Here is a 144,179-nt window from a genome sequence, read left to right on the forward strand (position 1 = left end):
TAGAAGCCTCCTGTTGAAGAATTTGGCAAGTGAGCCAATAAATCCTCTTTTCTGACTTTAATCTCTTGGATTTTTATCACCATTTGTCATCTTCAGAAGCCGCTAATATTCACCACCATTATCATTAAATAACTTGTTGAGAATTAGCTGACTGAGGCTATCATTCCCCTCAACTAACATTTCTGTGGTATTATTTTCCACCTTTATATCAGAGGTGTTTCCAAAGCTCTGACCACAAGAACGAGTGGGGTTGTCCCTCTTAGCATTGTAAGACAGAGGAGAAAGGCACAGTCATCACTATAAAAGTAGTGATTTTGTGTGTCTGCTCTGTCTTGTCACGCCGAAGGGGACAGATATAAAAAGTTGCCCATTGCTCACCAAGTTTTACTTTCTCAGGAGAAGTGAACAATACATGACATGTAGAACTCAACTCCTGTGAAACAAACTCCTGTACCAAACCAGCAAGTAAGGGACAACTACAGTTAGCACAGTTTTAGTCATTTATGCAACTCTCATCATTTCAGTTCACTGGAGACATCAATAAAAAAAAAAACGTCAATAAAGTTGAGGAGACAAGTGGTCGTGCAGGCTGTAAATAAGCTTTCAAATTAGCTACCTCAATGTGCGATGAGTTTTGACGCTAATCTTTATAATCAGCTATCTGTAAATGAATTTCTAGAATCTGTTGCTGGAAGCTTCTGGTTTCTGTTTCTAATTAGCTTGACTTGACCAATCATACGGTCTCCAAGTGGAGAGCAAATGAGGAAGTGCTTTTGCTGAAATGCATTCTCCATCAACATTATAATTGCTTTTTAAAATTGATCTGCATTTGTAAACAATGACCAGCAGAGACTAATACGTCGCCTCAATTTGGTTACTTCCATTAGTAGACTTGTGTGCAGTACATTATGTATACCACATACTTGATTGTGTAGTGTGTTATCACAAATCAAACATGTGGACTTACCAAAAGTGAAGGTTGCAATTAGACCCATAAGAGATATCAATACTAATACTGATATTTAGTGGTTCAAAAAGTCAATATTCCTAAATATCAGAGGATTTTTTTTCTTTTCAGATACCAAAACAGAAAATGATTTCCCTAACATTTTTTATATTCAGTTATTTATGTTTACACTCTGTCCTACTCCTCAGCAGGTTGTTGTTTGAGGCATTCATGATGCACGTTAACAACAGGGAAACTGCAGAGTGCCCTCTAGTGGATAAACGATGGCTTATAGCTAATAGCTAATAGCTAATACTAGCCAATAATATCTGCCCGCTGATCGATCAGGTGGGCTTTACTTGAAAAGATTCACCATGATTGTCATGCTAGCTGCTGCCTTTTGTGAACATTTACAATTTGTTGAGACTTTGACTGCACAATGCTGAATTCATCAGCATTATTTGCTGCCGTAAGCAAGCTAGCATTGGCATTTTGGCATTGCCAAGATAGCGACCACTCAGCATTAATCACAGATTGTATTCAAAACAGACTGGATGTAGCCACCATGATATCATCTAATGGTTAGTGAAGATGTGTTGTAATATTTTTTACAACTCATGGTTTTTGCTGTTATCATCTTTGTGTTTTGAACTGACTTGACAAAGAAGGTGTGGATCCAATTCTGAAACAGAGAGACCCTGGATGCTCATTGGTGTATAACTTGCGTGACAAGTCCTTGTATTTATACATTTCTGACTCTAATAATCATCATAATGATTACAAAATTAACTTCTTTTTGTGGTCATTAAGACTTCAAACTAACAACTGAGCACGTGAAGTCATCAGAAAAGTGTTTCCCGAGGTCACAAAGTGAGGAACCCAGGGCTCCCCCCCCCCCCCCCGATTTCCATTTAACTCTGTTTGTAACCAGAATAGTCGCCCCCTAGTGGCCAGAAATAATGCAGGCATTTCTGCAGTGGCTTCTCTTGTAGTTATAGTTGTAGGTTCCCAGATCCAGACCAGCTAATGGTCCAAAGTATAGGCACATTTCTCACAACAGACATTGTGACAGTTTGGTAGAAAAGAGCAGGCGGAATTAATGATGGTGCAATTCCATTAAGTGTCCCAGTATGGCATGACAGTGAACCAGGATGCACAGTGGGAATGCAGCTGTCATTAATTAACTGGCTTTTATTATAAGCCAAAAAGTCCAAAAGCCTAGATGGTAGTTAACTAAACTAAAGGTACACAGACACAAAATCTTTTTAAATATATGTTGGATCTGAATATGTGTGGTTACTCATTTTGATTCTGCCAGCAACGCCGGCTCCTGCCAGTCAGATTTTTATTCTACTAACATGGTTTACCAAATAAGTTCTCTAAGAAAAAATATATCTTTTTTTTCTTGCATTATGTATATCAGCAAAGTTTGTCTTTGGCAGAGAGGACTGTTAATGTTTTTTACATCACCGAGGGAGACCGGCATTCATATCCTTAATAAGGTTGCTTAGATTTAAGCAAAATAAAAGCTCCCTTTAATTGATGGCTTTTGTTAAATGCTGATTAAGTCAACACAATGCGTTTCACACTTCAAGACACTCTTTTACTGTTAAACCGAGACGATGATGTGTGAGGGCCTAAATGTAACCATAAAAAACTAAAAGCATGTTTTTATTGCTAGAAGCTTTTACTAATATATTGCAGGAGCATTTATTCGAGGCGAACAAATGAAAAAGGATTTCAGAGGAAAGTATAAAAACATTCTGCATCCGTATTTGGAATCCTACGTCACATATAAATTAGGCACATTATATAAGTTCTGGGGGACGTAGATGGTGTAGGATGTGCAATCTGCAATTTTCTCAGGTCCATATTTGGCCTGAACTGACTGCACTGACTTTCTGTAACATATGTCAACCCTGGCTCATGACTTTTGACCATATGTGAGCTTTGAGGCCTCTTTACTATGGAACAGTCACTCTCTCTACTTTTAACATTAGAGCTGGATTATGTGACCCTGAACCTTCACTTAGTTTTGCTGCAATAGCCTTAGACTGCTGGGGTTTTCTCCTTCAGGCATTTATGTCTATGTGTGTATACATCACTGCTGTATTTAACCATTAACAATTATTAAACTCTGTCTCCCTCTGCTTTCTTCTCTCTCCCTAATCCTCAACCGGTGGCAGTAGATGGTTACCTCTACCTGAGCCTGGCTCTTCCTTTTAAAAGGGAGTTTTGCCTTCCCTTTGTCGTCAAGAGCTTGCACTTGCTCTGAGGGGTTGTGTGACCTTACCATATAAAGTATCTTGAGGCAACTGTTATGAATTGGCGCTATATAAATAAAATTGAATTGAATATAACTGAATAGGTTTCAGAACTAGCTCAGGTATGTCAGCGATCTGGGCTGAAATGGCTCCTGCAGAGAAATAAATTATATGCAATCTGAACTTGCCCACTACATTTAAATAGCTACATGATTCAGAGCTGCTGCTAGAAGGAGCCGGAGCTTTTCCCTTCATTGTTCATAAAATAAACATGGGGTGACTTTTGGTGTGAATGCAGAATGCGCAGTAAATTGCATGTGAGAGGTCAAGTGAAAGAAGTTGACCTTGAAGAGCATAGTTCAGAAAGGCCTGCTGCAGAGCTGTTTCTATCCTGCAAGTCAGTGGAAGGCGTGATATTTTTTAGAATAAGATTGCAAATTCAGCCGTAACATTCAGCAATAAGGACTAGCTTCACTTAATTTATGAAACTGCCTTTTATTATGGAATTAAACACTATTTCTTGTGAGAGCTGATTTGCTGTACTTCAGCCTAATCCACTGGAATTAAATGTTTGATTATGAAATCTTTAAAAGTGAACTGTAAACATGAACTTTTGAATCAGTTTTCATTGCACGTTGTTGCTCACCTGTTATCGACGTGACGGTCTCCTGTACTGGCATTTCTCTCCTCATGCAATTATGCATCTTCTGTATGTGTTTGCACTTTCTTTCCAAAAGTCTTCTCTGATCATTCCCAACCTCATCATGATCACTTGTTACCATGACAACTCTTTCATAGGACCAATCGCCCACCTCTCTCTCTTTCTCTCTCTTTCTCTTTCACTAGCTGTCTTTCTTCTGCTGGTCTCCATTTTCTTTGTCGTGACTCCTACTCACCCATCAGCCACTGCCATCACCTACTTTAATTTTTTAACAGAGGATTCCACTTTCTTCGTTTACTTAATCTTTTTTTTACCCTCCTTAGTTTCTTTCCTTTGCTTTTTTTGTTCATGAGATACCTTCAGCTGTGGGAAAATCAGTCGCATTTCCTTTTGTTAGCATCACCAGCCAGCACAGTCACAGCATCTGGCAGAGTACCCCTCCAGCAAACTTGGCGAGGTCACTCCAGTGTCTCTGCGAGGTTCTTTGGGGGGTTTTCCAACCTCCCTGACCTTAGACTGGAGCAATTTGGACAGGCCCTGTATGCAGTATGTGTTAAGGTCAAGAACTTCAATGTCTTCTGTGAACCCCAGTGGCGTTAGGCGCAGTAGCTGAGGCTTTAAGTGCAGCTTTACACAAACAGGGACTTGAGGTCAGCGGTGAGGAAGCAGAGCATAAGACAGTTGGTATCCAACTGCTACTAAGGCACTGCTTTCCTTCTAGGACTCAAAATCTGCTGCCTGAATGTGTTTACACAGTGATTTTTGAACATTGTGTGTTTAGGGACAGTCTCGCATTGTTGGTTTTTGTGTCCAAGTTGGACTTTTACAAGAACAACATTTGGTGGAGCTGTTCTGACTTCCCATGTTCCCAAAACTATTGGAATGACGTCAAAAAAAGGGGATCAGAAGAGAGCTGAAAATCTCTAATTTTTAGTTATAATTTCCACATGCAATTGTTTTATACAATAAAAATATCTAATGCTGGAACACATGACTGCATGTGAAAGGGGCTGCTTATAGTGGTGAACCCACAGAGATTTATCACCAACTCTGCAGTTCCCTGACCTCTCTGGGGCTTAATATGGATTTTTTTTTCTGTCAGAAGATTTACTGATTTCTTTCATTGTCAGCCTTCATGTAGCAGCAATCTTATTTTCAGATCAATGTTTAAAGCAAAAAATCTCCCCAATAATCCTGAAATGACACATGAAGTTAATGACATTATGCATAGTGGAGCATTTTGTTTTTATATTTTCTAGAGAATAGCAAAAAGAGAGCGAATGTTGGATCAGTGCTGATGATAGTTGAGGTTGTAGGCATGGGAAACTATTTGCTAAGAAGTTTGTCTCATGGTAAGAGACTATGATTAGTAAAAATTAGTATAAATATAAATCTAACAAACCATTTTTGATGTGCGTTTCCACCTCTGGCTACATTGTGGCACATTTTGATGCTGCCAGTTAGGCAAACAATTTTCTGACATTGTGCAGCATGCAGCGTGAAAGCTTGTCAGTATATTGGATATGTAAGTGGACTCTCGTGATTTGATATTTTTACATAATATGATTTTTTTGTGTGTACATAGAATATTAATTAGTTCTATGGCACGCCCTTATCAGCATTTTAAAACCACATAAAACAGCAAGCTCTTGTTAACATTCTTTCCTTTCTTAATAATATTGATTATAAAGGAGCTGCTATGGTTACGACCTTTCATTTGCTCTTATGATGTTTAATGCTCATTTCAAACATAGGTAAAGTTTTTTTTCTACTCGTTGGTCCGAGTGACTTCAGTTGGAGAGGATTGCTGATGGTTCCATTGTGCTTGCAGTACTCCCCCCAGTGAAGAACACCATCCGTGGGCGGAGGCTGCTGCTTTTGTGTAGTTTGGCTGGCGGTGCACCTCTTGAGTTTTGTAAGATTGCGTATTGTGCCTCTGCAGCCAGGCTGAAGACACGCTTTTACAATTGTGTCAGGTTTTACTGCCATTTTAAAGATCAGTGCAGAAATTCAGAGATTCTACAGAGGGTGATTTTGCTAAAGTTTGAAAAGATGAGACTTTATGTTTAAAAAAAAAATCACTTTGCTTCTGCCTTTGACTTTTTCTCCTCATATAGCATTGCTGATGTGGAGGTTTTGTCCGAGTGACAATGGCGATCATTCAGGTGAATACTGCAGTGGGTACCTGTCCCCTAAGCGTCGTATAAATATATGGAGCTGTTGCAAAATCACTGTTGTTGTGCTAAGTGACCAGTGCGATGGGTATAATGGGGCCCTTATATGGTTATCTCATGCATGGATGGAGCTGTGGCTCTGAGCACAGCAGGCCCACCCTCCTGCTCAGTCTGTCTTGGAAATGTTTCCACTTTGGGAGTTCTTTTCAAGCAAGGCTGATCAGAAATTTTTCCGATTGTGAAGAATGGGATGATAAGGATAAAGACGATACAGCAATAATGAAAGGCCAACCTGTTTGTTTGTAAGAAGCTGCATTTTTGGCTAGGCTAATGAATGTTAAAAGACAAGGCTGTTCCATCTATGAAGGGTAAGGTTGATGAGTCAGAATCACAAGCTGGAAGTATTATATCACAGAAATGTTTGTCTTGTAATCAGATAATCAGAATAGTCTCTGCTAAGCTCCTCTTAATGATGCTACACACTCTTACAAACTGGTCTTGTATGTGAGCAGTAACAGTTGGCTAATGAGGCTACAGCAGATTATTTCTCAACGGACCTTTTTTTTGTTTTCCAATGGTGGAAACTTAATTCAGGTGGAAAGGGTACTGGAATGACTCCAGTGTGTACATTAAAGTAATCGTTGTGTTTTGAGACCAAGGTTTGTTTGGGTTTTTTTGTAACTTGTACAACATTAAACTGATTGGGCGGTGCTCACAAGCTCCAGGTTCTGGCTTTAAGGAAGCCAGGCGAAGGGCTAGCAATCAGAAGAAAGCCAGCATTTAGATATGGGGACCTTTAAAAACTGCAGCTAGAACAGCTTGTTTGAGATCAAGGATGACCTCAATATGAATGTTTTTTTTTTTTTTACGTGTGCATCATACAGAGTTACTCTGAAATACTTAAGATGTTTAACTCGTCAGATTTCATATAAGTACTTGACTGCTAGCTCAGACTGAGAGGAGCCCTGTGGAGTTGTAGCCCAAACATTTCTTTCTGGTAATTTTCAGCATGCAGCATTTTGATGTCACACATCAGACAGACCTCAGTCGCCATCGACTACCAGCTGCTTCTTACACACACATGCAAGTTTGTCTTTTGATGTAACTGCACTCACAAGGTTTGCTTTCGTTATCACTCGGAAACAGGTGCCCTGAAGGGAGGAAGTTCCATCGTATAACCTTAACTAACCAGTCAGCATACATTTAGCTAACAAATGCTAATGTTTAAAGGGTACAATCAAAATCCATGTCAGAGAAAAAAAAAACTAGTATTTCATTTCAGTGTGACAGTGTTTGCTCAAACTAAAATCGAGGCTCCATTTATCATTTAGGCCCATCTCGGGAGCGCCCTCTGGGTGGATTTTTGGAGCCATATGATTGATAGGAAGCACAAATTTCTCTGATTTCACTCACTTGGAGCCATGTTTTCATCTAGCTGGTGGATGTAGCTTTAATCTTCACTCTCTTCTAAACTCTATTTTTGGTCTGTATTAACTCTGGTGGGAATTATCTCGCTCTCTCGTTGCTTATTGCTGTACCTGTGGTGCTGGGCGGGTAATCAACAGTGCATTTTAAGAACTTTCTCAATGGAAACAGTCGCCTGCTATGAGAATTTTTTTAGTAAGCCTGAGGATCAGACGGCTAAACACTGAATTCCAGATTCAGGTGATAACTCTCTGCAGGCTCATCTCTACCAGAAAGCTGTTTTGCATTTCTTTGTCTGACTTTATCGTGTTTGCATTTACTTGAAAATCGCTTTAACTTAGAAAAGGGTTTCCTGTGCTCATGCCTCTCACCCTCCAACAAAACATGTACATATTTTGTCAGAATGAGTGTTTTTGTTTCACTAATGAATATTAGAGGGCAGCAAATGTCAGTTTGTATAGCGGGAGAAAAGGGTCTGACTCACTCGAGGCTATGCTGAGGGTCGCTGAAGTAGGTTTTAGTGATATTGTGAGATGTAGAATTTTCTTTCAGGCTGTGTTTCTCCCTTTTCTTTCTCGTCGTTTTGTTATTCTGTCTCTTCTTGTGCGCTGTCTCTATCTAGCGCTGGTAATGTCTCATCCAATCCCATCTCGTGGCGCTACAGGAACCACAAAGCCAGGAGACTAATCTAATCATTTAGGGCCTGTGCTTGAGTAGTAAATAATTTTCTTGGCATTTCAAAAGATTTTTGAGTAGGTACAAGTGTGTGTGCGTGTGTGTGTGTGTGTGCTCTTTCCAGCGTTTTCTCTCCTGAAGACAGCAGCAGCAGCCTTAGACCATTTTTTCTTCTCCTACAGTGACACACTATGGTCTATATTTCATGTCACTCTGACTAAACTGCTCCGCTGTTGAGATGTCCACTTTAAAGCTTGATGCACTCCTTCTGTATGGATTTGGCTGCCATGCCAGCAAAGCACTTTGCCTTGAGAAAGGAATTAAACCCCTGAGGTTTTTCTAAGATAGATTAAATAGGGAGGGGAGCTGAGAACGCTGGGCTCATGGGAGGGGCACTACCCAAATATAGAGAACCTGCCAAATGCCAGTGGGGTGTGGGCGGAGAGGCTGGCCTTTCTGATGTGTGTGTCTGTACGTGTGGGTGGGTGCATGCATGCATTATGAGGATTTTGAGGATGTGTGTAAAACTATAGATGTCTGCTCCTGTATATGTGTGTGTGTCTCTGTGCACACATGTTATGCACATGCAGTGGAGGTAAAGAGCCAGGATACAGCACAGGGCAGGTTTTGACATTGAACAGATGACCTCTGTGAGTGTATAAAAGTAGCATGAAACGCATTGTTGTCAAGCTTCTGAATTTTTTCGATTTGTCGTTTAACTTACTCATCGGTGTCTACTCAGATGTTTTCTAGTTCAGGGTGAGTGAATCAACAAAGGCAGGTAATGCGCAGAACGCCTTTTGAAGAAGCGTCAGAATGGGAATTGCAAAAATAAAAAAACAAAAATAAAAAAAGACGGAGAGCAGAGTCGAGCGAGAGAACGGGGGTTTTGTTTGCTACGTCTCACATGTTTGGTTACTCAAGCTAATGAGCAGCAATTAGACAGAAGCCAATTAACTCTGGCCATCAGACTGAGACAGAGGGAAATGATAAGAGGAGGAGTGAGGAAGTGAGAGAAGGGAAAAGAGTTTGAAAGAGGGGGGGGGGAGTAAATGACCTGGGAATCACAGCCGCTGTTATCTGCCAAGAACCTTCATGTGTGCGCTTGCATGCAAATGAGTATATGTGCTTGTTTGTGTGTGTACTGATGGGACTGTGTGCTTATGTGTGTTCCAGCAGAGGGAGCTGTGCATGCCCATGTCACTGTAAGTGCTCTACATGACCATCTGGCTCTCACTGTCAGACTGGATGCTGAACCTACAGTTAACTCCCTCGCTGCCAGCATCCACATCGCATCCAGATGACAGAAAAAAGGCCCTTGAACAGATGCTACGTTTGTCCCACTGACGACAGACAGAGGTAAGGACATCTTTGGCCATTTGTTATCGTCCAAACGGAACTACTCAAAGATCTAGGCTGCAGAATCACAAATACAGATGACTGATGACACGCTGATGGAGACGCCGCGTGACTCTGACTCTTCTCTGGCAGCCTGCATGCTGACCAGATTGTGTATCTGCTTCAGGCTGTGGAGAGAAGGAAGCAAATGGTTAATTTCTCTTTCTGACTGCTGATGCAGTGTTCCAGCTGAACCCCTTGGAGAGCCTCTTGCTCTCTCTCTCTTACATACACACACAAACACACATCGTCAAATACACACTTCTAGTGTAGTGTAGTGCTTGCCATCCTTCTGAGTAGCCCGCTGCCCTCTCTTTAATTAGGCTAATTGAAATGCAAGAATAACCATTTTCTTGATTGCTCATTATTTTGGGGCAGTTTAAAATGTAAAGCATGCTTACACATGCGGGAGCAATAAAGAGGCAAGCTTACAGTACCTCTCTCCTTGGACGACCCTCTTGCCTGGCAAGGATGGCCTCTGCAGACCGGGGCTCGGCAGTCTTACCCTCGGCCCTGGTTGGCTCCCCTTCTCACTTTACCCTGCTGTCCTTGCATCGTTGACATTCTGGCTTCTTCCTACCTCTGTCTTTCCAGAGGGAGCATCCCCCTGCCAGTGGCCTTAGTGTTGTTAAGTAAGAGAGTCAAGTGGGATTTTCCAGACATCCTTGAGACAAATTGTAAGAGGCGGTTTGTGCTTAAGTGCTCTTGGCAGGTCTACAGGTGGTTTGTCGGCTTTTGCTGTGTTGTTGGCGACTCTGTAAACCCCTGAGCAAGCCCACTCTTGGCCCTTAACTGTGACAGGAGCCTCCCCAGGGCAGCCTGAGCTTATAGAGAACAAGAGGGGGAAGAAAGAGAGAAGATTTTTTTTATTTTTTTTATTTTTTTGAGAGAGAGAGAAATACACCTGAGTACATCTGGAGCAAAGAGCCGAGGAGCGAATGCATGTGTGTGACAGCCTGAGAAAATGTTCATATGTTTTGTGTCTTCCTGACAAGGTGGTGAGTCATTCCCTCAACACAAACTCACACACGAATGCACCCACTCAAGCATGCGTATACACACACACACACACATTCATCTCTTGCCTAGACTGCATGGGGGCAGATCATTAGGCCTGCTCATCATTAGCCCTGCAGAGAGGGGGTTGCAACAGGGTACAGTAATATTCACCTCATGATGTGAATTCAGTCATTTGTCATATGTACACATTATACACATATGGAGTCATTTGCCTTCGAGGAGCAATGCAATTTCCTCATTAACTTCTTGAAATGTAATGAGTCATTGAACCAAGTTCTGTAGCTCTGTTAATTATGGCCCCGTTTCAGCAGCTCTCTCCATGGCAACCTAAAGTTCTGCCTGTCACAACATGAGAGATGAAGGAATAAAGACGTTTTCCCATTATGCTGCTACCCAAGAGTGCATATTTCTCCTCAAGACAGACCTGCAGAATGCTGTGATCTATTAGCTCCCTCTGCTGTTTGATAGGTGAATATCAATTTAATTTAGCAAAGTTTTAGGTTACAATCTTTCATCTCTAACCGCTTATCTAATGGGCAATGGCCAGAGTCCACGGCAGAGAGATAAACTAACAGTAAGTGGTTGTTTTCAGGATTTGTTTTTTTAAAATTAGTTTTTTATTGTTTCAAAAGTGTTTGTTCAAGTTCCATTCTCAGTCATGTGAAAGAAAAAAAAGTTTTCACAGTCAAGTGAAAAACTGACTGCATCTGTTTCCATAGGAATTAAAAGGGTCAGCAGAGCATTCTGGAGCATTCGTGTGTGTGATGAGGTATGTCACAATCATCCCAGATGTGGATGTCCTAAAAAATCCACCCCAAGGTCAGACTGTGGAGTGTAAGATCTCAGAATCTACAGGCCTCAGTTAGCATATTAATTGTTAATGGAAAGGACAGAATTACTATGGTTTCTTCGAAGATTAGTGGGGTTAGGTTAATTGGTGATTGAAAATAGGCCATCAGTGTGACTGTGAGTGCTAGTCTGTCTCTCTTTGATAGCCTTGTGTCAGACGGGCAACCTGCAAAGCTGCACCTGAGCAAACTTCAAGACTTCCATAACAATGAGTGGAAGCACAGCACCACATTTAGTGAAAACCAAACAGGATATTGTCACAAACACTTCATATAAACTTCAAGCATGTTTTGGGCTTGTTTTGAAGCCATAGGAGTTGGGCACTTTGTGTTCATTAAGTCAACAAATAACTCCTCCGCATACCGAAGTCGAGTCAAATGTGAAGCCATCTGTCCAACAGCTTTGCCCAAACTGGGTCACTCAGCAGCAGCAAATCAACAACAGAATGTTTGTAAAAGAAAAGAATCAGGTTAATGCAGGTGCCCAGTCAACGTGCAGACGTAAACCTGATGAAACGAGAGCTGTTCATAAACAAATGCCCACAAACTTCAATGAAATTTTAATGTTGTAAAGACGAGTGAGCCAAAACTCCTTTACCATGATGTGAGAAACTGATGACGTTGTACTTGTCTAAAGGTGGCTCTACAAGCTGCCAAGCTTTTGACAGGACTGCTTAAAGTACTGTGAAAACTTTCTTCTACAGCTGACGGTTTCTTAATTTTGCTTTTACTCTTTAGTCATACTATTAAAATTGTCAAACACAGAAAACCTATGTGAAGACCACTAACTTGAATTCATGTACCAAAACATTCACATGTTTGTTGTGTTCACAAAATTTTACACCTGAAGGTCAACCAAGGAAATGATACGTGGCTATTAATGCTGAAAACCTAATAAACCCAACTGTAACACCAGTCATCACCCCTAACTGGTCATCTCTTTAGAGTATTTATTTTATTGTTTGATCTGAGAGTCATACAGTAACTATGACTAATATTACCAGAATTCTTTTTTTTAAATAGAAAAGCTGAGGTGTAGGTGTCTCTGAACAGTGAAAACTACTTGTCCCAACATGTCAGGGTGTCAAGGGGTTGTAGTGGTGTACAATACTGCACGTTTTGCTATCGATCCAGTACCAAATGTGTACTGGGCTTGTAATGCCGATACCAATCCTTTTAACTCATAAAGGCAGCTTATGCGTGGGAGAGCAGTGTCTCGTGACTTATGAGATGAATAATCATCAGTTTGCAAATTCTGAACACATTTTATTGACGGCTGTAGTTAGTTAACACAACAACAGCTTTTCATGTACATTGAAACTGGACTTTTGGAGACCTGGAAAAATAAAATAGAAGTGACAGCCAATGCACAAAAGGTTGAGACATTTTTAATAGTTTGTGTTTGAGGTACATTTTTTCAATTCCCCCCTCAAAAATGTAAACACAGTCCATTGGCCTTTATACTGAAACAAAGTATCAATCATTTTGTATTAATATTAATCTGATAACAGCGTTGATACTATCGATATTCGGTTGGTATTGTCATAATGATAACAGGCCTGAATCTGCTGGTTGGTGGTCTGAGGAGTCTTTTCAGCTATCAATATTCCCTCATCAAATCCCTGTATTGTTAAGCCATCAGGCAAATTCGCCCGCAGTGTCTTTTCACCACCTTTTTAGTACGTTTTTGGTGGGTGGAAGTCTTGTATGTTGGGTCTTATGGCTCAGGCCGCATTTTGAATTTTGAGAGCTCAGCGGCATTAAGGCTATTAGCATGCAAATGAGCTGTTTCCACTCATTATTGTTCTGACAAACAAGCGTCTGTTAATGAGTGTGTGTTTACAATGCACCTACAGTCTGAAATGAGCTAGAGCTAATGAATGTAAACGAGCAGAGTTCAGAGTGCAGTTTGGCGAGGGCTACCGGTTTGCTCTGAAACGTGACAGCTGATATGAAAGTCACAAAAGATTTTTTACAGAAAAAGTGAGAAATAGAAGAAGCTGGATACACGGTGTAAACCGCTAAAGTCTATTTCTCTCAGCGTCACGCTTACCTTTCTCTTGTTCTCTTGTAAAACAGCTGAAGCATGAAACAGCTTGCTGCCCTTCAGCATTTCTTCTGACGTGACAGAAAGAGAAACTGAGCCGTGGGTGCAGCTCAAATTTCTGCACCACCAATTACAAGCTTCTGTGTTGTGTCTTAAGTGGTCCACTGGTGAAGCTGCCAAATGAAATATCCTGGGAAGACACATGGCTTTTACGTTATTTATTTCCTCGCATTGTTGTCTGCATTATTTTTATATTTATCAAAATATGAGCAAGGGTCATCCTCATCATGGAAGCTGCTGCAATCAAAGCAAGATTATCGTGATCGCTCTTTAACAGCGGTGTATTTACTTGTAATAACCATTTTCTTTTGAGACGTTCTGTGGATGGAAGCCAAGACAAATTACAGACTTGCCCATAAGAGGGCTGGCAGAACACTTTACTGCAGGAAACAAGCACTCAGGTCATGCACTGGGTTTGTCATTCCCCATAAATGTACTCTTCTGCTTGTTGGAGGGTGACTCATGACAAAGTGATTTCCCCCACCCCCCCACCCGTGAGTTGACCACTGCCGCTGCCGGTGGCGTTTGTGCCTTGCTAAAGAGTGTTTTTAGGTGTCATAAAAGGTTTATTCATCGGTGAACTTGTTTATGACAGGATGCCTCTGTATTTTTGTAGTGGCCAGCCATCACTCAGTGACCCAAGGAGTCATATGTATGACGCCATTTAAAAAAAAAAAAAAAATGCTGCTGGCTGAAAAGCGCGCAGGTGTCCTTTAGCATTAGTGCTGTGAAGCACCGGGTTTAGGCACTACTGATAGGAAGCAGTGCACTCTCTCCAGGGGCCAGTGTCAAGGATATGTGGAACAACGTTTAATGTGTGCTGCTCTGCTGTTGGTTCTTTTAGCTAGAACACAGAAGAGGTAATATACAAAGAACTTCTTTGTACTGAAGTGAATTCAAGTGTTAAAAATAATGATAACGCTCCAATGTGGCTGTCTGTGTTCATCATGTCTGCTTTTTTTCATCTTTGATGGACTCTTTTTTTTCATTTTAATTTTAATTTTTAATGCTTCTTCTTCTTCTTCTTCGTGGTGAATTCCAGTGTCCTTCCCTTTAATGTCCAAGCCAACCGATCATCGTTCTATTGATACGTAACATCAGAAGGTTTTTTAATGGGTCTCCCGATCTCAGCTTGTTACATATAGATGCTTGTAAAGAAAGCGCCACACTGGGCAAACTTTATTCTTGAATAAAAAGAACAGAAACCAAGATGCAGTGGGGTGAATTTTTCCATATAAAATTTACTTGGATGATTGAGTGAGGGCCACATTTGCTTTGATTGACAGGTGTCCTTTCATAGGGAGCTGTTAGGCCTCACATTCCTAATTCATGTCAACGCCACTGTGTTTGCCCTTTGGAGCATTTTAAATGGACAGTCTGATTTAAATGAAGACTTACCATGTGGCACAGTCCCCTTCAGAAGTTTGTGCTTCAGATCTGGTGAATGAAATTCTAAAGTTTTATTTGCCTGTTACCTGTGAGTTGATATGTCCACGTGTGGTCTCTGTTTTCCACCCATGCAGGCAATGGAGACTATGAAGTGCATGGTGTTTTGCTCCCTAGCTATTGCTAGCAACACAAAACAAAAGTGCACTATATTCACGGGGAGGTCCTCGCCGGTGCACTGTGTATGGTTTATTTAGAGAGTCGGAAATACACAGCAGATTTAGTGCAGATCAGAGGCTTTACAGTTTTACTTTTTATGCATGCTGCTGTCATCTTGTGAAATCCGGGTTTGTCTGGCTAAGTGGGAAGTCTGACTTGAGTGGATGTTCTAGCTGTAAATTCTGACTGGGATCCTGGGATTTCTGGCGTTCTATTTCAATTAATATGCAGCATCAGCAGGCCACCCTCGCATTCAAATATGACAACTTCTAGATCCAGAAAAACAACTTGGTGGCAGCCAAAAAGCTAGCATTGAGGTTTCAGAGTGCTGAGTCCAAAACCAATGGGGGTGACATTATGGTGAGTAGGCACATTCAACATCCACCCATCTATCCATATTTTTTTCCACTTATCCAATTTAGGGTCCCAGAGCTGGAACCTGCTCCAGCTGTCATTGGGTGAGAGGTTGGGTGCACCCTGGGCAGGTTTCAAGTTTATTACGGCTCTCACAGAGAGACAGACGCCCACTGACACTCACGTTCACACTTAAACACATGATTTAGAATCACCAATTAACCCAAGGTGCTGGGAGACAGTCCACACAGGGGTAACATGCAAACTCCACACAGAAAAGCACCACCCAACAGGTGAATTTGAATCCAGGACGTTCTTGCTGCGAGGACAGTTCTACAGGCAGAAACATGGGTGTGCCATGGGCTCCCCAGTTTCACCCATCATGGCCAAATTGTACATGGAAGAAATGGAAAAAAGAGGGCTTTGCTATCCTACCCTGGAACACCACCAAGCCATTGGTTCAGATATGTGGATGACACCTGGGTGAAAATCAAATCTCAGGACGTACCACAATTCACGGATCACATTAACTCGGTGGACCGACACATCAGATTCATCAGGGAGGATATTAAAAATGGCAGGTTAGCCTTCTTAGACTGTGAGAGTTCCTTCAGTAATGGGGGACATCTAAAAGCTGACGTGTACCGTAAACCTACGCATACGGATCAGTATTTAAAGTTTGACTCTCATCATCCACTGGAGCATAAACTGGGTGTCATCAGGATGTTACAACACAGAACGAATACCATCCCCACTGACACAGTGGCCAGGGAGGCAGAAGAACAGCACATCAAGAAGGCCCTGAGTAAATGTGATTATCCCAGCTGGACTTTTGTCAAAGCTGGGAAGGCGCCAAAAGAAAGCTCCAGCTGATCCAGGAGAGAAGGACAACCGCTGCCTAAGCAAAAACTTGTAGTCATGCCGTATGTGTCAGGAGTATCGGAGCAGTTGAGACGCATTTTTTCTAAACACTGTGGCTTTTAAACCCCAAAACACGCTGGGCCAAAAACTGGTCCACCCCAAGGATCGGGTCCCCCGACACTAACAGAGTAACATAGTGTACGCTGTTAAGTGCAGGAGGATTGCCAGGATTTATACATCGGGGAAACCAAACAACCTCTGGTGAAGCGGATGGCACAACACAGAAGAGTGTGGGGATGAACAAAAGTATTTTACCAGCATAATATAATCTGCAGTATGATCATTGCTTTAACAATGTAACAGATAGCTTTAAGATGGCCTTAAGATGTTTATGCATACTGTTATCATATTAACCTTGTATTTCAGATGCAGTTATAATTATTTTATACACATTGCATATCTGTGCTTATTTTGAGTTGATGTTCGGTTCATTAAGGGTCTTAAGCTTCACTGGCGTGACTGTCCAGGTGATACATACTGAGGGAAACTAGAACATAGAAGAAACTGCAATACATGCTTACAAAACACTTATATCAGGTCATTTTTATTATCATTTATAAGTTCATATTTTTGTATTAAGCTTTTAGTAGAGGTTCTTGATTAAAACATTTATTTAGTAGATGACATATACATAGTTTCAGTTCGGTTATTACATATATGAGAGTGGCTTCTGTCTCTCTGTCTGGTGAGAGGTCAGGAGCTAGTCGGCGAGGTGAAGTAGGGTGCAATTGTGGTTAGCGCACACACACACACACACACACACACACACACACACACACACACACACACACACACACACACACACACACACACACACACACACTCAGTTAGAGAGAATCATTTATAGGTGAAAGTTTAATCATGTTTTGCTTGGGGTTGCAAAAAGAGCAGTTTGTCGCAGAACTGCTGCTGATGTGTCAAGATGACAAGCGAGCATCCGGCAGTAACAGGATGTACCTGTCATGAAGATGACGACAACGTTCTTTTTAAACTGTGTTAAAAGTCATTGTGGTTTTGATCTGATCTATGTATAAAATGTATCTGTGACGTTGAAGGGGCGTCATTAAATTTAAGCCCAGGTGATATAAAATATCTGTTTATGCTTTGATTAAGTCGAAGATCAATTGCTGTCTGTGGTGATCTTCCCACGCGTGTATTAAAATCATCGTTTGCCTTCACCCGGCCGGATCAGTGTGGTTATTCTTCAATCACCTCTTGTACCCTTCCTCAATATTGAACCCTTAACATTTTGGAGGCTCGTCCGGTTATTGAGGAGGGAGAGTGAGTTAGAGGTTTGGACGGGGAAATCCGGGGTCCGAGGTGGTCAGACGGGCAGACTTGACCAGTGGTCAAAAGTGAGTGGACGCACGCCGGCGCATCATATCTAAAAAGGTAAGACACTACCTGTTGAATTATTTCCAAAGTGTGTCAAATTGGGCTGTGAAAATTAAGTCTACTCACTGAAATTACTGGTGGATGTCTGTTTTGATTTTGATTTTGATGAAAGTCTCTTGATAGTATTGAGGATATAAATGATTGAATGCGGTTGGACCGCTTAAGGATTTAATACGGTTGGACCGTGTAAAGCAGTTGAAATGCTGAGTGGATTTAGTTTAATAGGTAATTGGTGAAGTGTTTGTGACAGTAAAGTCTCAATTGAATATAAAGCCGGGCTTGGACATCAATAGAATTTTGTGATGCGTGATTTTATGGGGTGTTTTCAAAGTAATTAAAGTTTTTAGGACGGGAGCGGTGCTCCTAGGACTGCACCAAGTTCAGGGGTGGGAACCCCCTCCCTTTTCCAGACGTGGAAAAGGGTCCTCCGGCGTGAGGTTATCCCAGGTGGCACCTGCCAATGACTTGGGACCTTGGTTAGAAATAGCCACTGGTATCTACCAGTTTGTCGCCCGGGACGACGGGGTGCAGTGTTTGGACAGGTAGAAACCAGGTTTCGGGCGTGAAACCTTAACTTAAAACTTCGGGCCAGGACTCTGCAGTCTATTTACACCTACAGGCCAGTGGAGGATTTTTCCATGATGAGGATGTACACATCCTGGACAGGGAGGAACGCTGGTTTGAGTGCGGAGTCAAGGAGGCCATTTACGTGAAAAGGGAAAGACCATCTCTGAATCGAGGAGGGGGCCTAAGGGTACATCTTTCGCCATCTTACAATGCTGTGATTGCAGCCATTCCCCAACACGCTGATCAATGGCCATGAGTACCATTCACAGTGGTTGTTGATCAATGGTCATGAAGATTTGCATAATTATGATGAAGGAACTGACCTCACTCTACCTCATATACTAGCTTTATGCAGAGGTTAGAAAATCATCCTTCCTGCTTGTAAACTATCTGGGTGTATCTTGTTTTGCTGAATTCAGATGTCCAAGTCCATAAAAAATCAGTGACCATAGCATCACAAAACAAGTTATTATGAGATTGTAAGTAATGATTTTCTCTGTGTTGAACTGCTACACCCAATGCTGTGTTCCTCCACCTGCCAAATCCAACTTTAACCTCTGATCACTGTCCTATTTTTCTGCTGCAGAAGGTAAAAGTCGCTCCATAGGCTAATTGAGTTGTTTAAAACCAAACAGCAGACATGCTTAGAAACTCTCTGCTGAACATTTGAGTACATAGAGGCTCTACAGCCTGTTTGTCTCTCCTCACTAGCTTGTGGAAAAGAAAACAAATGCTTGAGTTACATTCATCAAGTGGCTATTAAAATGAATGAATAATGATCTTGGACTGTAGCTGCTGCAAACAAAGTGTTTAGCATCAGATTACCAGTCTGTCAGTGTTCACAGCTTCTTTTTGCTGCGCCCAAATGCCAAATTAAAACAAGATTGGAGCTTTGAAGACTTTCTTCTACTCATGCCTTTTGTTTGCTAATGCAGCTGCTTTTCTGTGACTATCAAAATCCCAGATGAAATCCATCACAGCCCTTTTCAGCATACCTTATGCTTGGTTTTATTTGAAGTTTGTACCATTTCAAAAAGCACTGGCAAACTGTAGAAAAAGAGTGTCAGAGCTCATGTGAGATCGTCCGTGACTAAAGATCAGTGTGTATTTGCTGCAAGCAACCAAACTGTCATCAGGTATGAACGCAGAAGGAAATTCCTACTAGGGTGACATCATTATCTCCATTACTGCTATGGAAACAGACGTGCCACTATCCTCCCCTGCTTGTATTCAAGGCAAAACAGTGTGAGAGTGAGGAGTGTAACAATGCTCAGTCTTAAACATAAACATCAGGGTGAGGTAGTTTTCTTGGCTGGCGGCCATGAGCTGATGTAAGAATACATCTGACGCTGCAGAGGAGTCATCGAGATAAAGAGCAGCGTTTGATCTGGACACAGCTCTCTTGACATGGACACAAGACTTAAAAATGACTGTGTGTGTGTGTGTGTGTGTGTGTGTGTGTGTGTGTGTGTGTGTGTGTGTGTGTGTGTGTGTGTGTGTGTGTGTGTGTGTGTGTGTGTGTGTGTGTGTACATGTAATAACATCCACAGGGAGGACTGTGGGACTCCAGGGGGTGATGTCATAGTGATTCATAACACACACACACACTAATGACTCTTTTTCTCTGTCTCACACAACACACACTTTCCATCCCACATCTAATAACGCTTCTTTTGTTTGTGTAACAGGTTCGGTTTTTATTTTAAAAAGACAGGGGATTTGAAAGGTCATACATTTACATGACAAAGAATGACACACAGCAACAGCACATATAGAGATACTATAATAGGCAAACCCAGCACGTTCCTCACTTTGGTAAAGATGCTCTCTGTGATAGTTACAATCTAATAACAGAAGATTAGATATTACAGACAGACAGAAAGACTAACTGTTCCCCAGGAGTTACCCAGAAGGAACAGTGTGACATGCTAAGAAATATTACTATTCCCCATGACATTTTCTCCTTTTCTAAAAGCAACTCGATGCTTTAATGACTTTAGTCCCATAGCAAAGATCATTGTGAACCATAATGACAGATAATAGGGCTCACCTGGATGTTGCACCTTTAACTAAAGGTGCAACATCAAAATTTTTAAATTATGAATGGACTTCATCTTTAAGCACTTTTCCTCTTTGATCTTCAAAGCCCTGCATGCACCTCATTTATGATTTTCGTGATAGAGTTGCTAAACTTTGAAAGGCCTTCTAACCAGGAGGGGACTCCGAGGTTCAGTGCAAAGGCGCTTTCACATGTAAACCTAATATTTTCGATTACTTGTGCTGCAGAGTTGAACAAATTTGAACTTAAAAATGAGGCAGGCAGCCAGCAGCAGGCAGGTGAGGTGAAAAAAGGCTTTCTTGGAAACAGATTTACTTCTTGTATGCAGGTTGGATCACATAGCTAGTTGGGCAGTTTTCTGTTCTCTCAATTGCTCTACAGATCTTTACATTTGTATCTGTTTGAAGTTGTGTATATTTATCTGCTAAAATGTTTCCTATAATGAACTTTCACCTCTGTACCATAGTCGGGTCTTTATCTTACAAAATAAAAAGGGTAATTTGTTGTGATTTGGCGATATATGATAAAGCTGAACTGAACCTCTCCCACAGTCTTATGGTGTTTTACATGAGGTGGCACATTGATGTGCAAGAGGTAACTGATAGTTGTGTGAAGTCATATGTATGATCCCTGCAATCCATGATTTCCATTCCAATCCATTGCAGGTTTTTGTTTAAATCTACATTGCGATGTTCTTTGCAGATACTTAATGCCCAAAGTGACAATGAAAACAGCTCGTGTTAACACTGGAAAATCTATCACAAGTAGAGGAATAAGCAGGTATAACAAACACAAATAGAAATGAAGTAGTCCTGAATAAACATAACGGGGTATTAAATAACCCCACTCAGACATTTTAGTTGCTAAAATAGCTCGGGCCCAGCCTTGCACAATGTCTTTTGTGAAAGCCCACAAGCCACTGGCTGACCCACTATCCCAAAATATGGCTTCTAATGACTGTAAAGCTGTCCTGTTTATATGCTGTGTGAGTGATAATGAATAACAAAGCGTAGGAATACAAAATTTAGGGAGTGTGTAAAAATAGAATGCAATGTATGCTAACAAGGCCCAGCTAGGAAGTTTTGTTGTTTATGTCAGCGTGTTATTAAATCTGTTTTTCAGCCTTCATCATATTTTGTAACAAGGCGTGAAAAATAAGTGTGTTTTATAATAACCTGCAGTTTAATATACCTGCTTGTTTTTAATGTAATACGTGTTAACAGACCTCTAACAGTTACTGGTTCAGTTTAGCAGGTACAATACTGGTGAAGAAATATTACACCATAAACTGTTTCTTAAACTGCAGTGTCATTCCAGCGCAGGGTGTTAAACTTGGACTGACTGATTGGGGTCAGTGGAAACAAACTAGTAGTGATCGTGTTGCCTTCACAAAGAGTATATGGCAACCCTGACTGCAAGCATTTCCCTCACTGATGCAGAGGCTGGGCAGAAAAGGACAAGCAATAAGAATTTCAAAATGATGAACAGCTGCAAATTGATAAACACATTTGAAGCAATATAAAAACATTTAGTTGTGTTTTTAGCCTTGTTGGAAATATTTGGTGTGTCTGTTTGTCTGCTGTAGCTGGTGCTGCTAAGGTCACATTGAGTGGATTTTAAGAGCATTTTCTCAGCTTGAGTAAGAGTGAACCAAAACTGTAAAGCTGTGAGCCCGAAAGAGTAAAACCAGCGAGGTGAAATATTAAGAGTTGCTTGAATATTCTCTGGATTCTCTTCTGGGTTTGCCACTGGGTTCAATCTCTTTCGCATACAAATAATCAAGCAATAAATTCTTAATAGGAAAATAGTGATGAAAGCTGATTTAAGTCAACTCTGTATGAACTAAGACAGCATTGGACTTTGTGGGGTGTGAGTGGATGCTGGTGTGGGTAAAACAGCTTCACTGTTGGCTAACTGAGGGTTATACAGGATTCCTAATGACTTTCTGTTCCTTTAAACCACAAAAACAGAAGAGAAATACAGTCGACATGGCTTTCTGCATCTATTAGGCTGACTCCAACTGTACGGCTGCTTCGGAATAATTATAATCACAGTTTTAGCAACGCTTTCTTCATATATTGTGAGGCTTTGTGAGCATTTTAATTGCACGAGGCTTAAAAACAGCTTAAAGAAAATAGCAGTCCCACACACATTTTATTCAAGGGATAAGCCAAGGGGTGGCAGGAGATGGCTGCTGTAGACTAGCCCTGTGGCCACCCCACATAACCAATAATGACACCTATTAAAGGGCTATGTACAAACATACTCATACATTCTCTGACCTGCAGTGATTTTCCATGCAGGAAAAATAAAAATCCATGTGACGATGGATGTAATGGTCTTAGCTTGGCCACCCCTTTAAAATGTTCTGGCTACACCACTGACTCCAGCACCAAATAACTGTACCGTTATACTCCAGCATGTTATTTCTTTCTTTACATTAAAGCATTGTTTATTTATATGGCTTCAATACAAGTGGTCTATGCATATTGTGTATATTAAAACATATATCAAAAGTCCTTCAAGAGATTACAAACCTGGGCACTTTTAAAAATCTCTGTATGTCAAAATCTCCATCGTCTTGTGCTGACACGCTTCTTTGGCTAACAGCTACTTTCTGTGGACTTTTACAGCACTGATTTTGTGTTTTTTAGATGTTTATATATTTACTCAGGCTGTCATGTGGTATTTGATATAACAAAGATCTTTCACATTCAGGTAACTACACCACCTCCACGTAGTTGGCTGGGTAAAGCCCCTCCCACCCATCATCCTTCTTCCCTCGACACCATCCTTGGTCATCCTCATCCTCGATCTTTAGAAACTCTTCACCTGGAGGGAGGAAGAGAAAATTAATTTCTGTATTTGTTTTTTAAAACTATTGCAACATTTTTTTAAACATCAATTCAATTCAATATTATTTATATATAACAGTCACCTCAAGGTGCTTTATATTGTAAGGTAGACCCTACAATAACACATACAGAGGAAAAACCCAAAAATCATATGACCCCATATGAGCACTTTGGCGACAGTGGGAAGGAAAAACTCCTTTTTTAACAGGAAGAAACCTCTGGCAGAACCAGGCTCAGGGAGGGGCGGCCGTCTTCTGCAAACAGTTGGGGTGAGCGAAGCCTTATAACCCTTATTTGTTTTGTCAGGCCAGCAACCATAAAAAAGAGCCTATAACAGTTTAAACATATATTTTATTTAACTGTAAAATCAATGATTCAAACCATTCTGCTTAGTAATTTCATGTAATAATAGTCGTAGTACATTTGAAATAAAGCTGCTTTCAGCAAGTAAGGCACCAAAGTGCAGTTTCTCTAACGGCCACTTGAGGCAGCCTTCAAAAGCTAATACCCAAAGATTCACCGATAAAGTTGCGATCGATACATAAATATGTTTCTAGCTTTATTTTCAAGCTGATATACTAAAGTTCAGAGAAGGCAAGATGGGTAAATAAGGGCAACTAATCAAAATGTACAAAAGCTATCAAATAATCTGGGAAAACTTAAAGAGTAACAAAAAAAAAAAAGAGGAAGACCCTTGGGATTGAGACACAGATGAAAAGAATCACTAAAGGAAAAAGTAAAAATAATGCAAGGCATGAAAGGAACACAGCCTTCAACATATAAAAAGAAAACAACCAAAAGACACACTAAAATCAGACCAGACCTGAAAAATGTGGTGCAGACACTAACAGAAAGATGAGATAGAGGAAGGAACTGCGAAGTATAACTGCAACGAATAGCAACCAAGACATGAAACAAAACAATGCTGAAACTCATTACCAGAATGATCGTGAACTAGAAACAGGAACCAAATAAGGCACACTATACTAGGATAATAAAGATGTGAAACAGGAACCCAACAATAATCAAAAACTGTGAGAAAAAGAATCTAAAAACTTAAAATCAACTTAAAACATTGAGACCAAAATACGTCGGCACTGCTGGTCTCTGTATATTTCATATACTTTTGTATACTTGGATTGTTACCGGTTATTTTTTTTGATGTACAGTACAAATAAATGGCTTGACTCGACATTAATGTAGCAATGTGGCCTCTTTGAATGACAGCTTCAGGTCACTGAGAAAAGCTTTTCTGCTGTTGACCATATAGGATGCAAAAACCTAACAGAGGGTCAGTTCTGACTGGCTACCCCATTGGAATTGAAAGTTTGCGAGCCAATGAGTGTGCGGTTTCATACGACAGCTAATCCTCCACTTTGAAATATGGTATGGACTTAATTTTGTATTCAGTGTGAGCCAGAATGTGTGACTGAGCCCATACACTAGGCAGGAAAGTATTTATGTGAGCCCTGCGCCCTCTCCTCCAAATATGGTTCACATTCTAGCTCCAAAAACATGACTGCAGCCTTAAAGCCAAATCTGAGGCTTCAAAATATGAATATACAGAGACGTGGCTGAGTTCACAGTGACGTCATTCATCTTGCAGTGTTTACCTGCTTTAAAGGACAGCTCATCTGTCTCCTGGCCGACGTAATCATACAGAGCTCTTACTTTCACTCCCCCGATCATCACGCTGTCAGTGGAAAAAAGAGAAGAAAGAGATTAATCTTTGATTGCTTCAAAAAAAGCTAGACAACATTAACAGTTCCCGTTCGGAATAATATCCTCACCTCTTCTCTATTGTTCCTGATTTTTCCACTTCTTTTTTCCCTTTTTTGCTTTTCTTTTCAGGTGTCCATTCCTGAAAAAACATTGGAATATAAGTAACTAAAATAAAGTGCACAGAGTTAAACTTAAAATGCTGGAAAATAAAGGGAAATACCTGGAAGTGAGGCCAGTCAGTTGGCATGCCCGGGCCGTGGGTGTTTTTCCACCAACGAAGGTCCTCTTGCTCATCGATGGCCATCAGTGTGTTGTGGAGCTCATTGTACACGGCCCGCACACTAAATGCCGAGAGATAAACACAAAAATCTCAAATTTGATTTTAATCTATGCTGATCCGTTCCTAAAATTTTGCTGGAAGAGATCATCTCTCCTCTAATAGTCCTACTTATCAAAAACAGTCGTGCTGTCTCGTGTGAATTTTGGATATTTTCCACAGCTCTTTTCTCACATTTAGCTTCAGAGAGGTTCACACTGCTGGAAATACCCTGTGTCCTTTAGGTATAGTATGTCTCATAGTACTTAATAAACACCATGCTATAAGAAACCCAATGATCTGGAATATATGTTACAAATTTTATGTGTACTCTGTATACTGATGATTATATAATTAAAAACATACTTAATTCACTTACACTGCAATCCGGGACACTTTAAGTTAAGTGTTCCCCCCAAATTAAGCAGATTAATAGTGTATATAATTTCTCTCCTCTCCCTGTGGCTTTGGCTCATTTTTATAAAGTAATTAAGTTGCCATCGTATCCAGTATTTCCTTTATCAGAGTAGAAGAGAGTCGGTGATGTGCTAATATGTAGTGGTATAGCTTTTAATTAGAGGTAAATTAAGTCAAATTATTGATTTCAACATACTTAACTCTAAAGACAGCCCGACACAAGCTGCAGGGTTCACACATAAGACGAATCTGTGCTACTTGTTTAATCAAATACATCAATCCTCTAATCAGCAGCGGCAGCAGCACCTTTTCTCAACACCGCACACGTACAAAGCACCGTGCTTCACCTCTCATTGTTGGTAATGTCCAGGTGTTTGTGGATGGAGAGGAAAGCCTGTTTGAGAAATACAATCCTCTTGCGCTCCTCCTCCTGTGATTGGTCAAAGACGGACTCCATCTCCTCCATGTAGCGAGGAGCATAGTTGTTCACCTCCTCCAGGACCTTCTCGTAGCGGGCACGGACCTGAAAGTATTTCAAACCAAATTGGCAAATAAAACTTGAGCGGTGGAAATCTAACTGTCAAAAAAGCAAAACAAAAATTGTATTAAATGTGTGTCGAATGTCTTACACAAAACATTTCATCCCACTAAAAACATGCGAAACAAAGAACTTCAACAACAGTCTTCTAAGAAAAAACTTTGATAAACTGAAGCTAGCTCGCCAAGATAAACAAAACCATTTCAAAATGATTTCACCAGGTTCAGTCAGGTGATTAACTGATATAAAAATATTAACAAAGCAAAAAATTGCAACATTTAACCTCCCATAGACTATGCAGTCACAACTGGTAATGAATTTTAACTTGATATAACGCTTCACCCCAGTGCTGACATCACAGGTTTCCTGTGAAGTAGACATTATTACAGTACAACAGCAGAAACCACGTCATAAACTTGTGAGAGGATATGAAGATGACTGATTTAAACCACACGAAACATTTCCAGCACTCTTGCACTCCTTGGTCGCTCCACTCTGTCCCGTTTGTATAATTTGACTGTTTTCTGCGCTACTCTGGAGACTAACTATGCTGCTGATTGGTGCTGGCACCTGTCCGTCATCCTGCCTTCCTCAATTGTTTGCTCCTTCTGTGTTTTACCTGCTGCCACTTTGATTCATCTGGCGCCGTACTCCAACCGCAGTGGGGCTAATTATTGCAGCTGCTTTAAAAGGGGCTGTCAGGCCAGGGAGCAGTCTTTTCCATGTTTGGAATGGTCACTTGTACTTTGGTCACGTAATTTATAGTGAAGGGTTTACGCCTGCTAGGTTCTGATTCATCAACCTGCTTGTTTTGCTCTCCACTTGGGGGATTTGTAAATTAGGAAAGGTAACAGTACTTCTACTTATTGTTCACCACACAGTTAGATTCCTTTTATTAGAGATACTAGTAATAAGGGTCTTTCTTTTCTCTCTAACGTTTGCTTTGGACAGGCTAGTAAGACGTGTAATTAATTTCTTTGCTTTTGATAACTAGAATACAGATATTACATACTTAGCATGTGGAGTTGCATCCACATGCCCTCTGATTTATTAGTTTAAAACCATAAAGGAACACAATAACCTACTTAACAGTCACTAAACCTTTTCCCTGTGGTTTATTAATGTCACTCCCCTTTCTCCTGGTAAACCAGGATTGTAACAGGCACCCTTCCACCGAGCATCAGTGGTAAGGTACGGATCTACTCATGTTCCAAAGTGAGATTCCTTAACTCATCATTCATGCTTCACCTGTTTTAATTAATTAATAATTATGCAATAGTATTTTTTTTTTAATGCTCCGTGGCCAGAAACTCCACAGTGCACGTAAGACAAAACTTACAGAAAGTTCAAGAAAACAAAATTAAAAAAATAAGGAAAAAAATAAGAAAGCAGTGACATGTGGTGTGCACCTTCTCGGCCTCCTGTTGAGCCACTTCTCTCTCCTCCTGGATCTTCTTCTGTTTGTCTATGGAGACGTCCGGGTTTCCCTGAGCGTGTGCCTCTCGCTCTCTGGCTACCTGCTCTTTACGGCTCACTTTATGGTATGCTCTTCTTGCTTTATCCAGCTGTGGATGCAAACCAAAGCACAGACTGACTATATGGAGTCAATGCACAATAGATAGGGATAGAAATACACCGATTACACTAACACCAATTCACTTACAGGCACTTCAGAGGCACTTAAGCTAAGATGCACCTGACTCTGAAAAGCACATTACTGAATAAATTCATTTTGAAATAGCAGTGCATTAGCTTCCTGTTTTCTAAATATAGTATTTGAATTGAGGCCATTTACTTAATGAGAAACCATCTGCGATGCCACAGTCACTTCTAGTATATATGAAAAATTGATCCCCTAAGGGCTCGTCTTTTGAGGCAAAATTATATTTTTGATGCATGTCCCTTGCTGCTCTCATTTCACTGTAAGGTACAGATTCAAGTGGCTCATTGCATCAGAACACAAACACTCTTGAGAACTGGGTTTCTGGCACTGGCACAAAATAAGGCTTGGGAATGTCACAGAGAAAAGGCTCCCAGAAGCGAACATTAAAATGTCATGATGACCAGAGCTGTCTGGAGTGGAGCTGTGAAGCCATGGACTGTATATAAAAGATGTATTGATGCCCTCTAGTGGTTACAGAGACTTTACATGGACTCCACTAGCACTAAGTTAGACTCCAGAGTAAACCTCCAGAGAAGCTAAGCAAAATGAAGTTAAGCAGGAAGTAGCAAAAACTGTAGTTCCTCTGGTGACCACTTGAGGCTGGCTTCACGAGAGTGAGTGAATCTCCACAGACTTCCATGTTAAAATGTTCAACTAGTGTGTGTTGCACCTGGGTAGTTTATCAGTTTATGAATGCAACTTGCGAACCAAACATGCTAGCATTCACTGATTACTTAGCATCCTTTTACTCATATAAAGTGCAACAACAACATGGCAGCTGACATTATGGCTTCAAAATGCAGAGTTCAAAACCAATGTGTAATCTCAAGATGGCTACATCCTCATTTTATATATTATCAACAGTTACACTGCTAATAAAACATGTGCGTAGCCTCTCAGGTCTGATAAATGAAGCTAATGTGGTTGCTAAATCTTTAGAAATCTAAAACAAAAACACATGACTTCAACCTCTCTGATCACTTTGGGGTTTTAACCACTAGAAAAACTAAATTAAATTGAAAAAAAAATATTAGCTACGTTTTTCTTTAGGAACAGGTGTATTGCTGCTGGAGCGCGAGAACTACACTCCACTTTTATCTCTCAAAATCAGGAAGGAAAATATTGCATCGGTGAAGCTTATTTCATTAAAGATTTCATTAAATGAGAAATAATTTCAAAATGGTAAATGAACTGGTTCTTATATAGCGCTTTTCTACTCTTCTGAGCACTCAAAGCGCTTCACACAACTTGTGCATTCACCCATTCACACCAGCACATTTTTCTAGATGCTTTCTAAGTAACATTCATACACATTCGCACTCCGATGGATGCTTCGGAGAGCAACATGGGGTTAGTATCTTGCCCAAGGATATTTGGCATGCAGACAAGGAGCAGCCTACGATCGAACCACCGACCTTCTGGTTAGTGGCTGATCGGCTCTGCCACCTGAGCTACAGCCAAATGGTCAAAATGTTGATTAAGTAAAAATGTGAGTGAGTGAGTAAGATGGTAGCGGTCTTCAAAAGCCTCCAGGCTGCAAGTTTATTGTTAATTTACATATCAGTAAAAACAAATTCTTTATTTTTTAAGACTGAATTTGGGAAGAGCTTAATTAAATGTAAAATAATACTGTACGTTTTGAAACTGCTTCTAAAACAAAGTGCTCAAAGAGGCAAAAAGCATGTGTGCAGAAAAAAGAAAAATAAGAACATATTGTTCAAAGATTATCCCAATCAAAGCAGTGTGACAAATAACAGCTGCCACAAGCGCCAAGACAAACTGTACTTTAGTGGCTGCCTCAGTATGTAATTTATTGCTTCACAACATACTAAACTAACTTTAACGTGGCATTTTATATCTTTGTACACAGCTCAGTGACTGAGATCAGACAAAAGCTTTTAATTAATATGACGATGTGTAACTACCATAAACAAATCTGGAAAAAAAATCTGACCTTTTTAAGTCGTTTGGCCCACGGCTTCTGAGCACGTGCAAACCCCGTCTCAATGTCGTGGGACTCCTTGAAACCCCCAAATAACTTCTTGTGGAAGGTGTCCTTCTGCCAGGTCCTGACCCGGTCCCCATCCTCCGACACCAGGGAGCGACAGATGGTGGCGTGTAGGGCGGCAAGCCTGTCGGCGGAGGACAGAAAACACTGCCAAGCCTTCATAAGAGAGCCATATAGAGGACCTGAGGGAGGGAGGAGGAGAAGAAGATGACACACCATTAAAATTACTGTTGTATTTCAGTAATAATTGGGACATGATTTAGAAATAAGATCATTTCCACGTTCATTATGTGTTGCGGTTACTGATCTTACTAGAGTCCACCACCGGCTTCCACTTGTTGCTCCATTCACTGAGCTGCTGGGCGTACTGCCTCTCCACGCGCGCTCTCTCTTGGAAACATGCCACTATGTCATTACAGGCCTGGAAAGCATCTTCTGTTCGCTTCGCAGTGCGCTGATAGTTCCCAGGCTGCCAGGACACAAAGAGAGAGGAAGATTTGCTTTCCACATCATAAACACATGAAGTGGATGGAAGGTTAAATTGATTTGATGCTTTAAACTCTAAGTCTTTTAATTTTTTGGCTTTAAAAAGTTAGAAGTTAACAAAAAATGTTCCAGTGTTCAGTGATTCAGTTTCTTTTCTTTAGTTTTATTATTTCAGTGCCAGAGAATCCAAAACGGTACATTTGTTCGGTGTATTCTTGGAAATATGGAGACCCAAAACTGAATAACACAAACAAAAAGATTACTCCAACTGGTATTACAAGCACACTGCTACTGTTGCTTGTTACTACTACTGCTTCTAATTTGTAATACTAGTAACATATTAAAAATAGACTAATATTATAAGTAGAAATATTAGGGCAAATAATCGCTGCCTGAAGCTTCGTTTTTTATAGTAACTCAGTTTTGTTGTTTAGATTACTCAAAGCAGACCTATTATGGTCATTTCCAGCGCCATGTTTTTAATCTCGGGCTCTACTAGAGTAGCTTAGTATGTGTCACAGTTTAAAATAATCCTTATTTAACCTATGATGGATCTTGGTGCAGACCCTCAGTTAATCTTGTGTCCACCCCCTTTCCTTTAACCTAGCCGTCTTCTGATTGGCTGCCCCTCGTAAACAGAAGGTTTGAACAGCAAGTCATTTTGTCCTCAAGAAAAGGGAATTCAAATCTTCGTCTAAATTGTAAATAAATTTGCCACATATTTTAAGGGTAACTGTTTAACTACATTTAGTACAGTTTAAACCCTCAAACCCTTGAATGGAGCCGTGGATCCTGCATGTTCAAACCTTACTGCACACTACTAACATATCAGAAGCAATTTTCCTGGCAACAACTAATAATCTATACTCAAAATGAGATTTGATTGCAATACTGTGGAAGCTCATTGAGAGAGAGGTGAGAAGATTGAGCCCTCTCTTAACTGTTCCCTTAATATATGACTGCTCTCAGGAACTGCAAACAAAGCTTGGCTTTGTTTAAAGCATGGCTTTAAACAAAGCCTCCAACACATCTAAAGCTCATCAAAAGCTCACTAATTACATTTTGTGTTTAAAACAATGATTTGTTTTAATGGTTTTGTGCCAGAATATTTGTTAGCCAGAAACTGTAACTTTCTGGAGGTTTGCTGTCAGTTGCTTCAGCTTTCTGCAATGCTAAGCAGACTCCAGCTGCACACATTCACTCTACATATGTATAGTAAATATATATAGTATTGATTTCATTTACTTGTGTGTGCTTCTCTAAATGATCCTCTAAATCATTGTCATAATGACGTCTTACTAAGTTCCACTGAATAATGCACAGTACCACAGCTAAATGAAATACACCCATTACCGTCTTCCTGTTAATCGTGTTGTGCAGACGTTGGCTGCAGTTAAATCTGGGGTACAGCAGAGGGTGCTACCAAGGATAAGAGTGAATTGAGCTAAACAGCTAAAATAATTATTTCCACATGCTTCTTAATAAAATACCAACATGAAAAGAAAACTGAATTTTATTTTACTTTTCACAAATAATGTATGGAAAACTGTCTGACCAGATGATGACTGCTACATGAGACTCTTGCTGCTGTTTAATGCATGAAATCAAAATGTTGGATTCAGTAAGTGAAAGCATCCCCTATGAAACTGAAAGTCCACATAAGCGTGATTTCTTGAATGTTTAGTATTCCTTTGTTTTGTAGTACAAAAGACAAAAATATTAAGGTAGAAATGCTACCCTTCCATCATAGTCCTTCCATAGCTGTGACGCTGCAGCAGCAATGTAAGGCTAATCCTCCCACGTGCCACGAGTGACACTTCACTGGCACTGAGTTTCCGCTGGTAGCACAAATGCCGGCCACAGTGTGAGGCGCGGTCGAAGCCCGTCCATAAAAAGCCAGACAGAGTGAGGACAAGAGAGCAGCAGAGGCAGGGCCCTAAATGTAATAACATCTCTGAAGCAAGTGTGTTGTTTGTGGATGTGGAATTTGGAAATCTCTGCAATTTTCCTGGCAGCTGTCATCAGCTCCTTCTCAGCACTGACTCCTACTCTCTTTTTCACTTTCTGTCAGACTCTATCTGGTTGTCACTGACACATTTAGACAGCTGCTTCAGTGTGATTGTTCGCCATGCTGTTTTAAATTACTTGAGGCAATATAGTTGATGTAAATACCACAAAAAAAAAAGACATGAGTGAACAAGACGTCCCTAAAGCCAATGTTTTACCTGTCAAACACACATGTAACTAATAACCTCAATATTGGGGCTCTGGTTACGGGTTTTGTACGTGTTGGATCACAGACATGGCTTACTTGGATAGCTCCAAGAGACTATAGTAAAACTGTCTGCGTGCTTTCAGTGCGTCATATACTTTTGGATACTGTAACACAGAATACGCTTCTTTACTTATTTTCTTTGGCAAATTCAGTGTAAGATGATAAGCCTCTAGAGTTACAACAACAGCCTTTTCTTGCAATGTCCAAAGTCTGTAATGGGACTCTTAATTAGTAGTTAATTAAATGCAGGGACAACAGAAAGGTCAGTTGTTGTTTGTGAAAAGTAGTGCTAGCAGCAAACAACCGATGCATCTTTATTATAATGTGACATTTTTCTTAACTCATATTTTTCATATATCATACATATATCTCTTTTTCATTCTAATTGCAAATGATTTGTTTACTAATCCTGCATTTTAATGTTTCTGTTCAAGTGTAGTTTAGAGTGCTTTAAAGAGTGCTGCACGTAGAAGGACAAAGACCCTGAATGTAAAAGTTTTTCATTGTCTGTATTAACACCCTTCAAAAAAAGCAATCAGAGCCCTCAGTGTGCCTTTAATGAAACACTGTAGTTTTAAATGCTTTAATCACGAGGAGTGTTTCACACAAGCGCCCTCCTCCTTCCTCCTCTATCCTTCCTTTCTTTTTGCCTCTGTTGTGGTTTGCACTGACTTTCCTCACTCGTCTGCGAATTAAGCAGAAACAGCTGAGGAATCCAGTTTGAGGCCAGCGGCAACGCTGCAGAGACCCAGTTGGCCAATAACCGAGGCAGATGCAAATCCGCTACTAGAGAATCAGTCCAAGCAACAAAAGCGGTATCGAAGGAAATGACTAAAGACTTCTGCTGAAAAAAAATTACCTCTCATATAAATAAATGATCGCATTCAAACTGTTAAAAGCCTGGCGAGTTTTCATTATAGAACTGCATTAGTGTTAAATGTAGATGAATGGATGGGATGATGAAATTGACATGTTCCAGATTTTATGTTTCACAACCTGCATATGTGTGTCAAGTTAAAGTATTAGCTGGTAGTAGTGTAGCAGTACCACAGTAGATGCTGCTCTGATGCTTCGTAGCTGTGATAAAGTTTTAAAGTAAATGTATAATAAGTAAAAGGTAGTGAAAGCAATGGCAGTAAAACTATTAATAAAAGATGAAATGGCATAAAAGAAACATTTCCAGACTATACTCCAAAGTGACTTTACCGCAACTCAAGCAAAGAGCAGATGACAGATTCAGGGAAAGCGAGTCAAAAATGTTTGTTCTAGAAAGGAAAAGAAAGTCTGTTACAAATCAAACTCTTAAATCTTTAGTTTTCTACTTGAAAACAAGTGAAAATGTGTTTGAAATATGTGATAATCGCATTTTTACTTTAGTAGCAGACATGCAGGTGTCACAGAATGCCCTTATTTAATATAACAAAGCATATAATAGCATATATAATCCCTTTATATAACTGTGGCATTAATGTTTTAAAAGGGACATGCACTGGGTCCAGAGACTGTTATCACTATGTATAAAGTTGAGGTGGCTTTGCCAATGCAAAACCGAAATGCTGAAGTTTGCAGTATAATGACAGGCAGGCAGCCTTTGAGCACGGCGGCAGGATGACACAGACGGGAACTGGCCTGGAAACACATCCAGCACAACAGGAGGCTTCCAAATTACAGGAGGGGAGAGATGAAAGTGGGGCAGCCAATTGAGGCCAATAGCAGACAAAGCCAATATTAAAGCGGCAGCACACTCAAATTAGACAGTCAGGCACTCTGAAATGTTTACAGCCTTAAAATATGGTGGCAAAACTGGGCTATGACTGGTAAACAGAGTGTACGGTAGTTCACAGAGATGGGTATATGGCCGATATGCTGTGTGTACATTTAGGCTTCGGTGAGAGAGATAATGCTTAGGATTTATCTTTTATGTTTGTGGAAACAGGTCTGTTCTACAGACTGTTTATTTTTCTCATTCTGTCTATGTTGGTGCTGTGAAATAAAAGCCACTTTTGTATTGTATATAAAAATGCAGCAGAAGGTCTAAACTTGATCCCTGTTTTCCTTTTGTGCTGCAGATTTTATTCTGTACCTCTCTGATGTCTCTGTTTAGTGTGAAGCTGCAGCCTGTTAAATGAGCTCGGCACTTAGCCTGCAGCCTTGTTATCACTGCACCAGGTAAAGAAACGATCTGGGACTGGGACACATCCATCATTAATATATCAGCGTGTCCTAAGCGTACTGTTGTTTTCTTATGGATTAAATAAACATGTTAATTAGCGACATCTGGAGATGCTGGTGGAATAAGTGCAACAATGTAATATAACCAAGAACATTTTAGACTTCTTCTTGATACAGTTTGCACTGAATGGATCCCGATGGACGTGTAGCCCATTTTGGAGAGGAGGTTTTGAAACAGAAAATATAGTTACATTTTTAGATGATTTTTTAACTTAATATCTTTCTTTCTTAAGATTTCATTTTGACAGTTTTGCAGGGAAGCTTAGAAAGGAAAGAGGAGGAGAGAGAGTGGACTCAAACTCAGGCTTCTGCACTTCAGACATAAGGTAGAGACACCTGCTTAACTGCACCAGCCAAACCAGAACCCTAAGTAAGGCCTTTCTGTCAGTACTGGGAACACTGAGGCACCATGAGATACTTTACAGCACTCGTCAATTTATATTTATTCATCAAGCAGCAGCAGACCCCCTGATAGCAGTCACCTTCAATCACCACAGCCAGCTGCTTTGTGTATACATGTGGAAGTTTCTGCTATGGCTTGACTTCTAACATCTGTTTTAGTTGTCATTTGGAAATGTGTGCTTAAGAAAGTGTGTCACGTCCAAAGACAGAAAAAAAATGGAGAAAGCTTCAAGGTCTGAAAAGTGAAGCCAGCTTGAAAGTGCGTAAACCTGATTTCTTTTTTCATGTGCACCAGGGGGTGATACCTGTGGCTACAGAAAGACCTCGTGTCCCATATAATTCAATGGCAAGACAGTCCTCGGAGCTGATCTCTGTAAACACTTTTCTGATAAGTTTATGGGCTCAGTCAGCGATTTCAGCCCGTACTGAATAAAACATTAAATCCATTTTGTTTTAGAAAGGAGGATAATCCAGGGTATGCTCGTCTCATCTTTGTGGTCCTGATGTAAATTCTTCACAAACAAATTAAGATGTATTAGCAGAATGCAAGCATTTCAGGTTTCTTTTTTTTCCTCTACAAGGAGCTGCATAGAATTATTTCAGCTGTATTTTCATTTGCTACATACGGGCTGTCACTGCTGCTCCTGAGACTGAATTTCGGCCAGTTATGTTCCACAATGGGATCAACAGGAAGTGAAATGGCTCCCATAGTTCTAAGGCTAGCTGGTGGCAAGATATTAAGTATATATATCAAACTATTCTGTTAAGTCTCATGCAAAAAAAGAGCACAAAAAAACAAAGAAAATAACTTTCTGTGAAAGCATTAAGTTTTTATAGGAAAAAAACATTTTTTATTTGGTCCCCAGACTCAGTCCAGACAAACACATAGAATAAGTCAATGAGCCAAAAGCCTTCAGCGAGAGCTGTGTTAAATCCTTGCGAGGCGGTTCGGAGAGTAACTATTCATACTTAAAAATGAAAACACAGCCTTGTTTAAAAAGTTGTGTTGCCTGAACGACAAAACTCTGGACTGTTTTGGCTGCATGTTCGCTCAGACTTGAGATACGGGGGGGAGCTATCTTGTGTAGTATATCTCCCTGTCCCATCATAAGGTATAAACATGTAAACACACAAAGCCAGAGCCCCGCACACACACACACACACTGAGTACACATACCATCCAGAAGCTGCGATTGTAGGCATCTTCAAGGCTGTTTTCTGATGGCAAGGTCGACATCCTGTTTTCTGAGAAAGTAAAGAATATCTGATTAGTTTGGACTATATTTTCTATCATGCTGCCTTTCACTGTGATCTTTATGTAGCTGCCATTATCACCTTTCATTTATTGGCTTTAGATTGTTGCAGCTTCAGTATTTGGGACAAATGTTTGAAATAAGGGACACGTTTAGCCAAAATTATTTTCAGGTACAAAATGTAGATACTTCATAAAATTTAATACTTGAGTTCTTGTTTTATCAGACATGCCCCACAGACCTGACATCACTAACACCACTGTTATAATGGTTACACGATAAACTACTGGATAAAACAGGGATTTTACTTTTATAAATTTAAGCTGCAAATATTAATTTAAGCTAATTACCAGTCCACTCTGTTATTTTAAATGTAGTTATTTTTACATATTCACTGTTTTCAAGTCTTTATCTTTTACTTTTATGTATCTATTTAACAATTTCCTTGGTTACTTTTGATGGACTGTTTCTCTGTCTACTGCATTTAGCTATCCCTTTCTCCTTGTTGTGTTTTTCAGTGCTCTTGGTGATAGCTCAGTGGGTGGAGATAACTCTAAATTAAATCAGCCCTTTTATATAATAATGTATTTGATCAAATTACCACTTCCCATAAATCCCTTGGCACCAACATGATTCACCACTGGCACAAGTGCTCCGGGTTGGAAATCAATTCTCTCCTGCTATTTTAGGCTCCATGACATGAAGGCATTTCATATCTGTTCAGATAAATAACTAGTTCAACACATGTCAGGACCCATGTGAGACTATACAGCAGGTGTAACACAGTGACTGAATCAAATATGGAGGCTTTGTACGCCCATCTAAGCGTTGGAAGTTGACGTGCACGTTAAATAGGACCGGGATAGTGCAGAAGCTCTGACAACACCAGCAGACATGGACTGTCCTCTCCCAGCATTCCCAGCTTCTGAAACATGAGCTATCCAAAAATAAACAGGGGCTAAGGGTCGGCACATCCTATCACACACTCATTTTCTTCCCATGCTAGTCGCGCTTTGCTCATTTAATATTGACCCATAAACATCACACTTTCTTTGAACGTAATCATGCTCTTAGCTGAGTGTTACTTTATGTTCATGTGGTTCTACCTCAAAAAAAAGAGAACGTTTTCCAGTTAAATATTTAAGCACACAGCAGCTTTGCTTCAAATCCTCGAAGCACCCAAAAGCTGAACTCCACCCTGACAGAGCCTTCGTGACTGGCCTGTTTTTCCTGCCTGCAGACATCTCCCCTCATGGCTCCGTTATGCTCACAATTAGATTCAATGATCTTCCCTCAACATCCTGCTGTTCACGGGGCATCACATGCTCCGCTAAGAGAATAATGTCCTGCCTCTTCCTGGCCTCAATCTGCCTCAGTTTGCTTCATCACCACCACTGAGGACTTGTAAATTACGCAACCCAGATCTCTGCAAGAGGTCATGAAAATAAAGAATACCCTCTCTTTTAACCCGTTTGACCCTGACTTCCTTTCCCTCTTGCTTTCTGGCTTTCCTCATTGTATGACCAAGTTTCCAGATAAAATGTGGGAGTGGGGTAGCTCCCGTCATGATATTAATTAATGTGACTACACGGTTTACTACAAACGGTATACTTTTTACTACGTTTTAGAGTTGCAACCACACTACTTGTGTCTGTGTAATAGCAGATTTATGTATAAATCCCTTATAAGCTGGTAGGAAAGTAAAATCTTTAACCTCCATTCTGGGTTAGCTGTGACTGACTTGTATGTCTCTCCTCAGGTTTATCAGCATTATGCTTCAGTTTATGTGTTTAAAAAAGAAAAGAAAAGAAAAGTATGCCGTGCAACTCTATCTACTGGGAATGTTTTGTTAGTGACATACGCCTTTCAACAGTGATTTCATAACTCCTTAAATTGATTTTGAGATCCTCTAAAAATGTGGGACTGGCCTAAAGATTTAAAAACCTCCAGAAATATTTATATAAAGATGAAATAAAGTGATCCCTAGTGTCATTTCCAGTTAGCTCACTGTGACGTCTGTGGTATTAGTGAGGCATACCCCATTACTTCTTACTTTCTGACTTTAAATAAGCCACAAACTATGCATCACGTGGTTGCTTTTTCACACAAAAAATATACTACTACTTACCGCCTACAAGCACAAATCTATATCCACCATGAATCCTCCAGACTTTGTATAATATATGTGCATGTCAGATATAAAATTAGCTCCCCCCGATTCTAAAAGGTTCGCGATTGATTATCAGTATCTTGCATTAACTCAGACTTCATGGATCTAAAACTCCAACTTCTTCACTTGAAAACCCAACCAGCTGAACCCAGAGCCCGTTCAAGTCCATCTGGAGCTTTGATCCAACCAAACTCTCTCACCCCTGTATGCTGAACGCACTTTTGCACACACACTCACTCCTCCCTCTGTCCCCGTTTCATCTGTCATGCATAACTCAACACACACGCATTGCATAGAGGAAATATATAGGAACAACTGAACACAGAGCAGAAATAGGAGCGCCGTCACTCCATCTGATCTCACTGAAATGCATCCATTCAGCCATGGCAGGCTAATAGTTTCCTTACCTCTGAACGCTGGGGCCCCTCTCTCGTTCACCCCCTGCTCTCTTCTTTTGTTTGCCTAGTTAAAACAGTTTTTTCTTCCCGTCTCCAGTCTGTGTGGAGTCTCTCAGGCTCTTTCCCTCTCTGTCTAGTCTTCTTTATGCTCTTCCTCACTCTCTCCAACTTTGATTTTTCCACCCCTGTTGGACAGTGTTGCTCCTGCTCTTCCCCTTTCTTTGGCCCACTGTTTGTGTCAGATGAGTTGGCTTTTTTCCCCCCTCCCTTCCTCCTTCTCCTCTTGCCTCCCTCCCTCAACGTCTCTCACTCTCTCTCTCCTCCTCTCTCAGTAAAACAGCTACAGGAAGCGTATTCCTCTTGTTCTTCGTCAAATATCTACTTTGTCTTTTTCCCTTTCATTTGGTCACTTTACCTCCCTCACACCACTGTTAATGAAGTGTGGCAGAACATTGGTTTGAGGTGTTTCTTTGTGTCTGTGTGTGTGCATCTCTAAGTGAGTCAGACAATAGCTGAGTCACCCAACCAAAGTTTATGTTTGGCATGTGTGTTTGGGAGTTAATAACCCTAGTAACCACCTTTTAGAGTTTTAAAAAGAAATACAAAGCAGCATGGCCAGATAAGGAAACTCCATCTCTCTGCGCTTGCCTTTAACCCCTTTTTTGCTCCCCACTATTTTCCCTTGGGATCATTTGGTAGGCCTGCTTCCACAGCTGGAGGATACATCCGGTGTGTGAGTGTGCATATGTGCATGTTTATGTGTTAAAGGCAGAGCTGTTTGAGTGCAAAGCCCTCTAACGAAAACTTGCCCGCACTCACATATGCTGCTTTTGGTGACATAAAGCCCCGTGCAGTGCTGAACTCATGAAACTTCTCCTTGCCAGAACATGCCATGTAAATAACTAGACAGCTGTACATTGCAGTGCTTACACACAGCTGCAACCTGCTGTTAGGAGACAGTAATCCTATGCTGGGAGTACTATAATCAAATGTGGAAGCATAGGAGACAGATATCATGACAACACCGTGAGATCCTGTCATTAAAATGATAATAGACATAAATGTCAACACCTGATGTCAGATCCCACTCAAACAGTACAATTGTATTCACCATGTACACTTCATATGTTTAACCCTCAAAAAGCCAAGATGTTTTAGTGATTAAAAGGACCCAGTGTGTTAAAGTTTTGTGTTTATCATGTGCTGTTTCCCTTGTGCAAGATGTATTGCACATACCTGCAACATGGAGTTAAAAAAAAACAAAAAACAAAAAAAACTGAAACACTAAATCACATTTATTTAGGAATCCTTGTCTCTTCTTCTTACAAAGCAAATTTTCTTGTTTCAATAATACCACAAAATCATACTTTTAAATTTCAGGCATGTTTTCAACTATCCTTGCATCATGTTCATCCCAAAATGCAAATGAACTGGTGACTCAGTAACATCGCCTGTTTCTTCCATGCATCCTTTTTAACTTTAATTTAAAACTTTTTTTTTTGTATTTGAGGAATATTTTAAAATACTTTGTGCAGAAAAAAGCTCAGAATACTTATACATTAAAATATCTGAAAATCGGGACTTTAAAAGTGAGGTGCACTATGTGGAATAGTTACAAACAAATACATTTCAAAAATAGCCCAACTCCATGCATGTGTTTGGACTGTGGGATGAAGCCAGAGAACCCACGTAGACACTGGGAGAGCATGTAGACTTCACAACCCAAGACCTCCTTCACCACAAGTCACAGACTTTGGTCTATTGTAAATGACGACTCATCCACCTGCATTGTTTTATAGTAACAACGACTGCAGAAAACAACAGCCAACCACTGACCACATTTTGGGACCTATGAATAAAACTGCCCTCTACTGGTTACTAAGGGTAACTGTACCTGCAACCCTCTGGTCTAGCCTTAACTTTAATGGTAATAAAGTAGTAATATTAATCATTGTGACCACCAGGGGGCAGAAATCCATACAAGACAAAATTACAAACACAAAATCACGTTTTTCACTAACTCTACTCCTCACAGATTCACTCATTACAACTGCTTCCCTTTCATTCGCATACATATATTCTAGATTAGAATAAAGAAAAAAATAAACATTTTAATAAAGTATGCTTTCAGTTTTATCTATTGTTTCAAGGGCCTTTTTACCACATTGTAGGTTCAACATCTACAATCGAAACTGTTTCTGAAGTCATGGTGCTATTATACTCTGGTACAGTAGGTGGCGACATACGCCTTTAAATAGCTTCACAGTCTGCCACTGAAGCCAAAGAAGAAAAAGAAGACGAAGACTACCGCGGTAGCAGAAGCAGAAGCAGAAGCAGAGGCACGCTTTGTTTTCTGGTGGAAATGGTAAGATCATATTATGAATGTTGCTCAGGTTAAGGTTTGTTTTGTGTTGTTATCTGTGGCAGTTTCAGGTGAAGCGGTCCGACTGACGGCACATCTGTAGGTGGAAACAGTTGCGACCTTTTGCTCGGACATTACATTTTTAAGGTCTCTTCTAAGTATTGTGAGCAAAGGCACCTTTGAACATATCTGAAGTAACTTGAGCTGGTTGCGATGCTGTTGTTGGTTCACATGTTTACTAGCAGTGGAAGTAACCCGACCATCGTGGGCCTGTCTCCACGTGGTCAGCCTTTAGCATGGTAGCTCACAGTGTGTTGCCATGTGAGGAGTAATTGGAGTATGATCAGGCAGTAAGACTTGAATTAATTTTGGGTTGTAGTGATTAGTAATACTGCATGATCGCTTTTATTTCAAGCGGTATGAGGATGTGCTTCCCCCCTCCCCTGATGACTTGCACTGGGCTCTGAGTCTGGATGAAGACAGCTGTGCATCTTTGGCCCTGACAAGCCAGAGTTTCTGAGGAGAAAGCAAACCAAGTGTTACACGTGCTGAGCTTCTTTACACTTCACTGACTTTGTTTTTTCTTATTTGTTAATGTTTTCAGGACTTTGAGTGAAACCGCTCAGCTGCAGCGGAGCCTTAAAGGTAAGGATTATTTGGGGTTTTCAGCACTCATTCTTTAGTTAGGATGTGTAATCTTATGAGTCCTTGCAAAATTAAGAGACAGATGCAGTTTCAGTCTGTGTCCACTTGAGAACATTAAAGACTTCCTGAGGACTATGATGGTGGGGTGAGCATCCATCCATCTGTTTATTCATTTTCAAATACTTGTCTGGAGCATGTGGGCAGCAGTCTAAACAGAAAGGCCCATCTCTACCCAGCTCCTCCAGGTCTTTTGGGGCTGTTCACATGCCAGCTAAGAGATGAAATCTCTAGTGGGTCCTGGGTCTGCTCCAGGGCCAGCTCCTTGTTGGACATGTATGGAAATTCTAATGTTAATCTGTGCCAGAGTAAATAAAAGCACCCTCAGAAAAATAAGTATTTTATTACAATCCTTCGGAGGAAAGCCAAACCCTGTTAGGGTTCACAACAATCATTTGTATTCAGGAAAAAAAGATAAAACAGGATCTGTTTTATTGTGACTGATCAGTTATTAACCAATAGGAGTGCAGCGTTCCTCAGTTTTTCAGGCGGATCCTCCTTACGTTCTTGGTGGCTGCTCTGTTTTATATATGCTGTCTATGATTTGTAGCTGTCCTTCTCCCCTGATGACTTGCACTGGGCTCTGAGTCTGGATGGAGACAGTCGTGCATCTTTGGCCCTGACAAGCCAGAGTTTCTGAGGAGAAAATCAGAAACTCTGCTGTAAAAGTAATGGCTGTGACAAAAAAAAAAATCCCTAACTCTTTATTTTTGTCCTTTCAGTTCTGAAAAGGTGGAAATCCTCCGAGGATGGACATTAATCAGGTTCGTGTCATGTAACACTGCTTTTTCATATCTAAAGTCTCATTTCTGGTGATGCTTTGCACTGGGCTCAGAAATCAGTGGTGACAGAAGTGCAGCTCTGCCCTTGACAAGGCGGAGTCTGAGGAGATGAGCAAGCAAAAAATTAAAATTGTAGGTCTTCACTGACTGAACTGTTTGCCTGACTGCTGTTTTGTTACTTTTTCAGGTACTGATACTCCAGAAGAGAACTTCCTCATAACAATTCTGTGATTATTTTCTTATTTGTTGTGATGTTTTAATTGTAATATCTCATATTTGCTCTGATTCATCAAATAAAATCATACATCTTATGTTTGTTTGGTCTCTCTTCTACAAATATCAGCTGAAGATGTGGTGACTTTGTGTTGGATAGCAAAAGTCTTGAACAAGGGGGTTTGAGTGAGTCATCACAGGTAACACACCTGTGATTACTCAGTTTGTGGTGTCATGCTCACGTGCTCATAACAGCAGGCATGTATCCAGGATTTAAAATGGAGTGGTGTCTTTGAGTGGATCCTGGTTTAACAATCGAGCAGTTAAAATACCCTGACATGTGCATGCATTGAGAGACGTGGCTACACTGAAGCACCATGGGGATTCTATTGAAGCACATGACATAGATGGGTGGCTCTGCTAGGAGGCCTAGGGGGTACCACTGTTCACCTCTGGTACTCTAAGGCTTTTTTTTTTTTTTTCTTCTGTCATTCACCACAGCACTACATGTCTGATTTGACATACTTTATTTTATTTACATCAGGTAACTTTTCTGACGCAGCTGAGGAATTTATCTTTTCCCAGATCTGAACCAGCGATCTTTTGTTTGTTAGGCCAGCATGTAAACCACTGATTCACTGTGTGTGTGGTATTGTAGTATTACTGTTATGTATTTTGATTGATCTAGTAAGGTCAGCGCTGCTTCCCAGGAAAAAAAAGATGATTATAAAACAGTCAGGAAAACACCTTAGGCCGGGCTTAAAGTACAGAACAGCACCACTGCTCCTTTGGACATTCAGTAGCTAACATACGAGGACAAACAGGCCAAGAAAACTTTCACTTGTACCTTACGATTTTCTGTTACCTCATTAAGGGTATAATGTGATTAGTTTGTGGGTTTTTTTTGTTTTGGTTTTTTTTTTGCTGCTGCTGCAAGAATTACTTTGTTACGGCTGTATTTGCAGATTAGAAGTGGATAACTTATTTTATTTCTGTTATTATAAGATAGTGACTTGTTCTTACACAGTATTGATTTAACAAATTAAAAAATCGGAGGCACCAATTTGATGATCTCAAGAAAATATCACATATTAATTTGGACTGATATCTATCTGGAGATAGAGTCACTTAAAAGAAATGATTCTAAGGCCCTTTAATATTACATTTTTGCTCTGTTATTCACCTGGGTGTAGACTTTTTGTCTACACCCAGCATATATTCTGCACTGTGGGATTATAAAGTAACACTTTCATCCCTAAGGTTGCTTAATGTGCTAAAATATTGCTATGCCATGTTTTTTCTTTAATGGCACAGTATCAGGCTGTTGCCAGATTAGCATGAAGTCTTCAACAATTTCTTCAGATGATGATAAATTTGTGACCTAAAAAGTGAGTTGGGTAGATGGAAAGATGATGAAAGAAATCATTCAAGAAATTACAAACCATTAATTAGAACTTTGTTTCTGTATCTTTATTATAATTCTAACAATTTATCTCTTAAAACATTTGAAATTCATATATGTTTTATATGAATGTGTGTATATGCATATCACATATACATATATATTCTGTAAGTTACTTTTCAGCAGTTCATATTCTCATTTTTTTAAAAGATCTCTTAAAGGAAAAGAAGTGCTTTCTATAGAGTCAGACCGATTCCCTCCGATATTCACTTCTCCAATGCGACTACGAAACGCAAAGAAAGGCTTAAAAAACAAAAAACAGCATCTCACCAGTCACTTAACAAGATCGTTGTATGAGCAAGATGTTTTTTTAAATCTTATCCAGAGTTCTTAATTGGCCCTATGTGCACTAGCAGACTTTGAGACATGTAGAGTCACACTCGACTTGTTCACCCCTTCAAAACCTCCGAAAGGGAAATGTGAAAAAGCTGGTAGTGGAAATGGGGCCGTTGCATATTATGCTGGTAATAAAACAATGAGCTATGAGCATACTAGCACATGTTAGCGACTGCAGAGGGTGCTCTGTACATACGGGAAGATGCAAACGATGGGTGAATACGGAGCAGAGCTCCTAATCCCATCAGATTATCAACAGTGGGAGGAGGGGGTGGTTGCAGAGAACAGGTCGAACTGTATAGAAAGCAGAAGAGTTAAATAAATACAATTTACCTTTTCATGTTAAACATTATTTGGAAGACAGAGATTCTTTAGAACTTTTGAGATATTTTTTTCTTTTTTACATCTTAAACCATAGTTAGACCATTATTTTCATCGTCCTTATTGCTATTTCCCTTGAATTCAAATATAGTCTTTCCTTAGCCATCTGCAAAGAGCAAATACAAAAACTGTCCCCCCTTAGTTACCTTTGCTAAATCGCATATATAGTCTGTATGGATGCATTCATGCATGTGCACTTTTAAGCAAGGTGACTATGAAAATTCTTAAATCTTTTGGCAAAAATAGACTGACGAAAGCAGAAAAAATGCACATTTGATATGTGTTCATGGACTCAAAAGCAGCAGGAGAGGTGAAGCGTTGTTCAAGGTAGAGAGGTCATGACAGAGCCCTTATATTTAATCTCAGCAATAGTAAGACAAGCAGGACTTGGGGATGGGATGAGATGTAAATGTGCCACAAAAGCTGATGTCGGGGGGATCACACCGGGTCACAGGAGAAGAGTTAAACTTGGGTCTCAAATCAATCGCCAGGGAGTGAGATATATATATATATATATAGATTAGAATGTTATAGAGAATTTAAAAAATATTATTTTGTATTATTCTAAATCATTTTCACTCAGAGCAACAGCTGCTACATTTTTACAGCATATTAAGTGGTGAATAACTTTTAAAAGCGTGAGAAAAATATATTTTGAGGCCTTAAAGGTTAAAAGGTGATTTTGATTAAAGCTTCACAGTCTCACAACAAGAGAAACAATAAGGAGAAAGGGGGGAAAACATAATATTCTTAAATGTGCTTCACATTTAATTGCAGTGCTTCTTGTCACATAGAAGCTATGTTAAGGGTACATTATGCATCTTTCAGTTCAAAAATACCTACATGTACATATATATATTTATATATCTATATAACCACAACAATTATCTTCACTTCACAGTCAGAGAAATAAGCTGACTGCACGAAAGCGCCACCTTAGCCACCAAAGGCAGAAACCGGGACTCTCTGAAGATCCAATAACAGTAAGGACGATGATAGTAATGATAGATAGTAACAATAAATCTCTTCATATCAATATCAGTATTCCAGTATTCCCATTTAAAGTTTAAAAAGTGTAAGAACAATCATAGTATTAAAACTCGATATAAGCGTTTTTCTCTGGGATCCCCTCGGCCGGGTTTTTCCTCCTGGGTTTCGTCGACAGACGGAGAGAGGCCACTCCTGGAAGGAGCCGGGGGGATTAAGTGGGAAAGAACAAGAAAATGGCAGTTTTTACTCCTTCCCTCCCCTCTCCTTTCCAGTCTGCCTCGCACAGAAGGCCTGAATGAGAGTACAACACTTGCCTTGATGCTGAGAAAGTCTTTCTCCGTAAATAAAATCAGTCTCTTTGCGTCGTCGCAAATCCCAATGAAAGCACAGTCTGTCTCCGTTTTGTACATCTCGGATCCAAACGTAGCGTGTGTGTCTATATATAAGGTGTCCCATAAATTCTAACACAAACACAGGGAAGTGCTTGTGTTTGTGTTTACATGTTGGTGTATGCATGCAGGCATGGATAGAGTAACTCGGGTGCCTGTGTGTGCATATCTGTGTGTTCATTTACTTTTATGTTGTTGGTCTGGGCACTTATTTTTGCTACAAATTTGTGATACAGTGACCAGTCTGTATATACGTCATTATAAGACTTAAGATAATAAAGAGCTATAGAGAAACACACATACACGCGTGATCCCGATCACAGGATCTGCAGTGAGGACAGAGCCCTACCAGTGGTGAGGTAAAAACAAGACGCAACCAAACACGCAGCTTATCCACACGCAGCTTATCCACCGGCGACCTCGCCTCGTTTTAAAGAGACGCGGAGGCCGTCGCGATAACCTGCCCTACGTTCACCATTCACACAGATAAAGCCTCACTCTGGCACACATTCATCCTCATTCACCCTCAAGTACTCAGTCCTCTGGGATATTTATTATGAAGTCAGCATCCGCTCTTTAATCGTAAACTTTAAACCAGCCAGCTGAGGGGGTAAGAGCACTACTCAACAAGATGACTACGTGACACCTTTTCATTTCTTCAGGCTTATTTTTGTTCCTCTCAAGTATTTGTAATCTCTGCTGCAGCCACAGACATTTTGGATGAGAGGGCGTTTGCGTTAATTGTGTTGATTGGTGTGACCGTGCGTGCGCGTGGGGAGTGTATTTGTGTAAATCAGCCTGCCACATGTGAGCAGCGCCAGCCGGTGTCTTTATGGATCGCCAGCCCTTCCTCCATCCCTGTGTTTCCACCTCCCCTTGGGCCTCGACTTCCTCTTTCTGATGTTCTCTGTGTGAAATCTGGCCCCCCTTCATTTGTTGTGTGAATCCACCATGGATAGCAGCAGCAGTTGTGTCTTCCTCCCTCATTGGCTTCAACCCCTCCTTCTGTGCCTCTCTCTCCATCTCTGTATTTGCAGCCTCAGCTCCGACTCCCGTCGTCCCTCCTCCTGTCCGTCTGTCCATCCCGAGGTGAGAGAACAGAAATGGGAAAGGGGCTGCTGGACAGCCTGCGGACAAAAGAAAAAACGCAGGACACGCGTGATGTTTCCAGCTTTCTGTGTTTGTTCGTCCGTGGTGTGGTTGTGTGTAGTTCTACCCTCTGACCCACGTTTGTAAAATGGAGAGAATAAATTGGTAAATCTGCTGTGACTCATGCAAATGGACAAGCAGTGTGACTAAGAAAACCGGGAAAACATTGGCCATCGCACTTGATGCCTGAGCAGTTGGGTGTATCTAAGTTCACCCTGTTCTTCCTGTAACACTGTAGTTAATGTTGCTCCAGGATCGTCACTGCAGCTGACCGATCATGGTGCTCGGAAGTCACAGCTTTGTGACACAAGTTAGGAAAAGTTTGACTTTAAAGTTTTCTGGAAGTCAGGTGAGGTGATAAGACCAGCAAGATGGCAGACGAAGCAGAAGTCTGTACTAAAAGGCCGAATTTGGGGCTTGGCAAGATAACTTCATATTTGACCTTGAGTTGTGTGTTACTGTTCCATAAACCCCAACTTATGATCTTATAACAGGGCAACTATTTGTACTCGTTGACCTTATATCAGATTTATTTATATAGTGCTTCTGTATTCTTGCCAACCATTCACAACACTTTATCTGCCTCATATTCACGCCGATTTAAAATCAGAAAAATCTTTATTTTTATATCTGTATAAGCTTATTGGTGCTGCCCTGCACAGCAGTTTCAGTTTCTGCATGACCCTTGGAAAAATTAGTTGCCACTCTTAGAACAAATAATTATTATATCTTTGTCAGATCTTCCTGTATCTAATGATAGTTATAATACTAACATTATCGTGAAAGGTCTGCCTTCTGTTCAGATTTCAAATTAATTAAAGTGCACACTCTCTCATACAGAACTTTTATTATCACACATACTCAGTTATGCTGTTTAAACTCTTCAGATATTTCTAACATTACAGTTTGCTCTGTAAAATATTCTGGTCAGCTGCCAGTAGAACCGTCCATACTCATGGCTGGTCATAATGCTGACAACATGCATTCTCATAGCCACATTGGGAAACCCTGGTTTGCTTTATGGAGTTGGTATCCACCTTTCGGTCACCTCCTAGCCTGATTGGTAAAGTTGGGAAAAGTGTATTCACACAAGGAAAAGATATCGTCGGCAAGTTAAATTCAGTTCCAAGCACAATCTTCAGGTTGTGTTTGTTAAATTTCACTGCACAGACTGTAGTTTTGTCCTATGCAAATCTAAAAGTAATTGTTAAGTTTTTATTTTTAGACATTCTGGAAAATTTGTTCATGCATTCATGTCTAGTGGGCCTGATTACTGCAATGCTCGTTTTGCTAGAGATAAGTAGGCTGCAGTCTATTCAGAATTCAGCTGTAATGTTATTAACTAAAACTCACTCCAGTTTTGGAAGGGCTAAACTGGCTTCCAGTATCCCATAGAAGTGATTTTGGAATGCTCTTATTGTATTTTAAGCCCTAAATGGTCTTGGACCATGGTACAACAGTCTGTTACTTTACGTCCCATCTCGCACTCTTAAATCTGTCACTGCCAAAACGTTAGACATATAATTTCCTCGGAGAGATAAATTTGGGATGTAGTGTTTTCTGTTGCCAGCTTATCCTGCCCAAAACGTTGGAACAACCTACCTCAAAATATTCAGGAAGCAATCTCTAAGAGTTTCTCGAAAGCATTGGTCTTTAATCTTGCAATTAACTTGTGGCCCTACTTGAAATTAATCACTGAATCCAATTCAAGCAAGAGGGTGCTGTTCTTCAGTGAGAATAAATCTAAAGCTGTCAGGATCCTGAGGTAAGAGGGGTCATTCTAGGAACCCACCGGGTGTCCTCTGCTGACTTTGCAGGGCTTGCAGTGTAGCCAGCAGATATTTCTCCAAAGACTTCCTGTGCCACTAATTGATTAAAAATCCAAAGGATTATTTTTTTAAGGACTATGATAAGCAAAATGATGTTAAAGTGATGGTTAAAAGATTGCATTACAGCAGTCATTTGTTCTGAAAACTTTTTTACATGTATGCACCAAAGTCAGTTCACATATGATTGGTCAACAGAAGTCACACCACAAACAGGAAGTGGAAATCGCTCACCTACAGATGTCTAGACAGACAACCTGTCTAGACAGGGCTGACTAGTTTAAAGGGCTGACAACCTTTAAACTATAGTAACTGGCCCCATGTTACTTTTCCCCATGGTGTCCCCAATCACCACTATGTGTAGACTTGGAGATATATAACAAAATAAGAAAAATAACCCGAATAACAAGGAGTAATAACACAAAAATCTTTTATCTTTACCTAATTCCACTGATAATGAAAAAAGTAACATTGATGCAATGTCAGGTCAATTTATGTCTTGGCAAAAATCATTTTAAAAATACTGAAACTGCCATGTTATTTTTATCTTATGGAGCCCTGGAATTCCCAAAAGGTGAGCTTTTTATCTGCAAACAAGATCACTGAATTGTGGTGAATTAATTGTCTTGTGCATGCAGAAATTAATATGCTGCTCTAAAAGCTTAAGCTACCCTCAGCCACATTACAATGGGCAGAAATAAAATAGCGAAGTTTTATATTGACGAATATAATTTACAGTGAGTCTCTAACACTTTCAGATACACTATATTTGGTAGCTGTCCACATTTGAAGTTGTATGTATGTCAAGTTATCAAAGTAATAGCTTATGTATGCACAAATGAGAATAATTTAGTGCATATGAGTACGAAATTTTACGACATAGGACTTCAGTAGCATGTGGATTTTTTAAGGTAAGATAAGGAGAATGCTTATTATTGGGGCGATCGTGGCTCAAGAGTTGGCAGTTCATCTTGCAGCCCCAGCTTGGACAGTCTCAGTCGTTGTGTCCTTGGGCAAGACACTTCACCCACCGCCTACTGGTGATGGCCAGAGGGGCCGATGGCGCGATATGGCAGCCTCGCTTCTGTCAGTCTGCCCCAGGGCAGCTGTGGCTACAACTGTAGCTTGCCTCCACCAGTGTGTGAATGTGAGAGTGAATGAATAATGGAATTGTAAAGCGCTTTGAGGTTCTCGAAAAGTGCTATATAAATGCAATACATTATTATTATTATTATTATTAACATCGGGTGTAAGTGCTATAAGCACACATAGTACTGAATGGTATTAACCAGATAGAAATCGCATTTTAAAGGTGGCATTAAAGAGGCTTTACAGGTTGCACTTAGCAGCCATACCTGTCCATTACACTCCTCAGGGCTCGTTCTATATTCATGCGGTGACCCACTCGTGTCACACCCAAATCCAGATAGTCGTCCTTGGTCAGGGAGGGCAGGTGGGTGCCATCAATCTCATTATCCAGGAAACGCTCTCTGTGCTCCCCCAAGTTCAGGTATCCCAGCCAGTCTGCGACGTCATACTTGGTCCAGTAGGGCAGCGGCTTGGAGGCGAAGGGCTTTGTGGGAGAAGGGGGAGGTAAATGGGGGTAACTCAAGCAGGGAGGCGGAGGGAGAGGGTGTAGAGGTGGAGAAGAGGCCCCAGACAGGAAATGAGTTGGAGAAAGTGATCGAGAAACTACTAAGGTTGAGTTTGGAGGAGGCGGCGCGCCAGAGGGGGCAAACAGGGGAGGCGAAGGAGAGAAATAGGGGTCTCCGAGAGGGTTCCCAGGTGATGGCGGAGTGACCGAACCGCGGAGATCATACATGGCACTGTACAGAGGTGAGGTAGGGAGAAGTGGAAGGGATGATGGCCGTGGTGGGCCCATATTGGGTCTCTCTGAGGGTGAGATGAGGGGGCTGGGTGCTCGCCTTCGCTGGAGAATGTGTGATTCTGCTTTACGGGACTCACGACTGGGGATAAACTGGAATTCCAAGGCTTTGGTCCTGTAGACAGGTCTGTGTTTGGGAGAAGTAGGATAAGGGGAGTAAGATGTCGGTGACAGTGGGGAATGTGAACGTGGCGGCTGAGAAGTTGCTGGAGGCTGCGGAGATGGTGATCGTCCCCAGTTGGGGTACTGGGAGGCAGGGGTGGGAGACAGAGACAACGATGGCTGCGATAATGAGATCGGCGACGGCGACAGAGATCGAGCTGAGGGCGGGCTCAGAGCTGAGGCTGAGTCTTCTGAAAATCTGTGAGAAGAAAGAGAGAAATTATCACAGGGGAAAAACAGTGATGTAAAAAAAATTACAAACATACACACACTAAGGGAAACAGTGTCCAGCTATTTTAGACCGTGTGGAGTAAAGTGCAAAAAATTGATTTGAAGGTTAACATTTTTATATTTTTTCCTGTCACATTATCAAAGTTATCACAGCCATGAGTCCATGATAATGATAATATCACAATATTTACACAAAATTAATTCCTTAACCATAGTTTTACAGTATTTTACAGACAAAGGGCTTCAGCATGGTTTGGTATGTTGCATTCAAAATGAGAGTAAACAAAATAAGCAGAATGTATTTAAAACTTTTTAAAAGGCATTATAATATTCAAAATATTATTATATCTTGGTCAAATCATCACAACCTCCTAGCATTAACCAGGCTCCCAGTCACATCATTTAGATTAACCTCCCTCTTTATAAAGATTTCTTATAGAGATTTCTCTAGTTCTTATAAAAGAACTGTGAGGCCACTAAATACCTGAGACTTCTCATTTCTGATTCTAACTTGTTTAGCACGTGGCTAAAATGCAACCTAATCCTATCCCCGGTGGACGTTAAGTGACAAAATAATAATTCCCTATATATTTGTAATGTTATATATGTAGTGTTCAGTGTGTAGACAAAACATCATCAAAGGAAATAGACCAACAAACTGCAGAGACTCAATCAGGTCAGCCACAACATGTGACACACCTTTGAGTCAAGCTGCGGGGCAAAGTAGTGTATTTTAACGGAGCTGCGAGTAGTAGAGGAGAAGCAGCAGCAAGAGTGGACAACAAACTGGTCATTAAAAAGAAAATAAAGTCCTCAAAAGCTTCACTCGGCAGTGTAACGGCTTAACTGAACCTATGCGAGTGACTCAGTGGGTTTGTTTTGGAACGTGAATATCTCCCATGTGAGAAAAGGAGCTGCAGGAACAGAGAAGCGTAGTAATCTCCCTACTTTAGTCAGCAGTAGTTAAAGCAGTTACTGAAAAGCAGGAAAGCTGTAATTAACCAAAACACAACTCTCTAATAATGACTGTCCTGGCATTGGATTGTTTTGTAATATTATTATGTGCACATTTTTATATTTATATATATATATTTTCATTTTTAATTATCACTGTCAAGACAGTATGCTGCAATATCCTTGATTAGAGATAGAAAACAAAATAGTGTGGAAGTGCTCTATTACCTGTTTCTGCTTCTGAGAGAAAAACATGGAAAAAGCCAGAGAAATAAGAGAGGTTTACACAGTATAGACACACTTACGCAAGACATAAACAGACAGTGCACAGTTTGAGGTTTTTTCCACAGAAGCTTGCACATCACAAGTGATGTATTCAGACATTGACAGAATGACAGTAACGAAAAATGAAGTTCATGCTTTGACGAGAAAACATAATGCAGTCAAGTTACGGCAAGCCGTACCTGTGTCTGCTCAGCTGTGTCTGGCTGCTCCAGCTGTCCTTGGTTCTTTGCTGCAGCTTGCTGCTCAGTTCATTGATGATGCTGGGCTTCATACTGGATGCGGGAGGGTAAATTTTCTTCCCCTCTAAAAGCGCCCCACGCTGGCCGCTCCCATCGCCAGACATCTGACTCTCTCCCCAAAGAGGCTTCATCTCAGGAGTGCGTGGCCGCTCAAAATATGGTGAAGTGGGACGTCCCAGATTCTGCATGTCCCTTACTCCATATCCGTCCTGGCCGCTTTCGTCCTCTGCCACTCCCTCCTCGATCTCATCCTCTTCCTGTTCATCTCGCCGCCTGTGGGAGTGGAAGGACGCGGGAGCAGTGCTGGTTTGTCTTTGTAGCTCCCCGGCACGACCTCCCTCTCTGAACCTGCTTGTTTTAGGGTAGGTGGATGCTGCTGCCGTAGCGTTCTGCATCTCAAAAGTCTGTCCATCCAGGTAGCTCATGTAAGACTCCAGAAAATCTCCTGCCCTCTCTGCATCCCCTCCCCCTCCCATCCGTCCTCCAGGTCCTCCTCTTTCCCCTCTATCTAGTCTGTCTCCCCTTAGAGCCAGGATGCTGTCCAGGTGGTGGTCACTGCTGCTGCGACTGTCCAGCTCTTCGATCCCAGAGTCCACCACAGTCTCCTGGGACTCTCCTTTCTTGGCGGTCGGGGGAAGACGGTGGTGCTCTCCTGGCCTTCGGCTTCCTGTGATTGCGGCAGAAGATGCTGAATGCGTGGTGTGTGTTCGCTCCTGGTAGAGCTGCGTGGAGGTGCTTGTTGTGGTGGCAGCGGTGGTGGTTGTAGCAGCACAGCTAGCGGTCGTGGCATGAGAGGCAGTGCCCCTTTGTGGGACAGTGGTGGCAGCAGTGGACGAGGGCGCTGGGGGACCACGGTAGGCTGGAGGAGGAGCAACAGTGTGAGGGGGAGGTGTTGGTGAAGAGCGCCCATGAGTGTGAGTGCTGTTGTAAAGATGGTGGGACATAGAAAAGGGTCTGTGGTAAGAGCCAGGAGGAGGTGGGGGTGAGACTGATGGTGGAGGTGGAGGGCCCGAGGTGGGCTGCAGAGTAGAGGGTGAGGGTGGAGGCTGTGGGTTGGGTGATGTTTGTGATGGGGAGGGAGCAGACTGAGTCAGGTTTGCCACCTCACTGTCATAAGATGTGAGACTAGAGGCGGTGGAGTCCCCGGCCTGAGGTGAGTGAAGGGGTGTATGAGCAGGAAACCCACTTATAAATTGTTCTTTTTGGGGGGGCGGAGGGGGCGGTGGTGGAGGAGGTGGGGGTGGTGGTGGAGGGGGCGGGACCTGCTGTTGGCGGGAGGTCAGGTTGTTGGAGAGCATTGCGCGTTGTGAGTATCCCGATATTCCCCTGTCGAAGCTGTTGGCGAACTCTAAAGGGGGCGGGAGTGGGTCTGCGTAGACAAATTCATCATCTGCATCGACTGAGGGGGCAGGGGGAGGGAGAACCATCAGCCCACTTCCCGTGCTCCCTGTAGTGCTCCTTGTCTGCTGAGCACTGGTAGGAGGAGGAGAGGGAGGTGTGAGGGATAGTATAGTGGCATCACTTTGACTTTCCATCCTGAGAAAAGTGGGCCTCCGCGGCTGCTGTGACTGAGCGGCCTGGTGGGCGGCGCTTTCAGCCGCTGCTGCATTAGCAGCTGCCTGTTCCACCCTCCTCATGTAGCCCTCTCTCTCCTTGTCCCTCTCCCTTTCCCTGGACAGCTCCCTTTCCCTCTCCCTCGATCTCTCCCGCTCCCTCTCCTTGTAACTTGGCTGATACGGCTGAGACTGATAGTGGTGTGTGTGGACTGTTTTGTCCTCTGAAAAGCGAACTCTTAGCCCCTCACGGGCCCCTCCTCCTTCCCGCTCCCTCTCCCCACCGCCACCGTCCTCACCCCAAACTGTCCCAACTCCTCTGAGGATTCTGGGTGAGGGTGGCCGTCCGACAGTGGCTGTTGTGGCCGCCAGAGAAGAGGAGGTCACCAGGTACGAGCTTGAAGACTGGGAGGCGGATGACACTGGTTGAGAGGTGACACTAGATGAAGGAAACACCACGCTCGACATTTGGCGGGTAAAGTGATGCTCCGCTCCCCTCCTTAACCTGCTGTCATCTCTCAGAGCACGCTCTCTGGCAGCTAGGGCAAGGCCTAGTGGCGATGTGGGGTCAAGAGCCTTTCCTGTTAGAGGGTGGATGAAGGTGGTGGTAGTAGCGGGTGCTGGCTGCCTGCCTGCTGCTGTGTATAAATCAGTAGGCACAGACTTGGGCTGATAGTCCAGAGCAGATGAAGAGTACTCAGGTAAGCCAAAAGCAGGAGGCATACTGCGAGTATGATGGATGAAAGTATCCCCAGAGAACATGCCCTCATCAATGGACTTGGACGGGCGCAGCCTCGTTGATGAACTTTCAGCCTGTGTGTTAAGCGGTTGCTGTGATACCTGAGTCCGTGTTACTCCTCCTATTCCATCGCTCACTCCTCCGAGGCTCACATCCTCCTCAGCAGACATGAACAAGGAGGCACTCTTTCTGCGGGCTTCGTGAAACCGCTCCCTGTCTCGCCGAGCTGCGCCCACAATGGCGGCCCCAAACTGGCTGGTAAAGTCCAGATTATCCTGGGCTCGAATAGAAGGCAAGGATGGAGGTGGGGGTGCTGGAATGGATGGTGGAGCAGGGGGCTGTGGAGCAGGGGTGGAGGGTGGAGGACCATGCGGTGTTTTGGATTCATCTGCCTCCCCTGATGCTGGAACATCAGCCTCCACGCTGCTGCCCTGGCTGCTCCGCCCACTGCTGCTGGTTGAGGGGGCCTTAACGATGATGGTGGGAATAGGAATGGAGCTTTTCTCCATGGAGCCTTTGCCCCCCAGCGTGCCCTGGCCCATACGCAGGTCCTCCACTTTAGACTGCTTTACCAATGGACCCTTACCTCGCCGCGCCCCTCCTTTAGGACCACCTGCTCCAGCGCCAGCTGCACTGCGGTCTGCACGCTGGGGTTGACTCTGGGTAGTCTGTTGTTGCTGAGGCATTACAGTGGCAATGCTAGACGGGGGGACAGCAGTGCTGTATCCTCTCCTAAGACCAGCTGCCTTGGCCCCTGCACCAGCCCCTACGCCAGCTCCAACAGGCTCCCCAGTGTAGGCAACCTTCCGCGAAGCAGTCCTGCTTTGAGCAGTGTGGGCAGCTGCGTGTGCATACGGGGTTGTGTGGTCCACCGCTCCAGCACTGGGGCCTGTGCTGGCACCACCAGTCCTCTCCCTGCCTCCATGAGTGAAGTGTAATGCCTGGGAGTAGGGCTGGTAGTGTGCAGAGGTGGATGTGGACTGGGACACGGAGACAGAGGGCTGCTGCGATGTTTTTGTTCTCCAACCGAGTGGCGGAGCAGAGGAGAACGGTGGATCCGGTGGGGCTGTGGTGGGAGGAGGGGGGATGTCATCTGGGCCAGGCACCGACAAACTCCGGGCAAACTTCATGGCTGGAGGATGGAGGAACTGCTTCTCCTCCTCAGGCACCCCTACATAAAAGGAAAAAATAGGGATGAATTGGGGTTTAACTATGAGCATATAAGAAATAAGAAAAAAAGAAAGGGGGGGGGGGTGTTAAATGTACAAAGGTAGAGAACAAGAGAAGCTGAGAGTAATATATGAGAGTGTCTGTCTAAATCTGCCTGCCCAAGCACCTGCCAGCAAGTCTGTCCTCAAATCTTATGTTTGTTAGTATATAATTCAGTTAGTGCTACATATTCCACAAGCACTAGCAATTAGTAAGCGAAGCACAGCAGCATTTTTGATGTGGATCACAAGAGAGCACATGAATATTTCTGAGGGAACCTTAGCAAAGCCTTACTAAGCAACACACCCATAAAATAACCCATCAGAGGGAAAGAAAAATGTAGGTTACCAGCACTACTTCAGCACTACCAGCACTGTTAGAAATAGTATAAGACAAACAAATATCTTTTTTTTCTACAGATAAAATGCACAGAGTTTAGAGCCACAGACAGGACATTTTTGGCTACAGACAAACAGGTCAGCACAGCACAGACCTCTACTGGCCCAGAGGACAGACAGACAGGTGGACAGAGGGGCAGACGGAAAAAACAGACAGCCTCACCGATGGATTTTTGCCGCAGCATACCGTGCGGTGGGCCATGACCTGAGGTGTATTGTCCACGGTCGTAGCCTAGGCCCAACCCCGATGACATCACCCCCATCCCGGACTGATCCCCGTAGTTTGGCTGAAATGATAAAAATCAAAAGCCTGAGAGTCATGAGACGCACATGTATATAACACTGCATGGGAACAACAATAGATGAGACTAAAACAAGTCTGCAAATAGTTTCTTGTTTTGTTCTTCTTCACCGGTACAGCACTTGTTCACTTAGCAATATTTGTATGATTTTAAAGGTACTTTGTGTAATCATCCTCAGCAGAATTTGTCTTAACTTTCGCCACCAGGTGGCAGCATTCTACTGCTCATTGTTGCAAATAAAATTTAAGATGTGCTGCTATTCTTTTCACAATTTCTCTTTAGCTACAGCCATTTTTTCAAGGTTCTTTTCCTTTTGCCAGGACTTGCCATATATTGTTATGTTAATTTTATTATAAATTGTAAAACTTGTTGTGAGCAGTTTCATGTAGGAACTATTTTCTTTGAACATTTATTGCCATCTGCTTTGTTTATAATAGTTGTGCACCAATGGTTGGTTAGTAGATTTTCATCGTAGGACCATGTTTAGATTATAGCAGTAACATTTATAGACAAAAGTAAATACTACTTCTGGCTACTTTCGGCTTAGTCATAGTATGACCAAGATTGTCAAAGAAGACTTCATTTTTTATTCAATATGATGCATAATGAGTGACTAAGACCATAAAGTCATCAGCAATTGGTATATATGTGGTTTCTAGTCTATCCTAAAGACTTGTATATTATAGGAAGTCTTTTGTTAATTACAGCTATCGCCATCTTGTGGTCGTTAGATAGAATGCAGGTTTAGACACTTCTGTATTGTTTTAATTTTTCCAATGTGGAAGAATGTCTATACTTGTGACAAAGACCTTCTTTCCCCATAGGCCTATATGTCCATTCTAACAGGCATTGGCCACTCAATTATTTGTTTTGTTTGTTTGTTTTTTAGCTTAGTTAGTTTTTTTTTGTTTTGTTTTTTCAGCCCTAAAGCTTCTTTTATAAGCATAGTTTAACTGGTAATGTATTGATAGCATTTTTTTACGAGATTAAGCATTGTTTTAAGTGACCTGATAATACTGAGAAAGGCCAACTGACCACACTTTACCGCGCTATTATCTAAAACTACTTCTATCATATTTTTCTTTGAAATTTTATCCCACATATTTTTATCTCATTTTATGGTAGCCATGTTGGCACATACACACAAACACACACACACACACATCTCTGAACACTCGTAAATTTACTGCAGCACAATACACACCTCATTGCCATAGAAACTTCTTCCCCTGTCCCTTTTTGGCCCCTGTCCCCGTGTCCCCGGCGCCTCATTGGTGCTGATTGTCTGCTGAGCTGCTGCAAGAATTTCATCGAGTTTATCTGAGAGAAGAAAAAAGGGGGAAAGAGACAGACAGAGAGAAGCAGAAAGAAAGAGAGCAAGAGAGACAAAGGAACATACGACAATGAAACAGAAAAATGGACAGCAACAAAATGAAGGGAACAATGTGCAGGAAGGGCCACACTTGACAAAGGTGGATGAGAAAGAGAGGAAGAGGTTCAGGAAACATCCGCTGAAAGACACGAGGTTTCTTACTCAAAGCCATCTGATAGACTGTCCTCTTCTTCTCGGTAACTTGTGAGGATTCGAATTCTATAGGAAGAAACGCAGGACAAGCTCGGTAAGACACTGCGTGGTGAGTGCCAAGTCATTTTGGACAGACATAAATACAATGCCTTAAACGGGAGTGCACCAGAGCATACCTGATTTTTTTTTCCAAGGGGTAGCAGCTGGAAGGAGGACAAAAGGAGACTTAAGTTTTGGCAGGATTGAAAGTGCAATAGCGTTGTTAATGTGAATACTAATCATATTCCCCAGAGCCCGACAAACTGAGTCACCTCTCCAAGCTTTTTCGATCTTCGATGTAAAACAACGTGCATCACACCCACGCTTTAGGACGGCTAAAGCATGCACACTAGTGTTACAGTAAATATGCTGTACACACATACAATATGCTCTGACCAACACACACACTATTGGAAGCAGACTGAAGCCAACTCCCACCTCTCTCCACTGTGAAATGGTTAAGATCCCGTCAGCAGGGGAGTGAGGACAAAGGAGACAAAGAAAAGCAGAGTTAGTGGTTAACCGAGTGAACAGGCAGGAGGAAAGTCGAGGAATTAAAGGTGACCCTTAGCATTCGCTGGTTTGAGTGAGTTTGTGTATGTGTATGCGTGTGTGTGTGTGTGGGGGGGGGGGTGCTCATCTGCGCTACTCATACTCGAGCAGTTATATTTCATAATGTGTGGTTTATTGAGCTTGATTAAACAGCAATTAAATCTAATGCACAATGGTTAAACCAGCTATGAAGGGTTTCTGTGCTTGTGTTTGTTTCATCTCTCACAAAATCTACACTGCACACATCTTTTCAAAATAAGCCATATTTTTATTGAAACAAGTGTCCAAACATATTTAAACAAAGCTTGAATGTAATTACTGTCAAGAAAACAACAATTTGTTGAATAAAGTGCACCGCAGGATCACTCTGGTTTTAATGCCCTTGTTATCTTGCAGCATGACTTCTAGCTGAACCGGGACACTGCACCAATGACAGGGGTGAGATAGTTTAATAAGCATCACAGCTAAATGAATTCTAATGCATTAGAGTAAGCATATGGCAGCGGCTGACATGGCTTCATCACACATTGTGCTCCTCTCACCTTGATTTAGTAGAGGAGGCACAAGCAACCAGATTCAAGTGCAAATGAAGAAACCAGATCTCAACTTTGGTTATTAAAGGACGAATGCACTTTATATTGAGTCAGACTTTAGATAAAGAGAGATTAGATTTACATGCTAAGCATCGCCATGGAGTATAGTGAACAGCACCCATGGGAGACTACAGTAACCCCAAAGATGGCGGTTGTCCCACCTCTGCCCTTAGAATAAGCCAATAAAATAGTCGAACTGGGACTCAACTATGATATTCATTTTGTTATACTGACACATGCAGACAGCAGAGGTTCACGGCAGATTTAGTTGCCTCGCATAAGGTAAAGCTCCTTGTTATCAAAGCAAAGATGTCGTAAATGCACTTTTTGACATTGTTCTTGGCTTACTATATCTATAACTTGAGTGCTCTGCTGTTGGTGAAGTCATAATATCGTGCAACTTTTCTACAGAAGTATAATATTCTGGGGCAAAGTTTTCAAGCCTGAATCTAAACTTCTTTTTTTCATCAAATTTCATGCAGTTTTTATGTCCCAGTGGCCAATGGTGTTATAGTTATGGATACATTCTCACTTAATTAGTACAGGAGTTTCAGAATAGTTGCCCAGAGACATTTAAAAAACCACTCCAAAGTGGAAAGATTTCTTCTGCCCTGGCTGGGCACGAAGTTTTCAGGCCAAAAATCCGGTATGATCATATGATAACAGTATATAAGGCTTGACAGATTTTTCTTGTTTTAAATTAACACATAAATAGATAATATCGATGCAGATACCTTGTTAGGAATTGTGAAAAAGATATACAATAGAGTGGTTACAAATTATGCAGCATATGCTTGTATGTTTCTTAAGCTTAGTTTGGCTCCTCCCTCATTCATAAGGGGTCGCCACATTTGGTAGCTCAGCATATTTTTATACTGATGCAACCCCAAATGGATTTGGAGTTGCATCAGGAAGGGAATCCTTCACTTGCTAGGTGAACAGTACTAAAAGCAACAATATTAATATGACTATTATTGTGTGTGCATTAACACTTTTGTTGCTTGGAGTGAAACTGTAAGGATCAGATCATACATACAGTGTTACTGGTAAGATTGAGGAGTCTATAGTGAGCATTGGGACAGTAGGAAAGTGGGTTAAGGGGTTTAGGAAACCTGCACTTGTGTGTCAGACTGGGTGCTCATGCTTTGGGTGGTCAGGTGAGATCACACCACAAAAACAGGGCAGGTGAGGGGAGGAGATGGGGGCGGAATTAAGCAAAAGCCTAATCTCTACACTCAGGTTCATCAAGTCTGATCCTGATTTGGACAAGACTAGAATAATAAGAAGAACAAGCTACTTGAAAATGATTAAACTGGACGCCCCAGAGGGGGCATCTCCTGCCAGGATGAAACCAGGGATCTTTTGCATGTTAGGTAAAACCACTAAAACAAGCCCAGATATTTTTTTGACACTGGCCCCTGGAGAGTGTATATGCAGCGACATCATGTAGAAGAGTGTGTATAGCTCTGGATAGCACATATGGGTCAACAATGCAAGGAGCTCAAGAGTTTATAAAAACAGATCTGAGACTACCTAACAAAGCCTAGCTGATCATTCTACTTATTCTCATGTCATCAGCTCTCATATATTATTAGCTGTTAACTGGGCATGCTCAGAACCAGAGCGTTTTAAGTGCTTGGAAGATATAACCCAATCAGCAGTAAAATACTGGCCAGCGTTCTGATCAGCAACTCTCCTCCCACTATTTTGCCTCAAATAGAGATGGCATAGCCACACATAATGCAGTCACCATAGCAACAGACCTGGAACAAAGTTTTTTTTTTCTTTCTTTCAATTTTTTTTTTTCAAAAATTACTCATCTCAATAATTTTATCCTTGGTGTGATTTTCTTCCAAATCAATAACAGAGATTTTCAACAAAAAAATAAATTAATTAAAAAATGGAGTGGCTATTTTGCAACTTTCTCACAGATGTATTAAGACCAGACACCTCGCTCTGATGCATGTAGCACCCGCAAACTCTGTTCAGGTGATACCTTTGCAGTTTCAGTGTTACCTTGGCGACAAATGCTTGCTGAGTGTCAGCATGAGTGCGAGCAGAGGGGCTGGTAGGCTACTCTGTGGGTGCTGGGGTTAAGTGGGCGGGGCCAGGGAGCAGTAAGGGGTGCAAGGGGTAAGAGGCAAGAGAAGCGGGCAGTGAGAGAGGGATCACAGGGTAGATGGCGACACTCGTTTTGGGTGGGGTTACCTGTAGTGGGGGTGCTGGAAGTGACAGTGTGGAACCTCTGAAAGAACAGTGAAATGCATTGAGACTGTCATCCATGGCGGCAGCCAATCTTCTTTCCTGCTAGTTTCTATCACTGAATAAGTGCGCTCTCTCCTCACTACTGTCTTGCCATCTAAATTTAGCCCTTGCTCAACTCTCCTTCACACTTACAGCATCTTTAACAACCCCCAACTCTGGTTTCACACTGTCCTATCATTCAACACCACCTCAATCTGTTTCTACCCAGTACAGCACCCCGCTTCTTTGTCTACATCTTCCTAGCTCCCCTTACTTGTTTCAGTTCATCTCTTTAAAAAAAACAGTGGTTTAAACTAGTTTCTTACCCATCTCCTCCAATTCTGACGTCATTGATTTGGACCGCAGGGCAATAGCTGGAGTGCTCAGCCTTTTACTCTGCTGGGGGACTGGAGGAGAGTGAAGAGAAAAGGAAGCAGTGGTCAGTCAAGCTGTTCACGAACAAGGTTCAATTAGGACCAGAATTCATCAACAGCAGCCAACACCAACGTGTTCTCATCCCGTATACTGCCGTCCCGTCAGATGCCGCTGGCATCACTGAGATATCCACAAGATGTCCTTTGGCACTGGTTATGATGGTTGAGTGCCAATTTAGGGAGCCAGCATATGATTCAAGCCTGCACAGGAAAATTATACAAACACTTTTAGAGAGTGTTTTTAAAGGTGAGACCACAGTTTTTGTCCATTCAGATGATGGCAGTTTGTGCTGCATCACAGTTTTTCAACCATCTGTGGGGTGTCTGGTAGGGCTGGTTATTTAGTCAGATTTTAACCACAATTAGGACTTTGACTTCCTACAGTAAAAAAAACCCCAAAATAATCTAAAGATGAACTAAAACTCATTTGTAGTTGAACCGTGTTTCCCATCTGGGAGCTTTCACTTGTTGGTTGGTTTAGGCACAGAAAACTTCTCGGTTAGCTCTGTTAGACTGTGCCTTTGCTTTAAATATACTTCTTCAAACATTAACCCTGCAAATTGACAAATGATGCCTACACAGTGATTAAACATGGCTCTGCGAGAGCTGGAAGTGAGAGAGTTGTCTATGCATTATGATAGACCTGTGTGCCACAGCAAAGGACATCTTGCGCAGTCGTCTGTAAGTGTCAAATAGTGACATTTTGTCAATGTCAAATTTGACACCCTAGGAATGAGAACAGGATGGCACTCCAGGAAGAAGAAAGCAGACTCTTACTTTTCTTCCTTGAACCCTCCTCCATGTCAGGGTTGCGGGTTACCATTACAACCTTGACCATGAGGCTGTTACCACCCTGCCGGATCATGTTGACGACCTGCCGGTGACCAACTTTCACCACATTCTGACCGTTGACCTGGGGCACAACACAGGTGTAGATATTTATTTCTTTTAAGAAAATTCATTTTTATAACTTTCCCCTTCATTTACAGCATGTCAATGAACCAGATGGTTGACAACGTTAAGCACTTGTAGTTTAGAGTTTCTACACATCACTAGTTATAAAAATTGTTCTTTGTTAGCTTTGGCTCACAAGGAATTGTTTCAAACTTTTTGTTTTTTGCTACTCTTGATTCTGTGTGATGTCAATGAAAGTTGGCTTAAAGGAAGAGGAAAACTGATGATCTGCACCAAAGCTTAGTAAAAGACAAATAATGACCTTTTTATTTAACTATAGAGCTACTTTAGCAAACTACAGAATAAAAATACAAACCAGGAAATGGGCAGAAGTAGTCTACTGTAATGTCTTTTTATTCACACTCACACTTGTCTAGATTGCTTCTCCTCATCTGCTGATTTTCATGGTGATTCAGTTGCAGATATAGCATTTTAATCAAGTTTTCTGACTTTGGAAATCAGATTCACTGGTAAATAATGACTATAATAAATAATAAATAATGATAATCACTACCTCTATTAGGAAATCCCCCATCCTGAGACCGGCTCTCCAGGCCACACCTCCCTCATCCACTGACTCCAAGTACTGCAGGGCAGGGAAGGCCGGGGTGGGGGTAAACTCTTCGATAGGAGTCTGAGCTGAAGATGGTGTGACAATATGAGATTGCATTAGCACTGCGTGTAAGATACTGTATTTTCAGTAAGGTTTTGTGAGCGTGCTCATGTCTTACCTTTTGCACCTCTTAGGACAAAGCCAAAACCCTCGCTATCTTTTTTCTGCAGAAGCACTGTCTTCTCCTTGATTATATAGTCACTACCAGAGAGGAGACAGAGGAGACACAGAGTATGATGGTTAGACACGTGCTGTACATCGTTGCTCATTCACGATGATGGTTGGAAAAGCACATCACATCAACCTTTTTTCAACTATACCACTCCAGTCCAGTCTTCACGATTCCAACTTCCCCCCTGCGGTTACATCACCTGAAACTCCTATCAGCTGTGTATGGGTGTGAAACAGGTGCTCTGTATGAGGTTATACTTCAGCTTAGATTTTTTTGATATTATTAATATCTGCTCGAGAATTTGTTTTCAAATGAAATTATATCATAGCATCCTATTTATGTTTTTAAAGTCTAACATCCAGAAAAGTCCACCTCCAAGACTTCAGAGTTTGTCATCAAAAAAAGGTAGCTATAAAAGGGGCTTAAAATTATAGCAGATCTAATATAAAGCCTAATGTGACTGGCATTTTATATACTCTGAAATATGTTGCTCCTGAAAACATTAGAGAGGGATCAAAGGTAAAGGTTTATTCCTGGAATATTGTAGTTCCAGCCTAAAACTAGTTAATCTTAGCCAAACTTTAACCACCTTTAAATTGCAATCTATGCCAGTACAAGTACAGTGATGACTTAGAATCGTGTCTTTTTGCGCTTCACTTTCGTGTATGCTTTTTGACAGCGAGCATGGAGCCAGTTTTTACCAGAACCTCAGTCAGAGATGCTATATACAGTTCTATGGCGCTGCTTGTTGCCTCAGCAACAGCTAGAACTGGACGCAGGGAAATTTGGGTAGGTCCACACCAGAGCCAAGCTATGTAATGGTAAACTATTAGTCACTGACAGCAGAGAACAGGCACTGCATGCTCACAGGTGCGGCTCATATAGTATAGTATATTTTCTGTTCTGTGCTGTGGCACAGATGGAGTGTAAGCAGCCTGAGGTGTGATAGAAGTGCATTTAGTGAAGTTCAAGTATAACAGCATTTCCTTTTAAACTTACTCTTTACAGTTATGGTTACAGAAACTCTCTCAACACCATGTATGGCCAAAGACAACACACAGAAAACAAAGTTATGCTTAAGCTAACTAATAGCTCTAAGGCCAGCTTACACTGGATAGGCTAACATACAAAAACACACAAAACAAAGAGCAATTCAGAATCACCAATGTGCCCAACACAAGAGAAAGGCCACCCAGAAAGATCCCAGCAGGTTCGAACCCAGAGCCTCCTGGTATGAGGTAACTACACAAGTACATAAAAGGACTTTTATTCAGTCATTGCATTTCAGTGTTTGTCTTTATATTTACTTTGTGATGACAAAGATATGATGATTTATCAGCCAGCAGTGCTGAACACACAATACTCCAAAATTTTAATATATAATCACCGAGGACATTTTTCTCGACGAGTACTTTTTTTCCTTCTGATACTTCCTGGTAGGGCTGCCACGATTAGTCGACTAGTCACGATTATGTCGACTATTAAAATCGTCGACGACTAATTTAATAGTTGACGCATCGTTTGAAGCTTTGTAAGATCACAAAGGACGCAGGAATGAGTACCGGTAGTAGGATTTAAGAGTGTAATAACGGACTGAAACAGAAGATGGCAGCACTGCATGTACAAGGATGCCAGCTGCCGTTAAACCCCGAAGAAGAAGAATCTGTGTCCCAGAATTCATAGCGCAGTTGTCAACAATGGCAGCAGCTAGTTAGTTTTAACTTTACTCTTATTATTCTTTCTGGGGCACAAAATAAACGTTTAACATATTTTCAGGCTTGAATGTAGCTGTGTAAACCTCAAATATCTGCTCAGTTTATCAAGACACCGCATATTTTCAAAAGCGCTCCGACGTTTTCGGAGACGTCTGTTACCCACTAGCTCGTTAGCTAGGCGGGGGCAAGGCTAACTAGAGCCGTGAGAACACCGGACTCCCGGCAAATCGTTTTCAAACCCACCGCCATCTTTCGCTAGTCAGGTTAAACATATATATAAGTCACTTAGATAACTTAAAAATGTTATTGTTTGGCTTTCTTTAGTATTTTATTTGTTCCTGAGTAAATCGGTTTGGCTGAGATTAAAGTTATAGTTTTTGCACAGCTAAAACTGTCAAGCAGACAGCTGATTGTCAGAAGTGTGAGACGCTGGAGAATATACTCCGGTGTCTTGTTATATTTTAGAAAGCAAGGAGTTTATTAAACTTCACCGAAATAATCTGCAAATTTCATTAAAAATTAATAAACTACCATCTTGTCTTTATTTTTAGTTAGCACAAACACTTCAAGCTGTAAGCTAATGATAGTTATATAAGAGCAGATGCTGCTGGTGCAATAAGCTGTACGCTGTACGTTCAATGGATGATGATCTGATTAGTCGACTAATCGCAAAAATAATCGGTGACTAGTCGACTATCAAAATAATCGTTTGTGGCAGCCCTACTTCCTGGTTATTAAAACCTTGGCTGTTTTCTTTATAATGGTTTATGTAGACAATATAATCACTTCTTACATCACTGAACACAGTGGTTCACAACATGAAGGGCAAGCAAATTTAGATACTACATATTTGTGCATTATATTTTCATAACCAGACGCTTTTGTTGTCCTGTTAGCACAGAGGTCAGACATATGAGACAATCTAAGGTCCACCACAACCTCAGAGGTATGCAAAGCTTGTTGTTATGAATGAAAAGGCCATACAAGCAACCGCTCAGTCACCAAGTGAGTCAGAGAGGTATATACATAAAACACGTTTCAGCTGTAACATACTGTAACCACTTGCTGATAATCCCACCGTGCACCAAAATAGTCCCAACCCACTCCATCTGTTCATCCCGCTCTCTTTTTCTCTTTACTGGCTTTTTCCTTATTTTACATTTTTCTATCCTGACGGCCTTTCCATAAAGCTCTCAATATTGGCTTCTTGCCCTTGTTCTCCAAACTTCTAATCATACAGTAACTTTTTTTTCTAATCACATTTCCCCCTCTTGATCTTTTTCTCTCAGTCCATTGAGTGCATGGTACTCTACAAGCTGTGAGAGCCTCTCTATCTGTGCCAAGGCTGTGTCTCTTTGTTATTCTCATCCGTTTCTGTCCATTTCTGCTACCCAGCACAGATCTCAAATGAAGGACCAAGTTAATGACTTTGCACGCAATACGGCAATAGGCATAATTACCAAAAAAATAAGGTAGGAATGAGCAGTAGCAAAAATCGCATTCATCCATAGAATTGCACAGCGTAGCACATTTTCTATAAAATATGACCTGTCAGAACTGTTAAATGCACACAGACATCAGACTGACGCTGGGTTAACCTGCTCTGTCTCGACATACAACATAAGCAACAAGTCATTGACTTATGTGCAGGTAACTTATTTCTTTACTGAAAAGGTTTATAGTCAAAAGGTGGTTTTTATTTCATCTGCAGTCCTTTATATTAAGTGGCATGGCTGTAATCTTCAAAAGCAGCAGCTGCAGTGAGACCAGAGAACAGAAGAGAGGAGGCACTGATGACAACAGATGTGATTACAGCAATGATAAGGAGAAGCAGTGGAGAGGGTTGCAAAGTGGCTTGCAGACGTTAAAGCAGCTTAAATATGGCATCTTTACAAATGGCCAAAAAATAAATGACTGATCACAAAGTTTTCATAGATTTGTTCAAGTTTTAGAAGAGAGGTAACACTACAGAAAAAGATCCTTCAAGAAGTGTTACATCTATGATATACCCCTATGAATAAGCTCTGAAAGTTGAGGCTTTTATTTCTGAAAACAAATGATGCATTATGAGTGCCCAAACCCAGAGCTATTAATCAATCAGTATTTGGGAATATAAAAAAATAAAAATAAAATAAATAAAAATAAAAAATGCAGAGAAATGTGGAATATTGTATCAAAAGTTTAAGAACCAAACAGTTTAAATTATTTACATTTTTAATTAAAAGTTAGTCAGTGGAAGATGAGTGCGATCAAAAGTCACTTACTTAGTTTATCGACATGTGACTTCTTTGGACATCAATAAAAAAACCTGCCCATTTAAAAGCTACTGCAAATGCAGCCTAATTTTACTCATCTTTGGAATCTTTCACCATGCTGGTCAACAAACTGCTCAAGCAAGTTTTATTATTCAGATAATTACCAATCAGTTGTACACAAGGAATTTGGTTCAGTGTCCCAATGACAGAAGCCAGCCATGAACACTTGTTGTTAGCAGTCTGGTCATGTTAGAGAATTACAGAAAAATCTTAACATTATTTCCAAGTTATGTGTGCTTGTCAAACCTGTGAGCGGATTTAATTAAACGTATCCCTGATTAAATCTCCACTTTTCTTTTTTTTTTTTAGTTTTTGGAGATTGTTTTCTTCTCAAGTTGACACCTGAACACAACACAGGTTTCAGACTGTGAGCTTCTGCCGTCTCATTTAATGAGGAGGAAGAGGTTCAGGCGCTCAGATACACCTCTGTGCACTGCATCGCTCAGAGGATCCAGCCACTGACCCAGGACACAGTGTTGTCATCAGAACGCGATTGAGCTGGACAATGCAGCACAGTGTAGAGTGTGTCTCATGCTGCATAGGTAGGAAGCCAAGGCATTAAACAGGTTTGGCCAAGCAGGCTTCCATAGAGGTGTCAGAGAGAAGCTGGAACTTGTAATGCATGCTGCATCCTTAAAACTCCCTCACCATGCGCTGTTTCCTTTCTGTCGGCAGTCCCCCCTTTTTTATCTCTCTCACACACGGACATATGTACGTACATTCTGGTAAACATACAGAAACACGCCACATAGCAAACAGGACACAAGAACATATACAATCAACCAGCCAATATGGGGGGACGGGGGGTAATTTGCTTGCCATTTACCTTTTTTTTTTTTTTTGTCTTAGATGGACAGCAGCAAACATGCCATCCATCTATCCAGAGCGCGCACACACATACAAACACACAGACATTGGCATGCATGCACGCAAACAAACACGCTATCAATCTGCACGTCAGTAAAAGCAGCAAGCGTCACTTCTCCCGGTGCAGCATTGCAAGAGAACAGTTGAGAGAACAGAGAGCGATTCAAAGCAGAGAGAAAGAAGATGACACACACATGTTCATACAGCGAAACACAGAACGACTGCACTGCTCATACACCGGGCTGTGCAGCAGCAGCACTCGTCCGTCTTCACACACATGCATCACACACACTCACACTCAGGCACGCTGAATCACAAACATCTGTCTGCAGGCATGCTTTGTAACATCTGTCAGTCTATCTAATCGATCCTGCCCTGCCATCCATGATGTCCACATGCATGCATCCCTCCCTCTGCCCCTCCATCTCCTCCCCCCCGGCAACTGGAGGAAGAGGGGGGAAAAGAGAGGCAGGAAGCAGAGGGTAGGGGGGGTATAAAAAGCCATGGCAGGTACCTGTAAATGAACCAGACGCTCCTATTCACAGGGCCGAGCGATGGCCAGGAAGAAGAGAGGGAGAGGGAGAGGGAGAGATCCTCCTCGCCGCATGCCCCCATCGCCATTTCCTCCCCTCCCTCTCCTCCTCCTCCTTCTCCTGCTCCTTCTCCTTCTCGTCTTCCAGCGAGACAGTAGAGAGCGCGAGCCGCGAGAGAGGAGGAGAAGGAGAGGAGGAGGAAGAGGAGGAGAGAGAAATGGAAGAAGGGAAAGGGAGAGGGAGAGGGCCGAGCACTCCCAGCCCCTTCATACTTAAGACAGAGAGAGAGGAGGAATGGGAGAGAGAGTGAGGGATGGAGATGGTTCGCTGTGACTGCGACACAGAGCGAGAGAGAGAGAGAGAGGGAGAGAAAAGAGAAGGAGGGGGAGAGGAAGGAGAATAAGGTGGCTTAAAAAGAGAAAGGGAGAGAGAGAGAGAAAGAGAGAACTGAGGGCATTTAGGAAGAGAGCGAGAAAAAGAGGTGATTGGGTTTCTCCGCGGGGGGGGGGGCTTCATGCACACACAAACACACACATACAGTCCAGGCATGGCAGCATTCATGCAGTTAACTCACACACAGCCCCCAAAAACACGTACACACTCTTCCCCTTCGCACACTTCCCCTCACTCCTCCACTTCCTATAGTTTATATGTATAGTATTCACTCTGCCTATTTATCACTGTCATGATTTCCCATTCATAAAAATGGATGTGACTCTGATAAGTCTGCTATCGAGGGAATGACAGAGGCCTCTCACATTACTGAAAAAGGTATTACCATTGTTAGACACAATATGAAAAGATAAGGCAAATTAAATTATCTAACATTACACAATTTTTTTAAAATGTAAAGAATCCACTTGGCTTGTGTGTGTAATAAAAATAAATCTGAGTTTGTACAGTTTGTCCTGGAGCCTCTTCTGCTGTCCTCCTGCTGTTATTGACCCCGCATGCCTATAAATCACACTTAACTAACCTCACCCACCCCCTGTTTTTTTTCTTCTTCTATTCTTTGCTGCCTCTAACATGCACACACACACATACCTCACATAAACCATGCACACACTCAAACATGCGTCGGCCCCCCCCCCCCCCCCCCCCCTCACATTTGCTGTAAACGAAGCATGAATGAGAGGGTCTTGCAAACGGGGGTGGGTGGGCATCGATGCAGACAGGAAGCGGAGAGAGGACAGAGAAACAGCTGGTGGATGAGTGGCGGAAGAAGGAAGAGGAAGAGGAGGAGGAGGAGGGGGAGAGAAAGAGAGAGGAGAGGTACAGATTCTCCCAAATAGACACTCACATCATCTCTTAGTCAGAGGCTCCGTCCACGTATGTCGTAGTTGTTATGCCGTCTTACCCTCCCTCCCTCCCTCCTTCCTTCTCTCCCTTCTCTCTCTCTCTCTCTCTCTCTCTATATCTACGTTTGCTCAATCCCTTTCTCTCTCATCCTCTTGCCTCCCTCCTGCATCCAAGGACGATCACAGCTCTTATCCTCTCTTTTCTCGCATGCCTGCCCATTTGTTACTCTCCGTGCATGTCAGGCCATACCACTGTGAATTTGTGTGTATAATATGTGTGTCCATGCATGTGTGATGAGGGAGAGAGAGAGAGAGGAAGAGAGGGGGAGAGGTGGGGCAGGAAGCAAATGTTGACAGAAGGTCCACATGATCATGTGTTTTTGTTTTTCAGCCTGTCAGTCTGTCCTCTGTTATCCTGTGTGTGTGTGTATGTGTGTGTGCAGTTTATCTACAGCAACGCATGTTCTTAACAAGACATGACAAACCACCACAAGAGCGTTTAACGGGATGTTCTCTGTGCGCCGCTCGTCCTTATTTGACCCGCTGTTGGCCCAAAAGACGAGTCTCATGTACAGATTGTGTGCAGTTGCTCAGCGCATCTGTGATAATGACACTGAGAGCTAATGATCTGCCAGTTTAGCTTTCATCTCTTTCACTGAGAGCCCAAGTGTAGGGGCTTTTAAAGATTTTAAAGCCAGTTTAAAGTTAAGCATGTAGCAAAGGCAGCCTAAATACAGTAGCAGAGTTAATAAAAATGCTTTAAAACAATACACAAGTTGCTATATGCACTTGGGCTCATGTGCAGATTCAGATATATGCAGTGTCTTCTCATGTTAAGGAAATCCTTTTGAAAGAATGGGATGGCTGAGTGAGCTCAACTCACTCTTCTTGCTTGTCTTTCTGTACAGCCTGAGAGAGGCTGAGTTTGGCTCCAGATGGACGTCTGGATCTGGATTATATTGAGAACATCAACATGATGTCTCCCAGTTGTTCTTATTTCAGTATGATATGTAAAATGTTCAGTTTTTCCACTTTTACATTTAATCAAACAAATCAATGAATCTAAACTGACCTCTGATACAAATTTTAATTACAATCCAGATATCGTAACAATCCTGCAAAACAGACAAATAAACAAGTGCCCAAACGAATCATATACCTGACGTGATTATGTGCAAAAACCTTTTAATCACTTTGAGAAAACATAAACACATTCACCAAAGTCAACAACGAATGAACAAATTTACACAGGTGTTTTCAGCAGACACCGACAACAAATTAATTATTAAAAATTTAATGTAGCTAGTTTATGGTAGTATTTAAAAAATATTACAATTAAAAGAATTTACTTTTTCCTTCTTTCTTTCAAATTTTGCCTGTTGCTGAATTTCATTGCCACGCCACACTATCTGGTTGCGACATTGCTGCTAGTCTCTTCCTGTGTGCACGCTTCTTTAATTAATTGGATGCAGCTCATTACAGAGCAGCAATGACGCTGCTGAAAATATGTGTGCTGTGATGATGATGGTAGCAATCAAATGTTCACACATTTCTTGTTTTGACTGTGCTAAATTTGGATATTGAAGATCGTTATACCAAGGTCCAAAAAGAAAAAAAAACAAAAGATACATGTGGAATTATTTAGAGGAATTTAGGAATATATATATCAAAAGTTGAGTGGCATCGGAGATATACACATTTCTCATTCGTCACCGAGATTTTTTGATCTTGATCACATAAATTAATGCGTTTAAACACCACTTTGCCTTTACTCATTATTATTATTTTTGATCTCAGTCTTCTTACTCGGTCTTGTCTCCCTTCTGTCACCCCCACCCGGTCACAACAGACAGCTGCCCCTTCCTGATCCTGGCTCTGCTGGAGGTTTCCTGTTAAAAGTGAGTTTTTTCTTCCCACTGTCACCAAGTGCTTGCTCATAGAGGGCCCTTTCATTGTTATTGTAGGGTCTTTACCTTAAAATATAAAACAGCAACTGTTTTTGTGATTTGGCACTTTATAAATAAAACTAAATTGAACTTGATCTTTTTACTATAACTATCATACCTTAAAACTGAGGGAAAGCTTTATGCTTTGACTGGTTCAATTCAATTCAATTCAATTTTATTTATATAGCACCAAATCACAACAACAGTCGCCTTAAGGCGCTTTATATTGTAAGGGAGACCCAATGATAATGCATACAGAGAAAAACCCAACAATCATATGACCCCCTATGTGCAAGCACTTTGGCGACAGTGGGAAGGAAAAACTCCCTTTTAACAGGAAGAAAGAACCAGGCTCAGGGAGGGGCGGCCATCTGCTGCGACCGGTTGGCGTGAGAGAAGGAAGACAGGATAAAGACATGCTGTAGAAGAGAGACAGAGATTAATAACAGGTATGATTCAATGCAGAGAGGTCTATTAACACATAATGAGTGAGAAAGGTGACTGAAAAGGAAAAACTCAATGCATCATGGGAATCCCCCAGCATCCTATACCTATTGCAGGATTCAGGGTCACCTGGTCCAGCCCTAACTACATGCTTTAGCAAAAAGGAAAGTTTTAAGCCTAATCTTAAAAGTAGAGATAGTGTCTGTTTCCCGAATCCAAACTGGAAGCTGGTTCCACAGAAGAGGGGCCTGAAAAGCCTGCAGTGCGAGAGCGAAGTGCTCTAATGGGGTGATATGGTACTACTGGTGGGTTTAGGATGGCAGGTTTTGCTACAGTGGCACAGTTTATCTCATTCTGTCCAAGTCAGGCTACGAAGAATATCCAGGTTTCAACAGGAGAATTGACAGACATAAAGATGGAGTTACAAAGATGTGTCTAAGAGATGAGCCAGTATGTTGAAAAGGAATATCATTCCAATTTGCAAAGCTAGCCTCAGACATTCCAGTCCGCAAAACAAATCCTGTATTAGAGAAAGTAAAGCTTTTGAAAACTTTACAAAGAGAGAATTTACTTCAAAGTCAGTACAAATAATTCAAGTTGTTGTTTGTTTCTTTTGGTCAGAGTGGGGCAAAAATAGAAACTCATCCATTCAAAATTACTTCTCTAGCACACAACTTCTTCGACTTTTTATTGCCAGCCCGAGCTATACAAGAGCCAAAATGTCCATTTCTTAAAGATAAAGAATTTATCAGTGAAATTTCTTTGGAAGAGAAAAATTAAACTATTCGACCAATCAGCCAGTTAACTGTCAATAAATTCCAGCTGATGTTGGCTAAAAAGTAAATGTCAGCGTCATAAACAAGATGCTATCTTGCTTTGGTCATTCCAATCAGGATGAAGAAACTTAAAGTAAGCCAAAGGGTAAACTTTTTCCTCCTCAGACCTCCTGTTGCTTCCATAAAACACAGTTCATGTCTCTTGCCACCTATTTGTGAACACGAAATTCCTGTCTTCCTTTGTCCGAGCACTTCTTCCCCCTCGATAACTCTCCGCTCCCATTTGAGTGCCCTTCACTGTCTGACCTCCAGATGGAGACACCACAGGGAGGAGAGGGTGATAGAAAGAAAATTAAAAAGTACAGGGGGGTTAGCAATGCAGTGATAAATAGAAAGCGAAGGAGGGATGCAGAGATGGTCAGGAGACACGGCCAAATATAGAGGGATATAAGGAGGAATAGGTGCGATATTACATGTAGTGATAAAGGCTGTGAAAGTGGGCCCATGTGAGGGCGGCTCTGAGTCAGCCATGCCTGCCTGCCTGGCCAAACCAGCATCTCTGCTACAACGCGCCTTTAATTATCCATGATGTGTGTGTGCTATAGAGTGTGTGTGTGTGTACAAACATATGTGTTTGAGTTTGCACTGCTGAGTGTGTCGCTTCCATGAAATGTCACTGTTGATGAAAAGCCAGTTAATAATAAATGATAACGTGCGTATGCGAGAGAAGCACAGTCAGAGCAAATGTAGGCCTTTTGGTTAAAGTTGAGGAATCAAGACGAATAATGATGAGTGTGAAAATGATAGAAGAGGCATGGCTTCACATAAATAATGAATAATCTAACTGATAATAGCTTTATTTATACGTCTTTGTTGAGTACGAGTTCTGGACACTGAAAAGAGTTTACCTGAAACCAATTCACCGTGATGCTGTGACACACAGTGAATGACGAGTTAATGGGAAGACGTTGGTTTCAGACTTGTGCTTTTACAGACCAGAATATTACACTAGTGGGAGCCTCGAAGGCTAGAAAATCACGCCCTTTGCAAAAAACTGCACTTCCTCTAATGGCCACTTGAGGGCGGCTCCAAAAGGGAGTCCCCATAGACTCCCCTGTTAAAAAGCTAAACTTTACAGCAGCAGTCCCCAACCCCAGTACCAGTCCGTGAGTCGTTTGGTACCGGGCTGTGAGAGTTGAGGCTCGGGTGTGAAATTTATGGTTTTCAGGGTTTTCATCGGTTTTTATCGTTATTTTTTATAGTTTTTATCATTAACTCGGTTTCCCTGGGTCTTTTCTGTGTGTTATGAATAAATCTTCTTTTGTTGGTACCGGTACTGGTTTTATTTTGTTGTATTTATCCAAAAAACCTTAAAGGCTGGGGGCTAGGCTTAAAGTTAGTGTGCTGAACAAGGAAGCTATAGCTAATAGAAAGACCTAACCTCCACCAATATGAGTCACTAAACTGGATCTTTCCACCTTCTATTTTAGGATTGGTTTACTGTTTGCCACAGCTTATCAAAGATATTTATCTCCAGTTTTGGTAAGTGAAATTCATTTTTTTTTTATATTAGTCTGTTACTTAGTTACTCACTGATTAGCACCCATATACTAGGGCCTGCTCAACAAGCCTCCTGGCATTCCCTCGTTTAAATATCATCACTTCAGGGTCCAAAAAGCAACTTAGAAGCATGCAAAAGGCTAAAGTTTGGGGATTAAAAAATGGTCACAAACCAGTTACTGATTACTGATATCCAGTCTACAAGTATGCACGGGGCAGGGTGAGGTAACTGACTGAAATATCCACAGTTTCAACTCAACTCAGGCGAGTTGTTGCATCTGTGAAGGTGCCCTTTAAGAACGAACACTGAGTAAAAGCGGATGCTGATTAAGTCACAGTGGGTGGATGACTAGCTCTATTAACGCAGAAAAGTACAATAATCTTCTGTCAAAAGTTAAAGATCTCAGCTGTTGTTCTGAGATTATTTCTGGCAGGTCCCACAGAACATTAATACATATGCATTACTTCAGCTTGCGTGGTCATCGGGGGCAGTAATGATCATCTGGTGATTTCATAACTCCGGTCAACACAAAGAAATTTCAGATGTATTAGTCACCGAAGTGCACTAAAAGCACCAACAAGTTCAGCCCACCCTGAAATCTGCAACCTAGCAAAGCAGCTCTGCAGCTTGGAGGCAAAAAGCAGACATCAAAAAGACGAAGCTTACTCTAAAATCCTGATATGACACAAATTTACCTCTCAGCACAGGTTAAATTCAGCAAAACCTGCTAGTCAAAACACAACTGGTACACCTCTGCCTGGAGGATAACTTCAGCAGCAGGCAGATCAGCTTCTAGACTGGAGGCAGCGAACCGTCACACATCGTCATCCTGCTGCATGAATCACTCACAACACATCACATCATCAAAGTATCACTGGAACTTATGAATCATCTGGGTAGATGGATACAGTATGTTACGATACAAACAAATCCCCTGCCAACATGTGCAGTATGTCTAAACAGTGAAGCAGCAGCGTCATAATGAAAAGGCTGTCAGCTCTCAGTGCCCCCTGGGAGGACTGACGAGACACATCATGCTCTTTAGCAAAGTACATAACCCCTCATTTCCTGAGCTGAGCTGCTCAGAGGCCAGTGGTAGAAAACAGCAGTAGTCATGTTTAAACCTTTATTTATCCACAATGGGACACTTTCTTGCATCATTCTGGTCACACTTAACAAGCAGCTGGAGCATCTAAACGTCTCTTTTGTCAATCCAAGTGCCCCAAAGTGCTTTTGTGTTCAACTCAAATGCCCCTCTGTTAGGTGGGGTACCACTGTGATGTGACCTCACCGTAAACGAACCCTTCCTCTTGTCCTGTGAGTGGCTAGGAGGCGTTTGTCTGTGCCCCTGCTGCTTAATGAATCTGTGCACACCACTGTGTCTTTTGATGAAACTGGCAGCTGCTCAGCTCAGGTATCAGTAACAGCTAGATGCATGGCAGCTCTTACCTGGGAGCGTCAAAGCTGTCGTAGGATCCCACAGTGTAATGGCGGAACAGTCTTTTGGCACGCTCTCCGCGGCTCTCTGTGAAACATGAAATCACACAGACATCAGAATAGTTTGACCTATATTAAATACATTTGCAGTTTCATTACATAACTGCTAATACTGTAATAATATGGAGCCATCTCTCTGGATTTTTGTCCCCAAGTCACCTGTAAGCTAAAATAAATATGCATATTAATCATGAAATAATTAGCTGACTAACTGACTGGTGTAAAAGCAATTGTATGAATGAATTTAATGAGTAGGTTAAAGAAATTAACGGGAACTTATTATGCTTATTTCCATTTAAATTTCACTTCTGTCTGTAACAAGCCATTTTAGCTCTTCTGATTGGCTTAACCTTATATTTAACCCTTAACCTTACTAGTGAAAACCGTGACTGTTGAATAGGACGTGAAATAAACACAAACCGAGACCATAACATCGCATTTGCAGGCGACTGATGAATACGAAAATCTAAAGAACTGGGACCTATAATAAATGCTTTGAGTTTTGAGATGGGCCCACACGCCCACAGAAATAGGTTACATACAGATTTGTACACCAGATAGATATATACATATATACACTATGATCACTATAGTAAGATACAAAGGCAAGAGTCGGAAAACTCAACTCTTAAAACTTTGACCACGCTAATATAGGCATATACCAATACATCATACATACAGTGTGTGGCAGGAAAAAAGTCTGCTTTAATTTTTAAGTAGTCATTTGTTTCCTGTCATCTAAAAAAACACTCATTCAAGTGTCCTGAAATGTCATTTGTAGTTCTGTACAGTAAAACAGTGACAAAAATCTGTGTTAGGGACTAATACTGACTTTTGACCAGGAGGCTGGGTTCAAGATAAAACAAATACTTGGAAAATCTTTCACTTTTGCTACAAGACTTGTCAAATTGGTTGAGCTCATATAGGCAGAAACAGAAAAGAAAGAAAGTAAAAAAGTTTGACCGACCTCTTTACTTGAAGGAATATTTTTTTATTCACACTTTGATAAATCCTGTTAACCAGTGTGTTGTTTGTCTGATCATCATTTCAAGGTCAGAGTCAAATTTTTAAGTCATTTTTTGACATACTTCCCACATACCTGTTTAACTAGAGCATCCAGTCGTATGAATTGTTAATCAATAAATGTTAGCATGCTAAAACATGTTTCTATAGCTAACTGTCCAGTCCACATGTTCTGTGCTTCACTTCCTGGTCACCTCTTGATAAGATTACTGTAATGTCATTCTCTCTGCTCATGTTTTATACACCTTTGTTATTTTGTGGTGTTAATGTGGATCTTGTTAATTGTGTCTTGTATAACAATTAAATGTCATTACCATTAAAATAAATCAGCACAGCATAAGCATGATAAACAAAGGTGAAGATGGGAACCATATCTACTACATATCATACTTACCACTACATGCTGATAGTGTTAGCTGTTGCGTTTTGTGGTCTCTTAGTTCTTCTTTAACTATATTGAATATTTCCCTAAAAAAGCATGTCTATCACATTGGTGATTATAGTCAAAGTGAAAAATTGAGCTGGTCTTGCATAAGGTGAAAGAAAAAAAACATTTTATTTACCACTTAAAATAGGATATGGTGTATAAGAAGAAAGTGTTAAACAAGAACTAAGGCATTGTAAGCGGACTCTCCGTCAATCTGCGGATGGTGGTGCTTTGAGCTAAATGTTAATGTGGTTATTTTAACAATGGCAGGGAGCGAGCATACAAAGGTGATGCAGACAAGAAGGGAACAAACAGACTAAATACACAAAATATAAGGCACAGGCTGTTGCAAAAAAGAAGAAAAGGCAGACGCAAACTGCTTGAGGAACTAACCTTCCAAATAAAACAGGATGGAAAACACAAACGGAGACCATATGATGCATGTGATGATTCATATTTACCAATAATCTAAAAATAGCCCTAAAATTGAAAAATCCCATGCTTATGATGCTAAATGTTCTACAAACCACCCTTAAAATTCAACACCATAAGTTTTTGATCTAGTAACGGATCACAAAACAAAGGTTTCAAATACAAATAAGCTGTATACTCAGGGAGGGTAAATGCAAAACTGAAATGTTTTCTCAGCACTTTTTTCCTCCTGTGCATTTGTGAGTGTGCGCCACAGCTGGTCGTCCTCACCTGATCGGTTGTCTTGGCTTCGAAGCATCACTTCCTCCACACAGTCAGAGGGAAACCATCCCGTGCGACCTCTGACCGTCCCCTCCCAGTAACCGCCCTCGCCAACACTCAGTACTAAAGACGGGGACAGGGAAGAGAAATATGTTAAGAAAAAAAAGGTGACACAACCAACACAAACACACACAGACACATCGATGAGAAATGAACGCACACAAAAAGACAACAAGTACAGACGGAAAAAAAATAAATGTGGACACACACGTGGACATGCAAACCTCCTACATACTCACCAAGACATACATACCTGGCGACACCTTAGACTCACTCACAAACACACACATATTCATACCTGCAGACATTAAATACAAACATATATAGAGACCTTACACTCATGTCAGGACATGACCATCTAACAAACTCATCTGACGACACTGTGGACTGGATTTGGATTTGGCCCACGAGACAGAGAAGCTGCCTTTACAGCAGGGCCCTCATTTATAAAACACTCACGGCTCAAAGCAAAAAAACACTTATAAGCAGTTATTTATAAAGCCATACTTTGATGAGGAAATGAGCTCATCTCTGGGCAAAGTCGGAGCATTGCATTCGCCAGCCGCAGATTTTGTCTTTGCTGCAACACGCTATCGAGCTCTTTGTCAGGCAGTCCTTGAAGGTTTCACGGCAGTTCACGAAACAGTCACGCCCTTAAATCTATCGATTTGTGTTTCTGGACATGAATCTGGTGTTGTTCATGAATCTGTCTGTGCATGTTCAAGTATATGAACTTATTATTTTTGACTTTTAAAGGTCAAAAAAGTCCACATTTGGAGGATGGAAGGGTTACCGGGGGAGTGAATCGTATCACCCGTCACACCACAGACACAGTTTGAGTCGTAAACCTGACAGATTTTTACGCTTCATTTGTTTTATTTAAACAATTCAATCGTTTAAAATTAACTTAATTATCATTAAACTGACTTGGTTAGGTTTATGTAATAGTTTAGAGCAGCGGTACCCAACCCCCGGGCCGGTCCGTGAGTCGTTTGGTACCGGGCCGCACAAGTTAAAGCTCGGGTGTGAGGTTTATGGTTTTCAGGGTTTTTATCGTTAACTCCCTGGGTCTTTGTAGTTGTGTGTCTTATTTTGAAAGAAATATTTACATGTTACCATAGCGTCCAGGGAGCGTTAAAGGGCTGAGGGGAGGATGTTACTCTCAATGTTGTTGGCACATTGTCAGGAGGGCGCTGCTAATGAAGTTACACAATTACACAGTGAATTCGCATTTATTATTATATTTACAAAATACCACAGTTTTTGTGTTGGCCATATCATTTTTTTTTTTTGTTGTATTTATCCGCAACACATCAAAGGCCGATCCGTGAAGATATTGTCTGACATTATACTGGTCCGTGTAGCAAAATAAGTTGGGGACCGCTGGTTCAGAGTAATACTTAAATAAATGTAGCCCCCACTGTTTCAACATGGATATTTTTTGCATGTCTCTAACACTTTGATCTCGGTTTAAAGTTTGGGTGGACTGCAGTAAAATTATCTACAGTCATTCATTGTCCTTAATGGACGACAGCTGAAAGTTCTCCAGGTATTCTAGTCTGAGCAACTCAGGCTTCTTCACTGTCACCAGAGGATGGCTCCTCCTGACTGTAGTGAATGTCTCATTTTTCTCCAAAGGTTGTGGAGTTCCATCCATTTCAAAGTCTCTGTTTTCTCAAGATCCATCTGTAGTTTGGTTGAGAACGCTCACCAACTCCCAGCTACAGTGGATATCAAAGGGCTGATACTGTAATCCCAACTCTGTAGCCTGACACACATTTTTAGCCACTGTAGCCACTTTTTTTTTGTTTTGTTTGGATCCTGCAAGCCGTGCAACATAAGCTGGATGCAAATAACAAAAGCTGAAAAGCTGAAAGAAGAACAAATATTGAACTTGCTTGTGTTGTTCTGTGCCTTGATGAATGTATTTGTAGTCATTTGTTTGGCATGTTATACATATCAATAAAACCTTGATTAGGCAGTAGTATATTAGGTTCCGCTAATACTCTGATGGATGCATCATCTGCCATCCGTCATCAGTTAGCTAAATAATGTTAATGTAAAAGCTGTCACCTCTGATCTTGTTAAAGCCTTACAGTCAGCAGCTTATATATTAGAAGGAACTTTTGGGGCTATGCCAGACTCCCAGAGATTTCCAGTAAAATGAGCTCATGTGACATCATGTTACGTTAAATGGTTTCTGCAGTGTTGCTTTTCATGTCTTAAATGTGCTTTTCTTGTGCGCCTATTAAAGATACCTCTTGTGGAGCTTGTGCTTTCTTACAGTCTCTTTGAGTCAAGTACCAGGTGAGAAACAGCATCACTAACTTTGAGTTGACATGGAAGACAAAATGTTTTGACTGTCTGCCACACAAACCTTCACATGATGTGAAAATGGAGTTACACTCACCTTTGACCCTGTCCCCCTTGTTGAAGCTGATTTCTCTCTCCCCCTGTGCAGAATGTGATCGAGTGGCTATAAAAACACGTCCTGGGACGGCGCTGTACAGGCGTCTTCGCTGTCCTGCAGTTTGAACCGTGGTGGTGGCTGGGCCAGGCCTGAGAGGGGAGGAGGATTTGAAACTGCAGTTTAAGGTTCAGGAACCTCTGTAGCATTTTATGTCCAGGACTGAGCTGCTGACTGAGCCCTTGGTACATCAAATGAAACTTTCTGGGACTCAAGTGACTTAAATTATTTTGAGAAATTAGCTACTTTGTTTTACAGAAAGAAAGAAAAAGTCACCATTGAACTGTTTAGTTTACGTGTTTATTTCTATGACTTTTCAGGGAGCTGTTATAAACGTTCCCTAAACATTGTGTGATTTCTGTTGAGTGTGACTTTGTTCTTTAACATAAAAATTAAGAATTGGCTGAATTATCAGAATTATTATTGATCTGAATGACTCTTAGTTTCCATTTTCAGAGAATACTAACAAATACTAACAATACTACACCAAATGAACCATATTCAACTCCTTTCATGGCTCTTTAAGAACGTGACTCACATAATCCACTTAAAAGAGTTTAACATCTGTCACCCAGCACAAAAGCCTCAAAAGCACTTCGATTGATCCATCTGAATCTGCAGGAAGTGGAAACAAAGCTCCTGTTTAACAGCACTTTGTCCTCCGACTCCTCCACTCACCCCTGTCTCCGACTCTGCCTGCTCCGGTCCTCTTTGTCTCCGATCCTCCCACGGGAAGGAGAGCGTGTCCGTGCCCCCCTGGGACTGCTGGAGCTCCGCAGGGTTCCTGTATGCTTGTAGCCCTGTCGGTCAGAGAAGGAAAGGTGAGAAATCTCAAATATGACCTACTTTAATGACATTTAACATTTTTCTGGGCTGTAAACCTAAAGAGGATAACAATAAGAACTGGTGATTAATCTTCTGCTCCAAAGCACATACTATATAAAATATGAGAAGATAAGGCCCTGCAATTAGCAGTATTCACCACTAGAGGTTGATAAAGGTCATCCCCTGCGTTATATTGTGCACATGTTCCATCATGTTGGAAATGGGTGTTTTGCAGGCAAGCAGTAAGTTTAAAGAACCCATATATAAATCCCCTTCCAATTAGACAACAAGCTCCACATCCCATGACCAACCCTGCAGAATGGAGCAGAAAAAAATACTAGCTCTGATGGATTAAACTATGTTTGATGCACTTGTGCACTTAGAAATGCTTGCTGTGTGCTTTGCATCATTCATTTCAACAACACAAGTTGCTAAAATGTTTTAAGCTTTGAGATACGGCTGTTTTATCAACTGCTGTCTCCATTGTTGGTAAAAAAAAAAATAATAATAATAATCTGAGCTTTCTAATTAAAACGAGTAAAACATCCAGTAAAAATCTCTCTGAAAAACGAAAAGGTTACAAAATCGACCCATAGGTGTTTCCTGTGTCGATAATTTGAACTCTGACCTCCTCACACAGAGACAAACACAGACACCTGCACAGAGACGATGTTGGTGCCCGGGGCGTTGGGCACTGCCATCCAGTCTGGAAGGTTCATGCTGCTGTCGCTGTTGGCTCTGAGGAAGGGATGAGGAGGTATTGTCAGCGTCCGGGAGCTCTCCCGCCTCTGGGGGGCGTACTTTGGAGACTCCACAAAGGGGACTAGGGGAGACAGAAGAGATTTCATTCTTCTTTTCATATCATCCTACAAACCGTGATGCATGTTTCTTTACACTCTCCATCCACATGCTACTTCTTTGTATTTAAATTGTTATTGGCCCTTGCTGCTGAAAGAAGTCCTGCTAATTTAAGGTTAAGTAAGAGAGCCTGTGTGTTGTGTTAGCTTAAGAAAAACACCTTGCAGAACAAATCTGAGACCAGACATCAGTTATAGCACTTACCCACATCTGTGGCTCTGTGGTTTTTGATTATTTCTCCCAGCTCAAAATGGCCAGACATAACAGCCACCTGATGAACAAAACGCGCACACACACACACACGCACACACACACACACACACACACACACACACACACACACACACACACACACACACACACACACACACACACACACTCCTTATGTTTAAGATAACTCTAATTAGGATGAGCAATATAGCCTCAAAATTATATAATGATATTTCAGAAGTATAGGGAAAAAAATTATTGAACACTTTATTTATTATTATTTATAAGTCTAAGTAAATGAAGGGCATTTTCCATCCTCTTTCTTCAGTGACGTGCTCTCATTAACGACACATTTTCTGATATGAAGTGTGAATGCACAGTAGTGACGCATCATTATCATAATAACAGAGAAAAAGTCATATTTAAGCACAAAGGAGCTTTGGTGGTGTTTTCCCTGGAAATTTAAGTAAAATTAATATCTTAATATCTTAGTTTAATAATTATAACAGTGTCTGCACAACACATTACTTAATAAAACTGAAAAATAGTTTCTACCTGGGATCTTATAGTTTTAAGCATGTACTAAAAGTTAGTGTGGGATAAATAAGGATGCTTTTGAACAATGAATCATGCAAAGCTACTTAAGCAGAGCACTAGATGAAACTATATTGGAATTGGAAATTAGCAATATTAATTTAAAAAAAATTATAGAATGAAAATTGATAAAGTAAATAAAATTAAAATAAATAATTATTTATTAAATAGAATTAATAGAAAATCATTACATAAAAACTATATCTCTGATGCATAAAATTTAAAATTATATTTTGTTTTCCTTTGGGAGTAATTTTCTTAGGTATCTATGATGGTTTTATCTTGTGCAAGTCAAAGGCAAATAGACAGTTTGCTCAAATTATTACCGTTCTGTTGCTTTTACTAGTATAAAATGTTTCTTCCATGTTTTCTTTCATGTTCTTTGTGTGTTCGAGTGTTACAGAAACATCTTTTCTGAATTAGCTGTTTTCCCTTTTCTGGAGCTTATATATATATATATATATATATATATATCCATATTTAGGGGTCACGTGCATTTCCAACACCTGAGACATCTGTATGCACTGCAGCACAGTGCTGGCCTGAAGTGAAATTAGGCACTAGCACTTTATACTTTATGCTATGCTAAGTTAATAAGACAATAAACCACACCATGCATAATTACCCAGCCAGACACTCAGCATTTACCTGAAAGGGGGTTTGCCCGCTGTTATTCTTTGTGTCTTTATTTGCTCCCCGGTAGAGCAGAATTCGTGCACAGCTTTCCTGTAACAAACAGCATTGATTAACGTATCTTTAATGCAAGTGCAATACAAAGGGCAGGATTCTCTACTGGCATTCCCCTGTGCCATCATTGCTTTTACTTAGTTTGTTGATGAAAACAAAAGCAGGTTGATCTTTTTTAAAAACACAGTTTTAAAGATCATTGCATCAAATTTCGGTACAGTCGGGGGAAGGCGATACTTGATTTGTACTCTGTGAAATACCTTGTTGTATAAAGCACAGATGTGCAAGGCAGTGTTTCCAGAGGCATTCTGGGAGGAAGAATCCGCCCCGTAGAATAGGAGGTGCTCCAGATGCTGGGAGTTACCATTCTGACAGGCCTGAGAATGAAAACAGTTTGGTAGTAAGACCGAAAGAAAGAGCGAAAGCAAGGCGTCAAAGAGGAAAGATTTATGTGGTTGTTTAATAGAGAGAAAAGAGAGACGGGGGGGCAAGCAAGGGTGAAGAGGAGACGATGGCCAAAGGTGGCAGTAACACCAAATTTAATTAACACAACCTCCAAACTCAGGGGCAATAAAACACTGACAATACAAATATACACAATACAGTATGACAGTAATAAAGTCATTGCTAGAAAAACGAGCAGCATTATACACGCAGACACAATGACCCACGTGATTTACTTATTTTTTTAATTTAAAGTGAGAAAAAAGTCAACATGTTAAAGTACATGTGATGTAAGTCACAGTATTTTGAATAACTGTTTTATTTAATATAATAATATAATAGAATCCATGTACTTCACTGATCTTGAAGTCAAAGCTTTTTAAATCGTTTTTGCCTGAAATATCAACTGTGTCTCAAACATGCTTTAAACATTTTTCACTTATTATACAAATAAATAACCCACTCATTTATCTTGCAGCTATTACATATCATAGCCCTAAGCTAGGTTATTTTATCTCTTCAGATTTTTTTATTTGCTTGTAATGTTAATTAATTTTTAATTTTTGTTTAATTTATGGTCAAACCACTGGTTCTTATAGGGCACTTTTCTGTACATAGCACTGTAACAGATGATCCTATACAAATAACAGTGGGCCACCTTTACAGGCTAAATTTAAAATTCAAGCATATCATTAACTGTTATCTCATCATTATAGAGAAATGAAGCCACAGTTATAGAAATGCAAGAATATTTGTCTTCGACGGCAAAGTGTACAAAACAGGAGAGAGATTTTCTGAAGGTGCGTAAATATATTAATGTACTCAACGCAAACCAGGACAGCTGAGTCACAGCTGAACACATTTCCATTTGTTTTGCTATTTTCAAGTAAAATTGTGCTTTAAAGACAGCCTTGTGACCTCATGAATTTCTTCTTTTTGGCTCCAAAGAGAGGGGTGAGGGGTATTTCCTTAAGTGTGGTTTGCATGGGCCTTTACGCTCCAAATTCAGTGCCCCGTTCAGTCATGCTGCTGCGACTGCTGCAGACTCACTGAGCTATTATTAACCGAATAATTGACATGAGTTAATTTATCAGTGATGTGGTTGTGTGGCTTAATTTTTTTCATTGTTATAAAAGTAAAAAAAAAAAAGTTAAAAGTCAGGAAAAACTGCCAGGCTGACCTATAGCACGCTATACACTCAAAACAGAAAACATGGTGTTAAAAAAAACCCTCAATGCATTTAATACTGACATGCAAAATTTTGCCCTCATATTATTAAAATTGCTCGAGTTACAGTCTCCTGGAGTACACAGGGCTCACAATGCTTAATCCCTCATTTCTTAAACCACTTTTACATTTAACCACATTTAAGCTCTATAAACTTCACACTCTACATGACAGAAATCGAAATGGTGCAGTTTTTGATGTCTTTCTGTCTCTATAATATATCCCATGATGCTGACGCTCAGTCATGATTAATAAAATGAGATTTAGGGTTGATATTGTGGAACTTGAAGTGAATGTAAAATCAATTTGGTTGCAGTTTTTTGTGTTTTGGCCCAGAAAACGTTATGAGGATCTTTCCTCTATTAATGAAATTTTGAGTATTCAAATATACTGACAAATATAGCAAACTAAAGAGTGCAAAATTTATCCCCGTTATATCACAAAATATTCATGGTTTAGCATCCTCTCATTGAATGTACAACAGTTATTATGGAAAAGTAACAGCTGATTGCTAGAGGCGGGCTGACATGATGTGAAATTACCCTGCACCCAAATGCAACAGAACAATCTTCAATCCGTCAGACATGAGATAAAATGCAGCTTCTTTTAGTGGCCTCGTCCAAAAATCTTATTAGTGTTGAATTTATGAGTCAAATCATACTTAACGCACACACACCAACGGTTTCTTTTGGAGTCCCTGTCTGACAAATAGAGCTGAGGAGACAGATGCTTACGCAGTGAACACACTGAGATGAACAAGCTGATACCTTCATTTTTCCTCGCGGCCTTCCCTGTCCACTTCACAGCTGTTACATGAGGCCACTGAAGCAGGATGGGTAGGATGTGATGTGAAAGGTGAAGTGTTTCATGGCATGAATGGGTTTTGACGCAGACACACACTGGAACACAGAGTAGACTGGTACATTACAAAAAGTGATGTGGCATACTTCTGCAATATGAACAACAAGAACATGAGCTCCGAAAGTCCAGACGCCTTTTTCTGGTGCTTTCACATCTCAGTTCCCAAATAGATGTAAATCAGGCCACTGACCTCATTAGAGTTTGTTTCAAGGATCCTCAAACAGAAAGTTTTACAGTTGATTTGGTGTTTTCGCTTTTATTGAAAACACAGGAGATTAACTGTATTTATTTTGTCCTAGATTTGCTTGAGGTGACTTATTTTTTTTAAAAAGTGTTTACCTGATGTGTTTCATCCCAGCCGTTCTCGTCCCTGATGCCCAGTTTGGCGTGATGGTAAAGCATTGTTTCGCAGCAGGAGGTGTCGCCCCCTGTCAGCACAGTGTGGTAAAGAGGCGTCAGCCCTCGCCGGTCCTTATAATCTGGGGACGCCCCCAGAGAGAGCAGAACCTGTATGATGGCACAAAAGAAAAAAAACCCTCATGCTGAAGCCTTTGTTAAACTCTGACAGTAATGATAAAGATAAATTACTAAGATAAATAGCAATGATTTAAAGGGGACATGTTTGAAAATAATCCACTAGACCCAAAGCTATTTCCACTTTGTTTGCGTCCAGAAGAACATAATTATATTAAAAATTAATTAACGTCAGTCTTTTAAATGCCAAAAACTAACTTTAGAAAAATAAAAAAAACCTCATTTACGAAATGTTACACACTTGGTCGATAACGGATAAGATAAGAAACACTAGAAAGTCTAGCGTACATATAAAAAAATGTTTGGAGACACTATCTGAATCTATAAAAGATTTGAAAGCCAGTTTGAATGATAGATTCTCATCAACCATGCACTGTCTCTAAGAAGCAAATGATTTGATACAGATTCCCATGTAAGAGGACATTTGTTGTTGTTGTCTTTTGTTTCTGTGTTTTCCTTCGTTCCTTTTTTGCACCAACACAGAGAGACCACCGGTGCCTGTTTTCTTCGCAGTCACTTTCAGTGATTTTGGCATCAGAACAGGATAAGCACTGCTCCTGGCTGACGAGCGGACATGCCTTTTTAAAATCAGCAATTGCTTCACAGTCCGCCATTTTTATTTAGTCCCCAGAGTAGCTTCTGCCAGCTTTAACTTTAAAATGTCTCAGCCATAGGCGTTGCACACCAAATGTTCAGTTGTTGGCTGCAAGAGTGAACGCAAGAGTCCTTATGCGCTCCCTGTATCTGAGCTACTGAAGACTGAGAACTGGAGTGGAGTACTGTAATTCTTGATTTTCACTGTGCAACAACAACAAAAAAAGAAAATCCTTACCCCTAGCATGTTGTGTGGCTAATGTAGCTAATGTAATGATGGTGAACGCAAAGACAGAGAGGCCACCGGGAAAGGCAGGCAAGTTCTTGGGGACTGAGGGCAAACTAGAGAAATGTGCCAAGTTTGCAGTGACAGTACGAGAGGCCTGACTTCCTGAATGGTTGCGTGATTCTGTCTAAACCTAACGATATCAGTGAAAGCCTCTCATCATCTTTCTGGGAGTGAAAAAAGAAAGAAGAAAAAAGAAGAAGAGGAGAAATAAGCCAAGACAGATTCAGCACAGCAGTAATTGACTTGTTAGCATTCATATCAGGCTAGGAGAACATATACAGTAATGTTTACAGTTTACACAACACTTCATAAATGATCGACTTGGTTTTTGGCATTGACTCCAAAATAAACATGGTTTCCTCCATTTATGGATTAATGTTTTATTTATTTATAGGACTGTTGTTGCTGCTGCTGCTGTCAGATTATTTATGTCATGATACTGATAGTCTGGTTGGTTTGGTTTACCTAGATCACCAACAAACTGGAACCATGACTGTCCACAGCCTCAGCTATATCGAAATGTAGAAATGCAGACCAATTTGAAACCAAAGAACACAGACTTTAATAAAAGTTACTGCAAGACTAAAACTATATATTGAATACTTACTAAACTAGTTTTAGTAATCTGTCAAGATTTATGTCAAATTTATGAACAGAAATAGCACGAGGAAGCATTTGTGCAAGTGTGCATTGTCAAAATAAAGTGCTCTGCATGAATAATATTAGCTTTCAGAACTCAGAAATCTTATTATAAAAATTACCTTAATATTGTAATAAGAAAAGCAAAAACTAATATTAAAAACTTCTACATTCGTTTAAAAGAATAAAAACTAAACTTCAAAGTCACTCTTAAAAATAACCAAAGATTAAACTGCGAACTATAAAAACATACAACTGTGTCTTAGCTCCTTCCTTTATTAGCATTTCATTAATGGTGCACATGTTTATGCTAATTATATACACATTTCCATTTATATTTAGTGTTTATGTGTTTTGGGCATTTACATGTTTGAATGTTTACATATACACCTTTCAAAACAATAATAATAATGTGTTGACTCCACCTCATTGGTTTTCCCACATCTACCTAAGTCTAGGACTTCCTGGCTTCTGATTGGTCTGTAGAGTCACATGGGGAATCCGAACAAGGAAGTTGTTGTGCTGAAGTGGGCCAATAGCATAACTGCTGCTAAGAAAGTTATCCGTCTCCGTGTATGGAGTTAAATCAGGGCCACGCTGTTTATCTTAATTGAGAGAGATTTATTATCGTATAGAAACCCTCATGTCACACAGTTTTAATGAAAACATTGTGCTTTGTGTAACTTAAAAGATCCTACAGGAGTTTTTTTCTTATTATTATTTTTGGCTCAATTTCTGTTCAAACACCTATTCCCAGTTGATGCTTCTTAAAGGGCTACACTTACACTTAAATCTGAGGTTACAATACGTAACTAAAGTCATTCTGCCTTGTTTTCTTCTTGAGAGGGCGTAGGCAGCTTATTTCTTTTCAAGACACGAAACTAGTCCATTTTTATCATGGAAGAATTGGCAATCTGCACTGTATTTTGAGCCAAAACTTGCTCCAACTAGTTAAATATATAGAATGTAGAACCTTTAAAACCTTCATCAAGTAAAACAATAGTACAGTAGGAAGGAAAAAATATATCTTGATGATAGTTTCCTAATTCAAGTTGAGGAATATTCATAGAATTCAAATCAGGATGGAAACTCATAGCTGGGGGTTCAGAGAGGTCACGTTACACTCCAGGCTGGGGAAAATGATGTATTCAATCAGAGTCTGATGTAAACCTTTGTGCAGTTTAGCAGAGTTTCTTTCCTTTGTGGAAAACATAGGCTCTAACAATGTTAACGCTTGCAATTATCTCCCCCAATGAGGTTCTCGTCTACAGCTACCTGTATTCTCAGCAATTTGAGAGCTGAAAATCTGGATAAACGCCTAAAATGTAAATGTGTCAAAACCAGGCAATCTGGATGTTAACGCCTCTCTTTCTCTCTGGCTGAATCAAATAATAGAGTTATTTGTTTGCATATTGTGTGTGGGTGGGTGTGGATCGCTGAGTGGGAGGGTCTTTTTGTTCGGGCTTTAGCTTGTTTAGATATACAGCAACGCAAATGAAGAGAATACAGTGTCACTTTCAGGGCAAATATCCATCTTGCAAGATATACACCCTGTTCTAGGTTGATGTTTTTTCTCTTTTTGTTACATAATACATGCAAAATCATCACTTTCCACAGGCAGATAGCAGTATGAAAGGACTCCAACATATGCAAATGTTTACCAGCAGGGCTGTATGGTGGTGGCCTCGAACAGCCTTGTGTAGCGGTGTGAGTCCATCTTTGGCACGGAAGTCAATATGAGCTCCTCCATCCACCAGGACCCGGATGGCCTCTCCTCCACCTGGCTCACACTGCACTGCCAGGGTCAGAGGAGTCTCTAAAGAACACACACAGAGACACACATATGCAGCTTTATTTAAATGGGACTGTTATAGAGCAGGGAGTTCACAGCTGATTTGCTGGAGAACAGTAGCTCTTTCCAAACTCCTGAGACAGAAACAAACATTTAAAAAAGAAACATTTAATGCATTTTAGTTTTTATGGTTATGATTTAACAATTGAATGACGTGTGAGGTGAAAAAGAGTTTGTGCATCACAGTAATGAAGCTGAGAAAGTGCAGCAAATGCCTACACATCTAACCTACAATTTACTGATAATCATGTAAAGTTCTTGCGTTTTCCATGTATTTTCAAACAAAATCTTCTGTCTGTGTAATCTTATTGTACCTTTAGATCTGGGCAGATCCTGTTTCCATGTAAGGAAAAACATGCAATAAAGAGGATTTAATGAAGTGACTGCACATACATAAATGTGCACAACTCACTTTGGAGATGACCATCAATCCTGCAATTACATGATGCTGCCCGTCCAAAAACTCTTCCTATGCAAAAGAGTTGAGCAACTAAACTTGGCACACAGGTACATCCCAGACCTCTTAATGTTTTTATCTATATCAGATATTATCATAACATAACATTACTTAGCATCCATGTTCCAACAGACAGAAATGACCTATTTTTAGCATTCTTGCAGGTATAACACCCTTAAAAAAGTGTTGGATAATTTAAATTTTACAACAGTAATCATGATGCAACCATTTATTTATTTTTAAAGAAGAAGGTTTTTCAAACGATGAATATACAATACATAGCTTTCCCATATTCCATATTTTTGTCTTTAAAGTTGTGAATATAGCAAATGGCACATGTTTCATGGAAATCTATTCAAGAGTCATTATAGACTAAAAGAACACACTAATGTGAAATTCATCTTGACAAAGTGTTTCTATCATTGTCCTCCACTTCTACAACTTTAATAAAGAAAATTAGTTAACTACCTTTGTACGACAACATGTAAATTTAAAATAAAAAAGCTGAATTTGGGCAGATATAAAAAAGTAAAATCCCCTTATGTGTGACAACACTGTTTTATTATTTTGAACATGAAAGTTAGACAATCCTAAATCTCACCACCATCAACTTGCTTCCTGATTACGACATCCCGATCAGCCAACTTTAAGTCTTCTGCAAATAGTTATATTCCTTTCTGTGATAGTGTGAGGGGAAATGAAAAAAGCCTCTGCATTAGTTCCATCTAACAGGTAACATTACTACTTTCCAGCTGAATGTTTTGCCAGTGCACTGATGTTTTGCCGTTATCCTGATGTCATATAAAGAAACAAAGAAGCTCAAAATATCATTTATTGCAGTCAAAAAAGTGCTGTGTCACTTTTTTGGCTAACTTGATCCTTTCCAGAAAGACAGTTCACCAGCACCTACAAGAATAAAACCATTCAAAGTGTTCCCAGTTGAAACAGGGTACACAGCACCGTCTGCAAGGGGATTTTTCTGGCAAAGAAGAAAATGACTGAAGGCTTTCATCACTGAACACTTTCAGGTTCAAACAATTTGGAGAAATGTTTTGACTGCGCTTCCTCTGAAGTTATACTGTCAGGATGAGTCAGGGAATACCCATTTATGAGTTTCCTTGGCAGTGATCGACATGAGTGTGTGTCCTGGCCAGAGCCAGGCTAATTATGGCAGAATTATTTCATGTCCTAATGAAGGCATTCTCTGTGAGGCTTCTGGAAGCCCACGGAGAAAGTTTCAAGGAGACAAACGGGTCAAAAAAGTATTAACAAGGTTGGATATATCTCTGTCTGCAGGCTTTTTATCACCTCTCTGCCCTGTCTGCATAGGACTAATGCTGCATTCACTGTTCCTGGACTTCCTTTCAAAATACCTTCACATAACCATAAAGTCAAAAGGCAGGAGAAGCTATTTCAGGACACAGGGATATCACTTATATCAGACTTTGACTGATATTAAACAGTTTTTTTCAACACCCCCAAATCTAAATCCAGTTCATACAAAATTCAGTTAAACCAACAAATCTCATTCAATTCATTTCCTGAAACCACAGAGTCATATACTGTATATATGTTTGATTCCACAAACTTTAATGCAGAAGGACAGAAACTAGGATCCAGCAACAAGTCCTCCATCCGTTTTCTTCCTCCTGTCTAATTCAGGTCATGGATTGGCTGGAGCCTATCCCAGCTGCCATTGTGCAAGAGGCAGGAAACATTCTTGAACAGGTCAACAATCTGCAGCAGGTCTAACACAGAGAGACAGCCAGTTTAGAATCACCAATTAACCTAACATACCCGGGGGGAACCCACATAAACACAGAGAGAGCACGCAAACTCCACATGGAAACGCTGTGGCCAGTCAATAGATTTGAACAAAGGATTAGTTTTCATGTGGTCTCACATCACTGGGGCTAAAACAAATGCTTTCCTGCTCCGCCCCACAATTACTTTTACCAGGTTTGTTTTGCCAAAATGCCAAGGAGTGGTTAAATCGCATGCATTAAATATACACATATATATCAGTACTAAAACTACACCTTTTCAGCTCAGTCATAGAAAAGACTATTGTGCCCCAGAACCTTGAATAGGAGGACCCTGAAACAACAGCACTATTAGCTAATTAGCTCCCACTACTGCTTAGAGCAGTAGTGGGACAACAAAGTGTAATTTTTATGGGGGGGAAATGTTTTTTAAAAGAACTGTATTTAGGGAGAAACGCCACAGACATTTTAAACAGTTTTAATTCCATCTGATTTCTAAACTGGCATTGGTATGGACGTGAGGGTCCTTATTTCTATCTTTCAGGATAAAACCCTGTGATTTACTGGCAACCTTTCACTCTTCATTTTTATATTCTAGTGACCACTGAAATGAAAAATATCTGCTCAAATAAGTGCCTAGAGTTGAGGTCCAGCCCATTTAGATAGCTGTTGCAGACTTTAACATGACTAAAAACCATGAATGCAGTACAGGAACAGCATGTTTGTGAGGGAGGCTCATCGAGGCTCTCTGTCTCCCCCCTGTGTTGTGCGCCGGGAGCGTGTTTCACACCCATCATGACAGGCTGTGTTTTGTGTTTTGACACTTGCTCCCTGAACGGCTGGAGCGACACAGAGCAGCACACCCAAACTGTAAATGAGCCGTCTGCTGTGCCCCCCTGAGCACTAACAGGATCTAGGAAAAGCCACCAAAATTGTGAACAGCACTGGCTCAGATCCCTCACAAAGTGTTAGGCCAACATACTGCAGAGCTGAGGGCAGAAAACAGAGGGGGAGGAATTGAAAACAGTTTAAAGAGTCCATACAGGAGAGCTTCAGGTTCCATAGCTGCTGACTATCTTTGTGCTTTCTTAGCTGCTTGCATATTTGGAGTTCCCGTTTTGGCTAACTGTAACAGAGAGATCATCACCAACTCTTTTATAAATGTGTTTGTTTTATCTTGTGAAACACCTTTTTAAATTGGGCTGCATGACAGCTGTTACATGTTATCCGTGTAACAAGAGAAAATTTGCACTATAAAATAACTAAGTGCTCGTGTGCAGTTGGGGGAGTGGAAGGAATCCTTACCACCAGTGTCAGAATCCTGGTAGTTGGGATCGAGGCCCTTGTCTAAGAACTTGGCCATCTTGTCCACAGCGCTGGTTTGAATGTAATCCATGAACTTCTTCAGGCTGGCCTACATGTAAAAGAAATAAAAACAAAAACTTCCCACGTGTAACTGATAAATATTCAGAAAAAATTGGATAGTTTGGTGAAAATAAAAACAGCAAAAGCAGGTTCAGGAAAAGCTATCCATATAGTAGATTTTACAATTGCAAAAGGGTTTTTGTCAATTTTATGTCATTGGTTTGTTTGTCTAAGTTAAGCTTTAATTATTTATTTCAATACAATAAATTAACATATATAAAACATTACTGAACAATCAAACGCATCCTGCATAAATCTGCACAGATGTACACATGCACCACTGCATGCTTAGTGACACTTACACAAACATGGAGATGCAAACTGTAACACATATCACATATTAGCGATCTGGAAGTTTCATACCTTAGTGTGCAGTTTGGCCAGCTGCTTCTCATCTAGATTTGTTTGTTTGTACACCCTGGTTTTATAACGAAACTAAACCAGTGACAGAAAAAGAGAAAGGAAACCAAGAGTTAATCCTAACACAGAGGGCCTTTGTCCTCAATTCTCTTAGCTTTTGGCCTAGATCCACAAAATAGAGCCTGGAGAAGATTTATCTGGTTTTCTATACAGGCTTTCTTCTCTGTTGCACCAAAGACAAGAAATGGGGAAGAAACAGCCTGACGTCACAGCAGTTTAAATACTCTCTAGCTTAAAAAGTTGGAAAACTAATAATAATAATAATAATAATTACAATTATACTTTTACTTTAGTTATAATTATAATCTACTTAACAGTGTCATGCACCCGCAGCTTTGCTGGGTGACAATCAATATAAGATTTCATAAATAGTCAGCAGCTTGGCATGAACTTTAGATTAATTAGCCTAGGTAATTAAACTTTTCTGACTTTTCCTGAACATATCATTAGATTTATTTTAAAATCCTGTTAATAGGAAACAATCAGAATCTGTTTTATTGCACAAAAGTGACATCTTGTGGGCAAAAAGCTAGTATTACACTCTGTGTTTCATGAAACTGTCAATAAGAGGATCGGTTATTACCTCCAAATATGGTACACCTTTCTCAAAGGACTGTGGGTACTCTTTTAGCAGCCTCTCTTCCTCCAGGAACTTGGCATCGTGGCCGTCCGTGGCAGGCTGGAACAGACCATAGTTCAGGACATCTCGCAGAGACTCGGTCAGGGAGCACAGCACCTGCTGCTTGGCCTTCCACACAGTGGCATCTGGATTAAACCGCAAACATTTCTGCAAGAGATACCAAAGTAAATATTGAAGCTAGCTCAGGTGAAATATTCTGAGAACAGTTGTGGTTTGAAAAAGAGATTTACAGGATGAGTATATACAGTGGATACAGATTCAACACGGCAACAATCAAATGCATGTAATACACAAGTTAACAAACCTGATTTTAAAACACATATAAATCTAAAAAGTAGAAAGGAAATGGAAACATATTCACTGATCTGACAAAAGTGTGTAAACTGTGATAAATCAGTCTGAGGGCTTTAATCTGATCATATGAGGTGAAGTGGCCTTTGAATCTGTGCCTTTAAAACGAACAGTAACTAATGGAAAAATTAGATGAACTAAAATCAGGGGAACTTTTCTACATCAGGAACAGCCCAACTTCTGCCTGAGTGTTTCACCTGCTAGTACTCGTTACTTTTCAAAAACACAACTGATTTGGATTAAATCTTTAAACAGCTGAAATATATTTGTTTTTGTAACAAAGAACAACAAATAAATGTCAGCTAGCTACAGTACCACAGCTGTTTTTGACCTCCTGTATTAGGATATAATGTAACTCTTATTAGAACTAATAAGCTGTCGCTCAGCGATAAAGAAATCAGACTTGCGTCCAAGAATTACTGATTTGAACTACAGTGCTGACAAGCACTCTTCCCTCTGGGTGTAACTGTATCCCATGTCTGAATATACAAATATGTAACCAAGTGAAAACTAATATTGAAAACACAAACTTCGATTCTATACAGGAGTTAAGAGCAGGTTAAGCTTCTCGTGCTCATTTTTCATTAGTGTGATGGCCCTCCTGCCCTGCCTGGGCCTGCTGTGTGTTTTTCCCCTCCTTCGCTCTGCGTGTTGCTTTGCCCCATCTTCCTGTTAGTGAGTTAATCAGCACAACTAAAGGACATGACCAGTCTCCCTGGAGCATTTAGGAGCTGGATGCCTTAGTATTTTCTCCCTCTCCGTCCACTCAGCACTGTGTTTCTTGCTTGTTTGGCTTCAGCCTTGTTATTTTGGGTTATATATCTATGTAGCAATTTCAGACCATCATTTAAACACTGATCCAACTGCTGACATGGGTGGGGTTAGGTTAATTGGTAATTCAAAGTTGGCTGTAAGTGTGAATGTGAGTATGAAGGGTTGTCTGCCTCTCTGTGTTAGCCCTGGAACAGCCTGGCGACCTGTCCAGGTGACCCTGAGCTGGATGAGCAGAAGAAAATGGATGGATGGATATGAAATAACTTATTAAGTCTGAGGAATACTTTGTAGACCTGAATGATAAAAATGTGGTGAGACATGTATTAGGGGAAGGGTTTTCAACCTATTTGTATAAATCGTCGAGTGTCCTAAGAGCACAGCAGCGTCAGTAACTGTGAAATGGAACAATTGTGGACAAACAAGACTCCCCACAGATTCGATGCCAAACTGAGTGAGTGGGCAGGGCCTGAAGATCGCAACAAGTCTTCAGAAGATCACCACAGAGATTGAGATGTCAGCTGAGAAGAACAATCACCTCAGCAGCAGTTACGACAGCCTGCTTGCAGTTTAACAAACTTTGAGAAGGACTTTGAGAATATGAAGATAAAGATTTTCTGGACTGAACAGAACTCCCAGTACTGTGTCTGCTGAAAACTAGGTGCAGCTCATCATCTGGCTAAGATCATCTGTACGTTGAAGTGTGGCAGTGAGAGCAGGCAGCAGAAAACTGAAGCATGAATTCGCACAGACGATGGCAGTTCACAGATGGTTCCCATCTAATCTGACAAAGATTGACAGGATCTTTTAGGAGGAATGGGAGGAACTGCCCAAATCCAGGTGTGCACAGCCTTTATAGACTTATCCGAGCAGTGTCTTGGATAACCCAGCTGTTCTAAGAAGAAATAATGACTGCCAAAGAGACTACAAACTTCTGAATGTTCTCTAAATGAAGGATTTAAGTTCTCATTATCTTTTGTTTTATTTTTAAAATATATCTATTAAAAAACATACAAACAAAAAGGAGCTTCTACCCACCTCCATATTCTTTTTTTTTTTTTTTTACGATGATATATGGGAATATAACAGTAAATACTAAATATTAAACATTATTGTGCAGTACGTGAGATCGACAGCACACAGTGTGCTTTGAGGTAGGAGCCAAAAAGGGTGTAGTTTGTGTGTGTGAGCACCTCCATATTCCTATTACAGGGATTACTTGTGCATATGCTGACCTCTCTGTTGAAAAGTTGACCATGTTTAATGTGAGCGTTCTCCAGTCTTACATTAAATATATATGAAGGAAAATAAGGTGAAAGAGAAGTTTACAGGAGTTTGAAAAAAGTGAAAGGTCTAAATGTATTATAATAAACTGCATATATCTGAGTAGACTAGAAATCTGGTTCTTTTTTCTAATCTGTCTGGGTAAAAAGATTATAAACATACTTCTCTCCTGCTGCATAAACTATTTGCTGGCTTAAAGTGGGCCTTTGGTAAGCTAATAACAAACATGAACTAGCTGTGCAGTCATAACTTTTTCTTTTTGTAATTAAAAATTTTAAAAAGTAAATAAACTCCCAGTGCTGCACGCATTATGCGGTATTATGCAGATGGTTCAATTGTGTGTGGTTTTATAGAATAATGAGATTTTTGGTGACTATTGGTCCATGCGTGGTTAAGGTAATAAATCTGTGCTGTATTCATTTTCCTGTTATTTCTGGCTGTTTGATAAACACAATTATCGTTTATCAGTAAAAACTCTTCAAGAATCCTTTAGTGAATCAGAAATGATTGTTTGGATGCCTGAGAGGGGTCATGAGATCAAGCTCTGTGACAGTGTATGTTCTCTTTGGCTGCAGAACACTGAGGCCGGCGCCCCCCTGATCCAGAAGGGGGAGACAGCGGCGGAGTAAATCGGGTGATTCCCAGAGGTCTCATTCCGGGATATGAATGTCAGTTGGGTGCAGCTTTAAGTGTCTCCGATGGGGTTGTGAATGGCCAAATGCATAACGGCCTAGAAGCTCAGTCAGCAAAGTGGAGCCTAACTCACTACACAGATGGCTGACAAAAGGTTTTTTGGCATTGCTCCCCTCCCGCCTCTCTCTTATCGCCCAGAGTGCAGTTGGGCTGCTTTCTGACCTTGAGGCAGCAGCAGCAGGACGGTCGGCCCACGCAGAGCACAGCCAGCTGCAAGGATCCCTGCGTACTGCTGCATTAGGCCCTCTGCATGGGCTCAAGTCTCCAGCCAGCACTGCGTGTAACACGTTACACTCATTCATTAATTGTCACTCATCTTAATCTCTTCACACACGCACACACTGACACACATTTCTGTGACTGTTCGTGTCCTACAAAGGGAAGGATATAAAAACCCCACACGGGGGGGGGGGGGGGGGGGGGGTGCAGAGGAGTAACACAACATTTTCTCCCTCTATTTTATTCAGTGTCTCCATTCGCACACAGCCAACCCGGTCACCACGGCAACCAGTTCATTAGTGGAGCAAGCTGCTTGTTGCCATAGAGACATCCTTGTGTTCCCTAGGAGATGTGGTACTGGGAAGGTGTGCGTGCATTTGTGTGTGAGGATGTGCATCAGTGTGCGTGTTTGTGTGTGTGTGTGTGTGTGTGTGTGTGTGTGTGTGTGTGTGTGTGTGTGTGTGTGTGTGTGTGTGTGTGTGTTACAGCAGCGTGGCAAAATAGAACAGAGTAAAAGGGAGGCGAACGCCTTCGATTTTGAGTTTGTGAGAGGGAGCAAGAGGATGAAGAGGTGTGTCTGTTTGAATTAGATTAGTTTTCTCTATCTCTCTCACACACACACACACACACACACACACACACACACACACACACACACACACACACACACACACAACCTACACACTGCACTTACAGTCCCATCAAAGGAAGCCAGCAAACACTTTAAAATGAATCACAATCACAGCATGAGGGAATGAAGGTTAAGGATTTGGTTATCAGAGAGGAAGAATATTCCCACAGTCAACCGTAACAATATTAGATCATAAAACACTGATTATCATCATAAAACGCATTTCTGTAATAACCCTGCTTTTGGCCTAAAATGGTTTTAGACGCTTGGAGACTTTACTGAGGCAGCCGTGTTGCTTATTGATCTGTACACCTCCAGGAAAATGATTGATCCTCTAGCTTCTAACTGAACCAGCCAATTAGGGGCATCGCCCATTTATTATTCTGATCAGGCCTTCAAAATGCTGCTTAGTTCAGTTTTCTCACTGATCCTCCAATCCTACAGGCATTTTTGTATTGCTCGACATTAAAAAAAGCAACACTATGCTTTTGCGTCTGGGATTTGCAACACTGACAGCTGCCTAATCTGTCCACCAATTGCAGACTTGCAGTGTTTAGAGCACCCTCTGCTGGGTGTAGAAATCTGTATGTTCAAGGATAAATGTAAAGACTTAAATACCAAACACATATACTAGCTAATTCCTTCAGCCTATTCAGTGCTTTGCAGATGTCTGTTTGGCTCTGATTTTTTAAATACATTTGCATAAATCTACAAAACAACAACGACATGCTTTTACTTTATTAAATGGTGGGACAAAATGCCAGTGAGGGTCATATGAAATTAAAGGGGATCTGAGTCACTCGCTCTTCGCTATTTGTTACTTTGTTGTGAGTTCAGCTTGTGGTTGTTGTTGTTTTTTTTTTCATTTTGCATAAAATAGCACATCTATTTTACTCACTTTGCTAAACTTTAGAAGGGAACACCTAATCCCTGTGACACTTGTGGTTTATACTCAAATGATCCTCTGATCTTGAGGTCCTCTGTGGATCTCAGGATGTCTACATCATAGACATTAGATTTTTGCACTTTTCTTCTTGAAAATATGATAAACTTCCATAAGTCACAAGCTACCCTTAGACACAAGGAGCCACCACAACAGGTACCTCCACATATTTGAATTGGCAGATTTTTATGGCATCCTTGCATATCTTTCAGTTCCATAATGTAGTGGTTTAAATGTTCACCTAATACGTACAAGATCCTACTTGAAAACATGCTATATCCTCTGATAATGATGCTCAAACTCAGTAATAGAAAAAAATGAACAGAAGCAAGATTTTGGCTTTAGATTGTGCGACTTGAAGTGGCTATAAAATAGCTTTATAATAGTTATTATTAACCTGTGTCTCTCTTCCACATTCTTTCTTTTGTTCTGTCTTCCTTGCCTCACCCCAAACAGTCACAGCAAATAGCCACTGTTTTCTGGTTGTGCTCGAGGTTTCTTCCTGTTAAAAGGGAGTTTTTCCTTCCCCCTGTCACCAGGTGCTTGCCCATATGGGGGCCTTTGACTGTTGGGATTTTCTGTCTCTTATTCTAGTGACTTTATAATATAAAGAGCCACGAGGAGACTGTTTCTCTGATTTGACACAATATAAATAAAACTTCAACCTCAAATTGTGTGATATTTGGTTCCACCGTTAGGGTGTGTAATGTTGCTATTATAAATGTAAAATTTAGCCTGCCTTCACTAAATATAATTAAACTTACATGTAAGTTCAGTAAAAATGATCTGCAATCACTCTTCTGCCTGCTTTCCTTGGTGTTTGGCTACTAGTCTGTTCTATCACCTCCTCTTTCCCTTGCTGTTAAACTCCATACTGACATCATTAAACTAGTCCAATCATATTCTTGCTTTTTGCTTCTTCTTCTTCTTCTTCAGGCCAATCAGCCGTTATTCTGTGTGCATTAAATCTCAGGGCTCTTCCATCATTCTAGCTTTTAGATTCTCATTCGTGCAACCCACTTCTTCCCCATCTGCACCTCACCCAAGTTACTCAGCGCTCCATCCAAGCTGCCATCGTCATCTTCACCACAAGTAGCTTCTAGACTCCGGGGGTGTCCGAACTCCTATCATTGCTGGGATTCGGTTCTGTCATGATGGGTCATTGGGGTCTATTCAGCAGTCTGGATTCATTAATTTTTTTCTCTATAAATCATGTTCAATTCTTCCAAATGGTCTCCCCTGAACTGAAATTATTGTACATAAAGAAATCCAACTGTTAGTTTCTTTATGCTTCTATTTTAGCCCTGGAAATCTAATTTGTTTCTTTAAAGTGCTCTTTGCATGCAGCATGTTAGCTAATGTTAGCCCTACAAAAAAAGACCCAGTGCCAGCACAGGCAGTCAAAACAGTCCTTTTATTCTAAGGGACATTACACATAAAAGTTGTACATTTCGAGTCCAGCAAATAGTCAGAAAAATAGTCAGCTTTCACATTATCAAAAGTGAAAGCATTGCCCTTCTGGGGGAAAAAAGCAAGCTGGTTTATTAAAAATATTACATTAGGCTTTTAATATTAACATCAACTCAAAAAGCTGCACTTTTGGAATAAACTGGTCTCCAACCAGACAGTGGTATTTTTTTTTCAAGCGAATGCAATCCCAAAATATTGTGAGTCACTGGTTTAATCTTTTGTAATAAATTATTTATTCTCTTATATTTTATTAATCTGAAATGTAACTGTAGGTCTGAAATAAATGTAGCAGAAGCACGGCACTGCCCTCTGAAATAGGATAACCCATCCCCACTGCCCTATTTATTTCAAAAGAAAATGTTAAAATGTTCACTACATTTAATCCATTTGTCAAATTCAAAGTGGTGGAGAGTCATCATCTCACCCAGGGGTCAACTTCAGCTGTAAACCAATGAGTCTTTGGTTATGGTGTTCCTGACCCTTTGGTCAAGAGAGCAGACTTGATCCTACATGTTTTTGAGGGTAAGAGAAACCAGAGCATCAGGAGAACATGCAAACACAACAGAGAAGAGCTCATCCCTGGTAGGCATAAAAATGCAGGTAAGTACGTGAGATATAGGAGATATATGAGAGAGGCATGGTGCTCCTATGGTCCCAGAAAGCCAAACTAGGATTCATGCTGTGCAACTTTGCTGAAATAAAATATAAATTGTGGGGGCAAAAAAGCTAATTACCTAAAAAAAACATATTTAGGTAATTGTGTAGATGCTGATAAACCAGTATTAATGCTAGGTTTGGGTTTTTGTTTTGTTTTTTACAGCTATTTATTACCCTGATATTTTTTGCAGTGTAGAAAGACATCGTCTGGTCTCCTGGGTGAATCTCTGGGGCAATGCATGATTCTTTTTCAGGGTTTCTGGTGCAGCCAGACAGTTTGATAGATAGATAGTTTAAGATGTTCTGTTCCATAAGTAGGTCGTGTTTCGAATTAAACTTAATGTAACAAAACAGGCATCACAAGTGTGCAGTGGTTAGCACCGTTGCCTCCCAGCAGGAGAGACTTGGATTTGGATCCACTGTCCTTGGATACTATGACGTCCAACCACAATCCAAAGACATGTTTGAAATTCATGACTGGCTGTAGGAGTGAATGGTTATCTGCCTCTATGTGTTAGCCCTCTGATCTCCAGGGTGTAACTTGGTACCCGTGATGGTCTCCAACCCCCCCCACAACCCTGAATTGGATAAGCAGAAAAAAACTGATGGATGAAAAATGTATGTCAGACAATAAGCAATAGCATATACAATCTCCCTTTATGCTACACATAGACTGTTTAAGTGCATGAAACCAAAGCCTGCTTGAAGCATTTACATGCTTTTCATCTCTGAATACAGGTTTATCTAGATTAACATGATAGCAAGCATAGTCAGATTTCTGCAGTTTTTCATGGTAGTGAGTTTTGACTCATCAAAATCTGAGATTTACTTTTCTGAACTCTGCATTTGCTTCTCTGCTGGATATGGCTTCTCCATCTGTTCATCAGTAATATAAAAAAAAATTGAAAGTCAGACTCTGTTGTCTCTTTCATTTGGTGCGAGCAACATAACAGCGAATGAGGTGTTCATACTCCACAGGATGCTGATTTTCATACTCCAGCTCCAAGAACGCTCCAACATACACGCACTCAGTCTCACAGCTTTTCCAGCACTTAAAACTTCCATATGATTCTTAGTTTTACATTAAAATCTTTATGCACCTTTAAGCCCTTCTGTTCCTCTTGTGGCTTTATCATTATGCAGACCGAAAATTCTGTCTTACCTCCTAAAGCTGTGATCACACTTTCCCACTCACACACGCCCACTCACTCTGTCCATGCTGCTCTTTATCTTCCCCTGCCTATCTTATTCTCCTTCCTCCTCCTCCCCCCCCCCCCCCCCCCCCGCTCTCTCCATCTTCCTATAACAGCTCTGTCACTTATCTATACAGAAATAAGAGACTGTGCTCGCTCTCCCACTCCACTTTCTGTCTCTAGCTCTCTTTATCGCTGCCCCCTCTGGCCTTTTTCTGCAGGCCAATTGCAGGGGGACTAGAAGCCTTTAATGAGATCTATGGGGAAATAACCCCCCCACCACACACAGACACACACACACATATGCGAGTGCGTGCGTGTGTGCCTGGCATGTCGTCATTTAACTACTCTCTCCCTGTAATGCACTCCGACCAGACGTTTTCTTTACAGAAGATGAGAACAATGAATTCATTTTAAAGCATTCCTGTCATCCCTTATCTTCCCCGTCCTTTCTTCCTCCATTGTCTTCATCAACTTTCCATCTCTCTCACATGTATACTGCCCTGCCTCCTCTCCTCCTGTCATACTTCCCTCTCTATTATCTCAGTACTTCTGTTCACCTCTGGGGCTCATCTTTCATTAACATGCAAACCCTAAAGTGCTGTAGCACGTCGGACTCTATGCCTTGTAGTCTGACTAGTTCACATATCTTAACAAGGCACTGGAAGATAATAGTGCGGAAGTTCGTTTGCGAGGCCAAATCCTGCACGAGGGCTGCAGCTTTCAGGGTTTGAAAGAATTCAGCTCAAGTCAAACAGCGTAGAAAAACTCATCTGTTTCATGCTGTTTAATGCACTCAGCGGGCAAATGCCAACTTGACTTGGCGTGCACGAGTCTGACAATCTAATAAACCTGCAGATACGACTGCCTTCACCTCCCGCTGTGACAGCATGGTATGAACAACTCGTGATACACAGATCTAAGTGTCTCTGTGCACACGAGTGAGTTAATGTACCAGCAGCTTTTATGTGTGCTACCAGTTGATGATAAGGTAGGATCAGATGTTTATGCTACTTCATACACTTGATTATGATGTGCACTTTTATTTCAAAAACATAGTGTGTAATCAGATACTTACTCTTTATTGCAATATGAGAAAATCTGGAGTCATTTCTGTTATCAGGACATGTCCTTTAACTGCTCATGTGATTGTTCTAAAAGCCAATATGTCCCCTTTACTGAATTATCTTCACTGCCTTCCTGTTAAATCCAGAATTGCATTTAAAACCCTTCTCCTCACATACAGTCTTAAGTGAATAGGCCCCATTATATCTTAAAGATCTAATAGTTCCATATTGTCCTAACAGAGCTCTTCATTCTCAGGCTGCAGGCTTACATGTGGTTCCTACAGTTTAAAAGTAGAATAGGAGGCAGAGCCTTCAGCTTTCGGACCCCTGTCCTGTAGATCCAGCTCCCAGTTTAGGTTCAGGAGACAGAAAACCACTTCAAATTTTCATTTTTCAGTGACGCTTAGATTCATCTGACCCCGAAGCATCCCTTAATGCTGGTTCAGGAAGCTGGACTCCATGCACTCGAGCACTTCTCCTCAACTCCCCCCTTTACACCCCCTTGCAGTTATACGCCACTGCTACATGCAATATTTGTCTACTTTCTCTTGCACTTTGTGTTTTTGTGTGTTTGTTGTTTGTGATGTCATTCTGATTATTTTTCCTCTTTTATTTATTTGCCCTCATCCCTTAAACCAGGCCCATCCCTGAGCCTGGCTCTGTTAAAAGCTCCGTCGCCTTATTAGAGCTGATATTTCTAAGAGTCTTTCTTTAATATTGTGGATTCCTCATCTGACCATTTAAAGCGCCATCAGACGACTGTTGTCAGAAACTGGAGATATTAGAATGAAACAGAATAAAAGTGAACGTATTTATTTGACCAGCAAAAAGACTTCAGCTCAGCTACATTCCAAAATGTGGCGTCTACCTCAATGCACTACAGAGTCTCAATAAAGTTTAATGAATCAAGGTCTGAAAGCACACAAATCGTGCTATAGTGTAATGTTATAAAGCTTAAGCATTTTAAATAATTGGGTTAAAAACCTCAATCCTTACAATAATGCGTCCATATTTTTGCTCTTTGGTTGTTACACCAGCACGGATGTGAAACATTGACAAGCCTAAATAAAGCGTCTGACCCTTGTATGTTTTTTCACTTTACATTGGCTTAAGAACCACAAAGCAAGTTATTAGTTTACACTTTTTAGCAACCAAAATAATAGATGCAAAGTTTCCAGCTGGCCAACAAAATCCAGATGATTATAAACAGATCTGTAGTAAATACACAATATATAAAAGAGTACTTCCAAAAGGAATTCACCATTAGAGTGTCACTGTGATCTCTGAGCTGGTAATTTGTAGGTCAGAACCTACCTTTGAAAAAAAAAGTGGACTAGATTACAAATAAGAGCATTTCAAAGACGGCATTTTAACCTGACTCAGGTCACAACTTTGACTCCTTCAAATACCGAAGACATCTGAAAACACTTTAAGCAGCTGGATTTGACATAGCAGACATAGCTTCGACCTTTAGTGAATAAAATGTGAAATGACTGTGACAGTGAAAAATATTATTTTACATAACACCCTGAACTGTCTCTTCCTTCTTCTTAACCTATAACCACTACCTGCTAAAGCCAATATTTTTGTCTACATAGATCAATGCTTCAAATCCCCTCTTGATAAATATAATAAGCTGTTACATCTCCTGCTCTCTTTGTAAGTATCAGTGCACCAGCGGTGCAGTCTCGATTGATAGTGACTTGTGAGAGATCTCCCCAGCAGGATTGTGCAGCTCTATTAAGGGAGTTTTAACGCCTCAAAGGTAAATGCCACTGTGTGGGGAGAAAGGATATATCCTCTGATTTTCACAGATGCCACATGTGATGTAGCAAAGTAGCAAAGGCAACAGAAGTAAATGCAGGAAGAAGGTGCTGTGTTCTGGACAATTACACAACACTGAGAATTTTTTGTTCATGTCACAGCTAATTGCTCACCCGTACAGACCTTTGCACATCTATAGTACCGTCCACCATTTAAAATACAAAGCATACGTGGCTAAATGTTTTGTTTTTTAGCTCAAACTTGTAACGTACACCTGGAAGTTGGTTCGGATTGGGGTCTGATCACTTTCACATCATAAACGAACCGCTCTGGAGTTAATTTGGAACCGTACCGAGACCACCTACTCCAAAGGGTCTTGGTGCGATTACTGTGTTCACAGGTGCCAAGGAGGAAAACGAACACAAGTTCAATTTAAATGGACTAAACACAGCAGGTGTGAAACATCCTAAGACCGTGTGATGGATAGGAATCGTTTTGGTGATACTCGTGGTTACAAATTGCCCCATTTTGTGTAATGACAGAGCTCAACTTTAAGCCTGATGTATTTCAGTGGAAAATGTGTTTCATATCTGCAGCATGCATATTCGCAAGAGTCTTCAGTGGAATCCCTGGCAACCAAGAAAACAGAGCTTTTAGATAAGTAGCAACAATTTTCTCCAGCCAAACAATGATCTTTGTCTGACCCTAACCGAGCTTCTAATGACAGTTAATAATGCGATTAAAGTCTAAAAATCCATCCCCGCTGGTCCAATCACTCTTAACGCTGCTGACCCCATCCAGCCTCCAATGCACATGAACACAAATCAGTAGACAGGAGATCGGTCAGATGAAAAATCATGTTCAAGGTGATGGAAAAAATGGAAAATTCATATCCAGAGACACAAATTAATAGCTTAAAAGTTGTAACTACTTAAAAAAGCTGCCACAAGACTGTTACTGTGACTGCTGTAACAGTATTCTGTGACTGCAGCTACAACCCACAGCTACCAAAGAGACTCTCTGTGGAAAATGGATGTAGAAGATGAATCGAAAAAGTGAAGCCTATGCAGAAGTGTGATAAACCTAGCAAACAGGGGGGATTGTAAAAGAAGTCATATTGCATAGACATTTATGGTAATACAGTGTTCAGGTTCCTTGATCTGTCGCCTCAGTAAATAGAATAGAATAGAAGAATCCTTTAATTGTCCCACAAGGGGGAAATTTGGTTGTATCAGCAGCAACAACAAATATGCAAACAGAACAGGACACAGAACAAAAACACAATTTTTACATATTTACATCATGGACAATGGTTACCAAAGCAGAGTACTGTACAGTTATTAAAATTTGAGTACAGATAAGTGGCAAACCCAGGTTGTAAAAGGTTGTAAAATACTGAGTTTGTCCACTAACCAGCTGAAAGGAATATAAAATGATGTCCTGGTCAACTCAGCTCAGAGAACACCAAAGCAAATCCAATAAGAGCCATGCATCTAGATAACGTGCCCGTTTCTATTTATGTCCCACAATGTGGATTACAGTGTGCTTATAAGAGTGCTAAAAATGCACAGCATCTCAGCACTCGTAAAGAAAGCAAAGCTTAAAACACTCAGAACAACCGCCAGTCCAAACTTTTACTGCATACTTCATGTCATCAATAGCTTGTATTTGTGGATACACTGAGAAATTTCCTTATGATCCAGAATAGATTTTAAGATCATGCTGATTTTTTCCTGTCTACTGTACAAATATAATCTGCTGTGCAACAGCTCCAATGAAATCATAATATAAATTGCCATGTCAGAGTCAATTGGTGTAGGTCAATTTGTATTTAAACTGCATCTAATGCATCATTTCCTAGATGCACACCACTGATTAGTGCACATTAAATATTAGAGCTGGTTTTCTGCAAAAAAAAGAAAAAAAAAAGGCAAAATAATTACCAGTGTCTGTGTGTATTTATCTGTGTCCTGTGCATTACTGCATGTAGATGCTCTTCCATCACTCCATATCCTCCTCCCTCAATTAATAACCTTTCCATTTGCATACTACGGTCAGTCCCTTGATTCATTATAATACAATTAAAATGCAATTAGGGCTTATTTAGGAGGAATTAGCCGAAGTGTAGAACAGAGCTAAAGCAGTGGGTGAAGGTGGGAGGGGGAAGGAATGATACTTCACATCAGTGACAGGACAGAGGAGGTGGAGGAGGATAAAGGGCCCGGTGGCGCCAGTGTCCGGCAGCCTCGCCTCTGTCAGTGCGCCCCAGGGCAGCTGTGGCTACAATGTAGCTGCCATCGCCAGTGTGTGAATGTGTGTGTGAATGGGTGAATGACTGAATGTAGTGTGAAGCGCTTTGGGGTCCTTAGGGACTAGAAAAGCGCTATACAAATGCAGGCCATTTACCATTAAAGAGCAAGAGATTGACCAAGAGGGATAACTGTGGACTTCAGATGTTTTCATTCTGAAAGTACAGTCTGAGATTGAGAAAGGGAGTTAAACAATGACCCAAGGAGGCTGAGACAGGACAGGAAGAGTGCAAGAGTATGACACAGTAAATGTCAGAGAGATGCCGCTGGGTTCTAACGCTCATGACCTTGAGGAGTAAGACAATATGCACTCAGTCAGTACACCTCGGCAGGAAGTCGATGAGGTTATGTTTCAGCTCTTTCTTATGTTAATGTTTATCTGCAAGTGTGAGTTTATCTTTAGAATCAGCTCAGAAATAGAGCACAAAAAATGGAAGAGATCAAAGGGGCTTTAAATAACTGAAGAAGACATTAAAAGAGTGCACACTTAGACAAATATTTCAAAACAAGTTAATGAATGCGATTACAAGCCTTTTAGAATTGTTTTTAGGTCTGTGTAATTTAAGAAAGCAAATTACACAGATTGCAAAAGCAATTCAGCATCTAATTGCTTTAAAGACATATAATTATTTATTATTTATTTTGTGTAATCCTTTGCACCACCCGCACAAAAAGAAAAGATCTGAAGTGTCAGGGTCCCTGTGCCTACCCGGTCGGCTCAGTATGGCTACATATGTTTTTACATTCTTTTTTGTTCCTGCTCTCTCCCTTCCCCCTTTCCCTTCTCCCTCTGCCTGGGCGGAGCTCACCTGTGGGCAATCACGCACCTGCGGCTCATCATGAGTGTTCCAGCTCCTTTATAAGATGGCAGCTCTGTGTTTCTCGTCGCTGGACCGTTGCCGACCCTCGTCAGTGTAACCCCAGCTCAATTACTTCTAGAGTGTTTTCACAGCGATTTGCCTTACAATCCCTTCGTGTCTCTGTGTACAGATTCCCTGGACCAACCCCTGTGTTACCCGAGTGATTGGAGTGTGAAGAGGAGCGTGAGGAGTGGACGGAGTGTGTGTGTGTGTGACTATCGGCGTCTTTCCCGTTCGTGTGTGGACCCCCGGAGCCCGGCTTTCCCCTCACTTTTGTAAATAATCACCTGACGTATCATAATAAAGACTCTTGTGCTTTCAAGACCTAGAGCCTGCGCGTGAGTCCGTTCAGTCCCGCTGTGACATGAAGAGGCATAAAAATCTTTCCTATTAAAAGACTGAACTCAAACAGGCTTCATTTTTGTTGTTTTTCTCAAAAAAATATTTGAAAGTTCTTCTGTGGAGGAGTTCTCCGATAGTACCCGCCTATCTCAGTGTTTTTAAGTGTTTTTGATCCATGTCAAATATTATTTGATTATATTTGATTCCTGATTTGCTCATTTCCTACTTGCCCACCTAGTTTCACAAAAGACAGAAAAAACTGTCACTGATTGCATTCCTCTACCTCAGCTCTCTCCTTGGTAAAGACATTTTTTTTTTAAAAACTGAGAAATGTTACACATTAAAAGCAAATCTTTATGCTCATTTCCAGCTTCTTATTCTTGTACTTGGACTTCAAATTGCTCCGTATTTAGCTTAAATGAGCTTTGGTGGAACCCGTCACGTCATCCTCTGTTTGAAACAGCCTGTTTTAGCTTCCTTCTGATTGGCTACCTCTCACAAACAGAGTGTCAGAACAGCAGGTGGGGGGTTTAAGTGCTGGAGCCGAATGTAACTCGACTTCTTTGGGGGATTATGAAGACGTTGGGATTGTGAAGCTTCTTCAGTGCTAGACAATGATGGGGAATCTTGGGTATTTAACCTCTTGGAGTACCTGAGAGTTGAAGACCCACCCTGAAGCCTTTTGGATGAGTCATGAAATTTCTTCATGAATCTAAGGAAAAGTCAAGTTGATTTCTAATGGAGGAGAACCTACAGAGACGTATAACAGGTGGCGCTTCTGTGCTCACGCCCGGAGCTGTTGTCTCGGCTATATTATAAATTTCCACTCTCAATGACATCATGCAGAGCCAAGAGTAGAAAAACTGAGTGTTTAGATCAGACCGAAGCCAGGGTTTTCAGCTCATATGAATTCCCTGCACATGCTGCGATCTGATTGATATTCTGGGCAGGTTTAATATGGGCATCCACTAATGGAGCAGCATATGTGATGGAACATAAAGAAAAGCAGAAGAGCTCCACTTAAAGTGTAGCTGATTAATGCGATGCTAATGCTAATACTTTTTAGTATTGCAATCACAGTTTTTAAGGTGGCTGCAGTAACAAGTTATTTCAGATTGAAGTGAATCTTAAATGTTCAGATGTAAAGATACAGAAAAATCAACATAAAAAATGGCATAATGTTAGCTAAAGGTCAACATGAACCTGCAACCACCTCCTTTCTGTAGAGCTATTTTCATTTCACCTTTATTTACTTCTGTCTGCTTCACTTTATCAATCCCAATCCCTCTCTAACTCCTACATCTACCTATCTCACAGCTTCATTCCACTTTGATCTACTCCCATTTCCCCCCATTTACCTTTGCCTCTATCTTCTTCGTACTTTCATCTACTCTGTCTCCATCTTTTTACCCCTCTCTCTTTTTGCATCAGTGCCATTTTCTGTCTTTATGGAACTGTCTAGTAAATTTCTGAGGTTTTGCCCCCAAGCATAAATGAGCATCTTCCCCCAAAACCCTTTTCATTTATTCATATTTTTACAGTAAAACTTTGATTCTGTTGTTAGAATAAACAGGGAGAAGTGAATTATTTACGGTCTAATTTAAAAAATACCAAATCACGCAGACACAAACACATGCATGCACACAGATACACACAGCAAAAACACAGCTGAAAACACCCATGCACAGATCAATAATAAATCACACAGCAGCAAGAGGGAGGAAGAAGGCATGAGCGAAGCATTTATAGCGCTCTGGGATGGTAAATACAAAATATGGACAGCCATCCACACGTTTGGAGTCATATTCTTGCTGTTGGTGTATAAAGCAACCAATAAATACATGACAGAGGCCAAGATCACATAACCGAATAAAGAAACGGGGACAGATAGTAAATGGTAATGGTAAATGGCCTGTATTTGTATAGCGCTTTTCTAGTCGCTAAGGACCCCAAAGCGCTTTACACAACCAGTCATCCACACACAGGTGATGGAAAGCTACATTGTAGCCACAGCCACCCTGGGGCGCACTGACAGAGGCCAGGCTGCCGGACACTGGCGCCACCGGGCCCTCTGACCACCACCAGTAGGCAACGGGTGAAGCGTCTTGCCCAAGAACACAACGATCGAGACTGTCCAAGCCGGGGCTCGAACCAGCAACCTTCCTATTATAAGGCGAACTCCCAACTCTTGAACCACGATCGCACCGTTAGCGACTTTAATCTGGACATGAGCAAAGATGCATCCACAATGATTTCCTCAATTATCAGTGAGTTTAATTTTAACAGATCGCTCATCACTGAGATTCAAGTGGGGGGAAAAGGCTGAAAAATGCCTGGCACCGATTTCTGCCTGATTTTTGTGAGTGGTTAAAGTAAAGTACTGTACACGGAGGCAGCTCCATCTCCAACCCGTAAAGCCAATTTAGACACACTTGTGTTGCACTGATGTGATGTAAGACCGCATCCGGGGAAATGCAGAGCGATGGCAGATTGGTCTATCGTGATTCTGGACAGCCCTCTTAAAACCAGTCACACCTAAAAGGGCTTTTCACACCATGCTTTATTGCACCATTTAAAATCTCTTTGGTAACATTAAGCTAGGGCCCCCCCGTAACTCCTCTCTCCACTTTAGCTTCACTCAGTTTGGCTGAATCCTTTCCTGCTTTGCAAAATCTAATTCTTGTCCACATACTCTCATCCTAATTGTTTTTGTGTGCATTTTGGCTCTGCCTCTCGCTCTCTTCGTCTTTTCTCGGGAGTTGGGTCACCTTGAAAGTCCCTCTCTTTCTCTCTCTCTCAGAGAGCCACTTTGCTGAAAGTGTTTGCGCTTCTCTTGGTTGTTCACTGTGGATGCAGTGAGACAGCAAGAAAGAAAGAGAGAATTATACTCTCCCACACTGCACATTGTCCATTTAGACTGAACTGGCCGCATGTACTGTCATACATTCGTGGACGGATTAAGAAACGACTGGCCCCAGGGCAACAATGCTGAACACGGCTCCCTCCTACCTAACACCAAGGAGTCAGTACAGAGGCATAGATGTTCCACAGTAAACCTGAGGCGACGTGTATTTCTTTGAAGGTGTCACGAAGGCTTCCTTGTTTTCACACCTTGAAAATTTTTATTTCTTCACAGATCTTTCGCTCAACTGTACTATCTATGTCTCTGGTCACTGAAAGCAGCTGCGTTTTTTACAGCTCTTTTATAAAAGCAGGCACCAAATTGGTGATTTTTTTTTTCTTCAGTTGTCTGCTTATGTTTTCTAAATCATGCCACACTGATTCTCATTTAAAGAATGTAAAATCTTGCAGGTTTTCAGTGCAGCTTTCGTGGATCAGTTGTGTTCAAGTTCTTCATTAAAGCATGGAGTTGTGGTGTGTTAAGGAGTGTAAGAGTGTAGTGATTAGTTAGTAGGCTGTCACGTCCAAAAACTGGGAAGATTTAGGCAAAACTGTGCTGTTTACGTTGGAAATCTAACCTGAACTGAAGACTCCAGGTTGTACTCGCTGTAGTTGTTGTGCTGGAATATCAGCACAAGCAGTCGTGGCAAGATGCAAAGTGATCATGGAGTTTTTTGTCAAGGTTTTCTCTAAAAATTCTCATCTTCTCAAGCTGTTGCAGCATGTATTATCTAAGGCCATATAATTTAAGAATCTCTGAGTTCCTGTAGTAATATGTCAATAAAATTGCCCACTTGTGTCATTGTGTCTTCAACCCAGCAGCATAAATAAATGATATCAAACTGTACCGGCAGTTATAATGGCACTTTTCATGCTGCCGCTCGTGAGGGAAACAATAAGTGTAAACTAGCTGTCACCCTCCAAATGCAGACTTTGTAGGTCTGTAAAACTAAATAAGTGCATCATGATGTCAAAGATGTCAAAAGACACTTTATGCATAAAGTTACCAAATAGGAGGCATCTGACCAAACAGCAATTGGACAGAGTAAGTATGATTATATGCAACTGGAAACATCATAAACTGGTACCAGAAGCTTCTGCAGCAGGTGAATAAACTCCCCAGAACACTGACAATCCTCATCAGTACAATTCAATTCAATTTTAATTATATAGTGCAAAATCACAACAACAGTCACATCAAAGCGTTTAATATTGTAAGGTAAAGATCCACCATTAATTCAGAGAAAACCCCAACTATCAGATGACCCAGTATGACCAAGCACTTGGCGACAGTGGGAAGGAAAAACCTCCTTTTAACAGGAAGAAACCTCTGGCAGTACCAGGCTCAGGTCAGGGCAGCCATCTCCATCACAGGAGAGGGCGACAGGACAAAAAAACACATCTAACAACTTTTTGATTTGGATCTTTGGATTCAGTTCAGCTTTAGTTGTTTCCTTAGATGGAATTGTTTTTATTGTTTAAAACTATTCCGCTTTAGTATTTTTAATGTGTGTGTTAGGAGCATTTAAGCTGTTCAGAACATATAGAGTGCTAACATGTAAGTATTACGTACACATCCCAAAGCCTCCCCATGATGGTTATGATCAAACTGAAAAAGACTAAAACTAAAGATGTTTTCTCCATACACACAATATTAAGACAGTTATTATTTTTCATTTTCTGATATTATATTTAAAAAAGAAACCTTGTGTTGCATGATTCATAACTGAATGAATCTTGATTCTTGGGTGTTGAAACTGTTGGAACAGCAGGTGGACTTCAGGCTGTTTATAAACTTGTCAGTGATTGTTGCTGTGTGCAGACAGCACTCACCGTTTGCTTTATGTCTGGGATGCCAATGCGAAACACCATCATGGCAATGTGGGCGTCCTCAGATGGCAACGAGCTGGCGCTGTGTTCCTTCAGCCTCCTCTGCTGCTGCTGCTGCTGCTGTATCTGATTGGCCTGCTGTTGGTGTGTGGGTCCGGGGTTAGACGAATAGGGGTTTCCAGGATTCCCCGGTCGGACCTGCCTGTCCCCTGTGGGACGTCCGGCCATTTTACCTGACTGCCTGTGTCCCTCGCCTCTGCCGCCCCGTGAGAGGCCTCCACGCCTGACCTCCTCCACCATCTCCTCCTCGTCGTCTTCCTCCTCCCCCTCTAGCTCGCCATTCTCCTCCTCTTCCCCTTCATCATCGCGTTCATCTTCCTCCATTTCCTCTTCCTCCTCTTCCTCCTCCTCTTCCTCGTCCTCTGCCCCAGGATAGAGATGTCGACTGTTTCCCAGCATCCTTTGTTGCTCCTCGTCGCTGGACAGGGGGCTAAATGGCATCGTCATGGCGACAGAGAGGGCGGCAAAAGTGGCAACACCATCATTCCCAGAGATACACTGCAAGGTGAAAAAGAAAGGAGGAGAGGACATGATCAGGAACAAACTGCAGAAGAAAAAGTTTTTAAGTAGAGCATCTACACAGCATCACTCTAAAATAATGTGGTCGCTATGGTAACAGACATGCAGTACTTCTAACCCTGAACACATGATGACATACTATTCACACCTCATCTATAATTGAAGCCACTTGTGATGTTAATTTTCAGCTCCCCGACTCTCGACAGACATTAAACTCAATACAAGTCTGAACTTTTGGAAGCTTTCCGTCTCCATTACATGCTGGTATTTGACTCTGATAAATAGAACTGTACCACTAAGTGCTTCTGTACTGACATAGACTCTTAAGGAGTTACCACTGAGACAACTTGTACTACATATACAAGGTGGACACAGTCAGAGATCAGCTGGTCCCCAAGTGAACCTGGTGAAACCCTCGAAGATCAGCAGATAAAGGCTGCTGCAGGTAGCCTGAGTTTTAGTTCCTGTTTTTTCTTTGATATTTCCTTCCTCGTGTTTCTGAGTGTTTGCTTTCCCCCCATGTTTTTTCTGTTCTGGTCTGTTTATCCCTCTGTATGTCTGAATCACTCATAGTCGCTCCCTATTTTGTTTTGGTTGTTGTGTTTTATACTGAACTTTCTACTCTTTTACTTCCTGCCTTGGTTAGCTTCACACCCTCAAGTGTTCACCTCCTCTGTTTCCTTCATTCTTTGCAAGATAGTCATTTATCCTGCTCCAGTCTACTTCCTAGTGTTTCCCAGCGGGGTTTTTTCTGTCAGGTGTTTTTTATATGGTTTTTATTCAATTACAAATACAACACATATGTACGTGTAAATCACTTTTATTATTGCTACTTTGCTCAGGTGTGCAGAACCTGTTAGGCCTACGAAATTCCCTAAGACTTCTTTCAGCACATTTCAAAGAGATTGTTTCAAACTTTTGATACAAAAATCCTCCTACAGTAAAAATATCTGTAGCAACTTCTTCCAGTGATCCTGGAGCAATTTTGTGCCAACTGTGCATTTTTTCCTGTAATGATGTTAAATGGCAAAAGTGATAACTGAATGGCTTGGAGTTTACTAAATTTAATACTTTGGATCCATGGCCAGGAATATTCCCAGATCTTAATCCAATTGAGAATCTACAGTCAAGCCTCAAAAAAGCAGGTGGACAGGCTGAAACCAACAAATTGAGATCAACTTGCTCAAAGGCATCTGAGGATTTGACCCAGAAGCTTGAACTATCACTAATGATAACACCGTAAATACTCTTTGCATAAGTTTGATTTATCTGCAAATTAAAGTCAGTATATTGTAGAAACATGTTGAAAGCAATCTGAATAAAACCAGAAGTGAAAAAGTTAATGAAACACAAAAATGTGTTTTTACTGCCAAAACCTTTGTCTTGGGCTATACAAATATTGTTCTTACACTTTATTTTAGGCAGGATTAAACTAAATGACAGTTTTTGGTCAATCAGTGCCTCAAAGCTGGGGGAAATATCTAGGATAGACTTTTCCATTGGTGAGTTCTCACAATTTTGATGGAGCTTTTTTGGACAGGACCATGTTCTGTGTGGCGTTTTCTGCCTCTACTGAATCATCAGGGACAGACTGGCTGCTTGTTCTGTGCCGAGGCTCACTGTGTTCCCTTATTTCAAGGAGAGAATAAAGAAAAAAACTGTGGGATGTTCATACCAGCTGCATGGCTGTTTTGATTTTTATTTCATACGTTTTATCCTTCCCTGTAATAATCATCAATAAACCAACACAGCCAAATCTAACCCTACATAGCAGACAATGTGTCGATGCACATCTGCAGTGCAGACACTTGTAAAGGACTATAGCACTTCATATAACAGAAAAACCATACACTCGTGCTCTTGCCATCACCCCTGAGAGAGCTGAGAAGCCACTTCAGAGCGCCAGTGAGCAAGATAACAGATCTGTCCCTGAAGGACTCCGCTTGGCTCTGTGCACTGTTTTCAGGATTTTCAGCACCACTACATTCTGGACAGCTCCACACAGACCCAAACAGCTGAATAACAAACGGCGAGGAAGACACCGCTCGGGTTTACACGCGAGGATAGACGAGTCAACGGAGAGAGATGCCAGAGAGAGATGCAGGAGAAAGCAAGGAAACATCTCATTTATCATCCCATTTGTAAGCAATTACACAAATTTCCTCAAGTAGCTCTAATTACCAGTCATTTTGCAAATCTTTACATGCAGATGTTAATGCCTTTCTCACAGCTGATCTAAAAAAGTATGCAGCATCAAGTATTAAGTTGGTTTTGATTTGACTTGAATGAATGTAAAGCCCATATAATAAGGGAAATTTACAATTTAAATGGACTTATGTGGTGTGTGTGTGTGTGTGTCTATGTGTGTGTGTCTATGTGCATGTGTCACGAGGCTGCCGAGAGACTCAGGGGGACTCTGAGTCATGTTGTGGATTGAAAAAATGTGTCAGACTTGTAACGTTGAGGCTTTGGCTTTCCTCGTGGGAGCGAGAGTTAAAACTACCATCTGTCCAGCTCGAAGAGAAACAAAAGGGTCGAATAAAACAAATCTACACGGAAATGAAACAGCGAAGACAGGAGTGGATGACAGGGCTATTCATGTGGCAAAGCATAATCACCTTAAGATGCCATTTGGATTGGTATAAAGTCTGAAATTCCTGAAAAATAGAAGCACCTTTCTTTAATATAACCAGCTCAAAGAGTTGCCTTGATTTATTTAATGCGAGTGTAGAAAATATACATCGATCTGAATAGCTGAAATAAATGAAACTTATAAAAAATACAAAAATACCAGAGTCCAACAAAAAAACATGATCTAAAACCTTAATTTGAGGCTAAACGACTCACTGTTTTGATACTTTGTGTCTGCCTTGAGATGCTATTCTATGTCAGCCTTCTGTGTCCTTTCATTTTCTTCTCACTTCTCACACACACAAACAAACTCAGTCAATGCAGAGCTGGTTGTGACAACTACTGACTGGCTGAAAACATTTCTGTCTGAACTTCTGCTCACAGTCAGGAAAAAAAGGGCTTGTGCAGCAAACTGTAGAGCACAACCCCCCACCCCCACCCCCCCACCACCACCACCACCACCACAAACGTACCAAAGAAATGTCAAATCAATTATTTTATAATTAGCATTTTATCATTAACATTAACGCAGAAGTAGCATTTCAAAAATGTGTCTTACTGAGTTTTTTTGTAAGAGTTTCTGCAGAAACACGTCTAGGTGACTGATCATAACTGAACATGGAAACAACAAATTGACTAAATTAAAGGAAAAATCTCAAGTTGTCAGCAATTCTGTGTAACATAAACGATTTATCAAACCACAGTGTTTGGCGTATAATTTAGTGCTCACTCATACTCATGCCCCTGAGTACAAATGGTTGATCAGCCCTAGCAAACTTGGTTTTAATGGCCAGGCTTTTGTTCTCTTGCTTTGGTAATTAGGCACAGCTTACAGCATATCTCATTTGAAGGTAAAACAAAACGCTAAGAGCTGTTATCAGAGCTGACATTAATTTGAAAATGACGCACACAGAGTATAAACCCACTGCATTTGTAAGTTGCTGTTACAGCTAGCCTTCAGAATAGCTTTCATGTTAGCTGCAATGTCTTGTTAGGTGGCAGTTTCTACTCACTTCCTTTGCCCAATGTGTGCCTTTCTCTTTTTTTGTGTATATTCCTCTGGATTGTATACATCTCTTCTGTTTGCTATTGATTCCTGCTCTCTTACTATTTATATTTTACTCCTGCACACTTGGCATGGAGCACCCATAATTTCATTGTACATGTACAATCATAATAAAAGACTCTTCTTTCCTATTCTATTCTCTAAGTGGGAGGAATAGGAGTACCCGGAGAGAACCCAAACATACAGAGAGACAGCATGCAAACACAGAAGGTCCCCAGCTGGCTGATGGAGGTGAACCCAGGACCTTCTTGATGTGAGACTATTAGCTTTGCAGTGTAGAGGAGAAAGGGTCAAAGATTACAAGGGCTGCTGTATTGTACTCTATCATTTATGATGAAAAGATATGGTTTCAAGACCAAGCATTTAAAGAAACGAAATTCTGGTTATTTTTTGCTTAATTTGTTCTTTCTTCTTGATTCAGTTTTTTTTTTTTAAACTAACAAAGATTTGAGGGTCACATGCAAGAAGAATTTTGTTAATTTTGTTGTTTTACTTTGCATTATTTCTTATTTTTGGACACAAGAGTAGCTTTAATTAAAAGACCGGGTATACAGTCACTATTTGATACATAGATTGTGGACTTTATAAGCAAATAATAAATCAAAACAAAATCTTTTTTCTACTGCAGTAAACAGTAAACACAATCATAAGATAAATGTAGTGGATAGAGAAGTGCCTAAGTGCACTTGGGTCAAGTAAATATATAGAGTATTAACTTGCAAATATTGCATTTTAAAATTTCAGGAAAAGGTTAAAACTCCCATAAATGTCAACAAATTCATGAGGCCTCTATAGAAACATCAGTAATCTGACTAAGCATACAGAGACGATGGCTGAGATGGAGAAGCAGGATTGGAAGCAATTTTCTTTTAAAGGAAACTGACAAACAAAAAAGACACAAGGGCAAAGAGAGAGAAGGAAAGAGAACAGGCCGCCTTCTGAAGTTTCATCAGAAAGCTGACCAATCAGAGATACAGTAAGTACCTCCAGAAGATATGGTAATAAATGGAAGTGAACAATCCATAATTTTGCATACTGCTGATTAAGCAAATATGTACAGGGAAGCAGCGAGGTGTGAGAGATAGGAATGAAGAAACAGGAGACGGAGAGAAAAGTGCAAATGTAAATCCTGCCAATCCATAAGAGCAACTCAAAGGGTCACCGCGACTTCAATTTTAGTCACCTGCTCATGTTTGTGAATATTTTGTACTGCAAAAACGCTTACTGTACACATCGTAGAAAAGAAAACTAGACTTTTGTTTCCGACACTGTGCATATGCTCGCAAAATAATCATAAATCACAACTAAGCCTGACAGATAAGTCATTTGTTTCGCTTTCAAGTTAAATATTTGAACAGATCTATCAACAGATAGATCAAAAAGACTCCATTTCCAGTTTGTGGCACATATGTTCAACATATTTTCAACTTTTGCTATTGCTTGGTGGTCAGTTAGCAAGTGGTTGCTATAGCCACATCTGCTCGTAACCGAAGGAATCACCAAACCAATGAAAGAAGAACCAGATAAATGTTGTCCAGCTGAATGCGCTGGAGAAACAGTTACAGTCCAGACAGTTTATCCTCTCATGGTAGATTAAGTGTTAGTCTTTAAATAATTTAATCAGCTGGCCAGTCAGTCTTATTTAAACTGAACTCTGAATCAGGCTAACTTTAAACTGAACTTCTGCTCTGTTTGCTAAACTATGATTAACAAACAGAACACACACAGCCACCCTTAGAGGCAATGTGGTATCTGTGAGGCGAGAGCAGCACGTTGCAGAAAATATAACAAGAAAATGGCACACATGGATGATGATGACTGAAGAAGAGTGAGAGAAAAGAGAGGAAGGATATAAAAAAAACTGTGGAGATATTGTGATGGAACAAATGAACTCTGGAGGAGAGTGAGGATGGGAGTCGAATGTGAGAGGTGTCTGTGAAACCAGAAGGTGTGAACTCACAGAGCCGATGGTGGAGAGAAGAGAGGAAAAGAAGACAGCGAGGAGGAAGGTCAGGTTGAACCATGAATCTACTGCCAATTTTTTTATTATTATTAAAGCTGCCAATTCCCAGAGTCAACGCTGTTTTTAGATTTGGCCTTTTCCCACATTTTTTAGCCAAAAACTTGAAAGGAGAACACCTTTATGCATAATTCAATTCTGTCAGGTTGGAGAAGGCTCTGAAACACCACTAAAACACTCATGAGATGCTAAAACACTCCAGTGAAAGCCATGATGAAATTTATTTTACGGTGAGGAGCTCGTTAAAGCAGGCAGAGCAGGTTGCTTTGCAGGTTTTTAACGGACTCGTACCTTGAAGCTGTGGAGTAAAATCCTCCCACACTGCACAGCGATTATCTGCCGTCTGAAATAATAATCTGAAAGTGGCTGGCGTGACAGAGCCATTTGTCACACATTCTTAGCTATTTATTCATATATTTTTAAGCTAGATACTAGCATGGTCCCAAAGGATGGAGCAGCAGCTAAAAAAGCGTGATCCAAACTTTTGAAAGAATCACTCATCGTCAATTACGCCGGAACAGGTCAGAGGGAAAATTATGAGAGGGAAAGTGATAATCAGCTCCCAAGAGAAAAGCCATGACTCACACATAAAAGATCTTCATAATGAATGCTCTGTGTGTGCGCACTTATGTGTGTCTATCTCAGTGATGAGGAAGAGGGCGATGATGCGATTAGATACTGCCTAATTCCAACAAGTGATAATCGTCTCCTCAGCTTTTGTATCTGACTACAGAAAATCTCCATCTCTCGCCATTCTCCTTGGAGAGCTGTTTTAGTTTCAGGTCATATCATTAACACTTTAGTCAGTCCTGCAACCTAAAACTGCATTAACCCTGCTGACCTTCACCTCATTGAGCAATCAGGCTGACATTAGCCACACAAGGGAAGCAAGGAAAACGTGGGAACAGCGACTAAGTCGATCAGATTAAATACAAAAAATGTAATGCTTTTTTCCCCTTACACCCAATGCTGAGGGTCGTGCTGTTAAAACCTGCTAACATGTGACGCGATATGTTGCGTCATTGCGTCAGTGTGTTTCTTACTGCAACATGTATTTTAGAAACAATGTGTTTTCTTCCTTGTTGCAGAGGAAGATCAGAAGATTGAAGAGGCTTTCATGTCTGTCCAGTAAATTTAAAATTAAGCCTGCAGCTGGTTATCTTAGCTGAGCACAAACACTGGAAGCGGGGAGAAGCGAGTCACCAAGAACAGTGCTGATTATGGATTAAGGATCACTCGATATCAGGAAGACTCGCCCTGCTGAGGAGGTCCACATGGTTCTCACTCACAGGGTGTCAAATACTGCCTATACTGGGTCATTTTTCTGTGTGAAGGTTATTGGCCTAAAAAGGTTCCAACAAACAGTATGCAAAACAAAACTAAACAGCAGGAAAAGCAGCGTTTTGATTTGTGTGACAGCCACGTTTCCTCTCAGCAGTTTGTGCATATCTCTGAGCCACCATCACTCTGCAAGAAAACACATTTGAACCCCTGGGAGGGGAAAACTGTAGGCTGGTCAGGAATACTGATTTTACAGGAACGATCAAGCAACCAAGTTATTTTAGAAACTAAAATCACCATTTATGAGCCCAGTATAGATTTTGTTTTTATTGAAGGATCTACTTGTGTTTTTTGTGACAGACATTTTGAAACATTGATTACTTTGGGCATCAGATATCTCCTGCAAGGCCTCTGCAGCAGTAAATCTTGATGCTCTATAGGTCTATTAGCCATGCTTCACTGCACAACAGTGCAATGCAGTAATTAGAAGTGGAAAATTAAAATCTTTGCCACCTCAGTGGAGCAGTCCATGAGAAAACTATGAAAATTTGCAGGAGAGGTGGAGAGAAAGAGTCAGCAGCAACTTAATATTCAGCTGCGGTCACTTGAAGTTTAACAGGAAGAGCTAGCCATTAGCTTTCTGAGCCAAGCTACCTCATGAGCAAGATGTCAACAAGTCACAGCTTCCTCCCAACAACATAAATCTCACAACTTTGCTGCATTTAAACTTTCTGTGTGGACATAAATGGTAATTTGTGATTTTTTTTAGACATACTGCTTGGCAGATTTAGGGGAGCTTCTGTATAAAAGATGGCGGTAGGCATACTTTGTTAAGCTAGGGAAGGACTTTAAGCTAAATTAGCTAGCTTTTGGCAGTAGCTTCATTTCATCATAAAGACATGACAGGATGATTAATCCTCTTATCTAACTCTTGGCATTAAATTGAGCAAAGTTATTGCATTAAATGCCAAACTGCTACTTTAAACACCCTCCTTTTATCCAAGAATGCACTTGGATCAATAAGCGTACGAGTACGAGGCGTGCACAATGAGTTAATGGACATTGGCAAACTGAAAACTTTATTTGTTCTGCTGCTGGCAGTGTCGAGCTCGCGTGCCCCTGCCTTCACACATTTGCTGGAGATTCATTTGTACTCCTGAGAAGATCTGACAGCTTTCATATTTATCTGCTCTGTTGGCAGTGTCGCTCTCAAAAGTGTTTGTCATTGAGTCTCTTAGTTCAGACACACCAGTGTGTTATGCAAACACAGTCTGCGTCAGTCTCGTTTTTACGTGACGATATGCAACTGTGCTGTGCATGCAGTAATGATATTTCTGCACTTTAATAATCTAGAGAAAGTCTTACACAGCATGCGGAACAACGTTTTGGCTTTTGCTCTTTAGGTGATCTGTTAAACATGTATGTGAAAAAAAACGTACCATTTTCTGTTATGTGCGCTCCAATCGAAACGTTCGCCTCAACCGTGTAATCAAATAATGTCATTTCAATTACAGTTTTGGTTTCCGATGATTATTAAAACAACACAGTTAAGATCAAATGTTCTACCCACCTTCTATTTTGCATTAATGCTCTCATTTTACCTTGAAGCACATCATTTACCTTATTTTATTTGCCCCAACATAGAGCCACAGTCACTCCACAACAGGTTATATTTTCAGTTCAAGCAAATCTACTCAATTAAAAAGACAAGGGTCTATTTTTTTAAAGTTTAACAAGCTCATTATTTTTTCACTAATAATTGTTATCTTAATGCCAACAAAAATAATTATATCCATGATTTTTGCCATAATCAAGCAGGTCTGTTGTTCCATAATTAAACTGAGCGCTAATAACATGTTACCATCGGGGAGTCGATGTGTTTGCACACATAGACTTTTTTCTTGGGTGGGTCACCCAGATATATAACAACAACAAGCGCATTACGCTTTTTCAAATTCTCTTGCTTCATTTTTTCTCTTCCCATACCCGGGAAGGCTGAACGGGATAATGTCTCATTCATCTGCTCTTCCAAGAGTCTCTCATCCCGCTGTTGAACAGACATCCGTAGTTCTTGTTCTGATTTGAGATGCACTTCGACATGGAGGACTACTCTCACCACACCGGCAGGTGGAGAACTGGTTCATATGCTGCTCTGCTGACCTCACTGAGGCTACAGAACTGAAGAAGGACAGTTCTTCCATGGGATGAAGAACTGACTGGTGAAACAGCTGAATATTATTCAGTTATTAGTTGTTACAATATACATAATTTTATTATTTATAAATGTAATACAAACGTTTGTTTAACTTTTTCATTCTAATTATACTCAGCTCGAATGTGAAGAAAAGAAGGAAAGTAAACAACCTCTCTATTTTCTGTTGCCTACATGAAAATGTGTACAGTTACAGTCAGGGGTTAAAGTGGGATTCAGGAGGTGGGGAAACCCTAAAATTGGTTGTAATGGGTCAGTGTAGGGAAATAAATCACAATAATTTCACGTGTACAAACCCAATATCTGATTTAAAAACTTGAGGACTTACATGTAAGCTTTAAATTTCCAGTTCTGCATCTGTACTCAGTAAGTACAGATACCTGAAAATTCTACTTAAGTACAGTACTTGTCTCCTCTGCTACTGCATATATGTGCACATATACATGCAAGCACAAACCGCTGCCAGCAACATACCCTGTCTCTGCAGAAATATTGTGCTGCACATGTGAAAAGCCATTGCAGTGTTACATAATTCAAGAAGAACCAGCAGATATCCACGACGGCTCAGCTGACACCCTTCTATACGTCTTCTTTGCAAATCTCATAAAGGACATGCTATATGAGCAGTTTGCCCATTGATGCTACGCATCTAAAAGCTGTTTTGAGCCCACCTCCACCCAGTTTCTCCTTTCATGCTGTGTCTGACCCAATCATGTCTGATGTCATACATTGTTGCTCTGTTCTCTATGGGGAGGTCCTGCAGCTGCTTCCTCTAACCACACTCGTCATGATTGAAATAAAATATTAGAATATGATGCTGTGCTGGCTGAGCTCTTGTTATTTAGGCTGGATCAGTCTATGTGGTGGACAAATAACAGAAAGTAAGCCCACAGGAGCATTAGCTGTTTGTTTTTTTTTTCTTTTTGGCAGCGCTAAAATGTTTCTGCATTGCTGCTTTGTAATTACCTGTAGCAGAATTTGAATTCCAGGGGTGTATTTACTCAATATGTACTTGAGCTCAAATCAGCAAATGAAACAGGTGGCTGGCAGCTCTGAGTAGTATCACACTTGTCAGAAATGAATTGGTAAGATATTCATGGATAGGGAACAAGCGAGATGAGCCATTAACATCTGCTTTTGAAAGACACAAAGCTCACAGAACAAAGTGGTATGTCTGACAAATCTGTGTCTGGCAAGGGAAAGGTGGATTTGAGCACACGGCTACATGGAATAAGTGTAATCTATACGAAACTTTTCTTAAATACACAATCACACATCTGTGCCACACTTTAACTTTCTACTGAAGGCTGAGGGCAATGAGCAGGGAAAAAATGGGGTTATGAGGCAGCATTTCCAGTTCTGCTTGAGACGTTTTCGTGTGACAGAAGTGAGAGGGAAATGAGGTAACTTTCCTGGGTGACTTGCCAGAGTCTTGACCTCGTTCTACTAAGCTTCAGTCTATCTGCAGTCTGTGTGATGCCATCAAAAGACTGACATCCCACCAGCACAGTGACATCTAACCTCCCTCCCTTTCTTTTTTATCTCTCACAAACACACATATATCTTCACACGCTCTCCCTTTCTCCTTCTCCCTTCTCTCTGTGGTGCACTCTCTTTTATGTAGGACATAGTGTGCATATAGATAGATATTTTCAGTGTCTTGGTCCCCAGGAAATTTCACTGGGAAACTTCCAAAGAACAGATCGCCCCAATTTCCTGCCACTAAACTGGAACGGCCAATTTCCCTCCCTCCTTGTTTGACATCTACACACAAAGTGGCGCTCTGATACACACAAATGGACACAAATCTGTGGTACAGCCCGTCTGTGTGTGCAGCAGGGTCTCGTATACACATACAGGCCCCATAAAGATGCACATAAATAAAACTACAGTCGCACGCACATGTTGTCATCTCTCGGCACAAAGATATGTAAGTCAGGTAAAACACCTCTAAACTGTAGTGACCCAAGGGTGCTCGCACAAAGGAGAATGAAGCCACGTGTATTACGCACATTCTGATGTAACCATCCCCTGTGCTATCAAACTAGGGTGAGCGCCGACGGAGGAACCTGGTTCAAGTTTAAAAGAAAAAGGGTGGAGTGTGCAACAGCATCACTGGTGTTCTCATCATGGAAATGTCACAGAATTAGGCTCGGGACACCTCTGAAAAGAACACCAGCACATTTGGTGTCCCAGAATCTCCCTTCTGTGCAGCCTCCACTCGCCATCCCACCATAACTACACTCAACATGCTAACAGGAACACTGGCAGCCATGCTAGAGTTCCTGTTAACAGTGGCTAATGGCTCTGCTCTGTGAGGCCATGTTCAGACACAGTGGTGCCCACTCTGGCTCAAACAAGCATGAAGCAGGTACGATATTTATTCCTTTTAGCAATCGTTGTCATCTGTTGTCATCAACTGTATATAAACGATGGACATAACCCCTCCCTCATCTTGTGGTTAGTGAGTTTCTACAGTGAGAATTTCTCACTGTTGCCATCTGACTGTGAAATCCTTTGTGACTGACAAGTTGTTAGATCATGAGACTAATCTGGTCTATCCTTCTTTCTGATGCCAGTAATGCCCAAAATTTACTAAATGAACTTCATATTTTCCTCCTCCTGTACTCCTACTGACTTGAAACTAGCGTTAGAAGCAATAATAAAGTCAGCAGGAAAGAGTTTATTGAGGTCACAGAACAAGACTCACAGGAGTAAGAAGTAATTCTGCAGATAGTGTCACAAAGATTGGCAGTTTAAGGCACCTCATCACAAACTTCCCCTCAGAGCTGGAAGCTTTGCGAGTCTGTGGGTCATATTTATTTAATGGTAAATAGTTTTACGGGTGATTTAAAAAAAGTGGTGCTGCTTTCTAAACGCAGGCGCAGTTGGTTCATTTCAGTATCAAGCACAAAAAATAAGACATGTTTTTCGGCATTAAATATTGGTTCAACTAGCAGTAATTTGCACTTTCTAAATGATATTAGATCAGTTTGTGTTGAATATTGATAAAGAAAATCCCAGAAATACATATGCAACAGGGTCAGTTGCAAAAATGTTGTAGTTCCCACATCTTACATCCAGTCTTCTCACTTCTCTCTTTATAAATGCAGATAGTGCTTTTTTCATGCAAAACCTTTTGAAAGTTCATAATGTACTGTTAACCTCCTTTTTTATTTGATTTTACTTGAAAAACTCTTGTACCATAAACCAAAAACACCACATTTTACTTAACAGTAGCCAACCCATGCATGCTTACAAGAAATGGAAAACCCTTCTCAACAACAAAAAGCCCAAAGACATCTATCCAATTCCGCCTCCTTCTTTGAGCATCTAAAGATCTGGCATTGTGGTACAGGGAGAAAATGTAGACATGTTGCAGAAACGCAATAAACCACCCCCCAAGAGGGATTCCTATCTATATACAACAGTGGTTTATAGTGAAGATGTGAGTGGGTGTATGAAAAGTACATAAAGACACAAGCAAAAATAAGCATGTGGGCTTATGCTGAGGGGTAAAAGTGACCCTGTGGTTTAATTCCCTGTGCATCAAAATTGTGTTACAGGCTACAGCCTACCAAATCTAGCCTTTCAGCAGAGTGAATTTTAAAGTATTTTACAGTCAAACCAATGCATTAGAGACTTACAATTTCAATTTAATAAAGGTTAGCTGGAAGCAGCCTTATTCAAGTCAGTAAATTCATAATTAGCAACACTGATTTAATAAGGTTTCTCTTTCTCTTGTGGCTCTCAGCAGCTATTCACTCCTTTTGTGGATCACTTAGGTCACTCGTAATGTTGATTTGTATATAAATGCTCTCTAATCTTTTGATCAAATTAAGGTTATGTTGTTAATTTATAAAAACTTGAAGAAAGTTTGGGCAGTTAAAGTTTAAAATAAGTAAATGCTGGTCTAGAAGCACTCATTTTATTACGGCTTAGAAGGCTCCTGATAAGCAGTTAGGTTTGACACCCCCCCCCCCCCCCCCCCAAAAAAAAAAATTTTTTTAATTGAAATGGTAACACTTCACTCTGTGTTCTAACAGGCTTATAAAACACTAATTTCACTTCCCAAGACTAAAACTGTAATGCCTTAGGTAGTGGTACCACAGATCAAGCCAAATAAATTATCAGAGGGGAGGCCTGGAAGACAATCAGCTACAGCTCCCTGTATCTGCACGCCTGTCAATCAAAGCTGCTACACCTTTAACTTTAAGCCTTATCGGTTTACAGCTGGGGAAGGTACAAAAAAAATCACTCATGTGCAGTTGTTACAAAGAAGAGTCTCATAGGGGTCTTCTGAATCACTCTTTGTCTGGTCCCTCACCCAGGACCAATTTGCCATGGGAGACCATACCAGGGGGCAAGAGCCCCCACACAACTTAGCCCCTGGGATCCCTGGGACACACAAACCCCTCCACCACGATAAGGTAGCGATTCGGGGAGGAGCAGATGGGAAAGGTACAAAAAAATCATTAATGTGCAGTTGTTACAAAGAGAGGAAATTATCCACAGAGGGCACTGTTCTTTTTTCTACCAGAATGTAAACATGCTTTTTATTGGAGTACAGTTGGTCATTGGGAAACCATGACAATCCATGCTGATTGGAGCCTCCAGTGGACATTGGAGGGACTGCAGTTTCTGCAACTTCACAACTTCTATATTTCAGTCTATCTGCAATGTGATTTTCCTTCATTTACTTTGTTTCCATGGTAACAAGTCATGTTAATCACCACTGATTTTCTGAATAAGTGAAAAACTTTACATGCACTAACTCAAAAGACTGTAAAAGATTGGTGTTTCTGATATCATTTGAGTTTTTCATGCAACTGGCCAGTCACGATGTTGGGATGTCAGTGATGTCAGAGATATGCATATCTAGTGGGGCTCAGCATGAAAATGAGTTTGTGGTGTATGAAAACACAGGAATTTCATCCAGCTCACTGAGGTTTGTGTCCCATGAAAAATGAAAATCAAATGCAGAATAATTACTTTCAGACTGTGCTGACGTTTTAGTTTAAGTTAAAAAAATATGATTTTTTAGTTTTCATTTACAGTTTCTGTCCTGGCTTGACTAGTTTTACAATCACACAGATTATTTTAATCAAACAGCCCTTTTTACAATCAGTAGAAGCAATTCAAAGGCTTTTGAGGCAAACGTGTGCAGGCTTTTTCCCAAAGTTGTAAAACTCTAAGATCACAAAAAGGCGATTGTTGAGCACTGATTATGAAGTAGGAAGAGCAATATGAACAAAGATCACACAGTTAGCTTAAAGCTCTTTAAATATCAACCAAAAATTTCCCTGGAAAGGTCACCGTAATTAACTTTGTTGATAACATTTAAGAAATTAAACAATTAAGAAATTAATGATGAGGGCTTGGAGCAATTTTTGATAATCTATGTAGATATGATACCATGTATTTCTGAAAAGGAAACACTCTAAAACTTTATGTTTAACTAAATAGTTGTTCAATAAATTAACTTCTTGTTTTGCCTGTAATAATTTCATAAAGCAGAGGAAAGGTCACATTTAAAATGCCATGTTTAGTCCAACCACCATCATAGAAGTGGAAAATATACAATTAAGCATCACATGAAAGGAGGAAAAGAAAGAAAAATGATTGTAATTGCTGCTCATGAACATAGCAGCTGATTATTTTTCTATTCTTCACCTACTTGATCATTTCAGCTCCACTTAATAACAAACTAAAGCTTCGCGAAACGCAAGCGCTGTTCATCTTTACATGCGTGGATTCGAGCACCGTGTTTGTTCAAGATCCCTCCTATAGAAGAGATGAAGACAGTCGATCAGCTGGGGAGTCAGAGAGCTGAGATCACTTTCAAATAGCCTGCTAATTAATTCGCTTTATTTGTCATTGCCACTAAATCTCTGTGGAGCAGCACAGAACCTGTTCTTGGTTTCTGCTAGCAGCTATATGTGCAGCCTGTTTTAGAGAGCTGAGTAATATCCTCCGTCGCACAGACTCATGTCTCTGGTCTGGCTGTGGAGCTGAAGCGGAGGCTTGGCCCAGAACGGCAGGACCCACTTGCTGCCGTCTAGGCCCAAGTGGGGGGTTTCGTTGGCAGAGCGTGGGGAGGTCATTAATAAATAAGCCAAAACGAGAGTAGCTGTAGGGAAGGAGGCTGCCGGAACATATGAGGGGCTGTGAAATATTAAAGGATACTGCTCCACTGCTCCAGGCGCCAAATGAGAGGCTGACCATGTGGCAACCTCCGGGTCGTCCCTGTTGCTTTCTACTCCCAACCAGCTTCACATGTCTCCCTGTCGGTCACATTCACCACAGCCTGCTGGATTTCTGCTTTGCTTCTCTCTTCCCAGAACAGCGTTCTTTGAAGTGGTTGTCAGAAAGTGCCAACCGTCAGCAGAGTCTGCAAAGCAATTCGAGTTTTGATCTGGACCCGCTGGGAATTGACCAAAGCCGAGTTTGTGATGAGCGTGCAGCTCTGACAACACTAAAGATGGGCTTTATGCAGTAGTTGGAATTCAATAGCGTCCATCAGGAGACACAAGAGTGATTCATACTTAAATACACTCAAAATGAGGTAAAAAAGTATGTGGGGACAAAAGCCGGACAAAGCTGTCACGTCTGAGAAAGCCCTCTCTGACCGAGTGAGGGGAGATTTTAGCTCCCTGCGATCCAGCAGTGGCTGAATCAGCGCTTCTTTCAGGGTCTGTGGTTTCATGTTTCAACGCTCTTGAATGAAAAATCTATTTTCTCAGACAGATACAGAATCCTAAACAGGCACAATACGGAGGGGCTTTTACCCACTAACTACTTCACAAGGGCCTCGTTGCATACAGGCTCATCAAAAGCAGTCAGTATTCAGAACCTTTTTTTTTTTTTACATCGACCATATACCAACATTTGTATGACAATAAAATGATCGAGAAGACATTTGGATAAAGCAAATATTCTGCATTTTACTCCAAAACACATTTATTTGGCACCTCTAGGTTTTGTTTACTTTGAAGCCAAAGGTTCTTTCCTCCAAAACATATGATCTCCCTCTTAAACATAATGCACATTCAAGTTTTTTCCTGACTGAGTGGTGATGCATCAGGCATCAGCATCATCACGATTTCTTCTCGCACTAAGTTAATGTATTTCACAGCAAGATTTATAAGCAGGCCTGTATTTGCTTTTAGATTTGTTATTTTTGGTACTGAGTCACTTGGTAACTTAATGCTATCATTAAGCTGATGTATGTGGGTTAAAAGGGTGCAATGACATCACTCTGTACTAAACAAAAGGAAGCATTTATGTGATAAATGTTTTATTATTCATAATTCTTGGGTGCCACACCAGTTTGTTTCTTTTATGTTTGAATCCTCTGAAACACTTTTCTTGACCAAGTTTAAGAAAGGTGGATTCTCCTGATGTCTGTGTTGACACCAAGTTTCATTAGATTTAACTCTGCTCCTTGTTTGTTGCTGACAGGAAAAAAAAAGCCCTGATCTCCGACTAGGCTACATGTGGACAGAAAACGACCCATGATAATCCACCCCAGGATGTTCTGAAAGGAAAGGAAAAAACCCACCAAGGCATTTTGAGGAAGGATTTTACTTTGTGTCTCAAAGCAAATGACCACAATGAGTCTGTTAACTTGACTCCAATACAATACAAATCATCACTGATATCAGAATATATATTATAATATAATACAATAAGCAAAATTTGGGCTTTTGTTTTGTTACATTTGTTTCAGTTCTGTTATCCAGTGTGTGGTCCTGCCCCTTGCTGATACTCTACCTGAGGGGGGAATATCTTCTTTAGACTTCAGATGATCACTTACATGTTAGTGTGTCACTAAAATTAATAAAGAAAATGTATTTTTTGCTTTAGATATTTTAAACATTTTAGTTAAAGTATTTACTTTGGTAGCACAGTCTACTTTAAAATCAACTTTAAGAGCTAAAAGAGAGAGAAAAGTAGCTAAATTGTTTGATTAAACAATTTACAAAAAAATAAAACTAAAATCTTTTCCACCACTTTACCACTTCTCGTATTGTCTGGAGTTTGTGTGTCCAGCAGTACGTCCGCCTTCACTGACTTTATCTCATTGCAAATGGAGCTGATTTTGTTTTGGAGCTGCAGCATCAGCATCATTTTCTTCCATGGAGCTGAAGGGCTTTACTCTGCTTGATGGGGCTTCTTTATATCTGAAGTGGAGGCAAATGTCCCCAGAATGAGCTGAACTTCCCCTTCCGTTTAATATTGGATGCTTCCAAAAAGCGACATTCATAGAGTTCTTTTTCTTCTGATAGTTTTGTTCAGCTTTTGATAGATGCTGAGCAAATATGATCATTATCTTTACAGGATGACTGCTGAAAAACAGATGCTGACTTTGTTCCTTTGTGCAATAATGCTCCAGTTAAAATATTTTTGCAAAGCCAGAAAACCTCCGCTCCAGGTACACAGACTATTAAAAGACACCTGTTTTTGATGTCTCATGTGCACGATGAACTTACTTTATGTGGACACCCACCATCGCCTCTCTGCCCCAACGAATGTGCTATAAACTTGTGATGTGATCATTTAGTTCCAAAGGACACGAAAAAGCAAAAACTCTCAGCCTGAGCCCCCACAGCATGATTTAACTAACCAATGGGTGACGTGTTGGGGGGCTGTAGCCATCAGAATCAGGATATATTCCACTATCTAATGGCTAAGGATCAGGAGAGACACGGAAACACTGTGAATATCTCGATTCAAGGTGTTCACATAGTTATTTATTTGAACTGCAAATTTCTAGCATTGCATTACTGGTTACAAGAAAAGATAATTTGACTACTTTAATGAGCTACTTTGTTGTGCATTTCTTTTAAATTGTAGCATTTGCTGTCGTGATGCAAAAGATGTGAATACTTTTTCCACAGCTTTTCAAACAGCTCATCTGTGAGCATCTTTATCTAAACTCTCTCTAGCTTCTTTGGCTTGTATTTTCTAACAAAGCCCCTCTCCTCTTTTAAAAAACAACAGTTCCACATCCTTGCCCTTCACTTTGGTGATTCACTGGAATTTGGTGACTTTTGATGTGGTCTTGTGTGCTTTTTGTTTTCTGGCTTGAAAGTGACAGACAGGTAACAAAAGCAGAATGACTTTGAGCCACAGATTCAATCTGAATTCATAAGCTCCAGCTAAAGAGGAAGGAAACCATCACATATCAGCTGCTGTATAGACTGCATCCCCTTTGCCCCTTTCCATATGCCCTCTCTTGTCTACTTTCACTTTCCTCCTATAGCTTGCACTAACAGCTATCTAATCGTCAGTGACACGTCTTTTTGCCCACTCGCCTCCTCTGATGAAACACCTTAAGTGCAGAGATCACAGGAGAATATTTGTTGAATATGTCCAAGTATGTCCCCTCTGTCAGCTAAGCTGTGTGATGTCCAGGCGAGCTGCCACAGTGTACTGTATCCCATATATCACCTCCCATTCACGCTGCCACAGCCCCCTGCCACTGTTACTATAAATACAACCAGCTGTGTTTCCATTATTAATGCAACAAGACGCCCAAGCCTTCCCCGGCCTGCACAACGCCGATTCATCATCTCTCATAAACTTTAAAACACCCACTGCTGCCTACTGCTGGTGCAAACGAACACACAGCGAGCAGGTGCATGGTGCACGCACACACACCAACTCACACTTCTCTCCATGACAAGTTCACTGTTGAAGGAGGAGGCAGGCAGAGAGAGAAAATCAGGATGAAAACCAAAAATAACACATTGCATCTTGATGACAGACCGGTTGCAATTGGACTGTAATGAGATATGGAAGCAGAGGGCTGCCGCTCAGCGGAGGTGAATTGAATTAGACTCTATTCTTTCTTGCAGTAACAAATTGAGATACGGTAATGTAGTTTAAAGGAGGTTACATAGGCAGAAGAAATTAAGCTTTGTTTTTCAAATGCCATAGTTGATCACTACAGTCAAACAAGAAAAGCCAAGCTATAGCTAGCTGAAGGTTTCACGAGGTCTGTCCCAAAGAATGTCTAAATAACGAGCATGTTCACCTATCACTACCCAGCACGGGTCAGATAGCGACATTACCTGTTTATAGGGGCCAATGAGACGATAGCTTAGAACAAATAGGGCCCGGTGACACTCAAGGGGTTTTTTTGTACTTTGCTTCATGTCTTTGGGGTCAAGATAAAAGATTAATTTTGGACTTTTTAACAACAATCACATCTGTTGCCGCAGTCATAAAAGATGTGAAATAGTCACAAAAAAATAAATGAAACTGTTTGTAATCCTGGACAAAAATGGTCATGATTTTTTCAGCCAGTTAGCATAATTGTGGGCATCACCATGGCAACCAAGAAAACAGATCTTTAAAAGAAGTATTTGGCTTTTTTAACCAAACCATTATCTGTTTGTAAACCTAACACAGCAATTTTAACGTCTAAATCTAAGCCGAACCTTAAGATATACCTTAACCCCAGAGTAAAAGTTTTAATGCTTAGTCTTAATCAACTGACACAATTCTACTTAATAAATTTGAAAAAATATTGAATCGAGTAAGAAAAAAATGTTGTGTCTGATTTGAACTTGGGTATCTGGAAGGAGCAAAGAAATGATTCTCACCTACTCCTCTAAACATGAACTTTTTTATAAGTTAAAGGTCAAAAATATCATTTCAAGGTTTGTAGCTTGCGGACCCCAATGCAGACTTCTGAAAAAGGATTCATATTAATAATAGTAATGGAAAAGACTGCTAATTTAGTAACAACTAACTAAAATTTAACAGCGCAAGCACACATGAGAAAGAACATTGTATGACTCAAGAAAGAACTAAGATAAACCGAAGCTTTAAATTAGACGCAGGGCTATCAGGGAGACTGGAAACACCAGGGTAAGGAGACATAGCTGAAACTAATCAAGTCAATAACAAAGGAGGTAAAAGTAAAAACAAGGCACAAGCTAAAGATGGTTAACAAAGTAAAATAGAAAGTAACTTTAAAGGGAACCTGATAACTTGACAACAAGGTCCAAGATGACACCTCAGAAACTGATTAAACTAAAAGGGATAGTATTCTCAATACTAAAGAAAACCAGATAACAGAAGTAGCAAGAACTAAAAGCTAATCGGAGCGTAGAGATTAAACAGAAAATAGCTGCAATAAGCACAAGCATAGAAAGAACCCTTACTGTAATTATAGAAATAAAGAAAATCTCAAAAGTTGAACTAAGAAGTCCGAACAGAAAACTTATAATAATTCAACAAAACCCACAGAGCACAGCATTTCATGTATAAATGGCAGTATGCATGTGAGATCACACAGATTTAAAAAATGACATTAAAAATAATGAAACGTTTGTGTTCAGAAACACAAATCAGTAGATCAAAGGTTGTGGGCATTTCACATGCACTGTAAGATTGAATTGGTCTTAGTTATCATTTGGAAACAAGCACCATCAGGTTGGTACTCTGTATATAAATAGTTAACAGACTGGTGTTTAAATAGCTTGAACAGTCAAAGCACATTCACTGTACATGAGCTGGAAAAAATCAGCCTGTAAGCAAAATAATAGGATACTAATTTAGTTTTTTCTTCAGACTTACAATTAACAACACATTTGCTAACATGAAATCTGGGCTTTTGTCTTCATGACAAGTTCAGTGATGAAGTAGCAAGCATACATAGAGGGAGAACCATCATTAAAACCAAAAATAACATATTGCATCTTGATGACAGCTCAGTTATAGTTTGACTTTAATAAGATATGGAAGCAGAGGGCCTCCGCTCAGTGGAGGTGAATTAAATTGGGCTTTATTCTTTGTTCCTCAGATTCAGTAACAAATTGAGATACAGTAAGAGGCAGAAGAGATTAAGCGTTTTTTTAATGTCATGGTTAATCACTCCAGTAGAAAATGCAGAGTCAAAAGCTAAACTATGGACAGCTGCGGGTGCTACCACAACAGAGACACGCTGGAACTGAACCAAAGCACCTTTCAATCACAAGGAGCAAACCTGACACCAGCTGAAGCTTGCACAAAGCATCAAGTGACACACAATGACAGCAATGTCAGTGGACATCTCAGCAACACCACAGAGGTCCTGGACTGAGCTGACAAGTTATGCTGCATTTATTCCAGCATAAGGACACTAACGACTGTCTAAAACATCATGAAACAATCCAAAATCTGCCAAACAAGACCACCTGTTGTTCAAAAATGGCTTGACGTCAACATATGCCAGCATTTGCCTGCTTCCGCTTACACATTTTACTCTGTGGTTAAAGCAGGCCTCTCACAGAGAGGAGAACATGAAGTACTCATTGTGGCTGGAAACACTTCTGAATGCTGCTCACGAGCCTATGAATCTGCAGGGAGACTAAAATTGGGATTTCCAGCAAAAACACAGACGTGTTTTTGTGTTTGAACTCATCTGAGATCAAAGAAAGAATCAAAATAGATTTTTTTCTGGAGATTTTTTATTATCCTTAACATTTTTCGGTTGTTAAAACACATGTAAAATATAAATGACTGTTTGGAAAAGTCAAATCAATCATTACTATGAAAAAAAATCCCATCCACTGGCATTTCAAGTGGAGCTACTATGCTTCTCCTTCTTCTCTGTCATCCATATGTAAAGTTCTGACAGTGAAGTTTTATATTAAAGATGTTTGAAGTTTAAACTACAAATTACAACTACTCCATATGAGCCAAAAGTTCAGTCATCAGACTGCTCTAAATGATTTATTTAAGCCCTTTTTTTCTACTCTTGGTTCCGAATGATGTCAGTGAGAAAGGATATCCCTAATATGGTTGTTATTTACAAGCGACAGCCAATCAGAAGTAAGCTGTCCTAAAAGGAAGAAGAACAGAACTAAAACAGCTTGTTTCAGACAATATTAAAAGTCTGTATCAAAGCTCAGAATCAGGTAAGTTAGCATTTTTTTTCAACTGTTAATCAAGCAAAGCTACTCAAAGTCTAAGAAATAAAAATATGGAGGTGGATATGGGCATTAATTTTCTGTATTGTTGTAGCTGCCAATCCCTGAGCTCGTATTTACCGCCTAAAAGCTGATACAAACAGTGCCTTCAAGTAGGAGGCTCATCTGCTGTCTTTCCCACAGGATCTAAATGCAGCATTACACCCTCCGGCTGATGCTTACACCGCTGCCTTCAGCTTTGTGCACAAATACACAAACACACAAATTACACCCCACCCTACACTCTGATCATCATCCTGGGCCAGCATTGCTCCACTGCCGCCATGCATTCACTGCTGCTGCTGCTAAATATAGCAACCCCACTTTGATGATGCAGTGGTTACTGTTGGGAGAGCTCAAAAAGCTTCCCCCCACCCCCCCCACCCCACCCCAGCCCATGCTTCTCAGTGGTGCAATTAGCTGTAATAAACTGAGAGTGAATTGATGATGCATGGAGGAGTCTGGTCAAAGCCCTCCACCCTCAAACTCCCAAAGAACCTCCCCTCTAATTACCACCAGCTGAGACAAGGTAGGAGAACGTGACAGAGTGAGAAAGAAACATAATATGCAAGACAAATGATAAGCACTTAAGAAAGTGATAACACACCCATCAGCTTTAACTGGACTGTTTTTAGTGCTCCGGCTTCTATGCACAGCTGGCAGTGTGGAGAAATATTCTAACAACCTTCGTACTGAATGACTTAAATAGTTCTGGTGATCAGTGCCGTTAGATCAAAAATTTCATTTGCCATATGGTTTGGTATAAGATTTAGCACAGCAAAAACTACACAGTGACATTCTCATCAGACTCAACGGTGCTTTGAATAATAAAGTTGAAACCTCCAAAGCTGAAAAATGACTCGAGCAATAGATGTCAAAAACTGCAATTCCTCAACCTGCCACTTGGGGCTTGCTCCAGCGAGCCAATCCCCATTGACATTTATGTTAAAATGACCAACTTTTGTAATGGTGATTTTTTTCAAATAATAACACTTTTAATTGTATTAAAGGTGAAATATTGAATAATTAGAGGCATGGCCACTTCTAGTGGCAGACGTGTGCCAACTAGGCCGCTACCTTTGTTCCAGGCATCACACGAGCTCATTAGAGGCCACTAACGTTTGTGCTGGTGTAACCTTTTATAACGTTTCTAATGGGACTGTTTAATAAGCACATGATCAGTTGTACTGGAGCTCATATAAGTTTGATATTTCATTTACCTGGTTGTGTATCGTTTTAACCAAGCTGATAAGTTAGCACTAAACTGTCTCGTTCAAATGTTCACTTTTGGTTTCAAAACCATCCAAGATGACAATGGTCAGTGGCTAGTGGGTGACATCCATTCATCTTTAATGATTCAAATGACCTAATTGTGTCTTTGAACATGCCAAACTGTCATGGCAAACATTGCTCTACCTGCAGAATCCAGCTCATACCTTTAGCTGTAGGACATGGGTGCAGAATTATATTAATCAAATAATAATAATATATCTCGATATGAAATGAGGTTATTTCATATTTGAAAAAATATTAATAATGTCACTGAAATTGAAACATTTTGAATAAAAAAATATTAACTAACAAGCTCCTCAAGCCCAAAAGCAGTTATTACAAGAGTTCCCAAATGTAATCGGTTACACAGCTCCACAAAAAAGAGCCAAATGAACAACCTTGTGTCCTAAGGATATGAGATACTTTGGAGAATTTTGAAATGCATTAGGTGTCCTTGTCACCGGGCCAGTCTGAGATTCAAAAAGCTCCCGTGAAAATTGGCTTTCTCACTCACTCTATCAAAACTGAAATTTAAAGAGTAAACAGTGATGTTACTGAATCTGTTCTCTCTGCCACATGAAAGGCGACAGTCATGACGCACGGCGAGGCTGCACCCATCTTAGTCATAGTTGTACTAGCCGGCCTCTTCATTGAAAGCGGTGTCACGTGTGGCAGCCTTCGAAACATGCCAGGAAGGAAGTCCTTTTGCAGGTGAAAATTGAAAAAGAAAAAACAGGTTCACTTTGTCGCAGATATAAGTCTAGTTCTTCAAACTTCACTGCAATTTTCATCCGGGAGCTATAGCTGGTTTGTGCCGTCGGGCCACATGTGTGATGCTCCTAACTTTATAAGATAACACTCGAGCTACAATAATAATGGATTGCATTTATATAGCGCTTTTCGGGACCCCTCAAAGCGCTTTACAATACCACTATTCATTCACTCTCACATTCATACACTGGTGAAGGCAGCTACAGTTGTAGCCACAGCTGCCCTGGGGCAGACTGACAGAAGCGAGGCTGCCATATCACGCCATTGGCCCCTCTGGCCATCACCAGTAGGCGGCAGGTGAAGTGTCATGCACAAGGACACAACAACCGAGACTGTCCGAGCCGGGGCTCGAACCGGCAACCTTCCGATTACAAGACGAACACCCACGAATGCCCCAATAAGCTAAAACTGTTGCCTAGACACAGCTTACATTTTTCTGTCTATAAATGCTGAGACCCACCTAAGCCATTATTAACCCATCACGTTACCATGCCAATGTCTTCCAGGTTCTATAGTTAGCAGAAAGATGGTAGCCATAGATTTCTGTTCACTTTACATTTTGAATATTAACCAAAGCCTCTAAAGCGACACTCACTGCTGACCATGTTCCACCTTCCAATCAAGTGGGAGGTGTTTCATGACAGACAAGCATCAGTTTTTTGCATCACGTCATGTGGAGAAAAATGGACTGTAAGTAATGATAGCACCTCTGTCTCCCAAACACCCTGACAGCCTATTAACACTAGACAGAACCATCACTCTGGTATGATGAAACAGGCGCAGACAGTAAAATGATTAATGGAAAAAGAGACAGAGCGAGTCACCAAGAGATAGGTGGATAGAGGTAAACGACACAGGAAAAGGAAAAAGGAGAGACAAGAGAGGGCAACGCTGAAGTAGGACAGAGCGCAGGGGAGGCCTGTCTGTCCCAGATCAGTCGTTTACATGAGATGGAGAAGGAATGAGTGAGACTGGAGGAAAAACAGAGAGAAAAGAGTGAGAGAGTAAACGACATGGCTAAATCTGGAGTTATGAAATACATCTCGCTCTGAGCAGTGTGGCAAATATTGAAAAGAAAGTCGTGCTGTACTCCCTGCGCTCGGGCAAATAAACCAGGAGAGACTGAAAATAAGAGACACAATCCCTTAGAGGAAACAAAGGCTTTGACAAGATGTCGCCACAACAACAACTGAACACAGGGATAATCAGTCCAAAAGTCACAACATTCATCCTCCTTCTTTCCTTCCCACGCCCCTGTGGATGAAGATTCAGTGCAAACATGGATTGAAATAATCCAATTAATTCCAATTAATCTAGATTTATCTCCGTCAAGGCCTGTTTTGCGGCCATGAGTCAGGTAAGCTCTGCCTTAGTGTACTGATAAATCCTCTTTTTGCCAAGCTTTGTTAAACTGAATGAGTGGCGAGAAGAGATTTTGGTCTCTTGATCCCCAAAGAGGGCTCTGCATGGGTGGAAATGTCAACTGTGCGCTGTGTATACAGTGGAACTAAAGTGCGCCGTTTCACAACACTTTACCAACCAAGAAGGAATTTGTGGTATTTTCCTGCTAACATGAGCTGAATGGCAATTCAGCTGTGAAGGACATCCGATTGTGCCTGTTTGTTGGACCTTGCTCGCTTTGTGCCAAACAAGATCTGAAGTACAAACGACATGACAGTCAGTTAATCAACACTCCACAGAGGCGTCGGCCTGTTGAACCACATCGATTAAACTCGGCACCCAGGGAGCCAAAGTAACAGATTTAGATTCGGCCGATCTGGGCCGCATCTCCAAACTTCACTCCCTCAGACTCCTCTTTCTGTGTCACTCAGTGGATTCTGTACCAATATAACCAAACTGAGGACTAGTTAAACAAACTGGTTTCACTCCCTGATGACGAGGCAGAAACAAGAGATAATGGTGTGAACTAGTTCTTACTTTCTACAATCTCAGAAATAAGGGTAGATTTATACAGCACAAGCACCTAAAGGTAGAAACGTATACATATTATGGCCTGATCCCAACTAATTAAATGTGAGACATAGAAGGACAATGTGGAACACTAATAATGCTGAGAGTTAGCCTGACATGTTGATAGATGACTTAACAAATGATAAAGAGATCATGTGAAGCTACAGTTTCTTTTATGCTATGGCCTTTTTTGCACCTGTGTATTTGCTTGTGCTTTTCTTTCAGGTCATCTTGAAAGATGGATTGTCATCTTTGGATTTCAGTAGGAATCACATTTTTGAGCCTCGTTTTTCTTGTGAGGTGAAATATATATATATGGACACATGTTCACACACATATATATATGTAAAGCCAAAATCAAAATATGGGATACTGTGCCAGTATGTGGGACAGGGGAATAAGGGATATAAATGATGTGCACTGCCACATAAAGTGGGACACTTGTGTCCATAATACTTATGGGGGTCATGCAGGTTCTCAAGCAATAAAAAGCACGTTTGCAATTCTCTTAAGGTGTAACATCAGAAAATCAGCTGTGTCCACCAACAGGGAATTAAAATATTAATTTCACTTGTAAATTTTAAGGATTTACTGTTTAGCTGGTTAGCACTGTAACCTCACAGCAAGATGGTTCAGGGTGTGAATACAGGCTGGGGCTTTTCAATGTGGCATTTGCATCCGTGCTCTCTGAGTACTCCAGTTTCCTCCCACAGTTCAGAAAAATGAAAGGTGTTAGGTTAATCAGTGATTTTAAATTGGACACAGGCGTGAATGTGAGTGCGAATGGCTGTCTGGCTCTATGTGTTAACCATCTGATAGACTGGCAACCTGCCCACAGTGTGCATTCACCCATATATGAACAGGTTGGAGGCTGCAGCCTCGTGCAACCCAGAACTGGATTGGGGAAGAAGACAGAGGGACAGATGGATGAATGGATGGACGGACAGACGGACAGACGGACGGACGGACAGGCGGAAGGATGGATGATGGATGGACAGATGGATGGATGATGGATGGACAGATGGATGGATGGACAGACGGACAGATGGATGGATGGACAGACGGACAGATGGATGGATGGATGGATGGATGGATGGATGGATGGATGGATGGATGGACAGGTGGATGGATGGACAGACGGACAGGTGGATGGATGGATGGATGGATCTTTAAACCTTGATCTGATTTCTATATCAGGAAGGTGCACATGTTCATGGATAAAGCTTTCGTCAATGGGACTAAAGGAGTTCTACACAAATGTCAGTTAATTTCCAAGTGTTTGAATGAATAAAACACTCAGTTTTATGGTACTCAGTTTTGCACCTTCATTTTTAAAAGTCTGTTATCTTTGTGGAAAAA

At 40.9% G+C, this 144,179-nt stretch overlaps 2 protein-coding genes, 1 long non-coding RNA gene and 3 other non-coding genes across 7 annotated transcripts; 4 read left to right on the top strand and 2 right to left on the bottom strand.

Annotated features, from left to right (window-relative positions):
• Positions 1 to 20,031: 20,031 nt before the first annotated feature.
• LOC113020308 (protein kinase C and casein kinase substrate in neurons protein 3) lies at positions 20,032 to 39,403 on the bottom strand. Of its 2 annotated transcripts, none has more exons than XM_026164156.2 (10): positions 39,164 to 39,403; positions 36,511 to 36,578; positions 30,251 to 30,407; positions 29,885 to 30,120; positions 27,677 to 27,832; positions 26,077 to 26,252; positions 25,217 to 25,337; positions 25,065 to 25,135; positions 24,888 to 24,967; positions 20,032 to 23,251 (listed from the first exon to the last, which is right to left on the bottom strand). In XM_026164156.2, exons 2-10 carry the CDS (start codon positions 36,568 to 36,570, stop codon positions 23,142 to 23,144), a joined length of 1,167 nt encoding a protein of 388 aa, XP_026019941.1. In that variant the 5' UTR covers positions 36,571 to 36,578; positions 39,164 to 39,403; the 3' UTR covers positions 20,032 to 23,141. The 2 variants fall into 2 exon arrangements, with proteins under 2 accessions (XP_026019941.1, XP_026019942.1); XM_026164157.2 differs by lacking the exon at positions 39,164 to 39,403 and adding an exon at positions 38,715 to 38,947.
• Positions 39,404 to 40,034: 631 nt separating this feature from the next.
• LOC113020310 (uncharacterized) lies at positions 40,035 to 43,311 on the top strand. Its single transcript, XR_003272180.2, has 4 exons — positions 40,035 to 41,519; positions 42,121 to 42,161; positions 42,941 to 42,982; positions 43,188 to 43,311. It is a non-coding gene; the product is annotated as an uncharacterized LOC113020310 (long non-coding RNA).
• LOC113021591 (small nucleolar RNA SNORD88) lies at positions 41,952 to 42,043 on the top strand. Its single transcript, XR_003272322.1, has one exon. It is a non-coding gene; the product is annotated as a small nucleolar RNA SNORD88 (small nucleolar RNA).
• LOC113021589 (small nucleolar RNA SNORD88) lies at positions 42,774 to 42,865 on the top strand. Its single transcript, XR_003272321.1, has one exon. It is a non-coding gene; the product is annotated as a small nucleolar RNA SNORD88 (small nucleolar RNA).
• Positions 43,023 to 43,111, top strand: LOC113021592 (small nucleolar RNA SNORD88). Its single transcript, XR_003272323.1, has one exon. It is a non-coding gene; the product is annotated as a small nucleolar RNA SNORD88 (small nucleolar RNA).
• A 1,350-nt stretch (positions 43,312 to 44,661) lies between the features above and the next one.
• shank1 (SH3 and multiple ankyrin repeat domains 1) lies at positions 44,662 to 116,607 on the bottom strand. Its single transcript, XM_080300754.1, has 25 exons — positions 116,059 to 116,607; positions 96,714 to 96,917; positions 96,074 to 96,145; positions 95,591 to 95,699; positions 91,875 to 92,029; positions 88,497 to 88,664; positions 85,886 to 86,002; positions 85,587 to 85,664; positions 84,339 to 84,405; positions 83,933 to 84,099; positions 83,130 to 83,251; positions 82,395 to 82,543; positions 79,934 to 80,047; positions 77,734 to 77,809; positions 64,776 to 64,858; positions 64,559 to 64,683; positions 63,868 to 64,003; positions 62,983 to 63,063; positions 59,405 to 59,431; positions 59,238 to 59,294; positions 58,908 to 59,023; positions 57,565 to 57,688; positions 53,443 to 56,965; positions 51,102 to 51,992; positions 44,662 to 47,898 (listed from the first exon to the last, which is right to left on the bottom strand). The coding sequence occupies exons 1-25, from the start codon at positions 116,560 to 116,562 to the stop codon at positions 47,811 to 47,813; spliced, it is 7,353 nt and encodes a 2,450-aa protein (XP_080156880.1). The 5' UTR covers positions 116,563 to 116,607; the 3' UTR covers positions 44,662 to 47,810.
• Between the last annotated feature and the right edge of the window lie 27,572 nt (positions 116,608 to 144,179).

Source organism: Astatotilapia calliptera, chromosome 4 (assembly GCF_964374335.1).
Source record: "Astatotilapia calliptera chromosome 4, fAstCal68.1, whole genome shotgun sequence".
NCBI lineage: Eukaryota > Metazoa > Chordata > Actinopteri > Cichliformes > Cichlidae > Astatotilapia > Astatotilapia calliptera.

Bases quoted from the DNA above. Each gene is read 5' to 3' on its own strand.
- LOC113020308 (XM_026164156.2), bottom strand. From the start codon at position 36,570: ATGTCGACCTTGCCATCAGAAAACAGCCTTGAAGATGCCTACAATCGC. The intron at 30,408-36,510 runs GTATGTGTACTC...GTGTCCTGGCAG, and splicing joins ACAATCGCAGCTTCTGGATG to CCTGGGAACTATCAGCGCAC. The intron at 24,968-25,064 runs GTGAGGATATTA...TTCCACTGACAG, and splicing joins TCAGGAACAATAGAGAAGAG to CGTGATGATCGGGGGAGTGA.
- shank1 (XM_080300754.1), bottom strand. From the start codon at position 116,562: ATGACGATGCCATTTAGCCCCCTGTCCAGCGACGAGGAGCAACAAAGG. The intron at 80,048-82,394 runs GTGAGTGTAACT...CCCCGTCTTTAG, and splicing joins CAAGGGGGACAGGGTCAAAG to TACTGAGTGTTGGCGAGGGC. The intron at 47,899-51,101 runs GTATGGCTGCTA...TTTTGTCCGCAG, and splicing joins CTGAGGAGTGTAATGGACAG to GCTGTCCAGCAGCCCCTTTC.